The 144,179-nt window shown below is 44.8% G+C and overlaps 1 protein-coding gene across 1 annotated transcript; it reads left to right on the top strand.

Annotated features, from left to right (window-relative positions):
• Positions 1–23,988: 23,988 nt before the first annotated feature.
• On the top strand, positions 23,989–92,146 carry PHF24 (PHD finger protein 24). The gene is made up of 7 exons (XM_044292599.1): positions 23,989–24,384; positions 40,813–40,998; positions 74,505–74,583; positions 81,031–81,233; positions 82,838–83,004; positions 87,026–87,127; positions 92,017–92,146. The coding sequence occupies exons 1-7, from the start codon at positions 23,989–23,991 to the stop codon at positions 92,111–92,113; spliced, it is 1,230 nt and encodes a 409-aa protein (XP_044148534.1). The 3' UTR covers positions 92,114–92,146.
• Positions 92,147–144,179: the final 52,033 nt, after the last annotated feature.

Here is a 144,179-nt window from a genome sequence, read left to right as displayed (position 1 = left end):
ACTTGGCCAGGTGACGCTGCTTCCGCCTCCACGTTCTCACACTGTTGGTCCTGTGACAATGTCCGCCTCTGCCTCCTCATCCACCACCGTGTCCTCAGCCTCCACTGCAGGAAAAATTCACAGTGCTCCTCCAGCATACCACATGTGCAGGGCACGGCGATGTCACACTGTTTTACACCTCATTTGCCTGGGCAAACAGAGTCACACAGGGGAAGAACTGCTCCGTGTGCTTCATCAAGAAATTGAATTCTGGCTTTCTCCGCAACAACTCAAAATCGTAACCATGGTGACCGACAACGGGGAAAAACATGGTGTCGGCGCTGCGTCATGGAAAGCTGAGCCATGCGCCCTGCATGGCGCACGTTTTCAAACTGGTTGTCAAGCGGTTCCTGAAATCTTCCACCCATCTCCAATACATCCTAAAAATGGCCAGGAAACTTTGCATGCACTTTAGCCACTCGTACACCACCAAGCACACCCTCCTTGAGCCGCAGCGGTGGAACGGCGTTCCCCAACATAGGCTGATATGCAACGTTTCCACCTGTTGGAATTCCACCCTCCATATGTTGGACAACTATACGAAGAAAGGCCATAAATGATTTCTTGATTATCCAAGCGGACAGGAGTACTCTCCTTTGTAACTTCGATGTGAGCCAGTGGCAGCTCTTAGGAGGCCACGTTATTTGTCAGTCGCCAGGACTACGGGATGAACAGCGTAATTCCACTGCTTTATATCCTGGAATAGATGCTGGTAAATCTGGCTGATCAGGGGACTGGAGATTTGGCACCTACATCTCACTGCCACATGAGCCCTGTCGAATCTGAACTGGAGGAGGAAAGAGGACATTGGAGCACAAGCAATGTGTAGCAAAATGGGTTTTTCTACACAGGTGACCAGAAAGGAGGAGCAGGAGCAGCCGGAAGGAGCAAGAGGGAGATGAGGAAGATGAGGCAAATGACCCAGGCACACCGTGGCAGTATGCAGTGTAGATGGAGGCAGGGAGTCCCTCCGAGTTGCTTGCACAAATGGCCTGCTGCATGCTCACTTGCTTGGGTAGTGAAAGCCGAATTGTCACTATTCGGCAGAGGGATGGCTTCTGACTCTCCTCCTTGTTGGACCCTTACTACCGGTCAAAAATGGGGGCATTTTTTACACCCGCTGCCTATCTGCGCCATCGTCCATCCTCTCGCAGGTCTGACCGGGGGGCCCTCTATGATCTCATTCCACTTCCATGGCTGCTGTGGCAGGCTGGGGGGTAAGAGCAGTACCAGCTCCATCAGCAGCTTGAATCTAGAGACAATGATGAGAAGCTTGCTTAACCCAACTAGTGAAGAAACTACTCACCAGCAGCAGCAGCTAGACCTGGAGTAGAACCTGAATCAGCAGGTGGTGGCATACTTGGACAGCACCCTGCCACCCCACATTGAAGATCCGCTGGACTACTGGGCAGCCAAACTGGATTTGTGGCCGCAACTGGCTGAGTTTGCCCTGGAAAAGCTGTCCTGCCCAGCCTGTAGTGTGTCATCAGAACGGGTGTTTAGTGCAGTGGTGGCCATAATTACCCCAAGGAGAACTCGCTTATCTGCCCAAAATGTAGAGAGACTGACTTTTGTCAAGATGAATTAGGCGTGGATCAGCCAGGATTTCCATCCACCAATGCCTGATGCATCAGATTAGATCATCCATGCTGCCTCACCCAAACCTTGACAAAAGAGACCAGTTTATTTTGGTTACCTGCCTCAGCTACTATTCTGATGCTGCCACCCGCCTGATGCCACAGATCTGATGCCAAGTGCTCCTTCTTTAACCCACCATCGTCAGCGGATACTGTTATTGCCACACACCTCCCCACTCTGTCACCAGGTCACTCTGTGGTCTCGTGATGCTGCTGCCACCTCACCACTCAGGTCTCATCATGCTGCTGCTGCCACCTTCACACTATGTCACCTTGCCAGTCTGTGTCCTCCTCATGATGCTGCTGCTGCCACCTCCACACTGTCACCTTGCCAGTCTGTGGCCTCCTCATGCTGCTGCTTCTGCCACCTCCACACTATGATACCTTGCCACTCTGTGGTCTCCTCATGCTGCTGATAAATCAACACTATGTCACTAGGCCACTCTATGGCCTCCTCATGCTGCTGCTACCACCTCCACACTATGTCACCTTGCCACTTTGTAGTCTCATCATGCTGCTGCTTCCTCAACACTATGTCATTGGGCTACTCTGTGGACTTCTTAAGCTGTTCTCCCACCCTCCCCACTCCATGATTGGGCCACTATTTTGCCTTTTTGGCCTGGCTGATATCATAATTTATTTGACCCTTCTTCTGATCTGTCAGAAGAAAGGAAAAATGAGACACATAACGGATCCTGTCTGCGTAGCAGCTGTAAGACCTGTATGGTCCCATCAGAATTGGCTTATGATTTGGTAGCCAAAAGCAGGAGTGGGTGCAAAACACAAAAGACCTGCAAATATTCCATTCACGTGTCATCTCTGTTTTGGATCTACTCCTGTTTTTTTTGGGCTTTAGCAATACTGATGAATTACTGACCAAATGTAGACAAGGTTCGTTTTATGGGGGGTTATTGTTCTGACGGATCAGAGGAAGGGCAAAATAATCAGTGACGTCAACACAAACTTACTGCTGACACCCTCTCCGCTTTGTCAGGGGGGCTCTACTTGTATAAGCGTTTAATAAAATAGGTTCTGTAGACATCTATGTGGAATCAGCTGACGGCGGTGTAAAAGGAGTGCGCTCTTTCACACTACAGTAGGATCTTGGGTCTCTGCACGGTTCTTTATACCTGGCGCTAACATCGACCTGTAAGGCTGAGTTCCCACTTGAGTTATTTTGTCAGTTTTGGCCCCGTAACTGTTCTAATAAGTGGTGTGCAGTAATTCTAAGAGCGACGCCTGTCATCTGCATGTCATACTGACTCACAGTATTGTTTCACTATCACAGCAGACTCCCTTTGTGTGTTACTGCAAGGCACAGTGTTCTACACCACTATGAAGGCTCTCTGCAGCCCGGAAATAGCTGTTTTTTAACACGATTCGCCACAAATAAATTTGGATCAAATCAAATTTTTTTCCGGAAAATTCGCTGAACCGGGCGAATCGAATTTTTGGGAAATTCACTTATCTCTAGTCATGGACATTAGTGCCGTGTGTCTGCTCTTTAAAACAGCAAAAACCCAGCACCATGGCGCCCGCAGCAAGTGCCAGCTGTTGGTGGTCGGGAAAGGGTTAACTTCCAAGCCTTCACACTGAGATTGGGCCACCAAGTGAAATGAATATGATTAGGCAGTGTGGCCTGCGTATGCCAGATTTATCACGATTCGTCACTAATTAATTCGGAACAAATTAAACTTCTTGGCGAACTTTGGCGAATCGGCTGAATTTAATTTTTCTAAACTTTGCTCCTCACTAATCATCATTTTACATAATAGTTAGAGTACATTTAAATAAGATCTACCTCTAAACTGTAAAAGGGAACAAATCATAAAGTGCGCATACCAACACGTTTTTTGTTTTTGCTTTGTATACTAAGCCGGGGGTCTACAGTAAACATGCTCCCTAAGTTTCCCCCACACAGTATGCGCATCCTAGGAAGGTAGATACAGTTGAAACTGGGACATGTGGGAAGCTTCCCGAGAAAGCGAGACTATTTCTAAACTCCAGGACTGTCAGATTCAAGATGAGAGGCATGAAATAGGATGTAAGTGCAAAAAGTTAATCCAGATTAGGAAGACAACTGTAAAAACTATGTGAAAACAGACAAAAAAATAGAAATTTAAGAACGTGGGTAAATTTAAAGGGGTTATCCAAGACCTATAATGTCCCTCCATATGCCCAGGCTCTTCACACAGATTGTACTTACTTCACTCCCAGGCACTCGTGTTGCTTCTGATGCCGGCATGGCCACTGCTGCATCTCCCCATTAAATTCATAAGGTTTTATATCTTGCTAAGATGCCAAGTCAGGTTGATATAATTGACGTGTAGAGATAAGCGAATCACTTCTACACAAATCAGATTCGACCCGAATTCTGTAAAATTTCTAGATGTATCAGAATCCAAATTTTTGGTGATCTTATTGAGGTTAATTTTGGAGAGAGAAGCTGGAGACTTTTATCTCTGTTGAATCTCTTGGGCATGGTTCCTTACTCCATGTAATCCAATGTTTTCTGGCATCACTAAGCTAAACTATGTTTCAGTATAAACAATAACCAAAACTTTCATCGCCCAAAACCAATTATAGTTACATGTCCATTATTCACATAAGAGTAACGTTGGTCAAACCATTCCCAGTGCGGTTGACTGATCATGGGCATAGGGAGCTCCTTACTCTTCCCAGGTAGATGATGTCAGGGAGAGAAAGATCAGGCTCATAGAAATTCAATAGCCTACCCTTTTGTTTTCTCAGGTGATAATCAACCACCAGAGATGTCTGGCAGTGGCTTTCTCCAATCTCCCCATTGACAACACACACTAAGCTGAGCTTATATATGATGTATGTGTACGAGGGAGAGGACAGCTATTGAAGGTGCACCTTTACTTTTCCGCCAGCAACAAAGTTTAATAGTCTATTGATTTGACCAGTTGTGTGCAAGTCAAATACTCCTTCATTTCTATTGCAAATCCCTCTCCATCATCCGCTTCTGCATTATAGTGAACCTCCATTGAGCGTCCGTACTTGAGAAACACTTTCAGCGATGTTTAATAGACCTCTCCAGGCTCCTTACGAATGCAATATCTTTCCTTGTTGACAGGACGTCTGCTGCGCCACATTGTAGCACAGACGCTTGAAGTGACTCCCGCATATTCTCATGCAAGATTCATTTCCTGCCTCCGAGTAAACTTGGAGCCTACATGCTGTTACCAAAGAAAGATCTTTCATGACCATAATTCTTCAAAGTGTCTGTGTTTGTGTCATTGTCTTATCCGTCATCCTGCGCATTCTCCAGATCTTTCCTTCCGTTATTTCAATGGTAAGGAATATAACGGTGTCTCCCTGTCAGTCTTTAATTTCGTATTCAAACATAGGTCCCTGTTCCTCAGCTCTCTCCTTGTGATATCATATTGAAAGGGAACAAACATTGCAGTGTTTTTTTAATGCTATTTTTCAGAGCACAACCACAATTGTGGCAGCTCAACAAGAAGCAAGCTGTCGGCATCTAAAGTACTGTATGGGGAGTCGCAACTGACGAGTTTTTTGGATAGCGCAGAATAAGGCAAATGTAGGCACATATATTTTCCCATACACAAACTTTACCATCCAAATATACATACAGTATATACTCTCCCCGTAAGGGCACACACACTTCAACATTGCATGAACATATTGTATCATGTATGTCCAGGCACTGTAAGACTTAATTCTCCTGATCAAGTCGCAGTAGAGCCTGTAAAGTCCTTTCAGACAGCTTATCTCCACAGGGCTTCTACACACTTAACACAAATGTTTTTCAAACTAATATTATGTTCTTTTTTCTTCTTTGTGGCTGATCTTATCCAGGGCTATGTCTTTGCATCTACACATCATCACCTTCTAGACATTGTCCACCTAATCTAATTCCTCCCTATGGGGAGTGATGAACAGCCCCACCTAATGATGGTAACTAAGGCCTATTATTTCCTCGTGCACCAAAAGTATATGAAATACATCCATCACATATGGTAAATGTACATGTTTAGGCTTTTTGCAGTGTACCACTACCATAGACGTGGGACACTGCTCTTGCCACTAAGGTTTTGAATCAAAGAAATAGACATATTAGACTTTTTTGATTATATAGAGGTTGGTCCCTGAGAATAATTACCTCCAATGGGCCCAAGGAAACCCAGTCCAACACTGATCCAAAGGTGAGTTTTGCTTCCACCACCAAACAAGATACTCTGGAAAAAGATACAGTAAGTTAATGTGGACATGTAAACAGGGTGAAACAGGGACGGACAACCACATAATAGCTTGTGTTACAAATTAACTCTTTACTGGATGTATGATTAATCAACTTTGCAGTTACAGTGTACAGAGAAACCCATCATTTATGATACTTATTTCCTCTGACATGATTGACTGGTTCCCACAGATTCTGCTTTACTGAAGTAAATTGTGGTCCAGTGTTTAGCATTTGCAGTGCTGGGCTCTGGGTTTGAAACTGACCTATGGGGTTCAATTATCAAACTGGTGTAAAGTAGAACTGTCTTAGTTGCCTATAGCAACCAATCAGATTCCACCTTTCATTTTGAACAGCTCCTTTGGAAAATGAAAGGAGGAATCTGATTTGTTTCTATGGCAACTAAGCCAGTTCTATTTTACACCAGTTTGATAAATGTCTATATATATATATATATATATATATATATATATAGGAGTTGTAGTGTCCCTGATAAAGGGTCCTGTCACAGTGTACTCCCTCAAGAGTCTGTTTTACTAAGTGCAACGTAGAACTTAAAATACATACAGTTGCAGCAGGCTTTAGTGCAATTCTTCTCTTGCACCAGCAGTGATATGGAGGCAGGTTGGTTGGTGTATGATGTTAAATCAGCACTTGGGTGATACTGGCCTAGTGGTTGTTTGTGATGGGTGGCTTGGATGTAGTCCCTCACCTTATAGCAGTTTCTGTAGATGCAGATGTAGCAGTTCCCTCTGCTGTCTGGAATCTCAAAGTTTTACTTGAGGACGAATTGAAGTAGTTATTTCTGGAGTCTGTAACAGGAGAAGGAGCTTTGCAAGTTGATTCCTCTCCACTCTGCCTCTGGACAGGAACTTCCCTCTCCTGGCAAGAAACAGGACCAGCCCACTCCTACTAGGGTGGTTAACCCGGTTTCTGCCAACCTTTGCCACCTTTCTTTGCAGGTGATAATGGCCAGGAGAAAACTGTAAAGCATATGACAATTTTTAGTACCTCCAGGTCTGGGGTACAAAAAAAAAAAAAAAAATATATATATATATATATATATATATATATATATATATAATTAGGGATGAGCAAACCCGAACTGTATAGTTCGGGTTCGTACCGAATTTTGGGGTGTCCGTGACACGGACCTGAACCCGGACATTTTCGTAAAAGTCCGGGTTCGGGTTCGGTGTTCGTCGCTTTCTTGGCGCTTTTTGAAAGGCTGCAAAGCAGCCAATCAACAAGCGTCATACTACTTGCCCCAAGAGGCCGTCACAGCCATGCCTACTATTGGCATGGCTGTGATTGGCCAGAGCACCATGTGACCCAGCCTCTATTTAAGCTGGAGTCACATAGCGCCGCCCGTCACTCTGCTCTGATTAGCGTAGGGAGAGGTTGCAGCTGCGACAGTAGGGCGAGATTAGGCTGATTAACTCCTCCAAAAGACTCCATCCATTGATCGATCTGCAGCTGTGGATGATTGAACTGCTGCTATTGAATTGCTCACTGTTTTTAGGACTGCCCAGAGCGTTTTTCAGTCACTTTTTTCTGGGGTGATCGGCGGCCATTTTGTGTCTTGTGTTGCGCCAGCACAAGCTGCCACCAAGTGCATTTAACCCTCAATGGTGTGGTTGTTTTTTGGCTAAAGCCTACATCAGGGTCAAGCTGTCACACCAAGTGCATTTAACCAGCAATAGTCTGTTTATTTTTTGGCCATATACTACATCAGGGGCAAGCTGTCACCAAGTGCATTTAACCCTCAATGGTGTGGTTGTTTTTTGGCTAAATCCTACATCAGGGTGAAGCTGTCACACCAAGTGCATTTAACCAGCAATAGTCTGTTTATTTTTTGGCCATATACTACATCAGGGGCAAGCTGCGCCTGTCACCAAGTGCATTTAACCCTCAGTAGTGCGGTTGGTCAAGCTGTCACACCAAGTGCATTTAACCAGCAATAGTGTGGTTATTTTTTGGCCATATCCCAGTCTAATTCTGTCAGTAAACGTATACCTGTCACCCAGCGCCTAAATACTAGGCCTCAAGTTTATATCCAGCTAAATCTGTCGTTACTGGTGTGGCTGGTCAAGTTATTTAGTGTCCGTCAAAGCACAGTTTTTGTTCTGGGTTGAAATACAATTCCCAATTTAGCAATTTCCTAATTTAGTGGTTTCTGCTGTATCAGAGCTATTTGAAATCTATCCCTAAAAGGGTATATAATATTCAAGGTGCACATAGGGTCATTCTGAATAACTTCACACACACGCTACTGTGCATTTCCAAGTCTAATTCTGTCAGTAAATCTATACCTGTCACCCAGCGCCTAAATACTAGGCCTCAAATTTATATCCAGCTAAATCTGTCGTTACTGCTGTACTGTTGTGGCTGGTCAAGTTATTTAGTGTCCGTCAAAGCACATTTTTTGTTCTGGGTTGAAATACAATTCCCAATTTAGCAATTTCCTAATTTAGTGGTTTCTGCTGTATCAGGCCTACTTTAAATACATCCCTAAAAGGGTATATCAGAATCAAGGTGCTGATAGGGTCATTCTCAATAACTTCACACACACGCTACTGTGCATATCCCAGTCTAATTCTGTCCGTAAAACGTATACCTGTCACCCAGCGCCTAAATACTAGGCCTCAAATTCATAGTCAGCTAAATCTGTGGTTACTGCTGTGCCTGTATTAGTGTAATACGGTACCTAAATAGATAGCCAGATAGTGTTAGGTGTCTGTAAAAAAAGGCCTGAATTTGAATTCAATACATTGGGCAAATTATATTTTTGTTGTTGTGGTGAACGATAACAATGAGGAAAACATCTAGTAAGGGACGCGGACGTGGACATGGTCGTGGTGGTGTTAGTGGACCCTCTGGTGCTGGGAGAGGACGTGGCCGTTCTGCCACATCCACACGTCCTAGTGTACCAACTACCTCAGGTCCCAGTAGCCGCCAGAATTTACAGCGATATATGGTGGGGCCCAATGCCGTTCTAAGGATGGTAAGGCCTGAGCAGGTACAGGCATTAGTCAATTGGGTGGCCGACAGTGGATCCAGCACGTTCACATTATCTCCCACCCAGTCTTCTGCAGAAAGCGCACAGATGGCGCCTGAAAACCAACCCCATCAGTCTGTCACATCACCCCCATGCATATCAGGGAAACTGTCTGAGCCTCAAGTTATGCAGCAGTCTCTTATGCTGTTTGAAGACTCTGCTGGCAGGGTTTCCCAAGGGCATCCACCTAGCCCTTCCCCAGCGGTGGAAGACATAGAATGCACTGACGCACAACCACTTATGTTTCCTGATGATGAGGACATGGGAATACCACCTCAGCAAGTCTCTGATGATGACGAAACACAGGTGCCAACTGCTGCGTCTTTCTGCAGTGTGCAGACTGAACAGGAGGTCAGGGATCAAGACTGGGTGGAAGACGATGCAGGGGACGATGAGGTCCTAGACCCCACATGGAATGAAGGTCGTGCCACTGACTTTCACAGTTTGGAGGAAGAGGCAGTGGTGAGACCGAGCCAACAGCGTAGCAAAAGAGGGAGCAGTGGGCAAAAGCAGAACACCCGCCGCCAAGAGACTCCGCCTGCTACTGACCGCCGCCATCTGGGACCGAGCACCCCAAAGGCAGCTTCAAGGAGTTCCCTGGCATGGCACTTCTTCAAACAATGTGCTGACGACAAGACCCGAGTGGTTTGCACGCTGTGCCATCAGAGCCTGAAGCGAGGCATTAACGTTCTGAACCTTAGCACAACCTGCATGACCAGGCACCTGCATGCAAAGCATGAACTGCAGTGGAGTAAACACCTTAAAAACAAGGAAGTCACTCAGGCTCCCCCTGCTACCTCTTCTGCTGCTGCCGCCTCGGCCTCTTCTGCTGCTGCCGCCTCGGCCTCTTCTGCTGCTGCCGCCTCGGCCTCTTCCTCCGCCTCTGGAGGCACGTTGGCACCTGCCGCCCAGAAAACAGGGGATGTACCACCAACACCACCACCACCTCCGTCACCAAGCATCTCAACCATGTCACACGGCAGCATTCAGCTCTCCATCTCACAAACATTTGAGAGAAAGCGTAAATTCCCACCTAGCCACCCTCGATCCCTGGCCCTGAATGCCAGCATTTCTAAACTACTGGCCTATGAAATGCTGTCATTTAGGCTGGTGGACACAGACAGCTTCAAACAGCTCATGTCGCTTGGTGTCCCACAGTATGTTGTTCCCAGCCGCCACTACTTCTCCAAGAGAGCTGTGCCTTCCCTGCACAACCAAGTATCCGATAAAATCAAGTGTGCACTGCGCAACGCCATCTGTGGCAAGGTCCACCTAGCCACAGATACGTGGACCAGTAAGCACGGCCAGGGACGCTATATCTCCCTAACTGCACACTGGGTAAATGTAGTGGCAGCTGGGCCCCAGGCGGAGAGCTGTTTGGCGCACGTCCTTCCGCCGCCAAGGATCGCAGGGCAACATTCTTTGCCTCCTGTTGCCACCTCCTCCTTCTCGGCTTCCTCCTCCTCTTCTTCCACCTGCTCATCCAGTCAGCCACACACCTTCACCACCAACTTCAGCACAGCCCGGGGTAAACGTCAGCAGGCCATTCTGAAACTCATATGTTTGGGGGACAGGCCCCACACCGCACAGGAGTTGTGGCGGGGTATAGAACAACAGACCGACGAGTGGTTGCTGCCGGTGAGCCTCAAGCCCGGCCTGGTGGTGTGCGATAATGGGCGAAATCTCGTTGCAGCTCTGGGACTAGCCGGTTTGACGCACATCCCTTGCTTGGCGCATGTGCTGAATTTGGTGGTGCAGAAGTTCATTCACAACTACCCCGACATGTCAGAGCTGCTGCATAAAGTGCGGGCCGTCTGTTCGCGCTTCCGGCGTTCACATCCTGCCGCTGCTCGCCTGTCTGCGCTACAGCGTAACTTCGGCCTTCCCGCTCACCGCCTCATATGCGACGTGCCCACCAGGTGGAACTCCACCTTGCACATGCTGGACAGACTGTGCGAGCAGCAGCAGGCCATAGTGGAGATTCAGCTGCAGCACGCACGGGTGAGTCGCACTGCGGAACAGCACCACTTCACCACCAATGACTGGGCCTCCATGCAAGACCTGTGTGCCCTGTTGCGCTGTTTCGAGTACTCCACCAACATGGCCAGTGGCGATGACGCCGTTATCAGCGTTACAATACCACTTCTATGTCTCCTTGAGAAAACACTTAGGGCGATGATGGAAGAGGAGGTGGCCCAGGAGGAGGAGGAGGAGGAGGAGGAAGAGGGGTCATTTTTAGCACTTTCAGGCCAGTCTCTTCGAAGTGACTCAGAGGGAGGTTTTTTGCAACAGCAGAGGCCAGGTACAAATGTGGCCAGCCAGGGCCCACTACTGGAGGACGAGGATGAGGAGGAGGTGGAGGAGGATGAGGATGAAGCATGGTCACAGCGGGGTGGCACCCAACGCAGCTCGGTCCCATCACTGGTGCGTGGCTTGGGGGAAAGGCAGGACGATGACGATACGCCTCCCACAGAGGACAGCTTGTCCTTACCCCTGGGCAGCCTGGCACACATGAGCGACTACATGCTGCAGTGCCTGCGCAACGACAGCAGAGTTGCCCACATTTTAACGTGTGCGGACTACTGGGTTGCCACCCTGCTGGATCCACGGTACAAAGACAATGTGCCCACCTTACTTCCTGCACTGGAGCGTGATAGGAAGATGCGCGAGTACAAGCGCACGTTGGTAGACGCGCTACTGAGAGCATTCCCAAATGTCACAGGGGAACAAGTGGAAGCCCAAGGCCAAGGCAGAGGAGGAGCAAGAGGTCGCCAAGGCAGCTGTGTCACGGCCAGCTCCTCTGAGGGCAGGGTTAGCATGGCAGAGATGTGGAAAAGTTTTGTCAACACGGCACAGCTAGCTGCACCACCACCTGATACGCAACGTGTTAGCAGGAGGCAACATTTCACTAACATGGTGGAACAGTACGTGTGCACACCCCTCCACGTACTGACTGATGGTTCGGCCCCATTCAACTTCTGGGTCTCTAAATTGTCCACGTGGCCAGAGCTAGCCTTTTATGCCTTGGAGGTGCTGGCCTGCCCGGCGGCCAGCGTTTTGTCTGAACGTGTATTCAGCACGGCAGGGGGCGTCATTACAGACAAATGCAGCCGCCTGTCTACAGCCAATGTGTACAAGCTGACGTTCATAAAAATGAACCAGGCATGGATCCCACAGGACCTGTCCATCCCTTGTGCAGATTAGACATTAACTACCTCCCCTTAACCATATATTATTGTACTCCAGGGCACTTCCTCATTCAATCCTATATTTATTTTCATTTTACCATTATATTGCGAGGCTACCCAAAGTTGAATGAACCTCTCCTCTGTCTGGGTGCCAGGGCCTAAATATATGCCAATGGACTGTTCCAATGTTGGGTGACGTGAAGCCTGATTCTCTGCTATGACATGAAGACTGATTCTCTGCTGACATGAAGCCAGATCCTCTGTTACGGGACCTCTCTCCTCTGCCTGGGTGCTGGGCCTAAATATATGCCAATGGACTGTTGCACTGGTGGCTGACGTGGAGCCTGATTCTCTGCTATGACATGCAGACTGATTCTCTGCTGACATGAAGACAGATTCTCTGTTACGGGACCTCTCTCCTCTGCCTGGGTGCTGGGCCTAAATATATGCCAATGGACTGTTGCAGTGGTGGCTGACGTGAAGCCTGATTCTCTGCTATGACATGCAGACTAATTCTCTGCTGACATGAAGCCAGATTCTCTGTTACGGGACCTCTCTCCTCTGCCTGGGTGCTGGGCCTAAATATCTGACAATGGACTGTTGCAGTGGTGGCTGACGTGAAGCCTGATTCTCTGCTATGACATGCAGACTGATTCTCTGCTGACATGAAGCCAGATCCTCTGTTACGGGACCTCTCTCCTCTGCCTGGGTGCTGGGCCTAAATATATGCCAATGGACTGTTGCAGTGGTGGCTGACGTGAAGCCTGATTCTCTGCTATGACATGCAGACTAATTCTCTGCTGACATGAAGCCAGATTCTCTGTTACGGGACCTCTCTCCTCTGCCTGGGTGCTGGGCCTAAATATCTGACAATGGACTGTTGCAGTGGTGGCTGACGTGAAGCCTGATTCTCTGCTATGACATGCAGACTGATTCTCTGCTGACATGAAGCCAGATCCTCTGTTACGGGACCTCTCTCCTCTGCCTGGGTGCTGGGCCTAAATATATGCCAATGGACTGTTGCAGTGGTGGCTGACGTGAAGCCTGATTCTCTGCTATGACATGCAGACTGATTCTCTGCTGACATGAAGCCAGATTCTCTGTTACGGGACCTCTCTCCTCTGCCTGGGTGCTGGGCCTAAATATATGACAATGGACTGTTGCAGTGGTGGCTGACGTGAAGCCTGATTCTCTGCTATGACATGCAGACTGATTCTCTGCTGACATGAAGACAGATTCTCTGTTACGGGACCTCTCTCCTCTGCCTGGGTGCTGGGCCTAAATATCTGACAATGGACTGTTGCAGTGGTGGCTGACGTGAAGCCTGATTCTCTGCTATGACATGCAGACTGATTCTCTGCTGACATGAAGCCAGATCCTCTGTTACGGGACCTCTCTCCTCTGCCTGGGTGCTGGGCCTAAATATATGACAATGGACTGTTGCAGTGGTGGCTGACGTGAAGCCTGATTCTCTGCTATGACATGCAGACTGATTCTCTGCTGACATGAAGACAGATTCTCTGTTACGGGACCTCTCTCCTCTGCCTGGGTGCTGGGCCTAAATATCTGACAATGGACTGTTGCAGTGGTGGCTGACGTGAAGCCTGATTCTCTGCTATGACATGCAGACTGATTCTCTGCTGACATGAAGCCAGATCCTCTGTTACGGGACCTCTCTCCTCTGCCTGGGTGCTGGGCCTAAATATATGCCAATGGACTGTTGCAGTGGTGGCTGACGTGAAGCCTGATTCTCTGCTATGACATGCAGACTAATTCTCTGCTGACATGAAGCCAGATTCTCTGTTACGGGACCTCTCTCCTCTGCCTGGGTGCTGGGCCTAAATATCTGACAATGGACTGTTGCAGTGGTGGCTGACGTGAAGCCTGATTCTCTGCTATGACATGCAGACTGATTCTCTGCTGACATGAAGCCAGATCCTCTGTTACGGGACCTCTCTCCTCTGCCTGGGTGCTGGGCCTAAATATATGCCAATGGACTGTTGCAGTGGTGGCTGACGTGAAGCCTGATTCTCTGCTATGACATGCAGACTGATTCTCTGCTGACATGAAGCCAGATTCTCTGTTACGGGACCTCTCTCCTCTGCCTGGGTGCTGGGCCTAAATATATGACAATGGACTGTTGCAGTGGTGGCTGACGTGAAGCCTGATTCTCTGCTATGACATGCAGACTGATTCTCTGCTGACATGAAGACAGATTCTCTGTTACGGGACCTCTCTCCTCTGCCTGGGTGCTGGGCCTAAATATCTGACAATGGACTGTTGCAGTGGTGGCTGACGTGAAGCCTGATTCTCTGCTATGACATGCAGACTGATTCTCTGCTGACATGAAGCCAGATCCTCTGTTACGGGACCTCTCTCCTCTGCCTGGGTGCTGGGCCTAAATATATGACAATGGACTGTTGCAGTGGTGGCTGACGTGAAGCCTGATTCTCTGCTATGACATGCAGACTGATTCTCTGCTGACATGAAGACAGATTCTCTGTTACGGGACCTCTCTCCTCTGCCTGGGTGCCGGGGCCTAAATATCTGAGAATGGACTGTTCCAGTGGTGGGTGACGTGAAGCCAGATTCTCTGCTATGGGACCTCTCTCCAATTGATATTGGTTAATTTTTATTTATTTTTTTATTCATTTCCCTATCCACATTTGTTTGCATGGGATTTACCTACATGTTGCTGCCTTTTGCAGCCCTCTAGCCCTTTCCTGGGCTGTTTTACAGCCTTTTTAGTGCCGAAAAGTTCGGGTCCCTATTGACTTCAATGGGGTTCGGGTTCGGGACGAAGTTCGGATCGGGTTCGGATCCCGAACCCGAACATTTCCGGGAAGTTCGGCCGAACTTCTCGAACCCGAACATCCAGGTGTCCTCTCAACTCTATATATAATGTATATTGCATTTTTATGCCAATATAAATTATTGGATCATTTATCAAATATCATTTAATGTGCAGACAGAGCTCAGCTGTGGAATTATTCAACATAATACAATCTTCTTCTCCCTTTATTCTCTGCAAAGGACTTTGGCCAGAGGCCGACATGACTCTTACTAGTTATAAATTAAGAAACCAATCTTGTAACTCTCGGCCCAATTATTCACCTTTACAGCGCTCAGTGGCGGATAGAGAGATAGACAGATAGATAAAGAGATCGATAGATAGAAAAATTTATGAGATATACATGATAGATAGATAGATATGAGATAGATCCATCATTTCTTAAAGGTACATAACCCTACAAATACAATGCCTTTATCCGACACAGTATATTTAACATGAAATACGGTATTTCAGCATACATAAAATAACGGCAGAATATGAGATAACGTCACAATGGTTACAAATGGCTTTACTATCATTTCAAAGACAGTTTTCATCGGGGCACCCCTTTATAATCTTTTTACAGCGTTATAATGACGATGAGTAATGCTGCAGACAGATTGAACTTCTCATTTACTCTAGTCACATCTAGAGCTGCATTCACAATGTGCTGATAGACACAGTGCCTAAAATAGCGTGGTTGAACTTCCACAATACATTTAGCAATTCATGCCATTTGGATTAATACAGTGTTTTTTAATCACAGGTACATTATACCTTAGGCTGAAAAAGACTAATGCCCATCAGGTTCAATCTGTATCCATCATTCAGTAATAAATTATGTATAAACCTCTACCCGATGTGTTATTAGTGCAGTACGCAGACCTGCAGGGTATTGCGATGTGAGGTCACGGTTAATAGGCATACGAGGGTTGCTCTGGGTTACTCACAGTTTGTAGGGGGACCCTGGGCAGGCGTACAGCAGTGATAGAGAGGCTGGCACAGGGGTCCTCTGGGGCACTCTCTGTATGTAGGGACCAGGCCTGATGTTGGGTGAGGTGCCCTGGATGTTGCAGGTGTTTAATGTGCCTGGGGCAAGGTCCCTTTAGGATTCGTGACGCCAGTGCCTGTAACGGTGGCACGCCGATTGATAGTGGTAATAAGTGAGGAACACGATGTTGTGGTGAACCAAACTTTCTTTACTGAGAACATTTAACTTTATACAGTCTGAGTTCAGTTCCACATGGCAGCAGCAATCAATAGCAGGCTTTTACATCAGTGGCAGGTACAATGTTCTTTGCAAGATACTCAGAGGGTAAAAACAACACTTACAGACCAGGCTGCACTTTTCCTCAGAAATCCTGTGCACTATTCCTCAGAGCTCCTGGCTGTCTCAATCCCAAGGCCCGTATGCCCTAATGCTGGCTTTATCCTTGGTAGAAAACTTCCTCAGGTATATATCCTTGCTTTAGGTAAATAATCCTTCTGCCCTTAGCTTGGTGGGTTGCTCTTCTGCTCTGCTCTGCTTATGTTATGGGAACTTGGTTTCTCTCAGGAGGCAAACCCTTCTCCTGGTGTAAATCTTCTGAGCTAACTCTGGCTCAATATCCTCAGGCTGGCTGGAATCCTTCCACTAGCCACCTGGTGGCAACTAGAAGCCTGGGCTATCTAGCTGCATGTCAGGAGGTGGCCCTCAGCTTGTCTCTGGCTAAGGTGCCCTCTCACTTCTGTCTCTCCACAGACTCCTGACTACACAGACTGATTCCTCCCTGTCTGGGCCTAAATATATATACTAAGAGTTCCATAGCTCCCTTTAGTGTCTAGGAGGCTGAACTACACCCTAATAGTCTACTGCACACATAACAGGGAAAATACACATAAATACATATTAAAATGCATTAAAATGGACTGTGAAATACACTGCCACTGTCCCTCAGGAGTAGGAGTACCACGTGGCCCAACTGACCCTTGTGTAGTGCCCACATTTTCCTAGTGGGACACTACATTAGCTAAGCATCTAGCCCATTCCTGAATGTCGTCACTGTATCTGGCTCTACTGCCTTTTGGGGTAGGGTCTTTCATAGTTTAACTGCTCTAACTGTAAAGATTCCTTTCCTGTATTGATATTGATAGCTCCTTTCCCCCACACATATGTCCTGAGGTAATACTGAGTGTACGACACTAGGGTAGGCTCCTGGTAGAGACAGCATGAGGGTCCGGCAGCCAGGGACCTGACATGAAACCAGCAGAAATGAGCTTCTTATTGGAGTAGACGCTATGCCCACCAAGAGCAGCACACATATCTCTTCTGGATACATGTAGTACTTATACTGATACATGTAGCAGACCTGTCAGGAGTATGTTATTCTCTAGAAGTAAAGCAGGATATTTCCCTTCACGGACATCAAGCAGAGATCTTGAACTTGATGAAGATTAGAGGCACACAGTAAATTAGAAATATTGATTATATAGTAATCCATATTCTTCAAGAAAGACCATTAAAGCGCTAAGCAAAGTTGAACGTCACTGTGTGAGGAGAACACTTTTCTTCACCTACCACTGTTTTCCTTGAGTTTTCCCCTTTGTTATGGCTGTTTTGAGTCCTATATTATGAGGATCTTCTCAAGATGGCTCCTCTTCCAGTTCTCTGAGGCCAAAACTGCATTCCCTCAGGTCACATACAAACTTGCTGTAGCCAGCAGCTTCCTGCCAGCCAAACAGATGGAATTACTGAGAGACACGCCTCCTCACTCTGAAGCCTAATGCAGGCATGCAATGTGAAGGACCGCCCCTCTGTCTTCCTAGCCGGAGACAGATGAGCAGTGGAAAGGGACAGGAGACATTAATGAAAGCTGTTATTATAAGGTTATTACAGATCTTTTGATAATCATTGACAAACTAACTCAGGTATACATGCCTAGCTCTAATAAACTAGCAAATAAAAAAAATATGACAGTTATCCTTTAACCCCTTAAGGACATAGGACGTACCGTTACGCCCTATTTCCCGAGTCCTTAAGGACCAAGGACGTACCGGTACGTCCTGACTTTAAAATCGGCATTCCGGCGCCGCAGGGGTTAATTTGAACAGGATGCCGGCTGAAATCATTCAGCCGGCATCCTGTTAAAACGCCAGGGGGGGTCATGTGACCCCCCGTGTCGGCGATCGCAGCAAACCGCAGGTCAATTCAGACCTGCGGTTTGCTGCGCTTTTTGCAGTTTCTGATCCCCGCGGTCCCTGACCGCGGGGATCAGAAACTTTAGAGTGCCTAAAATCAATATAGTACACCCCCCCCTGCACCCCTGCATGAGTTGATGGCGGCGGGTGGTGCAGGGGGGGTGTCGCAGGCGGTGGGGGGCGTTGCGGGAGGCGGGCGGTGCGGCAGGCGGGATCGCGATCCCCCGCCCGCCTCCTATTGCGTAATCGTTGGTGTACAGTGGGTATACCAGGGTGCCAGCACATTGCTGGCACCCTGGTATAAACGGCTGACATCCGTACGGACCGCTGTATGGAAAAGGTTAACAGTAAGAGGGAGCTCCCTCCCTCTCCCATCGGGGGGCTGCTGTGCCTTTGCAGCCCCCCGATGGAGAGGGAGAGAGCCCCCAGAGAGCCCCCCCGAAGCCCCGTCCTCACCCTTCCCCGTCTGCGAAGTTCTGACCATAACTGAGCAGACGGGGAAGGTTCCCATGGCAACAGGACGCCTGCTCAGGCGTCCTGCTGTCCAGGGTGCTGAACAGATCTGTGCTGAAAGCATAGATCTGTTCAGTGTAAGTAAAATACAGTGCAGTACCCTATATAGAGTACAGTACTGTATTTTACAGACATCAGACCCACTGGATCTTCAAGAACCAAGTGGGTCTGGGTCAAAAAATAAAAAGAATAAGTGAAAAAAGTTAAGATAAAAAAAAAAAACATTTATCACTGAATAAAAATTAAAAAAATAAAATAAACTACACATATTAGGTATCGCCGCGTCCGTAACGACCTGATCTATAAAACGGCCATGTTACTTTCCCCGCACAGTGAACGCCATAAAAATAAAAAAATAAAAACTATGAGAAAATTGAAATTTTGCCCACCTTACTTCCCAAAAAAGGTAATAAAAGTGATCAAAAAAGTCGCATGTACGCCAAAATAGTACCAATCAAACCGTCATCTCATCCCGCAAAAAATGAGACCCTACTCAAGATAATCGCCCAAAAACTGAAAAAACTATGGCTCTTAGACTATGGAAACACTAAAACATCATTTTTTTTGTTTCAAAAATAAAATCATTGTGTAAAACCTACATAAATAAAAATAAAGTATACATATTAGGTATTGCCGCGTCCGTATCGACCGGCTCTATATAAATATCACATGACCTAACCCCTCAGATGACCACCGTAAAACAAAAAAAAAAAACGGTGTAAAAAAAGCTATTTTTTGCCATCTTACGTCACAAAAAGTGTAATAGCAAGCGATCAAAAAGTCATATGCACCCCAAAATAGTGCCAATCAAACTGTCATCTCATCCCGCAAAAAATTAGACCCTACTCAAGATAATCGCCCAAAAACTGAAAAAACTATGGCTCTCAGACTATGGAGACACTAAACAATTTTTTGGTTTTAAAAATGAAGTTATTGTATAAAACTTACATAAATAAAAAAAAATTGTATACATATTCGGTATCGCCGCGTCCGTGACAACCTGCTCTATAAAATTACCACGTGATCTAACCTGTCAGATGAATGTTGTAAATAACAAAAAAAAAAAAGTGCCAAAAAAGCTATTTCTTGTTACCTTGCCGCACAAAAAGTGTAATATAGAGCAACCAAAAATCATATCTACCCTGAACTAGTACCAACAATACTGCCATCCTATCCCATACTTTCTAAAATGGGGTCACTTTTTTGGAGTTTCTACTCTAGGGGTGCATCAGGGGGGCTTCAAATGGGACATGGTGTCAAAAAACCAGTCCAGCAAAACCTGCCTTCCAAAAACCATGTGGCATTCCTTTCCTTCTGCGCCCTGCCGTTTGCCCGTACAGCGGTCTACAACCACATATGAGGTGTTTCTGTAAACTACAGAATCAGGGCCATAAATAATGAGTTTTGTTTGGCTGTTAACCCTTGCTTTGTAACTGGAAAAAAAATATAAAAATGGAAAATCTGCCAAAAAAGTGAAATTTTGAAATTGTATCTCTATTTTCCATTAAATCTTGTGCAACACCTAAAGGGTTAACAAAGTTTGTAAAATCTGTTTTGAATACCTTGAGGGGTGTAGTTTCTTAGATGGGGTCACTTTTATGGAGTTTCTACTCTAGGGGTGCATCAGGGGGCTTCAAATGGGACATGGTGTCAAAAAAACTGTCCAGCAAAATCTGGCTTCCAAAAACCAAACGGCGCACCTTTCCCTCTACGCCCCGCTGTGTGGCCGTACAGTAGTTTACGGCCACATATGGGGTGTTTCTGTAAACGGCAGAATCAGGGCAATAAAGATACAGTCTTGTTTGGCTGTTAACCCTTGCTTTGTTAGTGGAAAAAATGGGTTAAAATTGAAAATTAGGCAAAAAAATGAAATTCTCAAATTTCATCCCCATTTGCCAATAACTCTTGTGCAACACCTAAAGGGTTAACGAAGTTTGTAAAATCAGTTTTGAATACCTTGAGGGGTGTAGTTTCTTAGATGGGGTCACTTTTATGGAGTTTCTACTCTAGGGGTGCATCAGGGGGCTTCAAATGGGACATGGTGTCAAAAAAACTGTCCAGCAAAATCTGGCTTCCAAAAACCAAACGGCGCACCTTTCCCTCTACGCCCCGCTGTGTGGCCGTACAGTAGTTTACGGCCACATATGGGGTGTTTCTGTAAACGGCAGAGTCAGGGCAATAAAGATACAGTCTTGTTTGGCTGTTAACCCTTGCTTTGTTAGTGGAAAAAATGGGTTAAAATGGAAAATTAGGCAAAAAAATGAAATTCTCAAATTTCATCCCCATTTGCCAATAACTCTTGTGCAACACCTAAAGGGTTAACTGAGTTTGTAAAATCAGTTTTGAATACCTTGAGGGGTGTAGTTTATAGAATGGGGTCATTTTTGGGCGGTTTCTATTATGTAAGCCTCGCAAAGTGACTTCAGAGCTGTAGTGGTCCCTAAAAATTGGGTTTTTGTAAATTTCTGAAAAATTTCAAGATTTGCTTCTAAACTTCTAAGCCTTGTAACATCCCCAAAAAATAAAATATCATTCCCAAAATAATTCAAACATGAAGTAGACATATGGGGAATGTTAAGTCATCACAATTTTTGGGGGTATTACTATGTATTACAGAAGTAGAGAAACTGAAACTTTGAAATTTGCAAATTTTTCCAAATTTTTGGTAAATTAGGTATTTTATTATGCAAAAAAATTAATTTTTTTGACTTTATTTTACCAGTGTCATGAAGTACAATATGTGACGAAAAAACAATCTCAGAATGGCCTGTATAAGTAAAAGCGTTTTAAAGTTATCAGCACTTAAAGTGACACTGGTCAGATTTGCAAAAAATGGCCTGGTCCTTAAGGTGAAAATGAGCCTGGTCCTTAAGGGGTTAAGATCGGTCTCTCAAACCAAGCTCGGCAGCCGCCCTGTCCATTTCCTAAGCAGATATACTGTATGTCATGTCAATGTCATATCACTGTATACACTGTATATAATATCATTGTATAATACTGTTGAGGGGACCCTGACAATAAAGTCTTTCTGTTCTCTTCCCGAGCGGGCCCCTTCTGTGTTTGGGTCCCATAGCAGTGGCTTCTCCTGCTTCCACTATAGCTACACCCCTGTTCTTAACCTGAGGTAAACCAGGAATGGTGGAGACGTTTAGTGACATCAGTGAGATAGGAAGTAGCTAGCTTCTCCTACTAAGATTTCAACAGAAACAAATATGTGCAATAAAAGAAAGACCTGGGAATGATAGAAAAATAGATAAAACATTTTATTGTGCAAAAGTGTGTCCACTCTGAATGATGTTTCTTCAGTATCTGGAAATAGGCCTCAAGATGTTCCATCATATTCCATGATTGATGAAAAAAAAATTGATAATCAGATGTCATATAGTACATGACATAAGATAAGAGGTACCAGAAAACTGACTGAAAACCTGTGGCAGCCTCTGAGAAAAGGAGTTTTGAACATTGCAGAAGGTTAAGAGCCATTACAAAGGACATGAACAAAATGTTAGTGAAAGGTAATGCACATATTGAGACTGTGGACTTCACTGCATTTGGTTGGGGAGAAGCTTCAGGCACTCTGCCATATTTGTGAGACAGTCTGGCCATCTGTTAAAGACTACACCCTGCAGTTGGCACTGTAGTGTTATATTAAGCGAGGATTTATTATGAGAGAGAATTTGCACCACTTGGCTGAATTGAGAGGCTTGTTTGGATTAACTGGAAAGAGAATCAGAGAGGTACTCATTGCAGCTAATTTTCCTATAAGCAGCCTTGAGAAAGCTGTACATGTAACCTGGAAAGACTGAACTTACTTTTGGCAGTGTATATTTGTGATATGTTTTGAAATTTCCTCATGTAAAGTATAGTGGACTTGTTACCCCAAAACCGGCCTCATCATTGCCTTGCCTCACCAACCTGCACTGTCACATCATTGTCCCTTTCCCCAGTACTTTAAGAGAGCCCTGCTTTGCACCCCAAAGCCCACCGACACCAAGGGCATCCACCTACCACCAGGCAGGAGCAAGGCCGGGATTAAATATTTTGGTGCCCTAGGCAGAACAGGCAAATTGCACTCCTCCCTGAATCAATTTACAGAGGACCTGTCACCACAAAATGCAGTGCAAACTGAAAGCACTGTGTTATAGAGCAGGAGAAGCCGAGCAGATTGATATATATTTTTATGGGAAAAGATTTTGTAAAATCTGTAATGTAATGCCTGCATTAGTAGGAATGTCCTCCATAATGTGCCAGATGATGATGATGATGATAATAATAATGCCCCTACTGTACCCCCAGTAGTAATAATTTCACAATAAGGCCCCCAGTATGTATAAAGCTCCTCCTGCAGTGCCCCTTGTAGTTCTAATGCCTCCCTGCAGTTATAACTCCCCTGTAGTGCCCCCGGTATTATAAATAAGCCCCCCTGTAGTGCCAATATATAATTCTGCTCCCCCCATAGTTCCAGTAAAAAATGCTCCTCTGCCCCCCCCATAGTGCCAGTATATATGCCCCATGTAGTCCTGTAGTTCCAGTAGATAATGCTCCACTTGTAGTGCCAGTATATAATTCTCCTCTTGTAGTTCCAGTATATAATGCCCCCCCCCTGTGGTGCCAGTAGATAATGCTCCTCCATGCCTCCCCATTTGTGCCAGTATGTATATATATATATATATATATATATATATAATGCTCCACTGTAGTGCCAGTATATAATGCTCCTCCATGCCCCTTATAGTGCCAGTACATATATAATTCTCCTTGGTGCCCTCAGTAGTGCTGAATTGCCGACGTTTATTATTAACAAAAAAACAAAACAAATCACCTCACAACTGATCCCTGCTGCTGTCTGCGATGGAGGCCACAGATCATAATTGCCACGTCCCTGCACAGGTGGTTCTGATGACATCACCGCTACATCAGGGATGCTATTGCGACCTCTTGTGCCGTTCTACTGCCTCATAGGCCTTATGCAGTGAGCCCAGGATGGGAGAGGGGGAAAGGACAGGAGTGGTAGTGGTGGCGAGGATAGGAGTAGTAGTATTCACAGTAGAAATCCTCACTATGGCACTCCCTGGGCTGTGCAGTGATGAGAGGGGTGCACACTTTTCTTCAGTTGCTACTATGAATACTAATACTCCTATCCTCGCCACCACTACCATTCCTGCTCTCTTCCCCTCTCCCTTCCTAGGCTCACTGATTAAGGTTGAGGTGAAATATTGGTGGTATGAAACTAAAAATCTAAAAGTATAGAATGCAGATCTTCAGTCTTTATTTTCAGTCCTGTCAGCTAACCCTTTGTCTCTTTTCATGACAGGAAGATGGGTGTGCTAATGTCCAAGAGACAGACCGTGGAGCAGGTACAAAAGGTCAGCATTGCTGTCTCCGCATTCAAGGATGGACTCAAGGACAAACCGCTCAATAAGAGGAAATCTGAAGGCTGCATCAGGAAAGGGAGTAAAGGAGATGTGCTGGACCAAGTGTTGGAAGAAGAGAAAGATGCCAATGAATCTAACCCAGATTCCCCCTGTCAATCTCAACCCCGGCAGGAGAACCCAACAAACCGGGCAGCCTGGGAAAGACTAAGAGATGGGAAAGGGGTAGAACCTGATGAGTTTGATAAGTCCAAACGTTTTACCCCTCCTGCCTTTATCAGACCAACTCGTGCTCTAAATGATGATGATCCTCCGGAAATAAACCTGGACCAGAGGGAAGAGGTTAGTCAAATTAATGTGATTGTAAAACCAGTAAAAAAAAAAAAATTAACTTTGAATTTGGAAAAAAAATTAAGATTACTGAATAGGTTTCAATAGTAAAAGTTCTAAAATTTTATAGGTGTCTCATTCATTTTTGGGTCAACCTTATGTCTAACTTCCTATTATGACTGAATCTACTAACTCAACTTTCTTAACTAATCTTGATATCCTGTAACACTTGATTTCCTTAACACAATTAGTTTAGTTAACCATCTAGTTAAGTATATGTTTTAACTCTACTACATCTGTATATGGAGATTAAAAATGGCTTAATATAACCTGCGCACAGCTTGATAATTGCCTGGGGAAATCTAAGACGGTGTCTTCATTGTAGAGAAGTCATTTTCATATAGCAGTAAGTCTCCACAATGTCCCTGTTCTCCTCTATATTGGAGGTGGCCTGGAAAACATGGGCTAAAACCGGGGTCAGGCTAAGCAGCTAGTCCAGCAGAAGACAACTCAGTTTGAAGATGAGTTTGGAACCAGTCACTAGGACCTACTAGACTAGACAATGAGAATTTGGAGAATCTCATGTTTATTTAATTTCTAATAGTCTAGGTCATTTCCTATGGACAACCTCTGTAGCATAAAACATCCCTCAGACTAGTGACTTATCTATTCAGCTGTGATCGTCAGAGGTATCGTAGTGTGAATGTTTAGGTTCCTACTATTACATGCCGTACATTAATATAAGTAAGTAGACACCTTTGTTTTTCCATGATATGCTGAGGTTTCCTACTTCCGAAAGACATAAATGCTACATAGGAGGACAACAGCAATATCTACAGGGAGTGCAGAATTATTAGGCAAATGAGTATTTTGACCACATCATCCTCTTTATGCATGTTGTCTTACTCCAAGCTGTATAGGCTCGAAAGCCTACTACCAATTAAGCATATTAGGTAATGTGCATCTCTGTAATGAGAAGGGGTGTGGTCTAATGACATCAACACCCTATATCAGGTGTGCATAATTATTAGGCAACTTCCTTTCCTTTGGCAAAATGGGTCAAAAGAAGGACTTGACAGGCTCAGAAAAGTCAAAAATAGTGAGATATCTTGCAGAGGGATGCAGCACTCTTAAAATTGCAAAGCTTCTGAAGCGTGATCATCGAACAATCAAGCGTTTCATTCAAAATAGTCAACAGGTTAGCAAGAAGCGTGTGAAAAAACCAAGGCGCAAAATAACTGCCCATGAACTGAGAAAAGTCAAGCGTGCAGCTGCCAAGATGCCACTTGCCACCAGTTTGGCCATATTTCAGAGCTGCAACATCACTGGAGTGCCCAAAAGCACAAGGTGTGCAATACTCAGAGACATGGCCAAGGTAAGAAAGGCTGAAAGACGACCACCACTGAACAAGACACACAAGCTGAAACGCCAAGACTGGGCCAAGAAATATCTCAAGACTGATTTTTCTAAGGTTTTATGGACTGATGAAATGAGAGTGAGTCTTGATGGGCCAGATGGATGGGCCCGTGGCTGGATTGGTAAAGGGCAGAGAGCTCCAGTCTGACTCAGACGCCAGCAAGGTGGAGGTGGAGTACTGGTTTGGGCTGGTATCATCAAAGATGAGCTTGTGGGGCCTTTTCGGGTTGAGGATGGAGTCAAGCTCAACTCCCAGTCCTACTGCCAGTCTCTGGAAGACACCTTCTTCAAGCAGTGGTACAGGAAGAAGTCTGCATCCTTCAAGAAAAACATGATTTTCATGCAGGACAATGCTCCATCACACGCGTCCAAGTACTCCACAGCGTGGCTGGCAAGAAAGGGTATAAAAGAAGAAAAACTAATGACTAGTGATGAGCGGCAGGGGCAATATTCGAATTCGCGATATTTCGCGAATATTTGGGCCAATATTCGCCATATATTCGCAAATTCGCGAATTCATGATCTCCAGGTATTATTTTCTTGATTGCAAAAATTCGCATAAAATTCGCATACAATTCTTATCGATTTGTAATCGAATATTCGCAATTACGAATATATTTTGCGATTCGAATATTCGTGATCAACACTACTCATCACTACTCCTAAAGTCAAGTATATTGCAGCATTCTTATTGGCCCACAAGCTAGAAGCAGGAAGGGATCATGTGTACTGATTAAAAAAAAAAAATAATCGAAAAAAAAAAATCGGAAAAAAAATCGAATACTCGAAATTACGAATATATATAACTGTATTCGAAATATTCGCGAATTTTCGAAGTACCTATATTCGCGATAAAAATTCGAAATTCGAATATTCGTGATCAACACTACTAATGACATGGCCTCCTTGTTCACCTGATCTGAACCCCATTGAGAACCTGTGGTCCATCATCAAATGTGAGATTTACAAGGAGGGAAAACAGTACACCTCTCTGAACAGTGTCTGGGAGGCTGTGGTTGCTGCTGCACGCAATGTTGATGGTGAACAGATCAAAACACTGACAGAATCCATGGATGGCAGGCTTTTGAGTGTCCTTGCAAAGAAAGGTGGCTATATTGGTCACTGATTTTTTTGTTTTTGAATGTCAGAAATGTATATTTGTGAATGTTGAGATGTTATATTGGTTTCACTGGTAAAAATAAATTATTGAAATGGGTATATATTTGTTTTTTGTTAAGTTGCCTAATAATTATGCACAGTAATAGTCACCTGCACACACAGATATCCCCCTAAAATAGCTAAAGCTAAAAACAAACTAAAAACTACTTCCAAAAATATTCAGCTTTGCTATTAATGAGTTTTTTGGGTTCATTGAGAACATGGTTGTTGTTCAATAATAAAATTAATCCTCAAAAATACAACTTGCCTAATAATTCTGCACTCCCTGTATAGAGTTGCCAACTGTTGATCATAGGCAATATTTTTGGCTTCTAATTAAAGGACATATCTATTTTATCTCAGCATTAAGTCATCAGCCAGTCCTCTTATACACAAGCATGCGGTACTTTTTTTCTATTTAAAATAAAAAAGGGATCTCAGGTGGAAATGGCTTAAACGGATGCAAAAAAAATTGCTACAGGATCCGTATATTTTATTTTTTCTGTTCTTCTGATGGATCCGAAGAACGGGAAATGAAACAGAGATGTGAACTCTCCCTAAGATAGTTGGTCACTCTCGCCAAAATGTGTTATTTCAACCACTGGGACATCAAATTTGTGAACAAACTGGTCCTATCCCCATGCTTAAAGAGGACCTGACTGTTTTAGTAACTACTTGAATTCCCCATGAAATAACAAATAACAATTCTGGAGTATCTATTCTTGTGACTCTATGTTGTTCCATTTCTCTGTCATTTGTACTAGAAGTATATAAATGAATTTCCAGCAGTCTGACATTATCCAATCAGTGCTGCCAGTGTAAAACTGGGCAGGGACACCTCCCAACTGGTAACACCCATGAGTACCCTTACTGCAGACTGCTAGAAATTCATTAATAAATTCTACTACAAATAATAAAGGAACGACACAACATAGAGTCATAAGAATAGATGCTTCAGAATTGTTATTACATAGGGGATGCAAGTAGTTACTAAAACAGACATTTTGTACAGTTGCATAACAAAAACAGCGCTGTCACCATTATACACTGCAAACATACAGTAATATACTGTCTAAGTAGCAGTGCCACACAATACCTGCTGTAATTAAATGCCATCAAGTAAAATCAATATACAGTGACAAAACAACACTTCCATATACACATAGTAATCTCATAGCAGTGCTATACAAATGATGTTAAGACTTGCCCAGGTTGCAAGCCATGCGACATCTGTGGTGCTCTCTTCAGCAGGGACAATATAGGGGCTCTCTCATCTTAGACATTGATAGTATATCTCTATGATATGACATCAATGTCAGATAGATGTGGCTCCCACCTCTGGGACCCGCATCTATCTCCAGAACAGGACCCCCAAAGTGAGCGGAGAGCAGCTGGGCATTTCTGCGTGACTGCCAAAAACATCTGAGCTCTGGCTCGGCTATCTCTGGCAGTCCTATAGAGGTGAACTGAGATGTGGCCGCGCTCGCGCAGTGTGCTCTCCACTCCTTTCTGTGGGGCTTCTGAAAATAGCTGAGCGGGGTTGGGTATTGTAATGGGAGAATATTAATCACTAATATTTATGCAAATATCGATAATTAATATTCATAAATAGGAAGAGCCGACTACCGAGGACTCCGCCTATTTATACCTTTTATAATAATGATACTCTACTTTCACTTTGCCTTACACTAATCACTAAGCTAGCTGCATGCGCCTTACTGAACTATCGCTAATAACCACACGTTACACAGATAGTTACAAATAAAACAAGATATTTATTAATACCTACAGTACACTACGCACGCAATACAATAACAGTACAGTACTAACAATACAGTACTATAAATACAGCACTAAATTACACTACACGGTTCCCAAGCTCCACCCACAAAGTAACTATACAGTATACACACATACATTCATTAGCAGCCCACCCAACCTGGCTCTAAGCTATGCCTATGGGAGGCAAAGGGTTAACACACACTCAGCTGCTGCTGGGGTAAGCAGGCAGCAGTGAAGGGGTGAAGGATTACAGGGCAGCTACAGGGGTAACTGGAGCTGCCTCAAGGGTACAGGGCTGAGGTTAATGCTGAAGGAGTTCAGCAGCCAGGGTTAGGGGATAGTTGGTGAGGACAGGGCCTGCAGGGATAGGGATTGTAATGGGATGTGTTGGTGGCAGGGAAGTGGTTACTATTGTTGGGGATATAGGGGGTATGTGAGGGGTAGGTAGGGGCTAGACAGGTAGATACTTAGCCCTTCCAGGGTTACTAGGCCTTCTCCGGGTGCATGTCATGGAGCTGCTCTCTCCCATGTGTCTGTGTTTGTAGTCCAGTTCCAAGAGCCCTTGTTCCTCGCTTGGGACTCCTATATCAGCCTCAGAAACAGCTCACCTCCCCCCCTCCTCAGGCATGTGACATCATAGTGTGCCTTCCTCAAATCCCAAGAGTCCTCCCCCCTAGTCCTAAAATGCTGGAAGTAGGGGCCTGGAGTTTAGCCATGGGGCAGAGGTGTGGAAAACAGGTTTAAGATGTCTCTGGTTAGAAAGCCCCCTGACAAACGGTGCCAGAGAGTCTGCAATCTCTTTGTCCTGAGTTGGCCAGCAAAGAAGACTAGATACTAATCAGCTGTTATCCTACAGGCTATCAGCACAAGTTTTTCTCTAAACATAGGGGATGAACTGTTGATAAGAGTTGATACGGAATTGAATCTAGGGAATATTTAATACACTTCCATCTACATATATACATACATATATATATATATATATATATATATATATATATATACTTATTTGGGGGCACACTAGGGGTAGATGTGCGCAGATGCTGGACACATCTGCGCACATCATCCTATAATGAGGCTATTTAAGTATGCATATCTATTATACATGCATGCACGTGTTTGCATGCATATATATATATATATATATGCATACGTCTCAACCCTTCCTCAACAATTCCCCTGTTGTCGGAAATACGACAATATCTTGGGGGAAAGGGTTGAGATATATTTGCCCCCCCTCAACCCCATCCTTGGTGGAAGTTCAGGAAGAACTGTAGTGCACACTGATATTTAGGTACCTAGACATCCCTCATCCAGCTTCCTCCGACCTGCCCTTCACCGTAACCCACTCTTCCATCCACAGGATACACCGTCTTCTTCTCGACATCTTTTGAATAGTCTTCCAGTGTCGGCCACTCCCAATGTTTGGAGTGACCACACACCCACAGTCTCTCGGTAATATTGCCGATCTTCAGGTATGGCCCGCCTCCAAGGAATCTGGAGCGGGTTCACCCTTACAACCTTTAACTGGCCTTTCTTTCAAGTAATAGTCTTCCAGTGTCGGCCACTCCCAATGTTTGGAGTGACCACACCCCCACAGTCTCTCGGTAATATTGCCGATCTTCAGGTATGGCCCGCCTCCAAGGAATCTGGAGCGGGTTCACCCTTACAACCTTTAACTGGCCTTTCTTTCAAGTAATAGTCTTCCAGTGTCAGCCACCCCCAATGTTTGGAGTGACCACACCCCCACAGTCTCTCTGTATTATTGCCGATCTTCAGGTATGGCCCGCCTCCAAGGAATCTGGAGCGGGTTCACCCTTACAGCCTTAGTCTCCAACTTTCTTCAAGCACAACTTTCGTCCAACGTCTCTTGTTCCATCTTGATGGGCGCGGTTCTCCCATGGACAGATTAATAGGTCTTTACACGGCAGGTCAGAGCGAGGTGATGTCTTGGTACCTAAATTCTAACTGCGGAGAACACCTCCACCACACTACACATCGAGCTCCCCCCTTAAGAACTTCACCGTTCCAGGGTTCAAGGTGGCAAATGGCAGACAGAGGAGGCCTGTCCCTATCGTGTCCTAATCTTATCCCCATTCACACAAACACAGGTCACATCCCTCCCAACACCACCAAATTCCATTAAATGTGTGTACCCATAGAGACTCATGCAACCTGGCCTATCTCTCTACACCTCCAATAACACAGGTAGGTCGTAGACCCACGTGTCAATGGAAAATGACTATAGGATGCAAATGTGTACAGCCAAATTATAACTCACTGCAGTGTGTTGGGCTAGTTTCAATGGGTATAGGCTGTCACACATTTGTACCTAGAGTGTCCATGGGTACACAATCAACAACAAACAAAATCAATATATGTACATAGCGCTATGGGGTTTCAGGATAGCACAAGTTATACGTCCTGAACCCTCATAGGAAACAAAGTGTGTCTATAAGATATTTGGCTACAGGACTATGTTGGAGTTATGTCCTGAGCCTCCTCCTCCGGTTAGTTCGGTAAAGTTCTGTCTGGTTCTAGTGTGTTTGGTCAATAAGTCCCTTGACCCTCCGAGATGATGATGCCCAGAACCAAGAGAAGTTTCACTGGGTGAAACAAGAGATCGTAGCTGTCTAAGCTCTTCCACCCGAACATCTACAAGTCTTTCTCCAGAGCCTGTGATAATGCTCCCGCTGGATTGTGGTACAGTCCTCTATCTCTTGAAAACCTCTGAACAAAGGTTGTTTGATTGCCAAAATCCAGTGGGATCCTCTAGAGCCTCACAAGAGTGTCAGGGGGGATAGCTAGTCTCTTCTGTGGCATCATCTGGGTTTTTCCTCTGCTACATAGTGAACACACCTATGACAGAAGAAAATACCAGGCGCTCCTGGGGGATTTCTCCCCTCCGGTGCAGTTAGTTGCACTACCCCAGCCCCTATACCTTTGACCCAAGAAGATAAAGGCATTGGGCTGACCTCCATCTCCCAGGACCCCTCTTTATCTCAACACTGGTGTGAGAACACCCTACCGACTAAGTTAGGATGTCAGAGGGGAGCTGCGGATGAAGCACCATCTAGTAATTAATGGCACTGTATCCCTGTCCACTCATATGTACAAACCGGATTCCAAAAAAGTTGGGACACTATACAAATCGTGAATAAAAACTGAATGCAATGATTTGGAGGTGCCAACTTCTAATATTTTATTCAGAATAGAACATAAATCACGGAACAAAAGTTTAAACTGAGAAAATGTACAATTTTAAGGGAAAAATATGTTGAATCAGAATTTCATGGTGTCAACAAATCCCCAAAAAGTTGGGACAAGGCCATTTTCACCACTGGGTGGCATCTCCCCTTCTTCTTACAACACTCAACAGACGTCTGGGGACCGAGGAGACCAGTTTCTCAAGTTTAGAAATAGGAATGCTCTCCCATTCTTGTCTAATACAGGCCTCTAACTGTTCAATCGTCTTGGGCCTTCTTTGTTGCACCTTCCTCTTTATGATGCGCCAAATGTTCTCTATAGGTGAAAGATCTGGACTGCAGACTGGCCATTTCAGTACCCGGATCCTTCTCCTACCCAGCCATGATGTTGTGATTGATGCAGAATGTGGTCTGGCATTATCTTATTGAAAAATGCAGGGTCTTCCCTGAAAGAGATGACATCTGGATGGGAGCATATGTTGTTCTAGAACCTGAATATATTTTTCTGCATTGATGGTGCCTTTCGAGACATGCAAGCTGCCCATGCCACACGCACTCATGCAACCCCATAACATCAGAGATGCAGGCTTCTGAACTGAGCGTTGATACCAACTTGGGTTGTCCTTGTCCTCTTTGGTCCGGATGACATGGCGTCCCAGATTTCCAAAAATAACTTTGAATCGTGACTCGTCTGACCACAGAACAGTCTTCCATTTTGCCACACTCCATTTTAATGATCCCTGGCCCAGTGAAAACGCCTGAGCTTGTGGATCTTGCTTAGAAGAGGCTTCTTCTTTGCACTGTAGAGTTTCAGCTGGCAACGGCGGATGGCACGGTGGATTGTGCTCACTGACAATGGTTTCTGGAAGTATTCCTGAGCCCATTCTGTGATTTCCTTTACAGTAGCATTCCTGTTTGTGGTGCAGTGTCGTTTAAGGGCCCGGAGATCACGGGCATCCAGTATGGTTTTACGGCCTTGACCCTTACGCACAGAGATTGTTCCAGATTCTATGAATCTTCGGATGATGTTATGCACAGTTAATGATGATAGATACAAAGTCTTTGCAATTTTTCGCTGGGTAACACCTTTCTGATATTGCTTCACTATCTTTCTGCGTAACATTGTGGTAATTGGTGATCCTCTACCCATCTTGGCTTCTGAGAGACACTGCCACTCTGAGAAGCTCTTTTTATACCCAATCATGTTGCCAATTGACCTAATTAGTGTTAATTGGTCTTCCAGCTCTTCGTTATGCTCAAATTTACTTTTTCCAGCCTCTTATTGCTACTTGTCCCAACTTTTTAGGGATTTGTTGACACTGTGAAAATTTGAATCAACGTATTTTTCCTTTAAAATGATACATTTACTCGGATTAAATGTTTGATCTGTCATCTACGTTCTATTACAAATAAAATATTGACATTTGGCATCTCCACATCATTGCATTCAGTTTTTATTCACAATTTGTTTAGTGTCCCAACTTTTTGGGAATCCGGTTTGTACCCGAGCTGATTTCCCCCTGTCGTCCTGTTTTGTGGAGGCCGGCAGAATCCATGGCATAAGTACTGCCTAGACTCTTTAGGACTCCACAACCCAAGAACACAGTCCACACTCCGCCGCCAGTCACCCTGCGTCCAATCCCAATTAGAGCTGTGCCACCTGATCAGACCAGAGTGCGCGGAGCAACATTACACCAATGTTGCCTGTCCGCCTTAGTCCCCAGTATAACACAGCCCCACCGAAAACCTTGAGCACAAACAGTGTTATCTGTATCGATCTGAGACCCTGGTTGCCCAGAATAATATCACACCATCCTTTGTGTGCTGCATGGAGAAGGTCCTTTAATCCGGAACGCCTTCTCCCGACCAGCAGGAATTCCCGTGTGAAATTATCTGCTCGCGAACCTATACGTTCCTGATCCACAGTATAACACTGTCCCACTCGAAGGGGACACAAGAATGAATCAAAACAGCAGCGACTGGACTCACAGCGGGGAATGTAAACTACAACAATCAGCAGGATGAGACACATTCATAGACAAGGACCTCTTCCGTACACATAAAAAACATACAAACAGGTAATAAACACACAACATGGACATACACGGGGAACAGACGGTGTGACAAATAGTACAGGGGTTTCAAATGTTGCCTAGCCTAACTTGGCCATTCTGACACCTCAGCGCCTTATGAGGCATGTGTCGCTGAGAGGTAACCCCTTTATGGCCAAACTGACTAGACCCCACTGCACGATTTGTTACCTGGATCCCATCACTGGACACATTGCAATTCCTTGCACAAGTGCAATTCCTTGCAATGTGTCCTTTGTTCACACACCTGAAGCACCTGATTGGGCTTTCTGTCCTGTGTGCTTTGTTCTTACTTGTTTTGCAGTGCTTCGCTATATGACCCAAGCCACCACACGCAAAACATTTGATGTTTGCACGGCATGGCTTAGGTCCGTCCACACTGCATCCACGCTCTCTGAATTGTTCCATCCTCAGGGAGGCACTTTTCACGATCTTTCTTTTTCCCAAAGTCAGGGAAAAATCTCTGGACAGGCTTGGTCTGGTGATTTGGCCTGTCACAGACTACTCTCCCCCCTTTTTGCCCTAGACAGGACAAAGTTTTGGGAGATTCCGGCCCTGACTTTACGGAAAAAGAAAGGGCCGGCACCAAATCGGTGATGACCTGTTGCATGCCAGTCATTATCTGGGAGCTTACAGCAACCTGAGCCTTCAATTTGGCTACCGTCACATCAGTAGAGGCAGGCCGCTCCTTGAAGGCCTTGACCTAAGTATAAGACTGAGTCAACTTAGCCTCGATTTCCTCCTTCTGCCTCTGCAGCTCTACTAACTGTGACTGTAACCTAGCCACCTGCGCATCTTGGTCCACGGTAGACTGTACATTCTCTGCCAGCTGTGCCCGCAATGCCGAAACCTGGTCCGAAATACTGGCACAGCACTGGCAGTGAATGGTCGGAGGAATTGTCTCCGTTGACTGAGACACCAGCGCAACTTCCTTTGGCTTTCAGATGCTAACCTCAAATGTATGCACAAGTTTGGCTAGCATCCAAAGCCGTTTGGTGGCCTTCAACACCATCCGTTTGTTAACACAGAGCTTGTCATAGCTACAAGCCTGTGCTAACAAATCGGACCACAGCATTTCTGCTGACTTGTATGTGGTGGGGAGGATGGGATTGAAAGTGCTGTGTCTGCTCAAGTGTTGCAGTGTGGAGTCCATACTCACTTTTTGATGAGCATCCATCTTCTCATTGGTGCCGTACCTCTTCGTCCTACGCAGCTGCTTGGAAGAGGTCCTTTTTCTCCCGGATCGCCTCTTCCCGACCAGCCGGACTTGTACGCAGCTCCAACGAAGATGGATCTCCTCCAGTGACGTGTCCTCTTCTCCCTTGCAACACTCGAGCGATGCAGTGACCGTGTAAATCAAATATAAAAATATTAATACACAGATAGATTATAGATTCTCTGCTAACGATTTTGATCTGCGTTTGGTACTATAAGGAAGAGTCGCGTTACCTGTCCGAATTATCAGGTCCTAGACGCTCAGACCACTGACCGCGCCTCTCTTGCCTGATAATTCACAGTATAAGCAACCTCAAAACCAAACACAGATTTCAAAATCTAAGCAGTGGGTCTGGCTCGCCAATGTAATGGGAGAATATTAATCACTAATATTTATGCAAATATCGATAACTAATATTCATAAATAGGAGGAGTCGACTACCGAGGACTCTGCCTATTTATACCTTTATAATAATAATACTCTACTTTCACTTTGCCTTACGCTAATCACTAAGCTAGCTGCATGCGCGTTACTGAACTATCGCTAATAACCACACGTTACACAGATAGTTACAAATAAAACAAGATATTTATTAATACCTACAGTACACTACGCACGCAATACACTAACAGTACAGTACTAACAATACAGTACTATAAATACAGCACTAAATTACACTACACGGTTCCCAAGCTCCACCCACAAAGTAACTATACAGTATACACACATACATTCATTAGCAGCCCACCCAACCTGGCTCTAAGCTATGCCTATGGGAGGCAAAGGGTTAACACACACTCAGCTGCTGCTGGGGTAAGCAGGCAGCAGTGAAGGGGTGAAGGATTACAGGGCAGCTACAGGGGTAACTGGGGCTGCCTCAAGGGTACAGGGCTGAGGTTAATGCTGCAGGAGTTCAGCAGCCAGGGTTAGGGGATAGTTGGTGAGGACAGGGCTTGCAGGGATAGGGATTGTAATGGGATGTGTTGGTGGCAGGGAAGGGGTTACTATTGTTGGGGATATAGGGGGTATGTGAGGGGTAGGTAGGGGCTAGACAGGTAGATACTTAGCCCTTCCAGGGTTACTAGGCCTTCTCCAGGTGCACGTCATGGAGCTGCTCTCTCCCATGTGTCTGTGTTTGTAGTCCAGTTCCAAGAGCCCTTGTTCCTCGCTTGGGACTTCTATATCAGCCCCAGAAACAGCTCACCTTCCCCCCTCCTCAGGCATGTGATATCATAGTGTGCCTTCCTCAAATCCCAAGAGTCCTCCCCCCAGTCCCAAAATGCTGGAAGTAGGGGCCTGGAGTTTAGCCATGGGGCAGAGGTGTGGAAAACAGGTTTAAGATGTCTCTGGTTAGAAAGCCCCCTGACAAACGGTGCCAGAGAGTCTGCAATCTCTTTGTCCTGAGGTGGCCAGCAAAGAAGACTAGATACTAATCAGCTGTTATCCTACAGGCTATCAGCACAAGTTTTTCTCTAAACATAGGGGATGAACTGTTGATAAGTGTTGATAGGGAATTGAATCTAGGGAATATTTAATACACTTCCCTCTACATATATACATATACTTATTTGGGGGCACATATTTTCCACAGGGGCCACACCTAAAGGGTTAACAAAGTTTGTAAAATCAGTTTTGAATACCCTAAAGGGGTGTGGTTTCTTAGATGGGGTCACTTTTATGGAGTTTCTACTCTAGGGGTGCATCAGGGGGGCTTCAAATGGGACATGGTGTCAAAAAACCAGTCCAGCAAAATCTGGCTTCCAAAAACCATACGGCGCACCTTTCCCTCTACGCCCTACTGTGTGCCCGTACAGTAGTTTACGGCCACATTTGGGGCAATAAAAATACAGTCTTGTTTGGCTGTTAACCCTTGCTTTGTTAGTGGAAAAAATGGGTTAAAATGGAAAATTAGGCAAAAAAAATGAGATTCTCAAATTTCATCCCCATTTGCCAATAACTCTTGTGCAACACCTAAAGGGTTAACAAAGTTTGTAAAATCAGTTTTGAATACCTTGAGGGGTGTAGTTTATAGAATGGGGTCATTTTTGGGCGGTTTCTATTATGTAAGCCTCCCAAAGTGACTTCAGACCTGTAGTGGTCCCTAAAAATTGGGTTTTTGTAAATTTCTGAAAAATTTCAAGATTTGCTTCTAAACTTCTAAGACTTGTAACATCCCCAAAAAATAAAATATCATTCCCAAAATGCTACAAACATGAAGTAGACATATGGGGAATGTAAAGTCATCACAATTTTTGGGGGTATTACTATGTATTACAGAAGTAGAGAAACTGAAACTTTGAAATTTGCAAGTTTTTCAAAATTTTTGGTAAACGGCCTGGATAAGTCAAAGCGTTTTAAAGTTATCAGCACTTAAAGTGACACTGGTCAGATTTGCAAAAAATGGCCAAGTCCTTAAAGTGAAATAGGGCTGAGTCCTTAAGGGGTTAAAAAAGACTTTTATTGAATATGCAAATTACGGCTTCAGTGCACTGGATAGCTGAAGTACAGTAAGGGGAAAGGCCTGTCCCTCAGTGCACTGAAGCCCTAATTTGCATAATAAATAAATGTCTTTTTTCATGGGAATGCCAAAAACAATTTTCACCGATAATGTTAATCAGAAGGAACAATACTACAAAATGCCATTGTTGATCCTGCTGACAGGTGCTTCAAAACAGCAAGAGAACCACAGATTACAGACCAATGACCTAAAAGAACTTTAGTAGATAAAGAAAAGCTACTGGAAAGAGATTGTCTCTTGGCTTGCCCAGACGTACACCAAGCTAGTCCGTCATATGTGAGCAGGAAATACCGTATATCATTGCACTTTGAGGTATGTCACCTCTAGAACCAGGGTGATGTCCCACATGGGAGCTACAGTGGTAGCCATATTGCTTGGCACATGGATTAGCTAGACTAAATAATAGAGGAAATAATATAATAATAATCTTCTGAGCTTCTGAGGTCTTGTAACACTTCTCAGGTTTCATTCCCTTTGATGTTCTGTATTTGAGAGGTTCTTGATATGCATCTCGTCCTGAAAAGTAATTCAGTTTTTATAACTCTTGGTTTGGGTGATAACTTAGAGCCAAGAAATCAGCACATGAATACCACAGCATGTTGTCTTTCCAAATACATTATCCATAACCCAGCACTTAGCTTCCGGAGACTGTCGAGATCAATACCATAACAATTTGTATCAGGATTTCAAAGCTCAATACTTCAGCTCCACTCTACGGAGCTGGCAGCGCTAGAAATTTCAGTAGATTATTATTTAAAAGGCCATGGATAAAGGCCTTTAACCCCTTCATCACTGAAGGCCCTATCGGAAGAAGAGGTTGTATGTAGAGGACAGGAGGCTCCATAGCAAAATCAAAACGGGGCCTCATCTATGTCCTGATTCTTGATATCACCTCCTCACACTAGGGTTGCCACCAGGAAGGTAAAAAACCAGTCCGGCCAGTTAGCCCCCGCAGCCTTGAGAGTCAACAGTGGAGGAGCATTCTGACTGAGCTACAAGGAGTTATTGTCTGTCTGAGTCTCTCGGGGTTAAATGTGGAAATACGAATCAGATAAATGTCAGCCAAGGACTTGACTATTTAATGTGTATGGGCATTTCAATCTTGGTGGGATGGGAGGACATATCGGTCAACCGAACAAGTGCTTAAGCTATCTAATGTGAATGGCCAGTGGCAAATCAAACTTAGTGGAAAGTCACGCTCCTGAGATCACAGCTACCCATGTTAGGGTAATGGTACGCCTTCCGGTTTTGCGGATAAACCAGGCTGGCAGTTTTAGTTGGAAAACATGTCATCCCTGCTCTCCACTTTGGCAGGAGAACCCATTGCTTCTTCATTGTGTTGATCTATGGTGAGGTGGGAGCCATTGTCCATGGGATGAGGCTAAGGCTACTTTCACACTTGCGTTCAGAGCGGATCCGTCTCAGACGGATCCGCTCATATAATGCAGACGGTGGCTCCGTTCAGTACGGATCCGTCTGCATTATATTGTTAAAATATTTCTAAGTGTGAAAATAGCCTCAGACGGATCCGTCCAGACTTTCAATGTAAAGTCAATGGGGGACGGATCCGTTTGAAGATTGAGCCATAGTGTGTCATCTTCAAACGGATCCGTCCCCATTGACTTACATTGTAAGTCTGGACGGATCCGCACACCTCCGCACGGCCAGGCGGACACCCGAACGCTGCAAGCAGCGTTCAGGTGTCCGCCTGCTGAGCGGAGCGGAGGCTGAACGCTGCCAGACTGATGCATTCTGAGCGGATCCGCATCCACTCAGAATGCATTAGTGCTGGACGGATGCGTTCGGGGCCGCTTGTGAGCCCCTTCAAACGGAGCTCACAAGCGGACACCCGAACGCTAGTGTGAAAGTAGCCTAACATGATCTAGTCCCTTCTCTTTCTTGATGTACCTTACCTACATACTAACATTGCAGTTGCCAAAATCGGGGCATGCCCTGGGAATGCCCCAACTCACAGGGCCAGGACCACTTGTTTATGGGTGGAGCATGATGAGCCCCTCTCATTTTCAGTCCAAATTTGAGAGGACCATCTCTGCACATTGGGGAATGTTGGTAACTATAACCTTAGGGTCCTTTTATATGAGCAGATACTGTGCCCAGGCTCAGACTGGCCCACAGGGGAACAGGTGAATCCCCCGGTAGGTCCCTTAGTAAGGTGGGCCCGTAGTGCTCCAATCCCCTGCACACTAGACTGAGATAAAGATTGGCAGGCTAAGATGCTATACAGTACATTGCTTATGTCCATATAATAGACTGCATAGTGTGGGTAGATATGCATGTAGCTTTATAATGGGTCCCCAGAGTAAATTTTACTGGTGGGCCCTCGGCAACCCAGTCCGATACTGACTGTGCCCATTAACTAGCAACGATCATGTGTTGGTCAGGGCTTGGTACCTGCAATTATTGAGCAAAATGAAAAGGATAATCTTCATAAAATGAAGAATCTTTATTGCAGAAACATAAAAAAAAAATCCATAAACCAAGTTCCAGCTGACCTATCAGTGCTTTATCATGGTATGATACGCATAAGTCAGCTGGACCTTATTTTATGGATATTTTTTTTTTATGTTTCTACAATAAAGTTTCTACATTTTATGAAGATTATTCTTTTCCTTTTGGTCTATTTGGTGAGCGCTGAGGCCGGGCATGTGGATCCTAACTTCAAGTAGCAAGGGTGCGGTCCTATATGCACAATGTGGTGAACTTTTTTCTATTGATTTGTTACCTGCAATTATAATTGATATGGGGGCGAAAAAACGGCAAGAATAAAGTTTTTGGTTTTTTTTGGCAGCATGTTCCTTGTTCACACACGCCGATGGGTTACCGTTACTGACAAATGAGCATTTTTAACACAGAGTAAAAAAAGGGAATACTGTTTGTCGGGTGATCGGTGACACATCTAGATGGGGCGATGATCGGCTAAATGATCATGTGAAAGGACCCATCGACACCTCAGGCGTTGCCTCATCATTTACAGCCTTGATTGTAATGCTCCATATTTCTGGGTAGGTGTAACCCATTGTTTAATCTCCATAGATCACCAATGATGAGATGTGTGAGATCTGCGAGGTCTGGACAGCCGAAAGCCTCTATCCATGCAGGATCTGCTCCCGGGTTTTCCATGATGGCTGCCTTCACCGTATGGGATACCTGCGCAGTGACAACGCCCTGGAGGTGACAGAAATGGCTCACACAGAAACAGGCTGGAGCTGCTATTATTGTGTAAGTGCACCATTATTTTATGAAGAAATATTAGGGGTGGTTATCATGACTGATGGAGTAATCATTCTGTATAATGTTCTGATTAACCCGGCCCATCGTGAGTAGACGTCTTATTTCTTTAAAGAGGACCTTTCATGGGTCCAGACATTATGAAATAACTAGCAGGTTATGTAGGGCACAATGCAGGGATGTAATATCGCTTACTAGTTTGTCTGGGCGCAGCTCCGTTCGCCCGCTGTGCCCCCTGTTCACTTTTCCCCCCTGGTATGCTAATAAATAGCATCGGTACAGGGATGAGGAGACTGTCCTGTTTCTTAATGGACATCTCCTTCTCCCTGGTTGTAGTGTTGTCCAATCACAGTGGAGACCGTCACAGCCAGGGAGAAAAAAAAATTACCTTATCGCTGTGACGCTCTCCGCTGCGATCAAACAGCACTACAGCCAGGGAGAAGGAGACCCCTATTAAGAAACAGGGCAGTCTCCTCATCCCTGTACTGATGCTATTCATTAGCATACCAGGCGGGAAAAGTGAACAGGGGGCACAGCGGGCGAACGGGGCGGTGCCCAGACAAACTAGTAAGCAATATTACATCCCTGCACTGTGCCCTAGATAGCCTGCTAGTTATTTCATAATGTCTGTGCAGCGCTGAACGGCCGCAGCCATGGGGGTCCCTTTAAAAGGGAGAAAAGTTTGTAGTGGATTGGCCGTGACGCCAGTTGCATTGAAGCAAAAAAGGACAGAGTCCTCTTAAGTAGATGGTGTTGGTGGTGCCCAGGTGTAGGAATGCCAGAGTGGTGTAAGGGTAGCCTATAATGTCCCTGAATGGTGTTGCACTTGTCACGGTGCTCCTACCTGGATACGCTGGAACTCCAGGCGTGGTCATTCTTTGCAGATAAAGGGATAGTTGATGGAAGGCATGGAGAAAGAAATTGAGTCCAGACTTTGTATAACGTTGAATAGCAGCTTTACTTGAATAAACTTTCATCAGGAAACAATCTTCCAACTTTATCTTGGTCACCAGCAGGTTTTGGCATAAGTTCTGGCAGGCAAACACACTCGGCCTGCTACATCTGTTGCGCTCCAGCTCTGCTGTACTGACAAGATTAAATATAAACTTTTCCATTCTGCTGAACTAAGCTTTCTGTAGTTTGACTCTGTCTTTATCTTTATCCAGGGAACTCTCTTCCTGGCTTTGGAGGCTTTCAGCGTTGGCCTCCTAGTCCAGCAGAGCTTAGGGATGCTCTGCTGGCTTGCACACAGCCTTCCCCTAACAGGGGGTAAGCTAAACTTACTTTGGCAGGGCCCGTCCAGCAGGGACAAGGGCCTGCTTCCTTCTCAAAGCAGAGGGCACTCTCAACTAACTCACTAGCTAACTGAACTCCTCCCTCTCTAGAGAGGGGGCTAAAATGGAAAGAAAGTTCCATTCTAAGCAAAGTAGCTCTGCCATTTATGCTGCCATCTGCTGGTGAACCAGGCACATTACATTTACACGCAACAATTGCAGAATATAGAATGCACCGTGTTTGAACCTGGAATAAATAGAAAATTGTGGAGAGATGTAAAAGGTGGTAATGCACCTCTAGGGCGTTACATCTGGACCCATGAAAGGCTCTTTAAATGGGTTGTCAAGGGTTAAGAACAGATAGCTGTTTTCTTCCTTCAACAATGCCATATCTGCCCATGGGTTGTATCTGCTATTGCCGCTTGGGCTCCAGGAAAGTAGATAGGGCTGTGCTGCAATACCACCATGACCGGTTCATGATAAGGGAGCTGTATGTTTCTTTACCATCTTCTATTTGGAGAGGGGCGGGGGGATTTTCACACTTAGGACTCATTCACACGACCGTATATTTGTATTCGCATTGATCATCCGTAGTTCCGTTCGGCGGCCCCGCTAAGAAGATAGAAAGCATCCTATTCTTGTCCGCAATTGTGGACAAGAATAGTCATTTTTTATCATAGGGTTGTTCCGTTTTGCAAATTTGGGAAAGCACACGACCAGTATCTGTGTTTTACGGATCTGCAATTTGTGGACCGCAAAAACTGATTTGGTCATCTGAATGAGCCCTTAGAAGGACAATGAGTCCATGCATGTACTGTACATGCTTTGCCGAACATGCATGTGTCGTCATTGAGGAGTAAATTGTGCCAGACATCGCAGCTGGTGGCTCAGATGTCTGATATTTCTTTCCCCGGCATCATCTGTCAGCACACTCCTATACAGATCAGCAGGTTTGGCCGCCATTACTCTTTATGTGTATGGACACCTTGAATGGGTTGTCCAAAAGTAGAAAAATGTTGCTGCTATCTTCTAAATACAGTGCCATGCTTGCCCACAGATTGTGTGTGGTTTTGCAGTGCAGTCTTATTCCCTTGAATGGGGCTGAGCGCCGATACCAGACACAACCCATGGACTGGCATGGTGCTGTTTTGTGAAGAAAGCAGCCATATATTTCTAATACTAGACAGCCCCTTTAACGACTGACTATATGCAGTAACCCCAACGTGTGGGTATCTGTAATTGTTTGTTACGTTTTGCAATGTCATATCATTGTTATGCTGTGTACACCAGCAGAGGAGGTAGGGTTGGCAGGGACAGGGTTAACTGCTCTTGCTAGTAGTGGGTTGGTCGTACTTCCTGCCAGGAGAGGGAGTTTGAGCCCTGACTGAGTGGAGATAGGAAGCACGTGCTAGAGCTCCTACCCCAAAGGACCTTAACCAGTTCTTCTGTGAGACCACTACTCAAGGGAGATTACCAGAATCAAAAAGATTGCTTTCCTAAAAGCTACACAGTACAAAGTCAGCAGAGCAACCAGCAATCTCAGCTTTACAGACCCTGATGCAGGTGAGGTAATAGAGATTGTATAACCATCACCTAGCTGACTCCAAGCCTGCATTACACAGTGGAAACCTATATCCACCTAACCAGCCACCATATCTCAACATCTGGTGACAGAAACTGCACCTTGTACTTAATTCTGCTATGTGAGACTTTTAATAGTTTACTTCTGACCTGATTCCACTGCATCTAACCCCAAGGAAAAAATGGCCAGAGGGAGTACACCGTAACACAACATATCATCAGGGCCATTATCACTCCCATCAGTGGCATAATTAGAGCTCACTGGGCCCCACAGAAAGTTTTTGAACAGGCCCGCCACTCGGTTTCCTTAATGCAGGCACCTCCGCAGCACTATGTCTAGGCATTCACTACACTGTGACGTCGCACAGCAATAGGTCATAGTGCTCTCCGATCCTGAAGCAGTGCAGCGCAGGCGCCTGGAGAAGGAAAACAGAGCGCAGTGATTGATACCAGTGCTAGGACTAGGAGCACCATACTCATTGCTCCCTGGGCCCTAAAAATGAATCCATTTGTCCTCCTTTCATGGTAGTTACACCTCTGACTCCATCTTCTGCACCAGCACTTCTGGATAGACTGTATACTGTGTATACACCTGTCAAACTGTAGATTAGGGAGAGTTCACATCTCTGTTTCATTTTCCGTTCTTCTGATCTGTCAGAAGAAAAGAAAAAAAAAAACAGGATCCTGCTTCAGGATCAGTTTATGAAAAGGATCTTTTTTTTTCCGGGATCCTGTTGCACATTTGACATCCGTTTGAGACATTTCCGGAAACAAAAAGGATTGCATGCAGGAATTTTTTCTGTAAAAAAAAAAAAATGATCTCAGGCAGAATTGGCTCAAACGAATGCCAAATGTGCAACAGGATCCTTTTTTTTTTTGTTATTCTGATGGATCAGAAGAACGGAAAATGAACTCTCCGTAAGTCATATTCACAGTAGACACTGAAACTGCAGGGGTTGCTGGTAGATGTGAAGACAGAACTAAGAAGAACCTGGGTGAATTGTGATTGATTATGGATATTTTTTCTGTCAAAGTAACCGCACGAAAAAAAGGAGAAAATAAGTATCAATAAAGTGTAACAGATAAAAACCGCAAGTGTTATTCCTTCACAAACAGCCAATAAAAGACCGTTAACTACAAAGCCGCCCATTGATCAACTACATGAGCTGCCGCGATCATGGCTTCCCCTTTCAAGTCTTATAATAAGGCAGCGTATGTTCTCTGCCTATTTTTATATTCATCCAAAGCGTCTGACAAGATGAGAGAGAGCAGACCGGGAGTGAGAATCATCTGGGATTTCTCCGGGGGAAGAGCCTCTCATCTGGAGCAATGGAGGGTAATGTGCAGAGAGAAGCCGAAAGAAAACTCCTCTGCAGGTCACCGAGTAGAGAAGCTGAGGTCTCCGCAAAAACATTCATTACAATTTTCTGTCAGGAAGCAGTTCTGCTCCTCTGGTGACACCGTTGTCTGTCAAATTAAAAGAGATGAAATGAGACAATGCTGAATTACATCAGGAGCCGAGCGTTACGCATAACAGATGTGTTATATAAAAGGTTCTATAGTGCAATAAAAATAAAACGGACGACATCTGCATCCTCCCGTGCTTTGGCCTTCTCGTCATAAAGACATTGCATGGATCCAAATTACTATCAATGGTGATTTATAATATGAACGGCTCCCTCAGGCCCAAAGCTGCCCACCATCTACAGAGCTGGCGCATCATAGAAGTGCTGGAGAAGGTCTTGGTTCAGCACTAACTGCAGATAGAAATGGGGCTTGGGGAGTGGTTGGGTCACAGGTCGCATCAATGACATGGTGCAGGAAGCAGGTGGTTCTTCCAGTCAAGAAGCAGCACCTCTCATCGACAGTGCCTGAGCAGTGTTGTCTTCTGGTGGTTGCCTGGTCCTCTGAGGCTGAACTTCAGTTGTCACATTTAGAGGAAGGCTGAAATGAGTTACATGTGGACTCCAAGCTGGTCTCCCTGAAGAAATATAGGGCTGCTTGAGGACACATCTTCAGTAAAGCCAGTCAATGCAGCATAGGGGACCATGTCCCTGCCCTGGACAAAAGAAAAGAAGCAGAAGATGGAAGGGCACCACAAATACCATCAGTCAGGAGTCCCAACATCAGGGTGTGCCCTTAGGGAAGATGGAGGAACAGGAGCCATCAAGCAGTACCAGAGTAGAAGGGAGTAGGTAAGGACGAATCTTTAGGTAGGCGATGCGGCTAGGAGCCTTCAGTTAACTGTTAATTGTTCACAGAAAACACCTTTAAAGAGGACCTGTCACCTCTCCTGACATGTCTGGTTTTGTAATCACTTGCATTCCACATGTAATAACAATTTCAGGGCATCTATTCTTATGACTATATATTCTGCCATTTGTCTTTTATTCCTCCTAGAAGTCTATGGATAAAGGTACAGATGGGAGTTATCAGTTGGGGGTATGTCCCTGCACAGTCTGCCACTGTCAGCTCTCATTGGATAATGTGAGATTGTGCAGGGACACACCCTCAACTGGTAACACCCATCTGTACCTTTATCTGTAAACCTTTAGCAGGAGTAGGAAAAGAACGGCACAACATAAAATAATAGATGCTCCACAATTTTAATTCCATGAGGAATACAATTATTTACCTAAACAGACATATCTGGAGTGGTGCAGCCATTTATGTTTTTGTATCACTGAAACTCTTCCCAAAATTCAGTACACATATTGCATGTACTCAAACAGTCAGAGCAAGGTACTGTATGCTGTATTTGTCATACCCCACTCACTGCTGTGCCTCCATGGCTGGTGTCCCAGGGTTCCCTCTTACTCAGGGCCTCTGGTTTTAGCTTTCTCCTCTGACTTTCTTGGGTCTTCTGCTGGCTGCCACATGTGTGTGCACTGAGTCTCTGCTCTTAAAGGGTCGGCACACACCAGTGCATCTGTTCCTCAACCAATTCCAAACTGGCACAGTCTATCTATGGACCCTTCCTCCACAGGGACAGAGGAACAGCGCAGAGAGGATGAGAGTGGTGGCTGTGGTGCTGCGAGGGGTAGTAGTATAGTTCACGGTTGCAGTCCTCCCCTTGGTGCTCCCTGCAGTGAATGGAGAGCACACCCTTTTTTCCATTGCGGCCCACCCTGGTATTGGGGCTTCTGCCAGTACCAGTCTCACTCTAAAAACTCTGCAACTTCTAAGAAGCATGCAAAATTCTCACAATCAGTACTGCAGTTCCCAGGCTGAGGGGTGCAGATCATTAAACAGACGGCGGGTCCATTATATAATTGTGGCAGGTGCTCTAAGCAATGCTCTATCCAGAGCAGCAACGTCTTTTGCCACAAACGAGCACATCTTTGCTAACATGCACAGCCTTAAGATCCTAAGAAGTCTGTGGATATTTGCTCTTTTTCCCTCAGGGGTAATCTCCTGGCACAACGGCTATTCTCTGGCAGCTTCCACGTCACAGGAATAGTGATGAGCAGCATAGGCAATTTTCGTTTTCGCAATATTTTGCAATTTTTAGAATTCGTGATCTCCAGTCATTATTTTTGCGATTGCGCAAATCCGCACTAATGATGAGCATATTTTTTGCGCAATACATGCAACTTCACATTTTCTCAGGTCTGAGTAGATATTACTGATTGGTGCACTAAGTATTGTGACATCACAGCACTATGTCTGTAGCATGTATGTATGGACAGCAGAGAAACAGTAATTCCTATCACACTACCTAACACCCTGCACTGGAACCTATCAGCTACGCTATATCAGGATATAACCTACACTGACTATCTCCCACTAACTATCTGTATTATATATGTGAGCTCACTAACTATCTAATGTAATTGGATAAGGCTTAGGATCCAGGTGAAAGCACAGAGCACAGCAATAACACTGCTCTCTCTCTCTCAGAACTGAAAAAGAAAAAACAGAAAATGGCTGCTGGGGAGGTTCTTATATAGTAAAGGGGTAGGCAACTTTCCTATTGGTTGCTAGGGATGTTGCTAAGCTCTAACAAAGATATGTCAGCCTTCTCATTGGCCCACAAGCAAGAAGGGAGGTTACTGATGAAAAAAAAAAAATCTAAAATATTTGCGATAACGAATATATAGCACTATATTCTACATCTTCGCGAATTCTCGAAGTGCCGATATTCGCGATAAAAATTTGCGATTAGAATATTTGCGATCAACACTACACAGGAATGGTGTCTTTTTCCTGAAGAAAACTGTCCCTTTTGACTTTAGCTTCACACAGGCTCACAGGCGTCTGCTTCTCTCACCAGTGGAGCTAGACTGAACTGGCTGATGGAATGCAGTTGCACAGCTCCTCACTTATAGATGGCAGGGCTAGCCTAGCTCTGCGGAGTTAAGGGATACTAAACTAAGGTATCACTTGGGTCACTGCACTGTTTCTTGTGTCCAGAGAGCTGCTCTGATGACTCGATGTGTAACCCTTATCTTTAGTTCCCTGGCAGCTCACGAACACTCATTTAAGGCATATTCTTATGAACTTGATAATTTATCTTAAATTAGTGTTTATGAGCTGTCAGGGAACTATGGGATTAGGACTACACATCAAGCCGTCGGAGCAGAACTCCGATGGGTTCACTGAAAAGCAGAAGAAACAGTCTGAATAGTCAGTGAATTCTGAAAGCTGAACAAGAAAAATTGTCCATAGCCTTTAAAGGAATACCCTAGACATTACACTGTACAGGGCCTAAGGCAGGAATGTCTAAACTGCGGCCCTCCCGCTGTTACAAAACTACAACTTCCATCATGTCTGGACAGCCTACAGCTATCAGAGCATGCGTGGAATTGTAGATTTGCAACAGCTGGAGGGCCGCAGGTTGGACCTCCCTGGCCTAAGGCATATTACATGACATAGAAGTTCTCTCGTTATTGCTCTTTGGATCCTTGTGTTATGTTCTCCCTCCCTCAGGCGCCACACTACTCATAACATAATGGACCTAGTCTGCCTGAAATAATCCATTAAATAGTCTCCTCTATGTTCTCTGACCAAGATTGTACAATGCCCAACCCATCAGGGCTGGCTCAGCACCCGGCATACCCTTGCAAGTGCTGGGGCCCATTGCTCCTGGGGGGGCCCACTGAGCTGCTATGAGCACTTCCATCAATGACACTGCTGTCATTTCACTTACGCAGTACCCCTCTGGTGGGCCCTCTGCAAAGCTTCAGACAAGCCCCCTCTACACAAGACGTGCTGCCTGAGGAGAGAGACCGCAGGGCTGGGGCAGAAGTGTGAACACAGTCTGTGAGTCTGCACTGTGACTGTCTCTTCTCTGTGGGACAGGAGGATGGGCAGGCTGGACTCTTCGAGTTGCTGCTGGATGCTGTATACCAGCAGCTTCATGCTATTTGATTGTTTTACTGCCTCATTAAGCCGTTTGCCTCCATGACACCTGCCCCCCATATCCTGTCCTATCTCATCCTCATGGAGCCCCTGCTGTCTCCTTTCCTCCTTCATGTTTCCAGAGCTCCTGTTCCACCCTCCTATCTCCTACTGCTGCCCTGCACAGACCTCCTTCCCCTACTTCTTGTATGAATCCCTCTCAGAGCCCCTGCCATCTACTTTCTGTGTGCACCCCTGCTGTCCATCTAGGGCTCCTGTCTCACTTCTCTACCTCTCATTATGATGGCATCTGAACCGCATTCACCATAAGGACCTTCTAACATCACACAGGGTCTTGTGACTGTGCCCCCCACCCCGTACTGTGCCCCCCACCCCGTACTGTGCCCCCTTATACCCTGCATTGTGCCCTCTAACCACACCCTGTGCAGAGCCCCTAGTCATTCCCTGTACTGTACCCCCTTATACCCTTTTATCCAATCACTGTACAGAGGTGTTATCCGGTCACTGTACAGAGGTGTTATCCGGTCACTGTACAGAGCTGTTATCTGGTCACTGTACGGCGGTGTTATCCGGTCACTGTACGGCGGTGTTATCCGGTCACTGTACGGCGGTGTTATCCGGTCACTGTACGGCGGTGTTATCCGGTCACTGTACGACGGTGTTATCCGGTCACTGTACGACGGTGTTATCCGGTCACTGTACAGCGGTGTTATCCGGTCACTGTACAGCGGTGTTATCCGGTCACTGTACAGCGGTGTTATCCGGTCACTGTACAGCGGTGTTATCCGGTCACTGTACAGCGGTGTTATCCGGTCACTGTACAGAGGTGTTATCCGGTCACTGTACGGCGGTGTTATCCGGTCACTGTACAGAGGTGTTATCCGGTCACTGTACGGCGGTGTTATCCGGTCATTGTACAGAGGTGTTATCCGGTCACTGTACAGCGGTGTTATCCGGTCACTGTACAGCGGTGGTATCCAATAACTGTATGACCATAACTGTATCCCTTTCCCTGCCCACGCCACCTTTTTTATACCTGGCATGAGTGGGGAAAAGTTGCAGATTGTGGTGCTAATGACCTTTGGACCACAATCTGTGTCAGAAATACCCCTAATATAGACGTATTTCTATTTAATAAATGACCCCTAATTATATTATTATTCAGGGGTAGGGCTAATATCTTTATATAGAACCAAAAAAGAAAGCCTCAATGTACAGCTGTAAGTCAGGGCAAGGGATAAGAAACAATATAAACCTATAGTGTTGTTAGACAAACAACAAGAACATGCCCAAAATATTTAAAATATATATTTTATTTAATTGTAATAAACATATCATGATTTGTAAAATATTCAAGATAACAAAAAAATATGAAGAATCAGCAGGAAACCGGATGCCGCAATCCACTGGCCAGTGCCGCTGCTACCCAACAAAAGATGGAAAACATGTCAAGTGTGCCAATGGTATATATCAGGGTGATTCACCACATAGTAGCCCAGATAATGTTACTATTCTGAAGTGTAATGCATATGGTCATCACCCTGGTACATAACCACTAAAACAGTTTTATTACTTTTTTTCAACTGCACTCCGAGTTGAGCTCTGCTTAGTGGTTATGTACCAGGGTGATGACCATATGCATTACACTTCAGAATAGTAACATTATCTGGGCTACTATGTGGTGAATCACCCTGATATATACCATTGGCATACTTGACATGTTTTCCATCTTTTGGTGGGTAGCAGCGGCACTGGCCAGTGGATTGCGGCATCCGGTTTCCTGCTGATTCTTCTCTTTTTTTTGGGTTATCTTGAATATTTTACAAATCATGATATGTTTATTACAATGAAATAAAATATATATTTGAAATATTTTGGGTATTTTCTAGTTGTTTGTCTATCTAATATCTTTATAGTATATAGATTCTAGTATATTATACTGTGCCCTGTATTTCCTAAAATTTGCTGTGAGGCCCAGTCAGTGATAGCTACATCACTGACCATCTCCTTCTCTCCTCCAGGCCCGGCCAGGTGGAGACATCATGACGTGTGTCTCACTGCTGCAGCGGGCCGGAGGAGAGAAGGAGAGCAGGGAGATGAGCTGCGGTTAGTGAATGACAGGACCGCCGTCTCCCCTGCGCTCCAGCAATGATAGGTATATGAGGGGGCCACTGAGGGGTCATTACACTGTGAGGGCCCCTTACACAGTATAATGACTCCCAGTGTCCCGCAATTAGTATAATGATCCCCAATGACCCTCCGTTCAGTATAATGACCCCAGAGCCCCCTCTTAATATAATGACCTCCAGTGACCACCATACAGTATAATGACCCCCAGTGCCCCCTGCATACAGTATAACCCCCAGTGTGGGAGCCACTGTGGCTCATTATTCTGAATGGGGGCAACTAGGGTCATTATTCTGAATAGAGGGCCACTGTGGGGTCATTATACTGTGTGTGGGGCCACTGGGGGTCATTGTACTGTGTGTGGGGCCACTGGGGGTCATTATACTGTGTGTGGGGGCATTGGTGGGGTCATTATACTGGGGTGAAGGGCCACTAGTGGTCATTATACTGTATATGGGGCCACTGGCGGTCATTATACTGTGTGGGAGCCACAGGGGGACATGTAAATGTAAAAAAAAGGCCTTATGGGGGCCCACTGGGATTTATCGCCCAAGGGCCCACATGAACCTGGAGCCGGCCCTGCAACCCATCCCCAGCCAAGACCAATGTATCCCTTCTCCACAAATCTTCCCTTTTTCCACAGACAACCACTCCAATAGGGTCCACCATCTAGTGCAATGTATATATTTCAATGATGGCTACTTAGACGTGATCTAAAATAGTCTTCTCAGGAGGCAGTGTATGGAAGAGAAGGGTATAATGCAGATAATTACCTACCTACTCCTAGAGACTTGTAAGCGCTTTAATGAGATTCTCCTCTCACCATCCTTCTCTTCCATTTTTTTATATTGATTGCACACTTCAAATAGAGAGGCGAAGGCAAATTTACATTTTCCAAAGTACGCATGATGATAATTATGATTACCTTTTAATAATATACAAGATACTCAACATTTCTTTGTGTTGTACATCAACATTGGAGGGGTGAATTACATAGAACCGACAAAGGAAGCATACAAGCAGCCAGGAGGTCAGAAATTATGACCCATCACAAGTGAAGTATGAATATGTCTTGAAGAGTTATTCTTGTAGATATCATCATTATTGACTAACGTCCTCATACTTTGGATGGCCCACACAACTGTACTTATTCAGTACCCTAGAGCGGGGTATTTGCAAAACGTTTTATTGCTGTTGTGATAATTAGTCTAATGTAGCTGTGTGCCGCTGTTCCCCTGCTTACCGCCGCAGTCCCGGGCGCCGTGTTCAGCGGTGATCTGCAGCCAGTGCTTCCCATTCACCTCTGCAGTCCTGGGCTCTGTCTGTGTAGGTACTGTTGTTCTGGGATCCGCTCCACAGTTTCTTCTCAGCCCTGGCAACAGCATGCTTGCTGCTTGTTTCCTGCAGCACTTCCTGGGCTTTATGGATTAGGTCATGTGACCTCGCTGACCAATCCTAGCCCTCCTGCGCATAGATAAGTGCCTCAGCCCTCTTCCCAGATGCCTCAGTGTCAAGGTCCTTGTGTCCTGCTAAGTTTCCTGATTTCAGCTTGTGTTCCTGACTCGTGCCTGTATTCCTGAACTCAGCTGCCTGTTAGATCCCTGCCTGCTTGACTTAACTCTCCTGTTGCTGAGTCGGATTACCTGCCCTGACCTTCTGCCTGTCTGACTTCACCTCTGCCTCATTCTTCAGTCCTGTACTGTTGCTTCTGGTTACAACTCAGCCTGCTGACAACGCCTGAACCTCTGGTACCTCCTGGTCGTCCTGGACCAGCTGCCTCATGTGCCTATCCTCCTCATGAGGTAGCAACCTGGTGTTCCCCTCAGGAAAGTCTATCCCCACCATCAGGGGTATTGTGAAGATCGAGGGGTTCACTTAGACAACGCCCTTAGAGGAGGTGGGACATGTGGCACAGTGGGTTCACACCCGCTGGTTTGTGACAATGTTCTTATTTACTGCATTGTACACTCGATAGTTTTGTATGGATAGGTCAGGGTTAACAATCCTGACTCAGCCCTTTTAGGAGGCTAGGGGAAGGACTTGGGTCCATCCCTAGTTTAGCGAGTGTATGTGCTAGCTGAGGAAGAGAATGGTGCAACATGTGCTCACATCTCAGAAAATCAGGCCTGAGTCATAGAGAATGATCATCTCTGAGACATTTACTGCAGAAAAGGGGTCGAGTGGAGGGGGAACGCATGGGAACGGCGTTCCTGCACTTTTTTCATGGCAGGAACGCCGTTCCCTTTCAGCCTCAAGTCAGGAGAACACGGCTGAATCAGATTCACAGGGGGGGACGGAGCGCACTGTGCAGGGCAGGCTAAGGGAGGAGGGGCGGCTTCAGTTGAGAGGAAGCTGTCTGTGCGGTGCCGCTGCCTGCGACTCCTCTCATGGCGCCCCGCCCCCTAATGACATAATCTCCTTCACTACGAGATCATTTAGAATGTCTTTTAGAAAAGTTTGTCCTGGGATTCGAACTCACGACCTCTACACATCAGAGGAAGGCATTTAACCTCACAGCCATGAAAGCTGTTTAGGTAGTTGCTTAAAAAAAAAAATATAAGACTTCTACTTATACCTAGTGTACTGATACCTAGTGTACAACCATACACATGACAGCTGCCCACTGTGTATGGATGTAGCAGAGCTGGGTGTGTTGGGGCAGCTGTCATGTGTATGGTTGTACACTAGGTATCAGTACACTAGGTATCAGTACACTAGGTATAAGTACACTAGGTATAAGTAGAAGTCTTATTTTTTTTTTTTTTTTTTTAAGCAGCTACCTAGACAGCTTTTATGGCTGTGAGGGTAAATGCCTTGCCGCTGATGTGTAGAGGTCATGAGTTCGAATCCCAAGGCAAACTTTTCTAAAAGTGTTTTTTTTTTATAAGACTTCTACTGATACCTAGTTTACTGATACCTAGTGTACAACCATGCACATGACAGCTGCCCACTGTGTAAGGATGTAGCAGAGCTGGGTGTGTTGGGGCAGCTGTCACGTGTATGGTTGTACACTAGGTATCAGTACACTAGGTATAAGTGGAAGTCTTAGTTTTTTTTTTTTTAAGCAACTACCTCAACAGCTTTTATGGCTGTGAGGGTAAATGCCTTGCCTGTAATGTGTAGAGGTCATGAGTTCGAATCCCAGGACAAACTTTTCTAAAAGTGTTTTTTTTTTTTTTTTTTCTGATACTTCTACTGATACCTAGTGTACTGATACCTAGTGTACAACCATACACATGACAGCTGCCCCAACACACCCAGCTCTGCTACATCCATACACAGTGGGCAAAGTTACCTACAGTAGAAGTCTTATATTTTTTTTTTTTAAAGTAACAAGCTAGACAGCTTTCATAGCTGTGAGGGCATATGCCTTGCTTCTGCTGTGTAGAGGTCATGAGATCGAATCCCAGGACAAACTTTTCTAAAAGTGTTATTTTTTTTATTTATTTTTTTAGTCCGCAGCGGCACAAATTACAGCATGCTAGATTTTCTGTGCTTTTTTATTTTTTGGAGGGGGGGGGGGGGTTGCAGTGGATCTTGGGTGAGTTCCCACACTTTTTTTCCCAGGACTTGACCCCTGGTAAACATAGTATAAAATTCTGCTTACCGGCAGCCACCACTAGACCATAGGAGCCTACTGCATATCGTGTATACATTCAGCATAATAATAGTATGAAGTAAGCTCCAGAGCCCCCTCTAGTGGTGGCTGCACATAACCAGAATTTTATTACTTTGCACAGTAAGTGTAAGGGGATTTGGAGCCGTGTATCAGAAAGCAAAAGTCCAACTACTATAAAGATGTATTAAGAAATTTAATCAGCCCAGAATGTTGGACCTGAAAACCAAATTACATTGAAATGTGGATATTCACTTTAACCAATCATCTCAATGTAAAAACCATCTGCCAACCAACTTCCAGAGGGGAATGTTGCCCCATTCCCATGGCAAAGTCTGACAGATCGAGTGCATAAGCTTAGTCCACCTGCTTTTTAAATGTTTCCAAGAAAGCCCTATTCATTGTATGACTCTTTTATATGATGGCATCCATGGTATCGCAGCTGTGTACATCGTGTCCCCCCCACAGAAGACTACGATGTAAGTGATGGGAAACCTTAATAGCCCTGGATGCGCTCCAGAACAATGTACTGGATTCATTATTAATGGGCCATTATTGTGTCTAGATTGTAGATCTCAGCTTTAAAGCCTATAGTTGACAAGCAATGAAACAATCAATGCTGTGAGTTGGCGGGTAGACGAGCAGGCAGGCACCGGCCCAAAGTTAATTTGTGCATCCTACGCTCTATCAGACTCTCCGTAGGAACGGGAGGTAGGCCGAGCATCTCCCCCCTGATACCTCCGTAGGCTTACAAGGGATTTACAGCATGAGTTAGTTACATGTGTTTCTTGGGTTTAGCAGCTGGAATGGTGATGGCTCGGGGTTTAGTAATGTTAGAGAGAGCGCGGTGTAAATCATGCTGCGCTATCACGTCAGTGGGATTTAGCGGCCTGGGCTCTGCTGCTGCATTTGCTCTTCTGTGGCGCACGACACACATGATAATAGTATAATGACTGCCATTTCCATCATAATCTGCAATTTCTCTTCTGCTTGTGCTATGAATTCACTTTCAAGATGACTGTTAATTCTTCTGTACAGCGCAAGATGTGCAACCACCATCAATAGAATACATGAAATGACAACTCCCAGCATGGTCCATTCACTTCTATGGGAGTTCTGAGAACAGACGAGTTATTGTGCATACTGGGAGTATTAGCTTCTAACCCCTGCTGTATATTGTCATTAAAGGGGTTATCCAAGACTATAAAATGCCCCCCCATATGCCAGGCCCCTCACAATGAATATACTTACCTGGCTCCCCACTCCATGTGCCGCTCCTGGTCCCCGCACCGGCGCTGCTGCTTCTCCCCGTGCCTGAATGTAAACATCCGGTGTTAGGAGGGGGGGGGGGGGGGGGAACCGGCCAATGGCAGGTGGGGATGGGGACGAGCCTCCCTAGCATCGCCAGGTAAGTATATTTATTCATTGTGAGGGGCCCTGCGTATGGGGGAGCTTTTTATAGTCTTGGATAACCCCTTTAAGCTTATGGGAATATCACCAAAATACATGTGAAAATGCATCATGCGAACACTTCCATGTAAATTGAGTTTTTTTTATAGGCTCTGTCTTATCAGGGAGTATATGAAGTTTTATACATATTTTTGGTGAATGGCATGTGGAAAAGAGAAAGGGCCCCATAGCAAAGATCAAATAGGGCCCCTTGCTATGGTCCTAGATCTTGTGTTAGAAGGACCTGATGTTTGTTTCCTGCTCTGTGCCATTACCTTAACCCTTAGCCATTTCCACACTAGTCTTAAGTCTGTCTGTGCTGCTGGAGGGAGGTTATGTGTAGGTTGCGTCCTCCAGAAGGACGTGCAACAATCTAAAATTTACTCGACAAAACAGGCAAGAAGAGGACAGGTTATATTTTTTGGGCGGATCATGGAACTGAGCAACGGATGCGGACAGCACACGGAGTGCTGTCCGCATCTTTTGCTGCCCCATTGAAGTGAATGGGTCCGCATCCAAGCCGCAAAAACTGCGGCTTGTATGCGGACCAAAACAACGGTCGTGTGCATGAGACCTTAACTGGCATAGTGGTAGTCTTGCGAGATGGGTGTCTGAGCCATAGAACCTCACCTTACACCAGTGTTTATAATACAGTTTTCAGCTGTCTGGTCTCTCAAGTATGTTCTTGACGCAGAATAAAGTTGATCTCGTTGGAGAAGCTCTAACAGGAGCAAGAGCTCTGAAGTGTGCTTCCTCTCTTCTCTGTGTCTGCACAGGAACTTCCCCTCCTGGTAGGAAGTAGGACCAGCCCACTCCTACCAAGAGGGGAGGAACAGGGTGGCTAGCCTTGTTCTTGCCAACCATACCCCCTCTGCTGGAATAAATGGCCAATATAATGAGAATACATAACATGACAATACATTGAAAACATTTCCAGGTCTGGGGTACTGTATGTCCTAAGGATAGGTCATCAATATTGTACTCTCGGAAAAAAAACTTTTTCTGTTGTATCGCAGTCTGTATCTGCCGTGCTACAAGTAACAGCTGGGTCTCGCTCCGATGAATGACCTTCCGATGAACAAGCGACATTTTGACTCTATGAGTCTTTTTCAAGCTATTATTAGCTATTAGCTATTTTTTTAAAGACAAAAGGAGCTGCAGTATCTTCTATCTTATGTCATCGGGGAGCCCAGCAGACTCAACACTGCTGGCACCACCACCACAAGTTTCCTCTGGAAAACTTTAGTGAGTAGTGCTGTCTTATCTTCTTATGTTGACCTTCCCATGCAGATATTGAAATATCAGTGCAGTGGGGCCTAGAGAAAGCTAGATTAGGCAATTATACAGTACATAGACATAATGGCCGAGCTGCGGTAATCGCACATGCACCGATGACTACTAATAGCCAGGTTTTGCCGCTAGTATAGATAGAGCACAACAATTACAAGTAATCCACTTATGGGAAATTCAGGTACTAGCATAATATGGCAGGGTTTACTCACTGCGGCTGTTGCATGAAGTCAAACCCATGCCAAATCAAGGTGGCCACAAGATTTTGAAGGTAATAACCGAGTTTGATCTGCCAAATAATGAGGCCCATGGGCCCCACTGGTACCTGACCACATGCAGCAGAGTGTACATCTAGCTTTAGTGGACGCCCTAACTATTGAGTTCAGGTGTATCAGCTACAGTACCTCCGGTCTTAGTTTTATTCCGGCCGCCTCTCGGCATGTTTGCCTGGCTGCCTCTGGCACTTTGGCCCTCCCCATTATAGTCAATGGCGGACCTCCGGCGGCACGAATGCACTTGCAGCAGCACGGATCCGGCAGGCTGTTCACCAAGCGGAACAGCCTGCGGGAGAAGGCTGGCGCTAGTGTGAAAGTAACCTAATCAGTAGAGCTACAAAAAGTTTCAGGCTGTGTTCACACATCGTGGCCGAGTTGCAGTTTTTGTTGTGGTCGTCTAAAAACAATGCAGTTCTGCAGCAATTCTGAAAAACCTCGGCAAAAAACGCAATACGGCTGTTACGTGTGAAAACAACCTCGGTGTAGCCTTCGGACTAACTCATGCACACGAACGTATTTTCTTTTCGTATTCGTTCCATTATTATTTTTTTCTGCGGACCATATGCAGAAACATTCCTTTCAGCGGGTCTGCAAAAAAAACTGAAGTTACACTGTGAATTCCGTTTCCGTATGGCCATTCCGCAAATGGATAGAAGATGTCCTATTCTTGTCTGCATTACGGACAAGGATAGGACTGTTCTATTAGTGGCCAGCTGTTCCGTTCCACAAAATACAGAACGCACACGGACGTCATCCGTATTTTTTGCGGATCCGTGTTTTGTGGACCGCAAAATACATATGGTTGTGTGCATGAGCCCTAAGTCTCAGGACTCCAAGTGAACTGAATGACAATCTCTGTAGCAGCTGTCAAGGCAGCCATTCTCTCCCAGTAATTGCAAAATTGCTGAGGAGAACGTGTAACCAGCTGATAAAAGAGGACGAGTCAAGGACTCCTATTTTACTACAGTTTTTTCATTTGCGTTTTCAGACTCGGTATCTGATATTAAAGGCACTGACCATAGCGGGAATCTGTTCTGGGATCATTTAATGCATTCTCAATAAGCCAGATTTTCCTTTTGAAGCTTCTCTGCGGTGGGCGAGGGCGGCTGTTTGCTTTCCTTGCAGTTTTCTGCTGCCTGCTCCCCATGTATAATTATTCTTCTCATGCGGTGAGATCCTGCGTCTGCTTTAATCTCCAATGACGCCTGTGGAGATGTGTCAGACGCCGTGTTCTGCTATCATCCTCACACAGGACAGATACAAATAGGCCTGGCGCATTACTATGGGATTGGTCAAGCAAAGATATAAAAACAGGGTATGGAAATGTTAACATCTGCATTCCGGTGGAAGAACCCTAAACCCAATGCAGGTCACCCCCCCCCCTCAACTCTTACAATGGCTATATATTATATTTCAAGGCATCAATAATGACTTAGTACTACAATCATGCCTTAAAGTACTCAATGTCCTCCATATTTCCCGATAATATGCAGTCAATAGGGGAGTATGGAAACCGATGGCATACCTGACGATGGCAGCCTTAGAGCTCATGTACAAATCACATGTCCACGGACCATGGGTCTCCCCATAAGTACTCCGTCTTCTTTAGCAGTATCTAGAGAAAAATACCTCCATATGCAATTTTTTCCTCCAAAATGTTCACATTAATCACAGCGGAAAACAATTTTGCCTCTGTATAAATATACAGAGTGTGTCTTAGTAGTCAATAGGCCGATGTTACAGAGCCATATCATGTGTGCATGAGCCCTTAAAGGCCATGGACACCTCTGCAATTCATTTATATTTATAGTTCATTTGCTTCCCGAAATGAATTTTCTAAATAGTCTTCAATAAAAGTGTCCTACTCTTTTGCTTCTACAGAGTGTGTGTAAGTCCTTCACTTAGCTGGTGAATCTGACATAAATCCACAAGAGCACTGATCCTGTTTCTGAACGCTCTCTCTCTTTGGTCTCCTCCTCCCTTCTCTCAGTGTTAGGCCTTATGCACACGACCGTTGTTTGGGTCCGCATCCGAGCCGCCGATCCATTCACTTCAATGGGGCCGCAAAAGATGCGGACAGCACTCCGTGTGCTGTCCGCATCCGTGGCTCTGTTCCGTGGCCCCGCTAAAAAAATATAACATGTCCTATTCTTTTCCGCGCTTTGCGGACACGAATAGGCATTTATATTGCCGGCGCCCGTTCCATTCCGCAAATTGTGGAAGGCAACACGGGCGGCTTCCGTTTTTTGCGGATCCGCGGATTGCGGACCGCAAAAAACTGAACGGTCATGTGCATGAGGCCTTAGGCTAGTTTTAGATGGAAAGCAATCAGTAGGCATCACTCTAATACATTATGTACGTAAGAGTGCTAGCTGGCATGCTACATCAAACAGACATATCACATAAAAAGAAAGCATGCACCTCTAATAAAAAAAGGATTATACTTTCTTGAAACATCAGTTTAAACCAATAAAGACACACTGTATAATACCAAAGCCCCACACCCCTGGTTATGTGGGTGGCTAAATCTCACATGCACAAGTAAACCATACACTCCCACTATTGGCAGTCACCATATACATTACAATTGCATGTGATATAAACTGTACAATGATATATCAAATAACGCAATGTCACAAAATACCATAGAGGGATCTGAAAACTCAATTGATGTAGTAGGTATATGCAAATCTTTGGTGCTATGTGGAGGCGCTCTTATGATGTGGACCTGCAATGGTTATAGAAAATGGACATTTACAGTTCACACATAGTAGCAAGGAATATGATAAATAAAACATCTAATAAAAATTATTACAAGTATATTATTTCTCTGGCTTATATAGCACCAACGTATTCAGTCCCCAGTGGAGCTCACAATCTAAACTCCCTATTAGTATATCTGTTCAGCATGGGGCAGGATGGGTCTTAAACCCAGCAGATGCAGATGTTGAATTTGAACTCAGGACAAACTGTTGCAACTGGACACGAGTGGTAACTGCAGCGTGCTGCCCCCCAGGACACGATCAGGGCCCCAGTATTTAGGAAATGTCGAGTGGCGATGCGGCCTTACTATTTTGTGTGTCACTGTGCTCCTACCTGGATACCGTTGCTCCCCAGGGTTAGGCTCCGTAGTATTCAAAGAGTTGTAGTTGGTGAATAATAAGTCGAGTCCAGACTTGATAAAGTTCAACAGCTTTACTTGAATAAACTTGTATCCAGACAATACTTGATCTTTCTCTGGCTCCAGCAGGTTTTGAGGTAGGCAAACTTGAATACTTGGCTTTATCTCTCTACTATGCTAATCTTTGGCTTCAGTCAGGTTACTGGACTTTATGACAGTTCTGGTACCTTTGAGTGGGGTGTCCTTGACTGTTGATCCTCCTTGTAATACTCAGTCTATAAACTGCAAGGTGTCGTGGTGCTCTATGAGCTGCTTCCCCTGAAAGACTCCTGATGCAGAAGGGGGGAGCTCCCCTCACTACACTATGTCTCTTCTCTTTCCAACTCTACTATCGACTTAACTACATGTTCCTGCAACCCCTCCCTGGGTAGGAAGCAGGACTAGCACATTTCTACCCAAAAGGGGGAAGAGGGGAATGGTGAGTTCCATTCCACTTAAAGATACTTTCTCTGCCAGACACACTGCTACATACACTGCCACCTGCAGGTGAACCAGGCACAGTATGCATAGCCATGTTATTAAGGCACAATATAAAAGGACCTGGAATCAAGTACACAGATGACATTATTTGTTGGCTGTTAAAGACAGTAGCAGGGTGTAGGAATGGTTGTGCCTGCTCTGGGGTACTACATAACCGCTAAGCCACCCAACAATACCTGGGCAGGTGTCTGTCATATCCTTGACAGGTGGTAGAAGATCTGAAAGACTGTCTGCACGTCAGTGATCTGACAACTTCTTTGGTTTCACTTTGTCTATGTGTTGCTGGGATGTCCACACCTCCTTTTCAGGTATAGATGATGTGACCATTACTACTCGCTTCTTATTCTGGCTTTACCCATCACTCCTTGCAGTTGATAGCTTATTCTGGTTGTGGATCATTTGGTGTCTGGATCTTAGGCGAGTTCCTGCTTTCCATTTACCCGGAGTTGTTTCTTTCCTTTTTGTATTTGTTTATTCCCCTGTCTCTTGGTACCAGACCTGAGGCAGACTCTTGTTCCTTCAGCTGGGAAGGAACAGGTCATCTGTTGCCCTATCACTATCTTCAGGGCCTTCTAGGGTGAGCCAGGCTTAGGTTCCTGTGGATGAACAATCCTACCATCGGGGTCTGTTCATTCTGTTAGCAGCCAGGGTTCGGGTTGGAATTTATTAGGCAGTGACATTCCCCCTTTCCCTAGTTTGCAGACCTGGTACCATCTCCATCTCTTTTGTGTTTGGTGTGGAGTTCCCCTGCCACACCACGCCGTGACATTATCAACCACCAAAACTGCAATTTTTGTTTGTGTCAATGCAGCGATGGATCCAATCTCTGCACTAGTCAGACAACTACAGGGGTTGTCTTTGGAGGTAGCTGACCTCTGCAAAACTGTCTCGCAGAACCAGAGACTTCAAGCGGCTGGTTCCGACAGTGGCAATCAGTCCATCCCTGAACCCAAGGTTGCTCTCCCGGACAGATTTTCCAGGGGCAGTGACAATCTCATGCCGTTTAAGGAATCATACAAATTATATTTTAAGCTACGTCCTCATTCTTCTGTTGATGAGAGTCAAAGAGTGGGTATAATCATGCCATTGCTTAAAGGAGATGCTCAGGCGTGGGCTCTTTCTTTGCTGACTGGATTATAGTCCCTCCGGTCGGTAGATGAGTTTTTCGAAGCTCTAGGTCTGATCTACGATGACCTGGATCGGATTTCCCTGGCCGAGACCAAGTTGCGTGGTTTACGCCAGGAAAAGCGGTCTGCAGAGATCTATTACTCTGAATTTAGGAGATAGGGCTACGGATACGGAGTGGAATGATCCAGCTCTCCATAGTCAATTTTGCCAGGGGTTATCAGAGAGGCTGAAAGAAGTGTTGGCCTTTCACAAAAATCCGGAGTCATTGGAGACGGCTATGTCACTTGCTGTACGTATCGATAGATGTCTGAGAGAGAGATCTAAGGTCTCTCACTCTCAGGACGTACTATCCTATGGAGGTGGCGGCTTCCTCTGATACTTTGGGTGAAGAGAAACTTTAGCGTTTGTCTGGTGGCGAGCCCATGCAGTTCGGGGGAGCCACCACTAGACCTGTGGGAAGGAATGTTGGTCATAAAAAAGGAGCCTGTTTTTTCTGTGGTAAAAAGGGACATTTTGTTAATGTATGTCCATACGTTCAGCGTCAAGGTGAAAACAAAAATAAAATGTTTAATTCCGATTTTACTCTTGGTGGTGTGGGTGGAGAGCCAAAGAACTTAAAGTTATCATTTACTGGTAGTACTCAATTTCTCCTGTCTGCTGAGGTGGCGCTAGAGTCCAAAATGTTGAACATTTTTTTGGACAGTGGGGCAGGGGTTAACCTAGTTGATGGTCAGTTCGTTCGCATGCATGGATTGTCAACAAGTGCATTAGAAAAAAATATTTCTGTGTTTGCAATTGATTCCGCTCCACTTACTCAAAAATACTTATCACAGATGGTGCAGAACATCAAATTCAGGGTGGGTGATTTTCATCAGGAATTCATTCCGTGTTTTGTGTTGGAGGGTCTGTCTGCTCCGTTGGTTTTGGGCTTGCCATGGTTAAGTAAACATAATCTTACCATCCATTGGCAAGCGAGACAGATTTTCTATTGGAGTGATTATTGCACAGAAAATTGTCTTAATACATCGATTTTTGCTGTAACTACTAAAGCTGTACCCTCATTTATATCTGAATTCTCTGATGTATTTTCTGAAAGTGGAGGCCAGGAATTACCTCCGCATCGGGATCATGATTGTCCCATCAATCTTATTCCCTGAGCTAAATTCCCCAAATCTCAATTATATAATCTTTCTGACCCCGAAAGAAAGGCCATGCGAGAATATATCACCGATAGTTTGGCTAAGGGACATATCACACCGTCTAAATCCCCAGTGGCCACTGGATTTTTCTTTGTTAAGAAAAAGGACAGTACTCTCAGGACATGTTTGGACTTCCGTGAACTTAATCGTATCACTGTCCGTGATCCTTATTCCCTTCCTTTGATCCCAGATTTGTTTAATCAGATTGTCAGTGCCAAGGTGTTATCCAAGTTGGATTTGAGGGGAACATATAATCTGGTAAAGATCAAGGAAGGGGACGAATGGAAGATGGCAATTAATACCCCTGAAGGTCATTTTAAGAATCTGATCATGCCTTTTGGGTTAACCAATGCTCCTGCAGTTTTTCAACACTTCGTTAATGACATATTTAATTATCTTGTGGGGAGGTTTCTTGTGGTATATCTGGATGATATACTAATTTATTCTCCTGATATGAAGACCCATCAGGATCACGTGAGACAGGTGTTACAGATCCTAAAAGAGAATAAATTGTATGCTAAGATGGAGAAGTGTGTATTTGCCGATCAGGAAGTGCAATTCCTGGGTCATCTACTCTCATCCTTAGGTTTTCGGATGGATCCTGAGAAGGTCCGTGCTGTGCTGGACTGGGATCGTCCCGAAAATTTTAAAGCCCTTATGCGGTTTTTGGGGTTCACCAACTACTATCGTACATTCATTTTGAACTACTCCACTGTGGTTAAATCTTTAAAGGACATGACTAGGAAAGGTTTGGATATCTCAGTCTGGTCGGATGCGGCATTAAAAGCCTTTTCAGAGGTGAAGGAGTGTTTTGCTTCTGCCCCTATACTAGTGCAACCGGATGTGTCACAGCCATTCATTGTGGAAGTTGACGCATCTGAGGTTGTGGTAGGAGCGGTCCTGTTGCAGGGTCCTTCACCTAGTAAATGGCGTCCATGCGCATTCTTCTCTAAGAAACTCTCAGCTGCTGAAAGGAATTATGACGTGGGTAATAGGGAATTGCTGGCCATTAAATTGGCTTTTGAAGAATGGTGTCATTGGTTGGAAGGAGCAATTCATCCTATTACGGTGCTCACTGATCACAAAAATCTGGCTTACTTGGAGTCAGCTAAACATCTGAACCCAAGACAGGCCAGATGGTGGTTGTTTTTTTACCAGATTTAATTTAATTGTCACCTATCGCCCTAGAGTTAAGAATATCAAGGCTGATGCCTTGTCACATAGCTTTTCTGGGGGAGGTGATTCGGAAGATCCTGGCCCGATATTGTCCGAAGGGGTAGTAATATCCACCCTATACCCCAACCTTGAGGCAGAGATGTTGGAGGCCTAGGGAGAAGCACCGGATTCTTGCCCTCCGGGGAAGTTGTTTGTTCCTTCTGAGCTACGTCACAAGTTGTTTGAGGAACATCACTGTACTGTTCTCATAGGACACCCAGGGAGCAGATCCACTGTCGATCTCGAAATATGGTGGCCAGGTTTATGCAAGTTTGTTGAGGACTATGTGTCAGCTTGTAGTACTTGTGCACGTCCTATGGTGACACATACCTGGCCTTCCGGATCTTTACTTCGCTGCCCATTCCTTCTAGACCATGGACTCATTTATCCATGGATTTTATCACAGATTTACCAAATTCTTCGTGGAAAACTATGATTCTGGTGGTTGTTGATCACTTTAGTAAGATGGTGCACTTTATAGCTTTACCAGGTTTACCAGGCGTTCTGTACTGGTCTGGGGGTACAATTGTCCTTCTCTTCAGACTCTCACCCTCATTCGAATGGACTAGAATTTGGAGACTTTATTTTTGTCTTTGGCCAAATTTGCCATAAACAACCGTAGACAGGAATCTACTGATAAGTCGCCGTTTTTGGGGGCATATGGGTTCCACCCGCAATTTTGCACATTTTCTGGCACCAAGACTTCTGGTATACCTGAAGAGGAAAGATTTTCATCTTCTTTGTCAGCTATTTGGCGGTAAATTCAAAATAATCTGGAAAAGATGGGCAAGAAGTATAAAAGTATGGCAGACAAGAGACGTATGAATGGTCCAGACCTGAGAGTGGGTGATTCTGTGTGGCTGTCCCCAAGAAACATTAAGTTGAAAATACCTTCTTGGAAGTTGGGTCAAAGGTTTATTGGTCCATATAAGATCACTGCCATTGTTAACCCGCTAGACTTTCGTCTTGAGCACCCCTAAGCTATGAAAATTCATAATGTATTCCGTTGCCTGAAGAGTTATGTTGAACCTGTTGAACCTCCCGCTCCTATGATGACGGTAATTTGGAATTTCAAATCTCCAGGATAATTGACTCCAGAGTTCTCCGTAGATCTCTCCAGTATCTCATGCACTGGAAGGGTTACGGACTGGAGGAGAGGATGTGGGTCCCAGTGGCCGACATTAATGCTAAGCGTCTGGTGAAAGCTTTTCACAGAGTTCATGCAGATAAAGTGGGTCATGGGTGTCTAGAGGCCACCCGTAGTACTGTCACACCCGTGATAGGTGGTAGAAGATCTGAAAGACTTGCTGCATGTCAGTGATCTGACATCTTCTTTTGGTTTCACTTTGTCTATGTGTTGCTGGGATGTCCACAGCTCCTTTTCAGGTGTAGATCACTCCTTGCAATTGATAGCTCATTCTGGTTGTGGATCGTTTGGTGTCTGGGTCTCGGCTGAGTTCCTGCTTTCCATTTACCCAGAGTTAAGTGTCTTTCCTTTTTGTATTGTGTTTATTTCCTTGTCTCTTGGTACCAGACCTGAGGCAGACTCTTGTTCCTTCAACTGGGAAGGAATAGGTCGTCTGTTGCCCAATCACTATCTTCAGGGCCTTCTAGGATGAGCCAGGCTTAGGTTCCTGTGGATGAACAGTCCTACCATAGGGGTCTGTTCATTCTGTTAGCAGTCAGGGCTCGGGTTGGGATTTATTAGGTGGTGAACTTCCCCCTTTAACCAGTTTGCAGGCCTGGTATCTTCTCCATCCCTTTTGTGTTTCGTATGGCGTTCCCCTCCCACACTTCGCCGTGATAGTGTCCCCTCTACTCCTTAGATGACCATGAGCTCTCTGGTGTAGAATTTGCATAATGCCATAATACTTTTTTTTAATTCTTTTGATTATACTTTATAGATGTAACAGAGCTAAATATGTAACTTAAGTCTTTGGCCTGTTTCACACGGTCAGTATTTGCTCAGTATTTTGCATCAGTATTTGTAAGCCAAAACCATTAGTGGAACCTACGTAATAGAAATTGAATAGAAATATTTGCACCTCTTCTATGTTTTGGACCCACTCCTGGTTTTGGCTTACAAATACTGATGCAAAAATACTGACCAAATACTGACTGTGTCAAAGAGGCCTTAGGAACAGAATTGCTTGTGCATCACGATACTTTATTTCTTTAAGTACACATGATGCAGAACTATCCTTCCAGCCCCAAGCACTGTAATATTCCCATGAATTATGTCAGCACTGCTACATCCTGTATGACAATTTCATCACTAACTTCATCTGATAAAGAGTTGTATTAACAAACTCATCAATGCTACATCTGATAAACTTCGCTATGCGAACCCTGACATATGCGTCAATACATCACCAAAAATGTGACATTTGACAGTTGAAAATCACTGCCATTAATTTGAATGGGTTCTGTTTTCTGGAAAATGCACATTGATTTCTGCCAGCTCCATTCAAACGAATGGGACAGTCACAGAAGCAGGGTCGGCTCCACCCATAAGCAAGGTAGGCAACCTCGTAGAGCGCACTCTTGCTGGGTGCGCCGCTCTGGCCGCAATAGAAGTCACAGCGCTCTCCGCTCTGACTCTCCTGCGCTACTCTACACCGGCCCGCTGCTCACAGGAGTATACATTTATAAACTGTAATTCGTATCCTGCAGTAACTTTAACTTTAAATCAGCGCTCATCTCTTTACTACCTTACACTTGGCTCCGGTAACAGGCAGTGCGGGCGGTGCTTACTCACTGACATCACGCGCCTGCTCCTCCCACTAGGCGGCGCAGGCGAGTGACGTCAGTGAGTGAGCGCCGCCCGCACTGCCTGTTACTGGAGCTGAGTGTAAGGTAGTGAAGAGATGAGCGCTGATTTAAAGTTACTGCAGGATACAGATTACAGTTTATAAATGTATATTCCTGTGAGTGGCGGGGAGGGGGATCTGTAGATGACACTTTTATAGGAAGGGGGATCTGTGGATAACACTGTTATAGGGAGGGGGATCTGTGGATGACACTGTCATGGGGTGGATCTGTGGATGACACATATAGCATAAGATGCAATATACGGTATGTGTCATCCACAGATCCCCCTCCATAAGTGTTATCCAGAGATCCCCCTCCATAACAGTGTCATCCACAGATCCACCATAATAGTGTCATCCACAGATCCCCCCATAATAGTGTCATCCACAGATCCGCCATACCAGTGCCATCCACAGATCCCCCCATAATAGTGTCATCCACAGATCCTCCATAACAGTGCCATCCACAGATCCCCCATAACAGTGACTGGAGCAGACCTGCTGATAAACACACCTAGGCCACCACCAGTCCAGGTAAAAACTTACAGTTGTCAATAATGTAATGTAGTGTAGGGGGTCATGTAATGTTTTGAGGCCAAAATGGCACAGATGACCACCAAGAATATCTAGAATATCTAAAATTAGCTGGTCATTTAAAATGTTGCATGCAACAATCATTAAATAGGTGGCTGACAAAAAAAGGCGTGGTCAATAGGCTGAGTCAAGGGGGGCGGCAAAATTAGCTTTCGCCTAGGGTGGCCAAAATCCTCGCACCAGTCCTGCACAGAAGTGCCGTATCTGCAACAAATCTGCTGCGTGTGAACAAACTTCTATTCTACTCATATGAATTATATTTGACCGTGTCAACCCTGCTACATCTGTACTTTTTCATTATTTTTATATTTGTGATTATCTCGAAGCCAGCAGTATGTGACAAATGTTCTTGCTGAGCCGAGTACTCAGTATGACCTGGCCTGCCCCTCAGTGATGAAGTGTGGACCATATACTCGGGAATCTAGTTATATACCATCATTTGTCAGTGGATTCGATGCTCTCCGCCCCGGCCGCCTTTAATATAGAGGGAACAGTATGTGAGAAGAGATTAATGGCTGTAATTACTTTGTAGTTTCAGTATATTATTATTGTTTCTGATTTTATTACAAAGTCTAAAGCATTGATTTAATGTTATAGTGAATAAGCGTTGCATCCCCCGGGGAAAGGAACACTCCACAGGACGTGGCTAACAAGTATGTCAGGTTAGGAAAGGGACAACGTTGTCTGTGGCCTGCATTTTAAACAAAAGGAGGTGTCTTGGCCTGGATCCGAATTCACTAGGACCATGGGAGCCCACGGCTACGTGCAGGCTTTGCTGTTTTTTCGTACTGATTCTTGCTGGTCGAAAAAAATGGCAGCGTAATTCAGCACTTGCAATGTGAACGAGGTTAGACAAATCTCGGTGCAGAAACTAACCTGATTATGACATTTTTTGTGTGCGGATTTCACCCTTCTCAGTGCAAGGGTGAGATCTGTGGAAAATCGGCATCAAATCCGCACCAAAATACACAAGTAACACATGGATCTCGTGTGGAAATGCACAAAAATCCGCATGAAAAAACAAGCGGTTTTGCCGTTTTGAAACCCGTATCTGTTGCTCCGTTCCGTGGCCACGCAAACAAAATAAAATGTGTCCTAAATTGCAGAACGCACACAAGCAGCATCAGTGTTTTGCGGATCTTTAATTTGTGGACCGCAAAACACGGTGCAGCCGTGTGCATGTTAGCCTGAGGGCTCATGCACACGAACGTATTTTTTTTCAGTGTCCGTTCCTTTTTTTTTTGCAGACCGTATGCAGAACTATTCATTTCAATGGGTCCGCATAAAAAAAAAATCCTGAAGTTACTCCATGTGCATTCTGTTTCCATATGTCCGTATTGCAGTACCACATTACGGACAAGGATAGGACTGTTCTATTAGGGGCCAGCTGTTCCGTTCCGCAAAATATGGAATGCACACAGACGCCATCCGTATTTTTTACAGACCGCAAAATACATACGGTCGTGTGCATGAGACCTAAGGCCTCTTTCACACGGGAGTTGCGGGAAAATGTGCGAGTGCGTTACGGGAACACCCGCGATTTTTCTGCGCGAGTGCAAAACATTGTCATGCGTTTTGCACTCGTGTGAAAAAAATTGCGCATGTTTGGTACTCAAACCCGAACTTCTTCACAGAAGTTCGGGTTTGGGATCGGTGTTCTGTAGATTGTATTATTTTCCCTTATAACATGGTTCTAAGGGAAAATAATAGCATTCTGAATACAGAATGCATAGTCAAATAGCGCTGGAGGGGTTAAAAAAAAAAAAAAATTTAACTCACCTTAGTCCACTTGTTCGCGTAGCCCGGCATCTCCTTCTGTCTCCTTTGCTGAAAAGGACCTGGGGTGAGCATTAATTACATCAACAGGACCTGTGATGACGTCACTCCGGTCATCACATGGTCAGTCACATGATCTTTTACCATGGTGATGGATCATGTGATGACTGTGACGTCACCACAGGTCCTGTTGCTACACAAAGCTAAGATGAAGACAGAAGGAGATGCCGGCTACGCGAACAAGTGGACTAAGGTGAGTTAAATAATTTTTTTATTTTTTTTTAACCCCTCCAGCGCTATTTTACTATGCATTCTGTATTCAGAATGCTATTTTCCCTTATAACCATGTTATAAGGGAAAATAATAATGATCAGGTCTCCATCCCGATCGTCTCCTAGCAACCGTGCGTGAAAATCGCATAGCATCCGCACGTGCTTGCGGATGCTATGCGATTTTCACGCACCCCATTCACTTCTATAGGGCCTGCGTCACGTGAAAATCGCACAATATAGAGCATGCTGCGATTTTCACTTAACGCACAAGTGATGCGTGAAAATCACCGCTCATGTGCACAGCCCCATAGAAATGAATGGGTCGGTATTCAGTGTGGGTGCAATGCGTTCAACTCACGCATCGCACCCGCGCGGAATACTCGCCCGTGTGAAAGGGGCCTAAGAGTGACGTCACACATGGCGGATGTTTTGCAGAGATTTCTGCAACTGTCCCATTCCTCTGAATGGGTCATACAGAAATCCATGTGTTTCCCGCTACAATAAACCTATTAGGATGAATGGAATGGAATTTTCAGTTGCAGAAATGTCTTCAACGTTCAGCATTAGAATATTTCCTTGAAAGGGGTGTCCAAGTTAGAAAAAAATTGGGCACAGGCAGGGTATGATGTTAAAATTGAAAAATAAAATAAAAAATTAAATTAAAATAAGCATCTGCCAGTCCACACCTCTTTCTTTCCAGGCCTGCAGTGCTGATGTCATGTGACCAATGCAGCTAATCACTGGCTGCAATAGTGTACCTTTCTGGGCACTGATTGGCTGCAGTGGTCACATGTTGTTATTAGGTTACGCTATGTCTGAGGTCCAACCCTGTAAACAAAGATCCGCGAGGAACACCAAAATGATGCTGGAATGCCAGACAGTTAATCAGGTAATGCAGTGTCCTGGAAGCCTACTGCAAAAGGGTTTTCTGTACTGTACTGTATACACTGTGCTTCCCAAAGGTTGTGCCTGGGGAGTAGGGAGTATAGATGAGCGAACCCGAGGTTTTCAGGTTTGGGTTCTGGTGGAATTCCGTTATCACAGAATATAATGGAATTCTATGACGAAATGTAAACCGGAGGCATTCTGTCATAATAGAATCTGTGAGCAGCATAACGGATCCGTCTGGTTTCCGTTATGCAGGACAGAAAACAAAATCCTGTCCAGCATAACGGAAACAAGACGGATCTGTTATGCTGCCCATAGACTTCTATTATGACGGAATGCCTCTTAAAGGCTTCAGTTTTGCATTCTGTCATAGAATTCCATTCTATTCCGTGTTAACGTAATCCATAATGGCATTCCATCACCGCCCCAACGCCGAGCCCGAACCTGAAAACGTCGGGTTTACTCATCCCTAGTAGGGAGCTCACTTAGCCAGCCCTTGTTTCAGATGACAGGCAGTTTTGCTAGATGTGGCTGGCTCAGAGAGGAGAGCATATATTTCAGACTGCACAGCGATCATTAAAAAGGAGAGTGCAGAGAATTACAATACATATATACATGTTTTGGACTTCACTGCATTGTGGTCAGGGAGGGGAGTCTCAGGCACCCAGCCTGATCACCTGTTAATTATCTGCCCCCACAGTGGGTACTGCAGAAATACTAAATAAGCAAGATAATATAGAGCTGGGCATTGTGGTGCCATACTTGTGCTCTGAGAGAAAGAGAGTTATAGAGAGAGAGACAACTTGCACCCCCTTGGCCTTACAGGTTATATAGACAGAGACTCAGAGGGAACTATTTCTTGACCTTCTCTCCCAGACACACAACTGAGGGGGAAAGTGTCTAAACCCTTTGTAAAAACTGTACTGACCCTTGCAAGTGCCTGGATGTGTAACCTGCCGAGCTGCTCAGTAAAGGATTGGTTGAATACTGGCCTGGTCATTATACCACACTGCACAACCATCAGCGTTTCACTGAGCAGCCTTAGGGAGCCTGGAGAGGGCAACCAACGTGGCTACTACAACTCCCATCTGCACCACTACTCCTATTCTTTCTGCCTCCCCTATTGGCCATTGCAGTAAGTAGTAGCAGGTGTAAAATTAGTAGGCCAGACTTTACCACCACACAGACCAAGCAAATGCTTAGAGCCCCAGAGATCAGGGAGCCCCCTGCTGGCCACAAGAGGTTAGCAGAAAAAAAAGAAAAAAAAAGGGCAGACATACTGAGGGGGCCCAAGAGGGAAGAGGGGCCCTTCCCAGGAGTAGAGCAGTAGCAGAGGTGCCACTGATAAGAATCTAGGCCGTGAGTGGGGCTTAGCCGTGCCAAGGTGGCCCCCAGGAATAACTTTGCTTGGGGCCCCAGATATGCCAAATCCTTGTCTGGGTTGTGTCATGTGGATCAGACAGAAGTGGGATGTGATACTGTGTTGAAAATGTAAATGCAGTTCAGTCATACCAGGGTGGGGTAATGATTAGAGATGAGCGAATGATAAAAAAATTTGATTTGGCTGCTTCTCCAAATGTTACAAAAAATTTGCTTAGTTGACAAATTACTTTGTCACTAGAGAGGAGCGAATTTCTTGAAAATTGGATTCGGCTGATTCGCCGAATTAAAAAATAAATAAATCGCTTCATGACAAATTACTTCGCCACGAAGCGCATTTTTTTCTAAGTAGCGGGTGCAATGACAGTGAGTGGCGATAGCGCCGCCCCAGTCATTGCACCCCTCAGATGCCGCGTTCATACATGATCGCGGCATCTGAGTGTACAAACAGTGTTTAATTAACATTAAAGAAAAATTACATCAAGCTTACCGCGTCCATTTGCGCACGATGGGCCGGCCGCCGCCATCTTGCTTGATTACCTCATCACGCCGGCACGGGATTTCGGCCGAGATCTTCAAGCAAGATGGAGGCAGGTGGCCCTTCACGCCTAAATGGAGGCGGTAAGTTTGACTTTCAGGATTAATCGATTCGCTGACACGGAGCACAAGGAAATTCGGCTTCTAGGCGAATTGAATAACTCCTGAAATTCAGATCGCATTCCACCACTTTGTGGGATTCGATTCGCTCATCTCTATTTGTCATGAAGCGCGTTTCTTTGTAAGTAGCGGGTGCAATGACAGGGAGCAGCGATTGCGCCGCTCCCCTTCATTGTACCCCTCAGATGCTGCGTTCCTACAGGATCACGGCATCTTATATAAATAACAGAGTGTCACATTTAAATAAAAAAAACTAATAAAATCATACTTACCTCATCCATTTGCTAGCGACGGGCCAGCTTCCGCCATCTTGCTTGAAGATCCAGCGCAAAATCTTGCGCGGTCCATGATGGCATCATCCTGCCGGCATGATGAAGTCATACGTCACCGTACACAGGATTTAATGCGAGATCTTCAAGCAACATGGCGGCTGGCCCATCGCTAGCAAATGGAGGAGGTACCGTAAGTATGATTTTTTTTGTTTTTTTACACTATTTCAGGTTAAATCGATTCGCTACCATGAAGCACGAGGAAATTCGGCTTCACGGCAAATCGAATTTATCCTGAATTTCAGATCGAAGCCCACTTCATGGACTTTGATTTGCTCAACACTAGTAGTGATCGTCAAGCAGGATCAGGATGTGGTACAATGGAGGATGGGAAGAGGTAGACTGAGAAGCCTAGCACAAGTTCAGCTATCCTGGGAAGAAAAGCTGCGTGTTCCACCCCAGATCCTGTCGAGCAGGTACGATCGTGACACAAGAGACTTCTGATCAGTGTCTGCCGTAAGAGCAACATCTGTTCTCCCATCATTTTGAGGATTCATAGACTTTATAACATATTCTTCGCAGTGGAATCGCCATTAACACGTTCTTCTTTGCTGACAATTTATTAGTAGGCCTCACATTTCTCTCTCTACATATCTCATGTGTGTTTTCCCGCAGGACAATCTGAACCTGTTGCTGACAGAGGAGGAGATGTACAGCCTGATGGAGACGTTCAGTCAATGCAAAGTAATCCCAGGTGAGGACAAGCTGATTCAGTCTTAATAACTGCAGCGTAGAGACAATTACTCCCCGACACGTTCCTCTGAGACCCTAGTTATCCAGCAGACAAGATAATAAAGTCTCGGTGTACCCCGGGGCATTACTTCTCAGCAGCTGACCTCAAACTAGGAGCTCATTTACATCATGGATTATCTTTACTGTTACATGCTTTATGAAGAAAAAAAAGATCCGTCAACAGGAGTGGATCTGCAAGAGAGTCCATTCATATGAATGATTATTTAAAGGGAACAAAATAAAAAAAATGGCTGCTTTCTTCCAAAAAATCCGCTCTACACTTACCCATGAGAACTTACTGTAGCTCGGCTCCAATGGCAGAAACAAGGCTGGGGCTACACAACGACTATGGTCTCTTCAACCAAAGATGGCTGTGTAGCACCACCTGCATCCCGAGTAATGTAAGTAAATAGGGTCGTGTTGTAACCTTTTTTTCCAAAAATCCGACAGTGTTGAATATTTCAGTTTTCATGTCAGCCCGATTCTCTTGCATTACTTATGATTTAGGCAGTGCTGCACAGCGATCTTCAGTTGTAGTGAGAAAAGTCACCATGTAGCCCCAGTAAGGCCTCCTGCACACGAATGTGTACTTCCCGTTGCCGTATTGCGGACCGCATTCGCAGAACGGAAGCACGGAACGGAACCCTACGGGAGCACTAAAGTGACTGGGTCCGCGATTCGCTGCTGCTGCCCCACGGACGGTGTTCGTGCATTGCGGCCCTCAATTTGCGGGCCACAGAACGGCAAATGGGTGCACACATTCGTGTGCAGGAGGCCTAAGGCCTTATTGACATGTCCTCGAATCAAGGGAGTGTGCAGTTTACACTGACAGCACATGTACCCAATGGGGCACATTTATCAAGCTCACCTGTTTTTGGCCATAAAATTGGACAGGCTTATTTCACGGACACAACACGGATTCTATCCATTTAGGGCTCATGTTGCCAACCAGATATATTTTTTTTTCTGGACATCTTATCCTGAAATCACGGACAGCCAACATTTTTTATGGACAATTTGGAAAATCATAATGAATTAAGATTATAAGTAATTCATGTCTACAGTTCAATAAAGTGATAAGAACTCATCACCATCATTTACCATGATCTATAAAATGATAATTATCACTAAAATAATCTAGTCAGGTACCATCAGACTCTTTTTTCATGGATACAGAAAAAAGCCGCCTATTTTTACAGACTGTCCCGAAATTTCTGGACGATTGGCAACCCTGTGTGGGAGGCAAAAAACGGACACAGACCAAACATGGATCCTTCACAGATATTTTCACGGATGAACTGCAGTGACCCAGAGGGTTACTGAAAATGGTTAATTTGCTACTGAATGGGTAATTACCATTGTTAATTAATTTTGTCTATGTGATCTTTGTAAGCCAAGAGCTGATATGGGAACATTGTTTAGTTATGTTGCCCTGCTCAGTTGGTGGAGGCGAGGCCTTCTCCTCTGGGTTAGAAGTGGGCCTAGTCTAGACAGACTGAGAAAGAGGAAGCTTCAGTATGTGTCTGGGCAGAAGCGAGACCTCATCCTCTGAGAGAGAAAGAAGAACAGAATGTACAAATTGTTGAGGGCCAATAGAAAGGACCAGTGCAGAGGATAGTCATGTAGTGCATTTGCTCTTCTATAGCAACAGGACTTACTGCTAGTAGAAAGGGTACATTGCCTCAGGCTCCCACTATGCTTTTACCAGGATTATCTACCCGTTGGAGGATCTACACCCCACTGTGGAAACTGCAGTATGTATTGTGAATGTGCACTCCTTTGGTTGATTTGGAAAGTAGAATGTGTATGCACTATGAATACTCAGAATCTGAACTGAAAGTTACCCATGTCTTTGTTTATGACCTGCCTAGACTACCCCAGTAAAGAACACTGGATTTGTTACGCCAACACTGGCCTGATTATCGCCTTGCACCACCATTACACCGCTGCCATTATCCGGCCCTGCACTTGCAGCCATCTACCTATCAAAGGCACCACATTTCACACCAGGCAGAAGCCCCAATATCACAGTGTGCCCAGAGGGAAGAAAGGGTGTCCCCTCCTTTCACTGCAAGTCCCCAGGAAGAGCCAGAATTAGGACAGCTACCGCAAACCACTACAAGTCCTACCAAGGCAGTGCCACAACTACCACTTCCATCCTCCTCTTCACCTCCTACGTGGGCTCGCTGTAGAACCACTAACCATTTTGTCACTGATGTCTTCATGGATGAGGACGAGTGAAAGAGGCCTAAGGCAGAGTTGCAGTACTGTATTTGGAAGAAAGCAGCCTCGTCTTTCTGACCCTGCACTACCCCTTTAACACAACCAGCAGATTAATCAATCTATCGGATTATTTACCAATATTTACCATGAACAGAAAAACTCATGATGTCCAATGTCCTCTATTGGACATCATGAGTTTTTCTGTTCATTTTGAATCTGCGAAAACGACAGATCGTCTTATTTCCCCTCATTGGCTTTAATGATAATGAAATACTGTATAATACAAGGGGAGAAGGCATTTTTATGGAAAATACTGTTCTCCGAAATTGGACCGAAAATGATACCGAGGATCCAGTGGTAAGCGTACGAGCTTGTTTTCCATCAGCTATTCTGAAGCTTCTACTCGGTGGCTCCGGCGCACTGATTACCCACATGGCACAAGCACTCTCAGCCATAATTACATTTCCTATTTGTTTATTGCTACACATACAATTTTTCAGTTTGTAATTGCCTAATTAAAGCTGGTGCTGCATGTTCAAGTTGGGTTCGTTACAAGAAGCAATCATTTCATTAGCAATCAATCCTATATAACATCTGCTGCTCGGTGCACATAGAGAAATAATGGGAATGGGTATACAATCCTGCTGGGAGGGGGCGAGGAGGCTCATAGTCAAAAGGAAAAGTCAAAAGCTCTACTGGAACGGAGGATTGACTGCTCAGTGGGAACAAGTCATGGAAGAGCCTCGATGACGTATTGAGAGCACAAGTCTGGGGTAGGCTGATTGTCAGTGTTATTGGATTAGGGTATGTTGAACCCACCAGAAATCATTCTGCATGGTACACTTGAGCACCCACTTTTACTTGCCCCATAAACATTGCTATCAATATTTCCCATAAGCAAGTATTGGGTTATTAGTGATTAAACCCAAGAAAATTCAATTCCAGTAGCAAATGATTGACTCCAAAGTCAAATCAAAATAGGTTTGTCTTCTGCTGGACCTTTGGGGTCATTTTTGTGTCAGAACCTGGACAACCAAATTATAGTCTGGTATTGTGTTGGTTAAATCCGATCCTCGTTGTTGTACTTGTAGTTAAGCTTCTCCCATCTCCTTACTGAACTTCATGGACATACAGTATGTCTTTTTTTCTACTGTGCTATGTAAACCTCTTGGCCAAACATTAATCCACCTGGAGGATACATCTGCAACATGAATTATTTCGATGAAATGTCAGCAGTCACCAAGAAGTTTGATGTTAGGGTGCTGACAAATGTTCAGATTTTTTTTTTTTTCATGTCGTTTTTGAAGCTAAAACCAGGAGTGGATGAAAAATTGTGGAGAAGCTGTATCTGACAGGGAACCTGTCATCAATTTTATGCTGACCTCACTGAGGGCATCATAAATTAGTAACAGAAATGCTGATTTTAGTAAGTGGTTGCCAAGAACCAGCATCATAATGATTGAAGCACAGGCCTTGACAAAAAATGTAATCTACTTGAGAAGAGTCATTGTTATTCATAATCTCCAGCTCTCCCCGACCAGCATCTGCTGATGATTGGCAGTTCTCTCCTAGGGAGATAGGGAGAAAACTAGGTAGAAGCCTGTGAGTCATACGCAGGTGGGCAGGGAGAGCAGGAATTCATGAATAACCATGACTCTTCTCAGGTGGCCGGGACTCTTTTCCAGGCCCAGTCTGCAACGATTGTGATATTGGTTCTCGACAACCACTTAGGGTACTTTCACACTAGTGTTTTTCTTTTCCGGTGCCGAGTTCTGTCACAGGGGCTCAATATCGGAAAAAACTGATCAGTTTTATCCTAATGCATTCTGAATGGAGAGCATTCCGTTCATTATGCATCAGGATGCATCAGCTCAGTCCCTCACCTCCAAAAGGGATATAACACTGCCAGCATTACCTTATAGCAGCCCCCAGTCTGTTACTGATCAGGTGTGTGAGCCAGAAATTCGGTAATCCATACTTGAGAAAAACGCTTTTTTTCCCTGAGCGCTCTCTGTTTGCAGTGAGCTTGAAGTCAAGGGGGGCAGCGGCCTCCTTGCTTCAAGTCAAGCAATGCCCGACTCTTACCCATCCCCTCCTGACTATGATTTACATATTTACCATTCCTTGGGATCGTGCCAGTCTGGTGCCTGCGCGGTGCCCCGCTTGTGACTGCATGATCCCGTCTTGGGCTCTCGCAGTCAGCCGGGCAGATTTTGTAACTGCGATGCGCCGGCCGGCTCGATTCGGCAAGCGCGCACGCTGATTATTGCCGTCGAGCACACGCCAAATCGAGCCGGCCGACGCATGCGCAGTTATAAAATTATGGCCGGCTGACTGCAGGAGCCCGAGACGGAATCGTGCCGTCACAAGTGGGGCACCGCGCAGGCGCCAGACTGGCATGATCCCAAGGAATGGTAAATATGTAAATCATAGTCAGGAGGGGACGGGTGAGAGGCGGGCATTGCTTGACTTGAACCAAGGAGGCCGCTGCCCCCTTGACTTCAAGCTCACTGCAAACAGAGCGCTCAGGGAGATTAAAAAAGCGTTTTTCTCAAGTATGGATTACCGAATTTCTTGTTCACACACCTGATCAGTAACAGACTGGGGGCTGCTATAAGGTAATGCTGCCAGTTTTATATCCCTTTTGGAGGTGACAGGTTCCCTTTAAACACTGAACCACTTTATCCATCTCAGCCTCAAACTGTAATTTACCAAACAAGCATGTGTGCACACCACGCAGAGCTTCCCAAGAAACCCGTTAACTACTGTACTGTTATATTTTTGTAACGTGGGTGTGAATAAAGGTGCGAGCGCTATAATGGCAGCCTCAGCTATGAGACCTAGTGATAGGAACCTGCACAGCGCGCTCATCCTCTGCTCAGTAACTGCAACCATAAAACATTGGTCCGGATTAAAGATGATGCTATTCTCATCATCACGGTGGATGAACTCAAAACTCGGAAATCCGGCCAGAAAAAAGCTACAAATCAGGTTGATTTACAGCCAGTTTTTGTGGGTGGTTCATGAATTATCAATCAATATTTTGAAAGCTTATTTTTAAATGTTATGTCTATGCTTACATTTTTCTTCTTAAAGGTGTCGTCCACCTTATGGCAAGAACCCCCCCCACATTACCAGACTTATTGAGTGCAGCATACTATACTTAGGGCATTTTCACACTTGCGTTGTTGGATTCCGGCAGGAAGTCTGTCGCCGGAACTGCCTGCCGGATCCAGCAATCTGTATGCAAATGGACACCATTTGTAGACTGATCTGGATGCGGATCCGTCTCACAAATGCATTGCAATACCGGATCCGTCTCTCCGGTTGTCATCCGTGAAAACGGATCCGGTATTTATCTTTTTCATATGCTTAAAGGTTTGCGCATGCGCAAACTGCAAAACTGGGTCCTTTTTGGGGCCGGCATTAATGCATTTCAATGGAAAATAATGCCAGATCCAACATTCCGGCAAGTGTTCCAGAATTTTAGACGTACAGTGACTGAACTGAAGACATCCTGATGCATAGTGAATGGATTGCTCTCCATTCAGAATCCATTAGGATACCGGAAAAGTTTAACGCAAGTGTGAAAGTAGCCTTATCTGCTCCCTGCCACTCATTTCTGTCTCCTTCCACCTGCTGCTGGCGCACCCTAGTCCCCCTCATCAACATCAGGGTTGCCAATGACTTGCCGCAGCAGTGATTTGTCCCCATGAGTCATATGACCCATTGACATAATGCATGGGGCACATGTGATGCTTGTTAACAAACGGAACAGAGTACATGAGTGGGGGTGACCGAAGGTGGTTGGGAGCAGGTAAGTATGCTTATCTCCACGGGTCCAGAGGGGTTCTTGCTGAAAGTGGACATCTTTAGAGGGCCACTGTGATATCATCATTCTATTTAGTGTGTAGGGGAAGTGTGTAACCTTAAGCCGCCTTCACCGTGTAGTATAGGCTGAAGAAGCATTTTCCTTAGAAACTCTCATTTAGAGCATTGACAAGTGACAGTTTTTTTTTAAAAAAGTGAACAAAATCAGATAAAGTATATTACAAAAGTACCTCTAATCATTTCCCCCACATATAAGAAAAATGTAAGGGACTGTTACACTTGAATTAATCTGACGGTATCTTAAGAGATATGCGGTGCTAATGAGCTCTCTGTTCATAACTGCATCTCTATGCAGAATGTACCCTTACCCTGGATGACTTCCTCCATTACAAGCATCTGGTGAACCGGAGAATGCAGGAGAAGCAGTTGAGTGATGAACTTGAGGAACAAGCCAGTCTACAGTTCTCCTCCATGGATCCTGAGAAGAAAGGGCAGATAGACTGGGCTGATTTCCTTTCCCATGAGTCCATCTGTCTACTGCAAAAGCTGCGCTCACAGGTCAGTTGTATCTGTACTGCAGCATAAAAATGGTAAAACTGCTATTTGATTCTTAAGTCTGTACTAAGTCAGTGCCCATAGGAGTTGCCTTAAACACCTGGCGGATGGGATACCCACCTGATGGGTGATGGGACTTGTTATGGTAAAATCATTGTCAGCTTTTAGCTGATGTGGTTCCCTTTTTCCTACAGCAGGGATCAGCAACCTCTGGCACTCCAGCTGTTCTGAAACTACAACTCCCAGGATCCTGCTTTTAATTCTATGGGAGTTAAAAGAACAGGCGAGTAAGTATGCATTCTGGGAGTTGTAGTTTCACAGCAGCTGGAGTGCCGAAGATTGCGGAATCCTGTTCTACAGGTTTTCTGTTCTGCTAGAAACCTCTTCAGTCACTAAAAGTTATTACTAAGAGTCATTAAAGATTTGAGGAAAGAAGAATGACAGTCATTGGTCAAAGCTCACAATACAGGTCCTCCATCACAGGTAGGAGAACCCACTCCCACTCAGCAGACATGGAGAGTGAAAATGAGTATTTAAAGAATGTAGAGTTAAGGAAAGACTCCTAATCTGCAGGTTACACACAAAGTCTATCTGGTTACACTACATCTACAGAACATCTAAAACGGCATAAAAAAAAGTAGGATTTTACAATAGGTTGTTATCTCTTCATTGGTCCTTCCAGTATCTATATTTACATTATTCACTGTTCGCAGTTTGGAACTGCTAAAACGAGGTACAAAATATATAAATAAAATAAAATCCAAAAAATGAACTGCTGTAACATTTGTGAAGTTGTCTTATGTGGACAATCCCTGAAAACATTGGTCAGAAAGCAGTCTTATGCATTTATAATGCTGGAGCACTTTGCCTGTCTCACTCCTTGTCAGGACCTGTGGATGTGGATCTACTGTGCCAACCAGCCTTGAGTTGTAGGCTTGTTGATCCACAGGAATCAGGGTCACCCTGGAGTACCAAAGGGATCAGACTAACTTGGAATCAGGAACAGGCTGAGGTCAAACCCCAGGACGTCAACTGTCAGTATATCGACAGGTACAAAGATTATACAGATCAGATAGCAAGGTAAAGCAGACTAGAAGAACTTAGCTGGACCTGTGTTGATCAGGCACAGTGAGAGAGACAAGCAGGTATTTATAGGGGAGCTGTTGAGCTAGTCCGTCAGCAGCTGGACAGCAGCACACAAAGTAAAGAGAGACAGGGCGTAACTCCTGCAGTGCTGAACCTGAGGTGAGATACACTGAACTAAGCTCCTGTTCCCACATTCACACCGGACAGACAGACACATAGAGAGTGGAGCAGCGGACACAGCCCACTAGCGTATCACTCCAGCACAAGTATACTAATCAGGAGAGGTCAAAGATAGCACACCTCAATCTGTTGTAATTTAGGAATTGGAGTATCGAAAAGAAACCCAAGAAAACCCAGTAAAAACATATATATTTTCTGTAGATGGTGCCTGGGCCTCCGTGATCCAGTGCCACTATGTTTACCCCCTGGCCACCATACAACAATATGTCTGTCACTTTTAATTGCATTCTTTCGGTGATGCCTGTCATGACTCTTTGTAATGTGTCATTTTTCTTCAACAGAATTCGCTGTTGAGGCTTTTATCAGTAAAGGAGCGAGAACGAGCTCGTGCCACGTTTCTGACTCTGGACCAGGATAATGATGGCTTGATTACGGGCAGTGAATGCAGAAGGGCTCAGCATGGTTGGTTCCGCAAACAATCTAAAGAGGCCGCTTCGTGTAATGTCAGGTGAGACCGAGCCTCTGGGTGAAGCGTGTTCTTTGACAAAATGAAATGAAAACTTGTGGTTGATGTTAGCGTGGTTCTACACAGGAAGGAGCTCATGGTTGTCTTTCATGTAAGAGGTATATTAGCTTTAAAGGGGTTTACTGTAGATGATGTCCCTTCCTAAGGATAGTTCTTCAAAATCGCATTGGTGGAGGTCCAATTCCCGACACAACAACCAGTCAGTTGTTTCGAGCAGCCAAAACTATAGAGTGAATGGAGCTGGAGTACTGCAGTACCCTGGCAAGGTTGAACCTTGTAATTTTGGCTCCATCCACTGTATAGTTTCTGGTGCTGATGGCTGCCGGAAACAGCTGACTGATGAAGTGTTGGACCACCACTGATCTGATGAGGATAGGTCATCAATATCTACAGTAAGTCCAAGAAAACCATGGCAAAGTTATGTGTAAGGCTGCTGTAGGGACCCAAAGGTACATCCAAAAACTCTTAGGCCAGGGGTCCCCAACTCAAACGTGGCTCATGACCCCCTGCTGCATGGCTCATCATGGCAGTCCTGCGTTATGACCATATGTACTGGCTATTGACATTGTTGCAGACCTATCCTAGATTTACCACCAAACAGTGCAAATTGGGATGTTCACTGTTAAATGTCACACTGAAATATTTATCAGCAAATTTTAGCAATTTCTTGTTTTTTCGTTTCTCCACATTCAAAATTTACCTCTTCTACTTTGAATTGGCTGTTGCTCCGGACCAACATTGAAAGTTGAATGTGGCTCACAACATACAAAAGGTTGGGAACCTCTGTTCTAGACCCTAATTTAAAGGTCCAGGATTAGAAAAACTTGGCTGTTTTCTTCCAAAAAAAAAGCGCAGCCCCGGTCCACAGGTTGCGTGCGGTATGGCAGCTATCCCCTATTGACTCCAATGGAGTCAAGCTGCAATACCAGACACAACCCACAGACAAGGGTGGTGCTGTTTTTGGAAAAAAAGCAACCATGTGTTTCTTATTCTGGACAACCCCTTCAAACCCTGTAAGAGGGCCCCCACCTAGACTACTGCCATTTATACAGTAATTTTAATGTTTTTTTTAGGTGACATTGAGGCCTTCTCAAATGCTACCTCTGCAACCCCCTACAGCGGGGTTCTGGAAAACTTTGGCACTCCAGCTGCTGTGAAACTGCAACTCCAAGCATGCACTTTTGCTCAGCTGTTTTTGTAATTCCTATAGAAGTGAATGGAGCATTCTGGAAATAGTAGTATCAGTACAGCTGGAGAGTGCCGAAGGTTGCAGAACCCGTCCTATAGCTACACCCCTGTGGATTCCCAATAGACTCTTTGGCTTAATAATGGAATCCACAGGGGTGTCACTATAGGGCAGGGTTCTGCAACCTCCGGTGCTCCAGCTTTTCTGAAACTCCATTCACTTCTATAGGAGTTACAAGAGGAGTTGAGCAAGTGTTCATGCTGGGAGTAGTAGTTTCACAGCAGCTGGAATGCCGAAGGTTGCTAACCCCTGCTGAAGAGCCTCCTTGTGCCCTTAAAATATGGAATGTATGTAAACAAGCCCACCAGAATTAAAGCAGCTCTGGCTTATAGAGGGGCGATTCTGTACCATAGGAGCCAGTAAAGAATATAGTACAACCCGTGTAGCTGAAAATAGACGATAGATTTTATTTATTCGAAATTTTGCTCTTTTTTTTTTACGATCATCTTTCGGGAAGATAAACTGAACTTGGTGCTTAATGCACTAAGATGAAACCTCCTATATTTCGGGATATTAGGTTTTAATTCAGCTAATAAATAAGTAGAACAGAACGTCCCTAATGGTCTTGTTAATAAAAGATAATTACCCTCTCATGTCTTTTATTTCATACATCAATATAATATGTTATTTTCTCAAGCAATAGGCTGATAATCGGATTAAGAAGATGTGTAGATTCCATTACTGGCCTCATAATCTTCACAGCGCTCTTCATTTGATTATCCTGCTCTCACCCATTTATATGAAAATTAAAAGACAGGAAGGGAGGCTGAATAAAAATACGGATGCAGAATGCTTAGGAATATGCTCAGGGGTGAAGTATTGCTGATTGGTCTCCTCCATTATTATCTGACAGCTGCCCGAGGGTGTGGGTCTTAAACAAAAGGATGGGCTTGGTAGTTCTGGTTATCAACTGGTGACAGAGCCGTGGTGAGGAGGGCCTCTACTGCAGCCAGTTACCTTACAGCCAGAGACAGAACTGATCAGACAGAGCCTTATATTTTTCAATACTTATTGAAGTCACGCCTTACCTGGAGTTGAAAGTTCCCCTATCATTGAACGCATGAATTCCACCATCAATGCAATGTTGAGGAGCCCTGGAGAGGAAGTTGCTCCTTGGCTGGAAAGGATATCCCGGTGGCTGGAACTGTATGGGGACACTCTACCTGACAGTGGGATTATTTGTGGGTCTTGAGTCTGGCCTTGTTGTTTAGGCATTATAGGTAGCATTAAAGGACATCTGCCAGCAGATTTGTACCTATGAAGGTGGCTGACCTGTTGCAGCTGAAGACATCTGTGTTGGTCCCATGTTCATATGTGTCCACATTACTGAGAATAATTATGTTTTAATTAATGTAAATGAGCCTCTAAGAGCAATGGGGGAGTTGCCATTACACCTGGAGACTCTGCTCTCTCTGCAACTGCCACACCCTCTGTAGTTTCATTCTCAATCAATGTGCAGAGGGTGCAGCTGAGAAAGCTGAGTCTCTAGGTGTAAAAAGGGAATAAAATAATTTTATCCAAAGTTAAAATTTTCTTTTCATTATTAAAACAAAAGAAAGAAATATAGTATCCCAATAACCACACTGACCTGGAAAATGAAGAGCACAAGACAGTTCAGTACAGCATAGTGAACACCGTAAAAACAAAACTAAAAAACTGTGACGGAATTGCATTTTTTTCCCCAATTCCACCACATTTAGGATTTTTTTTTTCAAGCTTCCCACTACATCCTATGCAATGCTAATGGATGCCATAAGAAAGTACAACTTGTCCCGCAAAAATATCCTCATACGGCTATGTGAATGGAAAAATAAAAAAGCAATGGCTCCAAGAAGTCAGGGAGTAAAAACAAAAAATGCAAAAACTGAAAATTGCTCCATGAAGAAAGGGTTAAATGGGGCTTCTGTTGTTGGTCTTGTTTTGACAGTCATGTTGTTAGTTATGGGGGATCTGAATATGTACGGCAAAGTAATGGGGCATCAAATGTGATCAGTTTCAATATGTTTGTGAGCACAGCGACTGTATGTCAACAAAACCCTCGTTGGTAAAACTATTCACAAATTACGTGGTATCTGTAGTGGTGAAAGGTTGGTTCTCCACGTCATCATGGCTCCAGGTTCATGTGGGCCCTTGGGCGATAAATCTCAGTGGGCCCCTTTATGGCATTTTTTGCATTTACATGTCCCCCCCCCACACCGTATAATGACCCCCAGTGCCCCCCGGAAAGTATGGTAATCCCTAGTGGCCCCATACAGTATAATGACCCCCTGTGCCCCCATACAATATAATAACCTCCCAGTGCCGCACCTAAGGGGTTAATTGCCTCAGTTTTGCGGATTGCCGTGCCCTGTCATTGAGGCTGGGTGGCGGGTATTTGCTACAACTGCACCCGCTTCATACACTTGTATTTAGGGATAAATTATATTCATTGGTGGCGCAGTGTCCCCCCTCCTCAGTACTATCTCCTCATTGGTGGCCAGGGGCACCCGAGACACAGTGGGGAAGGAGGTAGGGGAACGTGGTGCACACTGAGGGCAGAGCGTGCCATGTTCTCAGCACAGTGGGCAACCCCCTGGAGCACCGGCATTTGCCTGGGTATGCCAGGTGCTGACGCCGGCACTGCTCCACGTTATGGTATTGGTGGTATATACTGTATTACATATACAGTAAAAGGTCATCATCAAATGAGATTGCTTGATGAAGTCTGAAATGAGTCATCTAACGTACAGTCTGCTTTGTTCTTACCCATTATTACAGTATAAGCCATGTTGGGCCCATGTCTGAGAGCAGCCCGGCCAGCAGCACAAGTGGCAAGAGCCAAGAAAAGGTGCCACTGACCACAGACCCAGATGAGAACAGGTAAGTGTCTCCTCCTAAATGTTGGAAGCTACGTGCAGATGGAGCAGTTTTTATTACGGTATAAACACATCTGAGTTGCTCCACCTTGAAAGCTGTGCCACAATTACAGAAAGGTTTTGAATGGACCTTCGGGGTACTTCCGCACAGCAGTGGACCCAAGGCAGATTCTGGCCAGATCGTGGCGAAATCCACAGCAAAGCCACATAAAAACTTTCATGAATGACATGCATATCTTGTCGCAGATTTTCCATGTCTACATTCCTCAGGCCTTCTACATGCAGAATGTGCTCTGTTCAACTCCATTTCTTTTCAACGGGAAATATTTATTTATGGTGTGGATTCTATGTGCAAATTCCCAGTGAAATCAATGGAAAAGCCAAATAAAAAATTAGAATTTTGCGCCTAAATTCTTAGCGTGCTACAGCGATGTGAGCATACTCTAAAAATATGGCCATGCGGTTTTTGTATAAAAAAAACTTCAGCTGAAATCTGCAGCATCTGCAACATAAAATGACAAGCTACATATTTTTTCCAGTCAGAGCTGCAATATCAAAAACAACCACCAGATTAGAGTGGCGCTGTTTCTGAAGAAAAAATAAACACGCCCTTTGGGCAACCCCTTCAAAGGGGTTAGAACATTTCACACATTGGTGGCATATCGCTAGGATATGCCACCAATGTCAGATAGGTGCGGGTCACACCTGTGGGACCTGCACTTGTCTCTAAAATGAGACCCCCAAAGTGAAGGAAAGCACACCACGCATGCACAGCTTGCTCACTATTGACTTCTGTGGGAGTTCTAAATAGAGCCGAGCGAGCGTGCTCAGCTGTTACCGGAACTCCCCAAAAAGTGAATGGAGAGCGCACTACGCAAATATGGCCGCCTCTCCATTCACCTCTTTCCAGAAATAGCCAAGTCGGCTATTTTCGGCACTCCTGTAGAATGAAGGCGGTCATGCTTGAGCGGTGCACTCTCATTTACTTTGGGGAGTCCCATTCTAGATATAGGTGCAGGTCCCAGACATGGGAAGCAGTATTTTCTGATGTCTGTGGTTGACATATTAGGTAACAAAATTATTTTTACTTATGCTTATTACTTAAAGTGGGTAGTCTCCCTTCAGCAAATGGCATTTATCCTGTAGAGAAAGTTACTACCAGACACTTACTAATGTATTGTGATTGTCCATATTGCCTCCTTTGCTGGCTGGATACATTTTTCCATCACATTATACATAGCTTGTTTTCTTGGTTACAACCACCCTTCAATTCAGCAATGGTGACCGTGCTTGCACACTATAGGAAAAAGCACAGGCCTATGTGCACTCCCACGATCCTGGTCACCAGAGAGGCCAGAGCTTTCTTTGTGTAGTGTGCAAGCACGACCACTAATGCTGGATTGCAGGGTGGTCGTAACCATGGAAATGAGTAGCGTAAAATGTGATGGAAAAACGAATCTAGCCAGCAAAGGAAGCAATATGGACAATCACAATACATTAGTAATCGCCTTGTATTAACTTTCTCTACATGATAAAGGTCATTTACTGAAGTGAAACAACCCCTTTAAATATTACTGTTACTATGTTTTTCTTTAAATCACATTAAAGCAGAATAGTCAGCAGTAAAGAACAATTCTGTGTCCACAACCTAACTGAAGCAGTTCTATCTCTCCCTATCTCAGCTGGAAGTCCCAGCACAGTCACCCTACCAATACATCTAATCACTGGTATTTAACCTGTAGATGGAGGGGAATTAGAGTCTCTGAATGATAGAGGATGGGATATCTCATCATAAAAAGTTCCCATTCTGGTAGACAGAGATTGGCCCATTATATCCTAATACCGATTTTTGTGCCTTCATTATTTACTTTCATAATTGTACCACAATGGGCACTAATGAATGAGAGAATTGTAGTCATTTATATAGCAGGATCGTACCGAGCCCTTTCCTTAGAGCCCATAGATCATTGAACAAATTCCCGCTGCATTCCCATTCATTATTTTAGAAGATCCGGTATCATTAACATCTAATTTTCACCAGTTTTGTTAGTTTAGACTGTAATTACTATGTCGGGTTGAGGCGCACGGCACAGCCTTAATTTATTACCGTGTGTTAAAATGTTTAAAGACCTTACTACACCTAAATTATACATCTAATAAAAATCTGCCTGATGGAAATTACAGCTTGAACTGAGAACATTGCCACATTTGGCAGCCGGGATGAAACCATAAAATAAGATGATAATTGTCAGCAAGAGAGAGAAAAATGTCTTTATCAAAAACTTTTTGAAAGAGGAGGAAATATGGCTCTGTTCTCACTTTGGGAGATGTTCCTAGGGATTATGGCAAACGCGTCCTGTGATCTTTTGACAGATGCATACATTTTTTTCCTATATATACTGCCTTTTGCGCTAATTATTTTCATCATATATTTTAATCAGACCAGTTCTGCTTGGACTTGATAAATTATATAATTCTAGCCTCCTGCAGCCACCACTAGGTAAAGCTCCCTGCGTATAGATTTACCCAGCGGCAGTGTGCTCCCTCTAGTGGTGGCAGATGGTAAACTCTATAGCAATATCATATCAAGCATTTCAGTATTAGGTCCCATCCCTTCTGGAAATTCTGAAAATGTTCATAAAAATGGCGGACTATTGACCATGGCATAAAATAGTTTAATTTAGACCTATCACCTCTCCTGACATGTCTGCTTTTGTAGCTACTTGCATTTCCCATGTAATAGCAATTCTGGAGCATTTTATTCTTATGACTCTATGTTGGGTCATTCCCTTAAAATCCTTACTAGAAGTTTTTCGGATAAATTGTCAATTAGTATTCTTACTAAAAGAAATGCAGTATTCCTACTAATTTAGTATTCCTAATAAAAGCTAACTAAGAAATTTCCAACTGGGGGGGTGTCCCTGCACACTCTGCCACTGGCAGCACTGTATAGATAGTGTCACATTGTGCAGGGGGACGTCATCAACTGGTAACACCCTGTTAGAAATTTCTTCTTCAGCTTTTATTAGGAATAATAGAGGATAATACAACATAGTTATAAAAATAGATGCTCCAGGTGCGTTAGTGTGGATCACAATTACTTACTAAAACAGCCATGTCAGGTGCTTGTGCAGGTTCTTATATTACTAATACTTTCCTATAGGATTTCGGAGCTATAGACATACAAAGCTTACAATTATTATGATATAATATTTGTTAGTTTTGTTTTTCATCATTTTGACCTAAACTGTTCAGAAAAAAAAAAAAAGACAAACAAGTTTGGCAACCTCGCTCCTTGATCCAAAGATGCCCCAGCAGTTGCACACCATGGCTCTAATGGGACTCTTAGGCCCCTTTCACACGGGCAAGTTTTCCGCGCGGGTGCAATGCGTGAGGTGAACGCATTGCACCCGCACTGAATCCGGACCCATTCACTTCAATGGGGCTGTTCAGATGAGCGGTGATTTTCACGCATCACTTGTGCGTTGCGTGAAAATCACAGCATGTTCTTTATTCTGCGTTTTTCACGCAACGCAGGCCCCATAGAAATTAATGGGGATGCGTGAAAATCGCATAGCATCCGCAAGCAAGTGTGGATGCAATGCGATTTTCATGCATGGTTGCTAAGGAGACGAGGGGTGAGTTACCCAGCACCCCATTTACTTAATTATTTTCCATTATAACATGGTGATAATGGAAAATAATAGCATTCTTTAATTCAGAATGCTAAGTAAAAGGTCCATTGTGGGGTTAAAAAAAAACATTTAAAAATGCAATTCACCTCATCCATCTTGATCGTGCAGCTGGGCTCATCATCTTTCTTCTTCTTCTTGCAGGACCTGGCTGGAAAAGGATCTTCGGTGACGTCTTCGCGCTCACCAGGTGGTGAGCGTGGTGACATCAGCTCAGGTCCTGCTGAATGAAGATAGAAGAATCTTCTATCTTCATTCAGGAGGACCTGCCCTGACATCATCGCGCTCACCACCTGGTGAGCTCAATGACATCACTGAAGATCCTTTTCCAGCCAGGTCCTGCAAGAAGAAGAAGAAAGAAGATGAGCCCGGCTGCACGATCAAGATGGATGAGGTGAGTTATGTGTTTGTTTGTTTTTTAACCCCACAATGGACCTTTTACTTAGCATTCTGAATTAAAGAATGCTATTATTTTCCCTTCTAACCATGTTATAATGGAAAATAATAAAATATACAGAGCACTGATCCCAGTGTTCAGGGAAAATGGATTCATTACCACAAAGCACGAGGAAATTCGGCATCACGGTGAATCAAACGTTCCCTGAAATTCAGATCAAAGTACAGTTCATGCACTTCGATTCGCTCTACACTAGTGCTCACACTGCACCCAGCGAGAGCAAACACCTCATACTGATTCTAATGGGCGTTGATCATGGTTTTCAACAGCAGCTAAAACAAGGACGACCCAATCATCTTAAGGCCTCATGCACACAAACGTAGCCATTTTTGTAGTCCACAAACCGCTGATCTGCAAAACATGGATACCAGCCTTATGCCCCACACTTTCCCATTCCACATGTCCCCCACAATTGTAAAAATGCCTATTCTTGACCCGTGCAGTCCAACATTTATCACCTATCCCGTAGATGCAGTAGATGATAATGCAATTCATGGCATAACCCCTATAAGGAGGCTGTGAGAATTTTTTTCCCTCCCCAAAACAGCCCCACTATTGTTTATGGGCTACATCTGGCATTGCCACGTACTTGAACATCAGATGAAACCCATGTACAAGAGTAATGTTTCTGGAAAAAGGTACTGTGATAGGGCAGTGGGCAAGGGGATTTTTATACCATACAACCCATTTAACAGGTTTTATTCATCATATTTGCCTTGCATTCATTAAAAATGTCTCTCGCAGACAGGTGAACTGGGATTCCTTCTTGAAGGAGAATGTTCTTTATATTCTTGCTGCTCGACCAAACAGTTCTGCTATTCACCTGAAGCCATCAGTCTAGACAAGCAGGAGCTCTTTCCGCATCAACAGAAAGACCAACCACCCACTGCTGGCTGCATGAGTCCCCGAGAGACGAGATGGACTGGTGGTTACTGGAAGATGCCGCATTGTAGCCAAGCTCTCATTGAAGTTATAGATGTCTTCCCCAATGAGTCCTTTTACAAACGACCTTACATTTTTAATATTTGACCACCTGAAAGCTCTAGGTTCTTTCTGTAGATATTGGTTCCGCAACACCCTGAAGGATCTTATGCTGGATTGTCACCCCACCAAGGCTTGGACGGATATATCTTACAGATTATTTATTTACTATATGAGATGAAGGACACGGACACCCTGAGGTCTCTATCTACTGAAGACAAGCATCCAGAATGTGCCAACGAAGGCTTCTTCACTGCCTTTGGGTCTAACTCTTGCATCGTGAAGTCCCTTGTCCATGAATTGCTAATGTCTTGAGTAATGTCAAGCTAAACATGACTATCGCTGAGTTTACAGTAGTTTATTTTCTCACTTTCAGATACTTTAGAGGTTTTATTATGAGATTTTACATGAACCACTAAAGATCTACTAAGTTCACAGCAACGCATAACTAGACTATAGGACATCTAGTTCTCTTCTGTGTTATTCAGCTTTGATCAAGGCTTAAGAGGTTCCACATATGTAGGTTGTGGATTAGAGGGTTTACATGTAGTGGTCCTAAGTTTAAAAATCTTACAATTATTGATACACATAGATATATTAAGTATCAGATTGCCATGTGATTTTGTAACTTTGTATCATTCAGATATCATGATAATCTACAGGTAAAGATAACATTTTGTAATAGAAGTTCTGCTTGCAATACCATGTATGGCCACCCAGAGTGCTGTTAGCAAGGAACATGTCTATTGCTAGAGTGGCGCTCAAAGCATTTGTTCTGCAGTGCTCTACAGTACCACCTTGTGGTGTAAATATGTAGTGCAGTGGGTTACATTTTTTTGCTTTGTAAAAATAAAAATGACAAGAGTTTATATTTAGTGTATTACAACACGGAAATTATATACAAATGAAACCCAAACTTTGGTGACAATCAGACATAAGTCTTTAGAAGGTATATTGTCAGGTGATATAGACTGTTACGTTAGTCTCACGCTATAGGTGGGTATGTTCTTTCTTCTTATGAAAGATGTTCTTTACTGTGTATAGCAGTCTTTACTTACCCACACATTATCAGGCTCTTGTTATTTTTTCTTAAAATCGCAAGTTATTATTGCATATTGTAGCTGGAAACAATTTAATATACAAATTCCATTAAACTGAATTTAAAAAAAACAACAACTTTGAGGCGATGAGATACTTGAAAGAACTGAAGAACTGGTGAATACAAATTCCTAAGTTTATTACTGTTACAAATCAATGCCTTCATGCTAAGTGACCATGTAAATGATGTGTTCAGAGACTTATAATATATAAAAGTGATCAAAATACTGTGCCTTCGAAAAGTCTTCAGACCCTTTCACTTTATTCATATTTTATGTTGCTTAGGGTTATTGTCTTGTTGGAAGGTGAAGCTTTCGCCCAGAGCACTCTGGATCAGGTGTTCTTTAAGAATATCTTTGTACATTGTTCCATTTAGTTTTCCCTCAATCCTATCCAGTCTCCCTGTCCCAACCGCAGAAAATCAGTCCCACTGCATGAAGCTGCCACCACCATGCTTCACTGTAGGGTGGTATTGGACAGTAGCTGGTTTCTTCCAAAAATGATGCTTAGAATTGAGGTAAAAAAAATCTAAATTGTTTTCATGACCAGAGAATCTTTTTTTTCGCAGTCTGAGAGTCCTTTAAGTACATTCTTTTTTTCTTTTTACAAATTTTCATGTGTTACTGAGTTTCTTTCTGGACACTTTGCCATAAAGCCTAGATTGGTGAAGTGCTGCAGTGATGGTTGACCTGGAAATTTCACCCATCTGCACACAGGATCTCTGGAGCTCAGCTAGAGTGACTATTGGGTTCTTGGTCACCTCTCTTACCAAGGCTCTTCTCTCCCTGAGTACTTAGTTTGGTGGGGTGAACAGCTCTAGGAAGAGTCCTGGTTGTTCAAAATGTATTCCATTTAAAGGGCTTATCCAATTTCTCAACCCTCCCCCACATGTGTCGGGCCCCTCACCAGTAATATACTTACCCCGCTCCCGGTCCTTGCACCGCCGCTGCTGCTTTTTCCTGCACACGGATGTAAACATCCGGTGTTGGGGGAAGGGGGAAGCCAATGGCAAGCAGGGGCAGGAACGAGCCTCCCTAGCGTCACCCACAATACTAGGGAGGCCCGTCCTCGCCTGCCATTGGCTGCTCCCCCCCTTCCCCCACACCGGATTTTTTAATCCGTGTGTAGGGCGAAGCAGCAGCGGCGGTGCAGGGACCAGGAGCGACGCAGGGAGCGGGGTAAGTAAATTACCGGAGGCCACTGTGCTCTTAGGAACTTTCAGTGCAGCAGAAATTTTTGTCCCCCTCTTCAGATCTGTGCCTACATACAATCCTGTCTACAAGCAGTTCTGGGGGGCTTCCTGAGCTTAATTTCAAGTTCCAGAGCAAAGGATCTAAATAGTTATGTCCATTCAAAGTTTTACACTTTCATTTTTAATAAATTAGTAAAAACTTCTAAAGTTCTGTTTTTGCTTCCTGATTATGGTGTATTAAGTGCAGATTGATGGGGAAAAACTTGAATTTTTTTTTTTTATGTTCGCATAAGGCTGCAACATAACAAAATGTGAAAAAAAAAGTGACATGGCCTAAAGACTTTCCGAATGCATTGTATTTGTTTGTATTTGATTATTTTCAAATCTGTTGCGTAAATTATAGAAAAATCCTGCAACCTGCAACACTTAAGAAGTGGAACCTGGAATTTACCTGAAGATGGGTTTACAGTATTATTGAATTCAATTACACATTGAGTAATCTTCTCCTCTAGTGGAGACTGCAGGCAACAAAAATGTTATTATTTAAGTCTATACAAGGGGTTAGGAGATCTGGAACATAAAAATGAAGCTCTGCCGTCTATAAAATATAATATGAAACTTATCAGGTGAAAAATTAGAGTTACAAATAATGTGTTAAAGGGTGGAAATTCACTTTGGAGATTCTGTTGTAAAAGTGATGAGCTGCAAAGGTGATAGGGACAATCATTGAGAAATACACAGGCCCGATATTTCCTATATAGTGTGTGTGTATATATATATATATATATATATATATATATATATACACATACACAGTTGCAAGAAAAAGTATGTGAACCCTTTGGAATAATATGGATTTCTGCACAAATTGGTCATAAAATGTGATCTGATTGTCATCCAAGTCACAACAATAGACGATCACAGTCTGCTTAAACTAATAAAACACAACAAATTAAATGTTGCCATGTTTTTATTGAATACACCATGTAAACATTCACAGTGCAGGTGGAAAAAGTATGTGAACCCCTAGACATCTCCAAGAGCTATTTGGAGTGAGGTGTCAGCCAACTGGAGTCCAACTGGAGAAAATGTTGGTTACAGCTGCCCTGTCCTATAAAAAACACACACCAGTTCTGGGTTTGCTTTTTACAAGAAGCATTGCCTGATGTGAATGATGCCTCGCACAAAAGAGCTCTCAGAAGACATACGATTAAGAATTGTTGACTTGCATAAAGTTGGAAAGGGTTGTAAAAGTATCTCCAAAAGCCTTGCTGTTCATCAGTCCATGGTAATACAAATTGTCTATAAATGGAGAAAGTTCAGCACTGCTGCTACTCTCCCTAGGAGTGACCGTCCTGTAAAGATGACTGCAAGAGGACAGCGCAGACTGCTCAATGAGATGAAGAAGAATCCTGAGTGTCAGCTAAAGACTTACAAAAGTCTCTGGCATATGCTAACATCCCTGTTAGCGAATCTACGATACGTAAAACACTAAACAATAATGGATTTCATGGGAGGATACCACAGAGGAAGCCACTGCTGTCCAAAAAAAACATTGCTGCACGTTTAAAGTTTGCACAAGAGCACCTGGATGTTTCACAGCAGTACTGGCAAAATATTCTGTGGACAGATGAAACCAAAGTTGAGTTGTTTGGAAGAAACACACAACACTATGTGTGGAGAAAAAGAGGCATAGCACACCAACATCAAAACCTCATCCCAACTGTGAAATATGGTGGTGGGGGCATCATGGTTTGGGGCTGCTTTACTGCATCAGGGCCTGGACAGATTGCTATCATCGAAGGAAAAATGAATTCCTAAGTTTATCAAGACATTTTGCAGGAGAACTTAAGGCCATCTGTCCACCAGCTAAGGCTCAACAGAAGATGGGTGTTGCAACAGGACAACGACCCATAGCATAGCAGTAAATCAACAACAGAATGGCTTAAACAGAAGAAAATACGCCTTCTGGAGTGGCCCAGTCAGAGTCCTGACCTCAACCCGATTGAGATGCTGTGGCATGACCTTAAGAAAGTGATTCACACCAGACATCCCAAGAATATGGCTGAACTGAAACAGTTCTGTAAAGAGGAATGGTCAAGAATTACTCCTGACCGTTGTGCACGTCTGATCTGCAACTACAGGAAACATTTGGTTGAAGTTATTGCTGCCAAAGGAGGTTCAACCAGTTATTAAATCCAAGGATTCACATACTTTTTCCACCTGCACTGTGAATGTTTACATGGTGTGTTCAATAAAAACATGGTAACATTTAATTCTTTGTGTGTTATTAGATTAAGCAGACTGTGATTGTCTATTGTTGTGACTTAGATGAAGATCAGATCACATTTTATGACCAATTTGTGCAGAAATCCATATAATTCCAAAGGGTTCACATACTTTTTCTTGCAACTGTATTTTGTGGGGACTCACTCTGGTAGACAGGATTAGCGGACGCAGTATAGAAGCAACAAGTTCTTTGGATCAAACAGTTCAGTGTTTTATTCACACTTTAGGCAAGTGACAAAACAAGCAGTCATATTCAAACAAAAAGTCACCTTGTGGTGTTGGTGTTAATTCACACCATGCGGCAATTCTGCCTCAGAGTCCTTTCTGATAGCAGCACCAACCTGTTTTCACGCCAAACAGGTAGCAAGCCTTCATCCAGACACAAGGCTCCCATATCCCAACACAGAGACATGGCTTCTGAGCTTAGCTGCCTATTTAAGGACAGCCAGGTGCTGCCAAAACCTGGACCGGCATTTAAAATCCGGTCCGATATTTGACCTCACCTGGCTGTAAATCAGCCCAGCAGCACATGCTGGGAGGAAAATACCTCTTTTCACAGACCAAACCTCTCACTGTGTCACAATATCATAAGGATTGGTCCACAATATAATATCAGAGAAGGTTCAATTTCTTGCACCCTGATCAGCTGTTTGAAGGGGGCCGCTGTACTTCGGCTAGCACTGAGACTAAGAGTTGCCAACCATTCATAAATTCCTGGACAGTTCACTTTTTCCATAATCCATGACCAAAAATATAAATAAAAAAAATAGAAGTGTTTTTTGAGGCTGGTGATGGTTGAGGAGATCATTGTGATTGTAATCATGGTTTTGTGGCTGACTAAAAACTGCTAATGTATTCATGTAGTATATTGAGCTGTAGATATGTATTGCTTATAATCGTTATTATCCATGGTTGTTTTCTGATTGGCTGACTTTTTTTTTTTTTATAAAAAATCCTGCTACAGCCTCTTCAACAGGCCTGTGGCATTATGTTCATTGGTCCCATGGCCATTCTGCAGCTCACTGTTATTTCTAAGTGAATGGGATTGAGCGGCAATACAAGACACAGCCACTGCACAATGCACGGCGCTGTGTCTGAAATAGAATAAAGAGGCTGCAGCCCTTACTTGAGCGCTGTGGCCTCTTCAAACAGCTCATTGCCAGGGGTGATGTCAATCCGACCCGTACCAATCTGATACTGATAGCCAATCTGCAGGATAAGTCCTCAAAATCTCAGAAGATGGCTTTAATATCTTGAAGAAAAGTTAAAGAGACAACCCCTTTAAGTACTATTTTTAAGTAATGCCCGTAGATTCTTTCTGTTTCCCAGTATGCTCCATACATAGATGTTGACATCACCATGATTTCCAGTACTCTCTCACTTTGCCATATAAACATTAGGCCATGTTCTCATACAGTTTCCCTTCATGAACAAATAACAGAATGTTCTTTTCTATAGAACTTGCCTATCCGACCTTAAAGGGGTTTTCCGGGAGTTAGATAGTGATGACCTATCCTCAGGTGTGACTGCCAGCACCCCCACCAATCAGCAGTTTGAAAAGGCCACAGCACTCTGGTAAGCGCAGTGGCCTCCTCACATTTTACCAAGCACAGCGCCGTCCATTGTATAGTGGCTGTGTTTGGTATTGCAGCCTAGGCCCATTCACTTGAATGGGACTGAGCTACACATAGGTCATGTGACCAATGAACATTAGATCCCTGGCCTAAGAAGAGGCTGCAGCACTCACCAGAGAGCCTTGGCCTGTTCAAACAGCTAATCGGCAGGGTACCAGGAGTCGGATCACCACCGATCGGATATTGATTACCTTTCATGAGGATAGGTCATGAATTTCAAGCTCTTTGAAAACCCTTTTAAATTGTTCTCTGTGTATAGAAATTAACATGATAGTTATGGTTTGTTATTTTCCCTGTTACTCGCTGTTAGTCCTCTGATGCTTTATGTACTAGGAGTGCAGCAATCATGACATACAGTATCTGGGTTATTACAGTGAGTCAGCAGCACTAGACTGTCTGTAGAAGAATCTCTACTGTCTATTTTACTATATAACTCAGCCTTATGAGAATCACAGAGCTGTTTTCTTTTACTATTTTATGTATTTATTATATATTTTTTCTTGGATCTGATTAATGTGGTGTTAAATCAATCTGAAATGACATCAAATCAAAATATGGAGCCTCTTTCGATGGAACAGAGTTCATTGTATCGACTGGTGCCTTACCCCATCTATAGGAGGCATGGACTTTTCCGGTGAGATGCCTACATTCCAGCTTATATAATGTACAAAGTCAGAGGTGTAGTTTCTTGCAAAAGATGCCTGGGTCAACTGAGGTTGGGTTTGGTGGAGTTTGGTTAGGTCAATGCATGGCCATCAAGCAGTTCTTTCCTCTGCAGTGTTGGAGAGCTCACTGCCTTTTGATTTATTTCCAAAATGGGGGGAAAATGTCTGTGAGTCTTATAAAACGAATACTAGTGAGCGCTCCCATTATGGAAGCGCTCACTAATATGTATTCGGAGTGGGGAGCGAAGCGCCGCAAGCACAGGTAATATTTACCCTCCCTGGTCTGCGCCACAGCTCCTTTTTAGCTGTCGCGCTCCCATCTTTCTGGCCTGCGCTGCACTGTCCTGACCCCGTACAGCATCAGGACGTAGTGCACGCACTATGACCTGACGCTGCACGCAGTCATGTGACAGTGCAGTGCAGGCCGGGAAGATGGGAGCGCGACAGCTGAAGAGGAGCCGCGGAGCACGACAGGTAAGATGATTTTTTATTTTAGTCTGATCTGAGGTCTGATGGGCTATTCTGAGGTCTGGGGTTACTGATGGGCTAGTCTCAGGTCTGGGGTTACTGATGGGCTAGTCTCAGGTCTGGGGGTACTGATGGGCTAGTCTCAGGTCTGGGGGTACTGATGGGCTAGTCTCAGGTCTGGGGGTACTGATGGGCTAGTCTCAGGTCTGGGGGTACTGATGGGCTAGTCTCAGGTCTGGGGGTACTGATGGGCTAGTCTCAGGTCTGGGGGTACTGATGGGCTAGTCTCAGGTCTGGGGGTACTGATGGGCTAGTCTCAGGTCTGGGGGTACTGATGGGCTAGTCTCAGGTCTGGGGGTACTGATGGGCTAGTCTCAGGTCTGGGGGTACTGATGGGCTAGTCTCAGGTCTGGGGGTACTGATGGGCTAGTCTCAGGTCTGGGGGTACTGATGGGCTAGTCTCAGGTCTGGGGGTACTGATGGGCTAGTCTCAGGTCTGGGGGTACTGATGGGCTAGTCTCAGGTCTGGGGGTACTGATGGGCTAGTCTCAGGTCTGGGGGTACTGATGGGCTAGTCTCAGGTCTGAGGGTACTGATGGGCTAGTCTCAGGTCTGAGGGTACTGATGGGCTAATCTGAGGTTTGATTGGGGGTACTGATGGGCAAATCTGAGGTCTTATATTTTTCTACTCTAAAATCTGGGGTGTGTCTTATCATCGGGTGCGCCTTAAAAGCGGAAAATACGGTATTTCTAAGCTGATGGATGACCAAATCAACGTAGAAGTTTGACTTGACCATCAACCAGCCTAAAAAAAATGTTCATCCAACAGCTTGTCTAACAGATTGAACTCTGCAGCGTCACGTGGTGTAAAATATAAAAGCAGCGGAAACCAAGTATAGCAAAATAAAAACATATCAAAAGAAATGTTGTTAATCCGAAATACTTCTAAAGAAAGAACTAAATAAAAATTACCCAAAGATGTCCACATCTTCCCTATCCTAAATGTCCAGAAAATGTAGGAGTTAACTACTTAGCCACCCTAGACCTCCAGAGAGAATAGACATTAACTCAGAACTAACCCAGACCACCATGAATAATGATCTTCATCAATCTAGACCACCAAAGATACTCTGTATTAACAGCTTTAATGTAGACCACCATGAATATTATTGGAAAATAGTCAGAGCCCCTGATAATTGAATCTTGTTCCACAAAACTCTATCGGTCAGATTGCACTGCATTTCTGGTGAAGGCTTTCTTTAACATAGCCGTTTTAAACTACAGATCAGATCTAGATCTCGACTAGGCAGCTCCAAAATGTTAAAATAGTTTCATTCAATCTTCCCTAAAATCACAGTTCACTTGAATACCGCAGCAGGTTTTCCTTGTATTTTCCTGAATAGTTTTTACATTCTACCTTCAGAGAGAATAATTGAGTCTATTGCATAATGATAATTTTGTATCGGCTGTTTGTTACGACTAGAGATGAGAGAAGTTATGAAAAATTTAATTTGGCTGCATCACTGAATTTCACAAAGAAATTCAACTGTCACAAAGCGCATTCCTTTGTATTTAGCGGGCACAATGAGGGGGAACAGCCTGCCCCTTAGCATTGAACCCCTCAGATGCCATGTTCATCGCTGACCGTGGCATCCGGGATGAAAATGAAGGCCTTTCAGGGGCTAATCCAGTTAAAAAATCAGCCATATTGATTGAAGACACTGCGAAATTTTAGTTTCTGCAATCAAGATGGCCGCAACGACCTCTTCACGCGCAAATGCATGAGGTGAGCAAGTTTTTTTTTACCACCATTTTAGAAAAAATATATTTGTTACCACGAAGCTCAAGGAAATTCAGCTTCACGGCGAATCAAATTTACCTTGAAATTTGGATCGATATCTACTTTGGATACTTTCATTCGCTCAACACTAGTTACCACCCATACGTGTCGCTATCACTTTAACATTACTAATGCTGTCTTGGCAATAAAAAAGGGGTTGGATACAGTCTGAGGAGAGCTCAGAGTGTCACAACTTTCCAGGGCTGTTGGGACACTTCCAATTCAGACTGAATTTATTCGTATTGATTCATATCTGATGGATTATTCAGCTCACCCAAAACAAATTTTAGGAAATTTGCTCACTTCTAGCATTAACGCACTTGCATATTGTTGATTGTTCGGGTCTGAAATTGCGCCATGCAAAGTAACCCTTAACTTTAAGGAGTCCTTATATTTTCTTGTATCCATCTCCTGACTGGTACTAACCTTATCCAAGAGTTATATATAGAGATGAGCGAATTTCTCAAAAATTCAATTTGCCGGTTCGCCAAATTTTTCCCAAAAATGTGGTTTGATTCAAATTTATTCACTGCAAATCACATAGAAAAACGGCTATTTCCTGGCTGCATAGAGCCTGTATAGTGGTGTAGAACACTGTGCCTTGCAGTAACACTCATAGGGAGTCTGCTGTAGTAGTGAAATAATACTGTGAGTCAGTATGACATGCAGATGACAGGTGTCGCTCTTGGAATCACTGCACACTTCACTTATTTGGGCAGTTATGGGGCCAAAACTGACCAAATAACTGAAGTGTGAGCTCAGCCTTACAGGTCAATGTTAGCATCAAGAAGAAGCGCACTTCTTTTACACCGTCGGCAGCTGATTCCACATAGATGTCTACATAACCTGCTCTATTAAAGGCTTATACAAGTAGAGCCCCCCAACAGAGTGGAGGGGGTGTTAGCAGTAAGTTTGTATTGACGTCACTGATTATTTTGCCCTTCCTCTGATCAGTCAGAACAATAATCCCCCAAAAATGTATCCTGTCTGTGGAGCATCCGACTTCCCTCGGTCAGCATTTGGTCAGTAATCCCTCAGTATTGCTAAAGCCAAAAAAAACAGGAGTGGATCCAAAACAGAGATGACATATGAATGGAATTTTTGCATGTCTTCTGTGTTTTGTACCCACTCCTGCTTTTGGCTACCAAATCATAAGCCAATTCTGATGCAAAATAGGGACCATGTCATTCAGGCCTTACAGCTGTTACATAGACAGGATTCATTGTGCATCAAATTTTTCCTTCTTACAGATCATGTCTGTGAAGGTTCTCATTTATCCAAGTCATGGTATATCTGTAAAGAATAAATCAAGGCAACTGGACTTACTGTAGATTTCTGGAAAACGTTTCACTCGTTCTTCCAACCAACAAGTGAAACGTTTTCAAGAAATCTACAGTAAGTCCAGTTGCCTTGATTTATTCTTTAAAGATATTCTTACAAATCAGAAGAAGGGTCAAATAAATGATGATGTCAGCCAGGCTGAAAGGCAAAATAGTGACCCAGTCATGTAGTGGGGAGGGTGGGAATAGCATGAGAAGTCCACAGAGTGGCCTATGACATAGTAGTGAGGTGGAAGCAGCATGAGGAGACCACAGAGTGGCACAATGACAGTGTGGAGGTGGCAGCATCATTAGGAGGCCACAGAGTGGCACAATTACAGAGTGTGGAGGTGGCGGCAACAGCAGCATCAGGAGGAGGCCACAGAGTGGCACAATGACAGTGTGGAGGTGGCAGCAGCAGCATCAGGAGGCCACAGAGTGGCACAATGACAGTGTGGAGGTGGCAGTAGCAGCATCAGGAGGCCACAGAGTGGCACAATGACAGTCTCCTCATGTAGCAGACATCACCACAGCTTCTTCCATCAGGTCTTCTCCTCTTCACTGCCATCCTCTCCTGCACTGGTCACATGATGGTGACATCATCGCAGGTCCTTTTCAGCTACTGAATTTAGAACTGATCACATGGTCTGTGATGTCATCACAGGTCCTTCAGCTCTTTCAAGGCATTAGATTCAATTGTATTGCCGTCCTGAGGGCAGCAATACAGTTGGATCTATCTGGCAGGCAGTACATTCAGGGCCTGGGACAAAACATCAGGGGCCCAGGCCCCGAATTTTTTAACCTAGCAACGCCTCTTCTGCCAGTTAAACCAGATAGTAACACATCTCCTTATTTTCTAATCTGTTTTTATTTTAGGATTGCAGATTTCTTTATTCTGTTTCCTGAACATGATTATGTGGGCGACCATCTTGCCTAAGTTGTTCTTAACAGCATTTAGAAAGCACTTAAAGAATTGCTTTACGGCAGCCTCCATAGACACAATGGTCAGGAGGGGACCTCACTGACTTCTATGAGAGAGTCTTCTAGGCATGGTCTGTGACCTGTGCAGAGGTCATTGTACAAGGGAAGAATAGATGAGCTCTGACAATCACCTATTGTGAATGGTGAATCCTTTCTTATCTATACACAGAGGAGATATCATTACAGGCAGGATTAGAATGAAAGAAAAGCAGATGACTGCAGTAAAGTGATCTGTACAGACCAAGACGTGGCACCTATTAGGCTTAGTGGCCAGTGTGAAAACTGCAGGATTTAGTTTTTTGTTTAAATATAGATATTGAAATGAAAATTTAAAAAAAGTCTTCAAAAATAGGTTAAACATAAAAACGTTACAAATAATTTTCTGGTGACACATTTCCTTTAAATCTAGGAAAGTAGCATGCACCACAAATAGTGTTGAGCAAATTGAAGTATCCGAAGTGGACTTCAATCAGAATTTCAGGAAAAATGTTATTCTCTGCAAAGCCGAATTTCCTCATGCTTCATGGTAATTAATCAATTTTTCCTGAAATGGTGGTAAAAAAAAAAAAACCTACTCATCCCATCCATTTGCATGCGAAGAGGCCGTCGCAGCCAACATTTTTTGCAGAAACTGCGCGTAATCCCGCGAGGGGTGACGCGCTTCACTGCACTGGCTGGAAACAGTGATTTCATCAGTGATGACATCACCGTGCTTGTCCAGTGTGAAGACTTCATGAGGCGAGATTTTGAACGGTGTCTTCAATCAAGATGGATGCGACGGCCTCTCCACCATCAAATAGATTAGGAGAGTATGTTTTTTTTTTTTTTTTAAACTGGATTAGCCCCCGAAAGGCCTTAATTTTAATCTCAGATTCTGTGATCAGCGATGAATGCGACATCTGAGGGGTTCAATGACAAAGGGGGGGGGGGTGCAATTTCTGAATACAAAGGAAGAAATTCATCACAAATCAAATTTCTTTGTGAAATTTGGTGAAGCAGCTGAAATTTTTCATAACTTAACTCATCTCTAACCACAAACACAGCATTAATAAAGTGCAAGACACCAAGTGGTTTTGAGAACCAAGATGAATTATTTACCTTGTCATCTAATTATATGTACGCGTTCCCATGTAAGGCAATGGTGGATAAACCACAGGACCCGGTTGTAACATGGAAAGGCTCCAGTCTTCAATAATATGGAGCTGTCATTTAGGCAAAGAGTCACCCAAACTTCATACAGATGCATAGACCCTGGCCCCTTCTTCCATGTAGCTGATGCCATTATTTTAGAAGCTGAATTGAATAAGGTTCCTGGTATGTGGCAGCCACAAACAGGTCTCCAGAGACATCTTCACTTTTGTAGCAATAACTAGTGACTGACTTTACTGTCTTCATGGCTGGACGTCCTCTTCGTCCACTCAAGCACAGCAATCAAGGAAAAGCCAGCATCGCTAATCTGTAAAGTTCATTTTCTTTGCTCCTTTTCTATTTTGCTCATTAATTCAGCATACATTAAGTGTATGTGATAATTAACTTCATATCCATGCCAGTAATTGACCATTAATTGAGGGCTTAATGTCCATAGTGATAGTTAAAACAAGTGGATGGCGAAATACCTAGATGATCACTACACTGCTAAACAGTCCTACTCGGCAAATTAATGAGGAGGGGTATGAATATATACAGGCATCTGCTGCTCGTCAAGATATAGACCAGGCAAAACACTAGAATATTCAGGCACATTCAGCTATAATCTTAAGTATCATTTTTAGCAGGTTTGAAAGCCTTAATTATCATGTCTTGAATTACATCTTCAGGAAGTCTATGGTGTTAACTTATGTTGAATACTTTTAGGAAGTGCTGCATTAAGGTATGTGGTGTTCCTGATCTCACTTCTAAGAACCAGGCCTCACCAGACCCTCGATTGGGGCCACAAATAGTAAATGTCTTCTCGACTGGAATATATTGAAGTTACAGAGGCTGTCTACACCCTTGGACTTCACCAGCGAGAGCTACATACAGGCCTGGCCTTCTCACTACGTCTAGTTAGTTGATGAACGGGTCAGTTGTCTCAGTGATGTGGGGGTCCCAGAGATGAGCAGTGTATACACCACCCATAAAAATAGTGACTGACAGGCCTGGGTCGAAAATGAATTCATGTTAGGCCATAAGCTACTTCACCATTCTACAGGCTTCAGAGCTGAAATCTCCTAGCATGTCCTTTTTTAGTTATTCACAGAGCTTGTTAGGTGATTTGTATTCTGGGAAAGTATCATCTTTACACCAGGCACTATACAATAATCCAAAAAAGGGAAAACAAACTTTAACTCAGGTATTACAGGAGTTTATAGCAAAACTGTTAAGGGTTTGTCTCTGGTTGTAGAAAGCTTTGCTGACAGTTTACAATAGCAGAATTGTGAATGCAGCTCTGGGGTATAATACAGGCTGCAATTAAAGAGAATCTTTCAGCATGGTCAACCCTCTCTGATAGAGCTGATTATGCTAACTGCAACAACCCAGCAATGCAATGAGTAATTTTTGAGAAATCCATATTTTTATTTTTATTCTAAAGAGGTGCTTGGAGCACTAAGAAGTTTGCCTATCCCCTCAGAGCACTGATTTATCTCTTTGCCACTACCTCTCCCATACTGATTCATAGGACCAGGCATCCTCACTGTCCTAATGGCTGGCCATGAAATCTCCAATATGAACCATTGAGAGTACAATCAGCGCACGTGCAGTGGATCTCTCTTGGATATCCACTATCTTGGCTATTGTAATGTGAATTCAAAATATTTGAGAATGAATAAGCTTACGTAGGCTAAGTTCCACAAATTCCTTCCTGAGATGAGAGAGCAGTCAACCTCTCCCACTCAGGAGCGGGATTTCGAGGGGACAGTACCTTCGGTTGAGGCAAAACTGTTCAAACAGGAATTTGTCATCCAAGCAGCTGACCTGAGGACGCGGTTTCAGCAAAGGGGATATCCCGACCCCGTCCTCAGATCCGCATATAAGGCAGCTTTGCCCCTAACCAGCCTAGTAACCCAGATGCCAAGGTGTTATGCATCATTACCAACTTTGATAAGGGATCAAAATAGGTGAAACAAATTATCCAATGTTATTGGGCAGTCCTGAAAATGGACCCCGGTTTAGAGGAAGTGTGGGGCGAATACCCACAGATTACATATAGACGGGGCCGTAATTTACGCGATAAGTTGGCCCACCAAGGTGACACATCCAACTTGGTTGCGGTCTAATATTGTGGGTTGCCACAAATGCGGCAATTGTGTAGCATGTAAACATATACAGACCGCCAAATTTTTCACAAGTTCCGTTAAAAAGGACTCACAGTTCATTAATTGTAAATCAAAAGGAGTGATTTATCGCATCCTTTGTGAATGTGGGATGGAGTATATCGGCAAAACAATACGTGAGTTCAGAAGGAGGGTAGGTGAGCACCTGGGGGACATTTCACACAAAAGAGACACCCCGGTTTGCTAAACATATACACATAACACACAATGGCAGAGCCCAACTGATGTTTACGGGCATCGATTTGGTTAAACCTCCACCCAGAGGAGATGACTGGGATAGGAATCTTCTCCAGTGTGAATCACGCTGGATATTCTTTTTAAAAACCATCTGCCCCTCTAGGTCTGAATGAGAGACTTGATTATGGCTGCTTTATCTAAGCACACATTTGACATCCCAATTCTCTCAGTGTGTATTTATATATAATCTGGGTTTACTATCTAGGTCTTTTGCCTCCGATATTACAAACCGGATTCCAAAAAAGTTGGGACACTAAACAAATTGTGAATAAAAACTGAATTCAATGATGTGGAGATGGCAAATGTCAATATTTTATTTGTAATAGAACGTAGATGACAGATCAAACGTTTAATCCGAGTAAAGTATCATTTTAAAGGAAAAATACGTTGATTCAAATTTTCACGGTGTCAACAAATCTCCAAAAAGTTGGGACAAGTAGCAATAAGAGGCTGGAAAAAGTAAATTTGAGCATAACGAAGAGCTGGAAGACCAATTAACACTAATTAGGTCAATTGGCAACATGATTGGGTATAAAAAGAGCTTCTCAGAGTGGCAGTGTCTCTCAGAAGCCAAGATGGGTAGAGGATCACCAATTCCCACAATGTTGCGCAGAAAGATAGTGGAGCAATATCAGAAAGGTTCTATCATCATCAACTGTGCATAACATCATCCGAAGATTCAGAGAATCTGGAACAATCTCTGTGCATAAGGGTCAAGGCCGTAAAACCATACTGGATGCCCGTGATCTCCGGGCCCTTAAACGACACTGCACCACAAACAGGAATGCTACTGTAAAGGAAATCATAGAATGGGCTCAGGAATACTTCCAGAAACCATTGTCAGTGAACACAATCCACCGTGCCATCCGCCGTTGCCAGTTGCCAGTGCAAAGAAGAAGACATTTCTAAGCAAGATCCACAAGCTCAGGCGTTTTCACTGGGCCAGGGATCATTTAAAATGGAGTGTGGCAAAATGGAAGACTGTTCTGTGGTCAGACGAGTCACGATTCGAAGTTCTTTTTGGAAATCTGGGACACCATGTCATCCGGACCAAAGAGGACAAGGACAACCCAAGTTGTTATCAACGCTCAGTTCAGAAGCCTGCATCTCTGATGGTATGGGTTTGCATGAGTGCGTGTGGCATGGGCAGCTTGCATGTCTGGAAAGGCACCATCAATGCAGAAAAATATATTCAGGTTCTAGAACAACATATGCTCCAATCCAGACGTCATCTCTTTCAGGGAAGACCCTGCATTTTTCAACAAGATAATGCCAGACCACATTCTGCATCAATCACAACATCATGGCTGCGTAGGAGAAGGATCCGGGTACTGAAATGGCCAGTCTGCAGTCCAGATCTTTCACCTATAGAGAACATTTGGCGCATCATAAAGAGGAAGGTGCAACAAAGAAGGCCCAAGACGATTGAACAGTTAGAGGCCTGTCTTAGACAAGAATGGGAGAGCATTCCTATTTCTAAACTTGAGAAACTGGTCTCCTCGGTCCCCAGACGTCTGTTGAGTGTTGTAAGAAGAAGGGGAGATGCCACACAGTGGTGAAAATGGCCTTGTCCCAACTTTTTGGGGATTTGTTGACACCATGAAATTCTGATTCAACATATTTTCCCTTAAAATGGTGCATTTTCTCAGTTTAAACTTTTGTTCCGTGATTTATGTTCTATTCTGAATAAAATATTAGAAGTTGGCACCTCCACATCATTGCATTCAGTTTTTATTCACAATTTAAATAGTGTCCCAACTTTTTTGGAATCCGGTTTGTATTATTTTATGCGTCATCTCATTGTTTCAGACTTCCCTCTGGGCTCCCTTTGTCGTTAATCCTGCAATAAATGCCAGAATTATTATGCTGTGGTTTGTATCCGCAGTGCTATTATGGATGCGCAAGACCAATGCGCCCTACGTGGTTTCCTGTTTACCTGTCTCCAGGCAACCACGTGACCACGGTACTGGTGTCTGGAGTCATGGGCGGCGCTTGCGTCTGACATCACACACCGATGGTGGGGGGGGGGCGTTCCCTTCAGGAGAAGCGCAGGCAGGTATGATTTAAATCCCACAGATTAGGTGTTTTATCGCAGCTGGTAGATCATTGTGTTGTCTATTCCCCAAACCATAGGGGATCTGCCATATAGAGGATTATCATATCCTCCAAACTGACCAGCATCGGATTACCATCTCCTTTGCAGATTTGCGTCCCAGCACCCAGGTGTGGCAAATATAATTTTTTTTTTTTTACCCAGTTATTACCTCAGGGTATTTACCTGCGGCTTTTTTGTCCTTTTTTCCTTATTGCAATTTTCCCCTGAAGAGTCGACACGGACCGAAACGTGCCACGTCGGGAGGTCACTAGGAATATATTAACTAGCCACTTTCTCTAGATTTAGGGATCAGGTCCGAAGTAGAGACAGGTATCTGGACGGGGTCGCCCCTATCTGGGCGGGTGCTCTGTATAGATAGGTAGAATGAAACTAGACCCCTTCCCCTCTCATAAGGTCATTTAGGGCACAGTTCTGCATCAACTTTACAGACGCCACCCCATAGTGTGACCTCGTATCCGGTATATACCTGATGTCCTTGAATAGATCTACCTGGACACGCTCGCTGATCCCAGTATTTTTATTAGACTGCTCGCACCTCTCACCAGGTTTATTACTTCTCTACCAGTACAGGGGTACTAGGCGTGGACCCCATTTGTTTTATAGATATTGCATCAATGTGATGTGTTTTAGTTGCATTTTGAATTAAAAGTTATATTTTAGACAGTAATACTCCTCCCCCTCTAGGAGGCCTATTCGCCTAGGTTTAAGGTATGCAGAGTTGACATCATCAGTCAAGTGTGTTTTAACAATATATTTTAAGAATTTTTCTATAGACATTGCAGATTTGTCACGTTTTATATAATTACTTAGTTGTTCAGGCTGGAAAAATATCCATCAAGTGCAGCCTATAATCCTGCTATATCGATCCACGGAACAAATCCCTGGATCAATGTCCATCTTCCTTTTAAAAAGGGGTTGAGCCAAAGGGAAAGGGTGTGTAGAACAAGATTTCTATACATTGTCATAAGCCTCAATGTTATTTTGATTTAAAAAGTCACCTAAACCTTTTTTTCAAGCCATCTCCTATATTTGCTGTGACCAACTCCATAGATTCACAGATCTTACTATAAGAAATGTTTGTTGCTTCTTATGATTGAATCTTTTTTCTCCAGGTGTAGGGAGTGGCCTCTTGTTTTTTGAGGGGGTTTAACACAGAATAGCTTCCCTTGATATTTTTTGCATGATCCAGTTATATATTTGTACAGGCTAATCATGTCTTTTTTCAAGGCTAAACAAAATACTGTATTTTTCGCTTTATAAGACGCACTTTTTTTCCCCCAAAAGAGGGGGGAAAATGACAGTGCGTCTTATAAAACAATGGTTGACTTTCTTTTACAGGGCTCACACTGATATATCGACAGCCGCTATGCTGCACAGTGTGGCCGGCGATACATCAGTTACAGTACGGGGAGGGAGGAGGGGCTGGAGGCAACTCACAGCGGGGCCCGGTGCAGTCACTGTATTACACCGGGCCCCGCGCACACAAGTCTCTTTGTATGTAAAATCTTTCATTATTCCTGAATCCATCGCTCTCCTTTTGATAAACTAACCTAATCGCCTGCATCAGTACTCACTATGAATGTAGCGTGCGGTCCCTCAGGCGCATGACTTCATCCTGCTTCTGCTTCATTAATGAAGTGGGAGGAGCGTGACGTCAGTCACACACGCCGGCCGGACCGCACGCTGTATTCATAGTGAGTACTGATGCAGGCGATTAGGCTAGTTTATGAAAAGGAGAGCGATTGATTCAGGATTAATGAAAGATTTTACATACAAAGAGAGTTGTGTGCGCGGGGCCCGGTGTAATACAGTGACTGCATCGGGCCCCGCTTTGAGTTGCCTCCAGCCCCTGTGACTGATGTATAGCCGGCCACACTGTGCAGCAAAGCAGCCGGGATATATCAGTGTCAGCTAGTTTATCAAAAGGAGAGCGATTGATTCAGGATTAAAGAAAGATTTTACATACAAAGAATAAAGTACTGTAATGCTGTGAAACATAGGGCCATGAGGGGGAGCAGCATAAGATGCTATATGTGTGTCACCCACACATATAGCATCTTATGCTGGCCCCCCTCATGGCCCTATGTGTCACAGCACACATCCCCCATAACAGTGCATCATCCACAGATTCCCCCCATAGCAGTGCATCATCCACAGATTCCCCCCCATAACAGTGCGTCATCTACAGATCCCCCATAACAGTGCGTCATCTACAGATCCCCCATAACAGTGCGTCATCTACAGATCCCCCATAACAGTGCGTCATCTACAGATCCCCCATAACAGTGCGTCATCCACAGATCCCCCCATAACTGTGCGTCATCCACAGATCCCCCATAACAGTGTGTCATCTACAGATCCCCCATAACAGTGCGTCATCTACAGATCCCCCATAACAGTGCGTCATCTACAGATCCCCCATAACAGTGCGTCATCTACAGATCCCCCATAACAGTGCGTCATCCACAGAGCCCCCATAACAGTGCGTCATCCAAAGAGCCCCCATAACAGTGCGTCCTCCACAGAGCCCCCCATAACAGTGCGTCATCCACAGAGCCCCCCATAACAGTGCGTCATCCACAGAGCCCCCCATAACAGTGCGTCATCCACAGACCATTAGTTCAAAATCCACCAAAAGCACAACTTTTGGGTCAAAATATTTTTTTCCTTATTTTCCTCCTCAAAAACCTATGTGCGTCTTATAAAGCGAAAAATGCGGTAATCTGACAGAAAATCTGCATACTCTAAACTCAATTGAATCTAAATCTCAGAAATCCTGCAGAAATTTGAATCGAGAGCCCATAAAGCATATATTTCCTCATGGCTTCTCAATGTTGCAGAAATGGGTCTGATTGATTATACACGGCTTTGTACATACCGTAGACTTATAAATGACAATGTAGATGCACGACCAAGGTCAGACTCCTCAAAGATAGTGCCAGACTGTGACAATATCTGGAGAGTGCTCCATGAACAGGTGGCAGATTACAGTAACACATTTATCCGTTTTTGTATTTTCCCACAAATTATAATTGCTGATCCTTGTCTATTATTATCCTTGGCTACGTTATCGACGATTATCACACACACTAATTCTCCTTTGCACAAAAATACTCTCATTATGCAGATACAGTGGGCACGAGAATGGTAGTCTCTCCGCTGCCAACTGCAATTGACTGGAAGTTTTTTTAATTTTTATGGTCAGCATCATTAGATGGCACCAGGTGGTCTAGGGGGCTATTATCAGGGTTCATGCAGTAAATCAAAGATAGCAGATTATTCTCTGTTCACGTCACACAAATATTACATTTACATAGTAAATGTAAACTTCTCAGCTGTGCAAGCAAATTCAACCTCTAAGCACATTTGCTGGGTGCTTAGGAGGGACAGTACTGTAAGACAGAGGTCACTGCGGCGCCTCTTTATAACTTCAGCGGATCCACTGCCAGATATTGGGGTTATTAAAACGGGCGTCTAAAATGCCGGTCTTAATAAATGACCGCCGTAGCTCTATGAACAACATAGGAAGCTCAAATCATGCACAAAGTACAAAGGAAAACATAAAGGCAGACATACGCAACAGACAAGAAACAAAGATTATAGGGTAAAGGATGGTAGCAAAGGACAACCATCTGTAGTAATAAGATTATAAACGTTGAGTGATCCAGTACGTGTCCCAAACATTCCAAGTAACCTAAAAAAGATCTGTAAAACACAGACACTGACTGAGAGCCTGCCACCATTTGTTTTCCCTCCTGCAGAAATGTCCTATCCTTGTTCGCAAAACAGACAAGAATAGGACCGTGGAATGGATTTATGAATGACATGTGATTAATGGGACCACATGGGACTGCAATGAGGAAAAGGGCCGCCTTCAAATCCTGGAGCGTAAGATTGAGTGGGTTCTTCTAAATAGGGATAGCTGGGATGTTTAGCAGAACAGATAAGATGACCGGCGTATTGTCGAGTCGCTTACCTCTTAAACTCCACTCCCCCTCCCAATAATGACAGACTCAGCAAGTGGATTATATGGCCACAGCAGCCTTTTATTAATAACATAAATACAAATAAATATCATAAATACATAACTTAACCCTTGGCCTTCCCACCTGAAGGCCCCGCCCTAAAACCTTACCAAGAACCCATGAATGCCAACACGGGGAGGGTCCTTGAAGCCCCATAAATGACGGATAACTGGCCTCGCCCTCAGTTAAATTACCTCTAGCGGATGAACGCCAGCTCAGAGGCAGGAACCGGTAACCAAGGGCAACCAACTTGGGCCGCTACCCGCCATATCACACCTTAAACCAGTACCTGGGGAGTCCAGAGTCTCCTTTGGCTCCCTCCCAACCATGCCACCATAACCACCAACTCCAAAGACCCCCCACCGCCCCAGGCCGCTATGACAAAGCTTACCCTCCAATCACTGACGGACCATCCGTAATCCACTCGCAACCCCCCGGCCTAAACCCCAACACTAAGCGACACTCGAGGACCCCAACCTAACCCCAGGCAAATAGCAGCCAAAAATAACAACAAAAATTGGGTGGGTGGGAGGGGGCTGCTGCCACACTGCCGTCCTCACAAAATGGCCCCTTTTCCCGCCCCTGCTAACCCTTTTAACCCCTTAGCCACACCTCCATCCCTTACGTCACTATCCTTCCTCCTTAACCCTTTGTAACCCCGAATCCTCTCCCTCCAAGCCCCAGTCATGCCAGGCCTCCATCCAGCCTTGCAGCCCTGATTCCGGCCTGCATTTAACGGTTCAAGGGAATATCATACCCCAAGAGCCCCTGAAAAGTGAACACAATTCCACCAAAAATGGGTGACTTAGTGAACCCTTAAGATATTCCAAGGGGCCAGCAGGATGCTAACATAGTGAGAATTAATTTGTGCAGGGGCTCTGGAGTGTGGCATCACATCATAATGACGTGATAACGATTCTCCTCACTTAAATAAGACGCCATGCATTGTAAGATAGCGTTTTACCCAAAAATTATTTGTCATATAGGAATGTTTAGCCAACCTGTCTGGTAGTGATGGACGAACATCTGCCGGGACGGGCGGGTTCCATTCATTTTAATGGCAGGCGAACCTGAAAAACCTTCAGCTCACCTATTTGCAGCCAAGAAATAATTACTAGAAGTGCACAAATAGTCCCACAACATGGACAGTGACATACCAGATGTATTATTCGAATTTGCGATCTACATTCATTATTTTTTTCAATGTGCAATCGGCAATATAATTTTCGCGTACGCGCATGCGCAAATGCCCTATACAGTACCCAAATGCACTATAAAGAAAGTATATTGGTATATAACACCCCGTTTTTTGGGGGGGCCACTGGTATATCACACCAGTAGAAATTATTTGTCCCAATAACGCTTTTCCCTCTATATACCTGCAGTATCGCAGCAGAACCGCACACAACTGCCGCACAATACAAATGCACTATAATATACTTTCTAACATAGAAAGTATATTATAACATTATACAAGGAAGGCAAACCATTAGAATATACATAAGAATAAAACGTAAACCTTTAATAATGTTACTATGAGGGTCCATTCACACGTCCGTAAGTGTTTTGCGGATCCGCAAAACACGGACACCGGCAATGTGCATTCCTCAATTTGCGGACCGCACATTGCCGGCACTATCTATAATAGAAAATGCCTAATATTGTCTGTAATTGCGGACAGGAATAGGACATGTTCTATTTTTTGGCCGAAACGGAAGCACAGATGCGGAAGTGGATGCGGATGTGGATGTGGATCCGCAAATGCGGATGCGTACAGCACATTCCGGTCCCATTGAAAATGAATGGGTCTGCACCGGTTCCGCAAAATTGCAGAACGGATGCGGACCCATTTTGCGGACGTGTGAATGGAATAGATATTCCTCAAAATGAAAATAAATTAAATGATTAAAGTTAAGCAAAAAGCATAGATGTGGTCGGCAATAACAAGTGCTCGGCGGCACCAAATCAGAAACCATATGTCCTACCACAATCCGGGGGGTTCCAGTGCACATCCATGAATCCCGGAGGGAAAGCAGAAAACATCCATCCCTGGGCTAGATGATGATGTGGTATTGAAGGACAGGGTGGGCAAAGAGCTGTCCCTGATATTGGTGCTATTCTGGCCCTGATAGCCTAACCACAGACCACCCGCCCTGATAAGAGCGACCCTGTCCGGAACCTTACCCTATATAAAAATGGCCCTAGTAAGCCCCTAGGCCCCTGACTTCCAGGTGATCACTATATAGATGATGTGTTTTTGACTCATTATAAAAGTATAATATAAGTATATTACACCCCTCTGTGTATAACACCTATCGATAGCACACCTATACTAGTGCTTAATAAGTATTTTGTGGCCCTATTAGTTAGCGTTTGGTGTCCCTAACAGTCTGTCCTTGCTCCACACAGCAACCTCTCCCTACACTGGCAAAACACTGAATGTAAAATGGCGGCCAGATCAGGTTTATTTATAAGGTAGGGGGTATGTCCATGTGCTGAAATGTCTCAATTGGCTGTCCTGTACCACCTGATGGATGTGTCATGGGTCAAAGTTCTTCACAATGTAAAAGAATATGGCGGGTGCGAATATCTTCATATGTTCGCATGTTTGGCGAATCGCGAACACGCAAAGTTCGTCGCGAAACGACTGCCGGTCGAACGGCAAGGCCATCTCTACTGTCTGGTATTGGGACAATTAAAATAGAATAGGTACTAGAAATAAGTCCCCTTGTTGAAGTACCCAATCTACATAATCGTTCAAAGGCTATGGGGATAGAAAGTGTTACAGTTTATTTTCGAACCATTGCTTAGACATGTTCATGGCTACACTCACCCAGTCCTAATAAAATCTGGTCCTACCTCATCCAGGGTGTCACTGGCGTCGGCGTGATGTCCACTGGATCCAAAACAAGGTCCCTGCGGTGATTGTATTTTGAATTTTTGGAGGTGTAGAAACTCCTAGTCTCAATGTGCCTTTATTTCCATCCACAGGCAGCATTCTGGTGCACATGTGAGGCCCGGGCTATATCAGCCAGTCTTAGGTGGGGCTCAGAGGTCTCTGCCTCCTCCCATTGTATGCATGGTCACATGCTGGAGGTTACTGGGAGATTGCTTTGAGTCGCACCTTGCGCGCCTGTAATTTGCCCACTGGCTCCTGGTATTGCCCATACAGCCCAGGTAGGTTTAGCGTTAGGTCACAAGCTACTTGAGAAACCTTGGCGCGTTGCTCGGGCTCAGACATGTCCTCCAAGCAGGATATGTTGGCTAATTCTCAATTTTACACCAGTACGAGGGCTAGTTATTTTGACTGCTTATCACATCCACACAATTGCTATCCTGTGTAGGATGTCCATTGTGGTACTTGTGGTCCGCTGCAGGCATCCTCCATTGTATGCATTATTGCTGGGGATTGTCATTAGCAACGGGCCACAAGTTCAGGATCTGCCCCCCCCGTATAGATGCACCACTGCATATGGGGTTGAGCACTTCCTGCTTTTTAATATCACGCCAATTAGTACCAGATATGTGCCCCCCCTCACAGTAGTTATACCAGATATGTGTCCCTTCATAGTAGTAATGCCCGGATCCGCAAAACACACACGGATGTGTGAATGGACCCTAATACACACAAAACCGAAGATAAAAATGATTTTAGAGGAAAAATTGTTAGGAAACATTCTTTCCTGTATATTTACTTTTATATAAAGTGCAAGTGTTGCCAAAAATTACAAGGAAGAGGCACTCCGATACAACCTGGATATCACATAAAGGAGGGTCTCATTCACATTGTGGTACAATTGTTCAGGTAGTGGGACTCCTACACTCATAAAGTCTATGCACTAAGTGAAAGGGCTGCCAAAAATTACAAGGAACCGGCACTCCAATACACCCTTTATTACACATAAAGGAGGGCAGCATACACACCCTTGGAAAATTATGATTGATGGCCTGCTGATGACCCTCAAAAACATTAGGGGCGAGGGTCTGCTGCTGATCTGACCATCTAAAACATTATGAGCGAGGTCCTGCTGGTGACCCTCTAAAACATTAGGGACAAGGGTTTGCTGCTGAGCTGACCCTCTAAAACATTAGGAGCGAGGGCAGCCTAATAAGCATGTTGATATGATGGTGGTGGAAGGGGTTCATGGGAATACAGTGTATTCAATACACCATAAAAGACACATTTAAAGTGCCTTTATGTTCAGCCGCTTTCCTCTGGTGGATTAGAGAAATCAGGGGAAATCCAGGCCTTGTTCATTTTGATAAGAGTCAACCGGTCAGCATTTTCAGTTCACAGTCGGATGCGCTTATCAGTTATGCCCCCAGCAGCACTAAATACCCGCTCTGACAAAATGCTGGCGGCAGGGAAGGCCAGCACCTCCAAGCCGAAGAGCGCCAGTTTGTGCCACGTGTCCGGCTTGGACACCCAATAGTTGTAAGGCCTCCTGCACATGAACGTGTTCTTCCTGTTGCCATATTGCAGACCGCATTTGCGGATCCGCAATACATGGGCATCATTCCGTGTGCATTCTGCATCACGGATGCGGACCCATTCACTTCAATGGGACTGCAAATGCGGAGATGCGCAATGGAAGCATAGAACGGAACCCTACGGAAGCACTACGGAGTGCTTCTGTGGGGTTTCATCCCGTACTTCCGTTCCGCAAAAAGATAGAACATGTCCTATCTTTTTGCGGAAGTCCGGATCGCGGACCCATTAAAGTGAATGGGTCCGCGATCAGCTGCAGCTGCCCCACAGTGGGTGTTCATGCATTGCGGCCCGCATTTTGATGGCCGCAGCATGGCCACGGGGCGGGAGGCCTAAGGCACAGAGGGATCACTGAGGACGATGACACAGTTTGCTACGTACTCCTTCACCATCTTCCAAAACTTTTCCTACCTTGTGACACTAGGCCACGCATCAGGGTGAGGGTGCTGACGTGGTGAAGATGACTTTTGGAAATGGGCACACACGCAGCGTACCTTCACCAGTAGCTAAGGCAAATTGGCGTAGGCTTTGAGAAACCACTGAACCACTAAGTTCAACACGTGTGCTAGGCATGGTATGTGTGTGAGCTTGCCAAGCTCCAAAGCCGCCACCAAGTTACGGTCATTATCAGACACAACCATGCCTGGTTGTAGGTTGAGTGGCAAGAGCCACAGCTCAGTCTGGTCCCTTATAACCTGCCACAGCTCTTTGGCGGTGTGCTGTTTGTTACCTAAGCAAATTAGTTTCAGCACGGCCTGTTGCCGCTTCCCCACTGCAGTGCTACACTGCTTCCAGCTACTGACTGATGGCTGATTGATGCTGCAAGATGAGAATTCAGTGGTGGAAGTGGAGGAGGAGGAGGAGGAGGAGGAGAAGGGGGGGTTGCAGCCACTAATGTAGGTGGCTGCAGATATCCTGATAGAAGTAGGGCCTGCAATCTTTGGCGTCGGTAGCGCCTGTGCCATCCCAGGGTACAACTCGCTCCTGGCCTCCACAACGTTCACCCAGTGTGCCGTCAGGGAAATGTAGCGTCCCTGGCCAAAAGCATTTGTTCATGTGTCAGTCGTTAAGTGGACCTTCCCAATAATTGTGTTGGTCAGGGCACGGGTGATGTTACGGGACACATGCTGGTGTAAGGCAGGGACGGCACACCGGGAAAAATAGTGGCGGCTGGGGACTGAGTAATGAGGCTGCGGAAGGCTTCAGTGTCCACAAGCCTAAATGGCAACATTTCCAGGGCCAGCAATTTGGAAAGGTGCGTATTTAGTGCTATGGCCGGTGGGTGGCTGGGCATTTGTGCTTTCGTTCAAAGGCCTTGGACATCTGTACGCTGCGCTGGGACACAGAAGTGGATATGCTAGCTGATGGTGCTTGCGAAGGTCGGAGTGCATGGCGAGAGGCTTCCGGGCCTGCGTCTTGGACAGGGGATTGGCCAGAATGTAACACAGGGGAAGAGGAGGCAGTGGTGTGACGCGCAAACGTTATACAGGAGATGTAGCGCAGGTAATTTAGCTGTCACCAGCGGCGAAAAAAAAACCCTGAATGTCACTGATATTTATGATGCGCAAACGTTATACATGATTGGGTTATTGGTTATTCCCCAGGGCCTCCCACCACCACTAACAAAGATAACCTGAACCCAGCCTCTACCCCAAAGAACACTCATAGCCAAGATTTGATTAAATCGGCCACAGCAGCCGCTTTATTAATAAAATAAATAAAGACATAACATGTATATATAAATAACATTAACATACACCCTGACGAGGGAGGTCATAGAAGCCCCAAATTCTTAATCATATAAAACCCCAACACAGCAATTCCATCTTGCCTCCAGCCGCAAAACTCCAGCTCAGAGACACTAACTGATGGACGCCTTTCCGAACCAACCAAATGCCTCAACTTTGAGAGTCCATCCCCCACCATGGAGGCCCTCCAATTTTCCATACCATCCAATACCACCAGCTTCTATGACCTTCCACCGTCACCACTGCCGCGACAGCCCCATATAACCCCAGTTATCTACCCCATTAACTTTCTTATTTTTTTATTTTTTATAACCCACCATTCGATGTACAAAAAGGGGAGAAGGGTGGACGGGAGTTGCCTGCTCTTTCCTCACTTTCCTAAAATGGCGCCTCTCTGCACACGACCACCCTCCTTTATTAACTACACCCCACCCCTTCTCTCCGCCCGCCCCTTTAGCTCCTTATTAACCCCTTACCTCCCGTCCCTGTACCCAAAAACCCATCATATCGGCCTCCCTCTATTCATACAGCCTCACTTGATTGGGTTATTGGTTATTCCCCAGGGCCTCCCACCACCACTAACAAAGATAATCTGAACCCAGCCTCTACCCCAAAGAACAATAATAGCCAAGATTGGATTAAATTGGTCACAGCAGCAGTTTTATTAATAAAATAAATAAATACATAACATGTATATATAAATAACATTAACATACACCCTGACGAGGAAGCCCCAAATTGTTAATCATATAAAACCCCAACATGGCAATTCCATCTTGCCTCCAGCCGCAAAACTCCAGCTCGGAGACACCAACTGATGACACCTCTCTGAACCAACCAAATGCCTCAACTATGAGAGTCCAGCCCCCACCATGGAGGCCCTACCATTTTCCATACCATCTAATACCACCAGGTTCTATGACCTTCCACTGCCAACAACGCGCAGCTTGACTCTAACACCTCAAGCCTGCGTGTTCCTCCAAACACCTAGTGCCCTCTCAATACCTCCCTGCAGACCCAAGGACCACAAATCAATCCCAACCGCGTTCAAATGAACACCATCAGCCCTCCAAAAAACCCAATACCTGCCTCCAAATCAGTATGCCGAACCACCACAGCCCCATTCCTGGCCACAAACTTACCAACCGCCCTATTCACTTTAATCCGTGCCTTATTCAACTGCTCCACTGACCTTGCATCCCGCCACGACCTCCGATGTACTATATCCGACCACACTGTTATTAAGCCCGGGAACAATGACCACAACCGCAAAAGTTCAAATTTTATATCCTTAATCAAATCCCTGCAAGAACGAACTCCCAGATCATTGCCCCCGACATGTTGCACCAAGATGTCCGGGGAACGATCGAGACGAGCATGACAATGTACCTCCCCCATCACATTCCCCCACAACATACCTCTACGTCCGATCCATCTTATGATCGCCGCCTCCCTCCCGACCCCCAACTGTCGCCCATTCGGCCTTACGTCTGTCCGAAGAGCCCCCTAAAAAACGAACGAGTGCCCCAGAATCCATACTAAAGCAGCCGCACCACCTGAAACATAAAGTAAAAAAGGGGGACAAAAAACACAGCATTAATAAACAACAACCGCCTTACAAACCCCTCAAATGCACATATGACTTAATGTGATCAGATTCCCACCTCCCAATCTTCTTGATCACCTCATCACGCAATCCCAATCGTGCCGCCTCCTTCGCCGCCCCTATCCGGAAGGAATGACCCTTGTAAATCCTGTAGAGTCCATGCTGTCAAACATTTTTTGAAAACTGCCACAAACTGGAACCATGACAAAAAGGACCCGTCCTCATGCCGTAATAAAGGTCCCACACCAACCCAGCTAGCCCCCGACCTATAATCCGTCAAGCAACTGACCGGGCATACCAGGCAACCCGGCACCGCAAACAACGACACACTACAACCCTTACCTTTCCTGTTAGTCTTAGATGCCCAAAGTCGTACCACCACCCTGTCCCCATGCAAATCCACATCCTCCCTCGCCAAACCCCCTTGACTACGCACACTCCTGCTCACCAATTCACCCAAACGAAACGCCCCAAAAAAGGCCAATGAAAATGCCAACCTAAACAACCTCACCTCACTTGCTGACCTGCCCACTGAACCTACACAAACCCCCACCCTCAACAACAAATCAAAATAGATCGGCCTCCTACTGTCCGCCAATCGCCTCCCTCCCCCCGGTCTAAAACCCTTTAACACCTGCCGCACTAAGAACGTCTTCGTAACATCCGGAAGGCCCCGTAATTTAAAACCAAACCGGGCAAACACCTATTCACCTTCGCCACCGACCAACCTTCTTCAACGATATGACCCAAAAACAATACCAACGGAGCTTCCCCCCCATCTACCCCTACCACCAAACCATCACACCATTGCTACCAACAACACCAAGCCTTACCGTAATCCAACCATGTACCCGCACTCAACGACTCTCTAAACAAACCCACTATTGTGCCTCCAAGAGATCCCAGAGCCAATCCAGACACTCCAACCCTTCCTTCTCCGCCTCCGGCGCCAACTGATGAAACCGCTCCAACTGAAAGCGAGAAAGAGAATCTGCCACACCATTAGCAACTCCCGGCACGTGAACCGCCAAAACCCAAGCATTCAAAGGCAAACAAAGTAGCACCAAATGCTGCAACAACCTGACAACGGGAGGGGAAGATGCCGTCAGACTGTTGATCGCCTGCACAACACCTAAGTTGTCACAATGACAACGAACCTTTCGGGTTCTTAACTTGTCTCCCCAGAGTACTACAGCCAGCACTATGGGGAACAATTCCAGCAAAGCAACATTCTTCACCCAGCCCTTCAAAACCCATGACTCAGGCCACCTGCCCGCACACCACTGGCCTTCACAATAGACATCAAACCCCACCCCGCCCGCTGCATCCGAAAACAACTCAAAACTCTCAACAGTGTCCCCCGTGAACAACGCCCTACCAGTAAACTGTTCCAAAAACCCATCCCAAACTTCTAAATCCCTTTTCAACTCCTTACCCAGCCAAATAAAATGATGCCCGGAAACCATACCTCCCGTGGCCGCCGCCAACCTCCTACAAAAAATACGGCCCATCGGCATAATCCAACAAGCAAAATTCAACTTCCCCAACAGAGATTGCAAATCCCTCAAACAAATTTTTGGCATGCCCCTCGCCATCCGAACCGCAGCCCCCAGGTCCCCCACCTCCGGGTGTTCCAAAGCAGAACGCAAATTTTTAAGCTTTCTGTCTACTGCTTCCAAAGGGGAAGACGGAATATTAAAACCTTTCCGCGAAACCCCTCCTCAAAAACGCTGCCACTACCCGATCTGGGTATCTACTTAAATACCACCCCATCACGTCCACTCGTACTGGCGTCCGACCCTTTTCAAACCGCCTTCCCACCCCTCGGCCTTGGGCCCGGGAAACGACTGGCCCCGTGACAACCCCCGCAAATAGAGCACTCCTGCTTGAACTTGCATTTTTGTCCAAACTTGCAACTCCCCTCATTGAACAAGAAACAGAAGCCCCTAGCCGATGCTGCCGCAAATCCGGACTGCTCTGCCGCCCCCCCCCCCCCCGAAAAAGCTGCCCCTGCGCAACGGCATTACCCTCATTCACAACCCAATGTCTTTATGGTCCCACAGCATGTTGGGGCGGACCGCTTTCCCCTGACGACACTGTTCGTCATACAGCAACCACCCGGAACCCCCGTATACCCTATAAGCTTCTCCTATGGCATCCACGTAGCAAAAAAGCAGAGAACAACTGTCCGGTGCCCTTTCACCAATCACACTCGCCAAAATAGCCGAATGCCTGAAGCCAATTTCCAAAGGTGCGAGGAATCAGCCGATATCGCCTCTTCTCCTCCTCCTTTTTTCCAACATCCTTCCTACCAATATCCAAATTAAACCGCTCTAGGGGAAGAAGCGAGAAAATATCCACGTATTCCCCCCTCCATATCCTGTCCCTCATTTCCTGTTTCAAGTGCCCCACCAAGGGGCCCTCAAAGCACACTAACACCTCCCGCCTAGCCGCATCATCCACCCTGGGCCTAACCTCCTCATCCCCCACCTGTGTTTGCACCGATACCCCACTGCCAACTGTGCCACCAGTCGCCCACCCAACCCCCGCCCCCACCTGTGTTTGCACCGATACCCCGCCCCCAACCGCGCTGTCAGTTTTCCCCCCAACCCCCGCCCCCCAAGCTTGCAAAGGCACTGTTCCTACCGACCCCGACCCCACGCCCAAACCACATAACAACCGTCCCAACCTCCCAATCACTTCAGTCTGACCTCCCCAAACCCCCCCACACCAGCACCCTGAATTAAAGCAAGAAGCGTCCCCCATGCTGTCTCACCTGGCTGCCCGGGCACTGTGAACCCGCCAGCTGTTAATCCGCCGCTCCACCTCAGACCGCACTGACACAAACCCTCCTGACGATGGCGATGCTTCACCTTCTCCCAGCGTCCCAGCATCCTCTGCGCTGGACGTGCTCTGCGCCGACCTGGACCCTTCACCAATCGACAATCCGGAAGGACCAGCCGAAGAGGCCTGTGCATCGGTGCCACCCATGTTTCTTGCTGTTGCAGGCTCTCCCACAATGAGCAGCCCCCCCCCCAGTCGAAGGGGAGGAGCCTGCAGTACCCGATCCTGCTGCCCTGCCGTCTGCTGCCGCACACTGGGGGGTGCCCCCACCTCTCACTGAGTCCCGCCGCAAGCCTGGATTCCTCCTGAGGCGGAAGGACTTAGCAAGGGGCTGAAACGGCGCTGGACCCTGTGGGCCATTATATATTATATTTATACAGAGAGGCTATTAATAATGGGCCCTCTGTCTCTGTATAATTCTAATATATAATGGCCCCCCTGTATAATTATAATATATTATGGCCCCACTGTATAACTATAATATATAATGGCCCCTCTGTATATTATACATAGTGACCCCTCTGTAATATTAGGATATATTACAGCCCCCTCTGTATTATTATTATTATATATATAATGGCCCCTCTGTATAATTATTATATATAATGACCCCTCTGTAATATTAGGATATATAATGGACCCTCTGTATAATTACTATATATGATGACCTCCTGTATTATTATAATATATAATGGCCGCCTCTGTATTATTATGATATATAATGGCCCATTATATATCCTAATATTACAGAGGGGCCATTATATATTATACAGAGGGAGCCATTACCGTATATATAATAACTAATAATAATAAAACTCTACAGAGATGAGACGCGGCTGAAAGAAGGTGTCATGGCGGTCTTATCTCCGAATGAAGACGCTGTGGAAAGTCTACATCACAGGAGACGTCACTGGATGGATGAGGTATGTGGTGCTGTATTCTCCTGTATATTTTGTAGTGATGTATGTAATGTCCAAACACATATTTATTTCACGGTAGGGTTGGGGGGTGGATTGAGAATTTGCCCCACCCTGCAGCATCCTGGCCCCAGACTTCAGGTCACACTGTGCGTGTTCTGAATTCTGGGGCCTTATACCCATCTACTAAATCATCTGTACTTAGAGAGTTACCACCATGTTATCTGTGGTGTTATATTGGACTGCTATATTATCTGTAAAAGGGGCGTGTCCACAGGTTGGGAGGGTGCAATACATGGCTTGCCCCAGGTGCTGGCAACCCACGCTACGCCACTGCCCAGTTCACACAACTGACTTTGAGAAATCAGCACGGAATATACAGTACTTTTTTCTTTCAGCTCGAAAAAAAGCATGTTGCGTCTATTTTTTTTTTTATGGATGTTTGCTTTAATATAAAGTTAAATTTTCAGCTTGAGGAATTTAAAGATCTATGCCAAAAACTGCCCCAAAAATGCACAAAAACTGCATGGACTGACATGGAATTTTTTTTTCTGCTTCGCATTTATTTCAATGGGAGATTTAATGCTGATTCTTCCCTAAGATAGGGTGCGCTGCTTCTTTTTTCCACATTTCTTTAAGTGCTGCATCCCATTAAAGTAAATGGAAGATTGTTTTGAGATGTTTTCTGGAGCCGACTTTGCAGCAGAAATGCTCCATAATCAGTGCCAAAAAACTCTATGTGAACTGGCCCATAGGCTGTATTTACATCAGATTTTTACCCCAGGTTAAGCATATGCACATTACTTATACATTACACAGTTGCCTCAACAGCGTCATACAGTGGCATTCGTCATCATAGCTTCCATTGTAAAAAATAAATAAAGAAAATACAGATCCGTTTAACATATTGTGGTAATGTGAACAGTGCTGGAAGGTGTGTTGTCCCACTTCAGGAACCTCCGATGGGTGAGACAGATAAAATCCAGAGAGGGGCAGTAGTCTCAGCAAAGCATAGTTTGCTGAGACATTTCTGTATACATTTTCTGGGCTGGATTTTACTTGGACTGGTGGCTAGGTTTGGGAGAGGGAGTTCCCAGTCCACACCCTTCCAGTATGGGTTTTTCTTTCTACCTGAGGTGATTGCAGGTGAGGCCTGCTGTAATCAGGCTGGCATAAAGCGCCTCAGAGTAGGTCAGTCTGAGGAGGGAGAGCGAGACTGTTGTGAAGCAGAGGCTCTCTGTGTGGTCTCAGTCAGGAGGACTGAGGGGCCACAAGGCTTTGAATAGCCTGAGGTTTCGAGAACCTAGCGACATCTAGAGAACGAGGGTTGCACGCCCAGCGTCTGGAGGACTACTGGGCCACACTCCCCCAAAAGGTACTGGAGTTGCCACAGCCTGAAGGCTGCAGTATTGATGTTGGCTGAGGAAAGCTGCATATGTTGTCCATGTGTGAACTGAGGTAGGGATGTATTGTGTTTAGGTAGCGCATAGACGGGCAGGAGTTTATTTGTCTTTTAAGTGTTGGCGGTGCGGGAACCTCACCCCACCCAGTGATGTATAACTGGACTATCCTTTATAAGAAGACTGTCAAAATAAATGCACAGTTTGGACATGAAAATCCGTTGCCTGGTGAGGTATCTGTGAGTGTGACCCCCTGAAAAGAGACGATCCCTTACAATATATATGTTTTTACTGGACTATGCAGGATGGGAAAAGGGTAGTATACCAGGCATTTGCATCCTTTTTTCCACACGTACATTGTATGTTACATGTGGGACAAAAATGTGATTGTGAACTTGCAGCGCATTGTACAGTTGTTGAAAAAAAACATACTCGCCTGCTCCCCGCCGGTCTGCTCTGTGATCTTCCAGTCCCCATTCTGTAAACGTTTGGGTGGATGGGGGTTAGATGACCAGCCTCATAACGGTGTGTCCCCAAGCAGCACATAGGCGCCCAGGGGACTAGGGCATCAGATGGGTAGGGGGCCTAGAGGACAGGGCATCAGATGAGTAGGGGGCCTAGAGGACAGGGCATCAGATGATTTGGGGCTCCAGGGGACTGGGGCATCAGATGAGTAGTGGGCCTAGAGGGCTGGCGGCACCAGATGAGTAGGGGCACCAGGGGACTGGGGCATCAGATGAGTAGGGGGCCTAGAGGACGGGGCATCAGATGAGTAGGGGGCCTAGAGGACAGGGCATCAGATGAGTAGGGGCACCAGGGGACTGGGGCATCAGATGAGTAGGGGGCCTAGAGGGCTGGGGGCATCAGATGAGTAGCGGCTCCAGGGGACTGGGGCATCAGATGAGTAGGGGGCCTAGAGGACAGGGCATCAGATGAGTAGGGGATCCAGGGGAGCCCACAGGACTTGGGGAGGGGGGCAAAGGACAGCAGATGAATGCAGCTGGGGGGCATGAAATATGAGATGCAGGACAGCTAGTGCTGGCAGGTATAAGCCTGGAATGTATGGGCTCCTGAGAGTGACAGGCACAGCATCTTCTTTCTGCAGCACTTCCTGTCACTATTCAGTCTCCCCTCTCCCTCCTGTTATTGCCGACTACAGAGCAGTCTCTGTAGCAGAAGATGGGCTGTACTAATAGTTAGGAGAGGGAGGGGAGACAGGATCTCCCTGTAAAACACTGTACTGAGTCAAGTGAACGGAGCTTAGCTGCGCCCAGGCCAGTTGATACTAGTCGTGATGCCACTGGTCCAGTGGTAAACAGTGAGAAGGTAGCGGCACTGCTTCTCAAACAGCTGATCGACGGGGGTCCCGGGTGTCGGACCCCCGCCGGTCAGATGCTGATGATCTATCCAGAGGATAGATCATCAGTAAAAACAAACTGCAGAACCCCTTTAAGCAGCCAATCTCCTCTTTTAATGATCCGTGCTAATGGGCGGGACTTATCTCCCTGCTCTGCACTGAGGACTTCTAGAGCAGTGAAGTGAGTGTAGAGGGGGTGTGGCCAGTCTGAGACTGTTTACTACTGCTTAGGGCCCCTTGTCAGCTCAGGCCCGAAGCAGCTGCTTCCCTGGTAGCTACGCCACACGTCATGTGTTATTTCTACCTTGTCTGCATGGAACAAAGTCAACGTAATCCTTATGAATTGGTGTTAGGAGCAAATTGGGAGGCTAGGATCTTTGTGAAGATCTTAAGATTAGTATTGAGGAAGGCAATCTATAATTTTGGCATTCCAAGAGGTCTTGGTTTGGGAAGAGTTTTATATATGAGTGAGACCTAGAAGTAGGAGCCTGGACCCCTTTCAGAAAGGAATTTAAAAGAGATGATATGTGGGAAATCAGTTCTAACTTCTCTGCGCTTGGTGCTTTAGCCTTGGAAGAACAGGAGGAAGGGGAGGCAGGACAAAACCAGACAAAAAACATAGAAATTGAAAAATTATATGAACAAATCTACGCCCAGGAACAATCATCATGGAATATGGTCAAGATAGACTTTGAAGGGGCTGCTGATGACGTCGTTTCTGTAGAGTTGCCCAGTGGAGATCTGGAAATAACTGAAATGGAGCACCATCAAACTCAAATGCAGAGATCTGGATTTTATCATAATAGATTATTTAAGTGCAAAGTCATGTACCTAACAAATTATATCACATTGATATGAGGTGGATCATTTTGGTTTCCTGGCTCCATGAGCTCTATCCAATTTTATCTTGTGGGAGGGAGGTTCAACAAGGATTAGATTAAATATAGCTTCTAGAGTCACATATAAGTCTTCCTCCTATTCTCTAGGTCTTCCAGATGATGATTAACCTTTCATAGTGCCAAAGCATGAGCTATAATGGTAGACTGAAGTTGGGATATATATTGTCTACTGTCATCTTGTGCACCCTCCTGGAGTCAACCATTCTGTCAAATGCTTAATATCATTACGGAGCCAGTAATGAGGCCAATATTTTAATGACTGTGACTGTCTGATTGATTAACTGAGAGACGGCACATGGAAACATCTACAGCATCCTTGTAAGTAATTGAGATACAGTAGCTAATTGATCTATCACGTCATCTAGTAGCACAAAAAGATCTTTTTGATAGATATTTATCAAGCACCAAAGTGCTCGGGTGCTCGGGTCGAACACCTTGTGATGCTCGGGTGCTCTACTGAGGACCTGAGCACAATGGAAGTCAATGGGAGAACCCGAGCATTAAACCAGGCACCCCCTGCTCAGGAGGGGAGGGTGTTTGGTTCATAGGAAAGGGTCAGAAATTGATGGAAACAGCATGGGGAGGATGTCTGGATGCCTTTTGGACTCTCAGGTCGCTGCTGGGAACGATGTTGTCCGAGTAGTACGCCACTTTTACAAGACCAAACCGAAGATAAAATCGATTTTAGAAGAAATATTTTAAAACATTCTTTCCTGTATATTTACTTGTATATAAAGTGCAAGTGCTGCTAAAAATTACAAGGAAGAGGCACTCCGATACAACCTGCATATCACATAAAGGAGGGACTCATTCACAATGTGGTATAATTGTTCAGGTAGTGGGACTGCTACACTCATAAAGCCTATGCACTAAGTGAAAGGGATTCCAAAAATTACAAGGACCCGGCACTCCAATACACCCTTTATTACATATAAAGGAGGGCATCATACACCCTTGAAAAATTATGATTAATGGCCTGCTGGTAACCCTCAAAAACATTAGGAGCAAGGGCCTGTTGGTGACCCTCTAAGTCATTAGGGGCGAGTGCCTGCTGCTGATCTAACCATCTAAAACATTAGGCGTGAGGGTCTGCTGGTGTGCTGACCCTCTAAAACATTATATGCGAGGGCCTGCATGTGAGCTAACCCTCTAAAAGATTGTAGATGAGGGCCTGCTGGTGAGCTGACCCTGTAAAACATTATGGTTGAGGGCCTGCTGGTGAGCTGCGCCTCTAAAAGATTGTAGGTGAGGGCCTGCTGATGAGCTGACCCTCTAAAACATTATATGCAAGGGACTGCAGGTGATCTTACTCGCTCAAATATTGTAGGTGAGGGCCTGCTGCTGAGCTGACCCTTTAAAACATTTGCATGGCAAACTTGACATACTTTTTTTACTTTCCTTTATGTCTGGTGATCCTCCAAAAATAAAGGAAGACACACGGAAACAAAAACAGAAACGGATCACGGAACAACGGAACTCCATTTTGCGGAACGGAACACAACAACGGTCGTGTGCATGAGGCCTAAGCCTCGTAACATCCCCAAAAAATAAAATATTCCCAAAATGATCCAAACATGAAGTAGATATATTGGGAATGTAAAGTAATAACTATTTTTGGAGGTATTACTATGTATTATAGAAGTAGAGAAATTGAAACTTGGAAATTTGCAATTTAAAAAAAAGAAAATTGGTACATTTGTTTTTTTTTAAATAAAAAAATAAAATTAAATTTCACTTCATTTTACCAGTGTCATGAAGTACAATATGTGACGAAGAAAACAGTCTCAGAATTGCCTGGATAAGTGTTTTAAAGTTATCACCACTTAAAGTGACACTGGTCAGATTTGCAAAAAATGGCCTGGTCCTTAATGTGAAATAAGGCTGTGTCCTAAATGGGTAAATAACAGAATAGAACAGCAGTATCTAACGGGTGTATCTCACACTGACAGATGCAGCAAAGGCTGCAAATTAGTTTTTTTGCCCAAAGATTGTGGGGTTTTTTTAAACCCAGAATAATATTGCAGTCTTTCTAGCTTGTATCTCACACTGACAGATGCAGCAAAGACTGCAAATTAAGTATTTTGCCTAAAATGGGTGTTTTTTTTAATAACAGAATAGAACAGCAGTATGTAACACGTGTATCTCACACTGACAGATGCAGCAAAGGCTGCAAAATTAGTTTTTTGACCAAAATGGGTGTTTTTTTTTAAACCCAGGATATTATTGCAGTATTTCTAGCTTGCATATCACACTAACAAGTGCAGCATAGGCCCCAGATGTAGGGTATTGCCAAAAATTTGTGTTTTTTTAAACTCTGAATATTATTGCAGTATTTCAAGCTTGTATCTCACACTGACAGATGCAGCCAAGGCCGCAAATTTAGTATTTGGCCCAAAATGGGTGGTTTTTTTTTATAACAGAATAGAACAGCAGTATCTAACGTGTGTATCTCACACCAACAAATGCAGCATAAGCCCCAGATGTAGGGTATTGCTAAAAATTGGTGTTTTTTTAAACCCTGAATATTATTGTAGTATTTCAAGCTTGTATCTCGCACTGACAGATTCAGCCAAGGCCGCAATTTTAGTATTCGGCCCAAAATGAGTGTTTTTTTTTTAATAACAGAATATAACAGCAGTATCTAACGTGTGTATCTCACACTGACAGATCCAGCAAAGGCTGCAAATTTAGTTTACTTTCCTAAAATGGATGTTTTTTTAAACCCAGAATATTATTGCAGTATTTCTTGCTTGTATCTCACACTGACAGATGCAGCAAAGGCTTAAAATTTAGTTTTTTGCCCAAAATTGTTTTTTTTAAACCCAGAATATTATTGCAGTATTTCAAGCTTGTATCTCACACTGACAGATGCAGGCAAGGCCGCAAATTTTGTATTTGGCCCAAAATGGGTGTTTTTTTTATAACAGAATAGAACAGCAGTATCTAATGTGTGTACAGGGCTGCCATCAGAAATTTTAGGGCCCCTTACACAGCTCAAGGCCTGGGCCCCCCTAACCCCCACCCCCCTAGGCAAAAGCAAATTTTGCGGCCCCCCCCCCCCCCTTGACTCCCACCTTTTTAATGATTGTTTCATGCAACATTTTACTTGAGCAGCTAATTTTAGATATTCTAGATATTCTTGGTGGTCATCTGTGCCATTTTGGCCTCAAAACATTACATGGCCCCCTACACTACATTACATTATTGACAATGACTGGTGGTGGCTTAGGTGTGTTTATCAGCAAGTCTGCTCCAGTCACTGTTATGGTGGGATCTGTGGATGGCACTGTTATGGGGGATTTGTGGATGACACACTGTTATGGGGGGATCTGTGGATGACACACTGGTATAGGGGATCTGTGCATGACACTGTTATGGAGGGGAATCTGTGGATTGCAATGTTATAGAAGGGGATCTGTGGATATCACTGTTATGGAGGGGGATCTGTGGATGACAGTGTTATGGGGGATCTGTGGATGACACTTATGGGGGGATCTGTGGATGACACATACCATATATAGCATCTTATGCTATATGTGTCATCCACAGATCCACCCCATGACAATGTCATCCACAGATCCCCCTCCATAACAGAGTTCTGTGGATGCCACTATTATAGGGGATCTGTGGATGGCACTGTTATGGGGGGGATCTCTGGATGACACTTATGGGGGATCTGTGGATGACACATACCATATATAGCATCTTATGCTATGTGTCATCCACAGATCCCTCTCCATAACAGTGTTCTGTGGATGACACTATTATGGGGGATCTGTGGATGACATTGTTATGGGGGATCTGTGGATGACACTGTTATGGGGGATCTGTGGATGACACTGTTATGGGGGATCTATGGATGGCACTTATGGGGGGGGGATCTGTGGATGGCACTTATGGGGGGGGATCTGTGGATGGCACTTATGGGGGGGATCTGTGGAGGACACTGTTATGGAGGGGGATCTGTGGATGACACTGTTATGGAGGGGGTTCTGTGGATGACACTGTTATGGAGGGGGTTCTGTGGATGACACTGTTATGGAGGGGGTTCTGTGGATGACACACACCGTATATAGCATCTTATGCTATGTGTCATCCACAGATCCACCCCATGACAGTGTCATCCACAGATCCCCCTCCATAACAGTGTCATCCACAGATCCCCCATAACAGTGTCATCCACAGACCCCCCATAACAGTGCCATCCACAGATCCCCTATAACAGTGTCATCCATGGATCCCCCTCCCTATAACAGTGCCGCCATCCATAGATCCCCCTCCCCGCCTCTCACAGGAGTAAACATTTATAAACTGTAATCCGTATCCTGCAGACAGTAACTTTAACTTTAAATCAGCACTCATCTCTTTACTACCTTACATTCAGCCTCCTCCAGTAACAGGCAGTGCGGGCGGCAGCGCTCACTCACTGACGTCACGCGCCTGCACCGTCTAGTGGGAGGAGCAGGCACGTGATATCAGTGAGTGAGCGCCCCCCCGCACTGCCTGTTACCGGAGCTGAGTCAGTGTAAGATAGTAAATAGTGATGTCCCGAACTATTCGCCAGCGAACAGTTCCCGGCAAACATAGCTTGTTCGCGTTCGCCGCGGCGGGTGAACATATGCGATGTTCGGTCCGCCCCCTATACATCATCATTGAGCAAACTTTGACCCTGTACCTCACAGTCAGCAGACACATTCCAGCCAATCAGCAGCAGACCCTCCCTCCCAGACCCTCCCACCTCCTGGACAGCATCCATTTTAGATTCATTCGGAAGCTGCATTCTTAGTGAGAGGAGGGACAGTGCTGCTGCTGCTGATTCAATAGGGAAAGCGTTAGCTAGGGCAGTGTTCTGTGTCCACAGACTCATCTGCTGTATTGACAGCGTCCTGGAATTATATACATAACAAAAAAGTGTGAAACAACTGAAAATATGTCATATTCTAGGTTCTTCAAAGTAGCCACCTTTTGCTTTGATTACTGCTTTGCACACTCTTGGCATTCTCTTGATGAGCTTCAAGAGGTAGTCACCTGAAATGGTTTTCCAACAGTCTTGAAGGAGTTCCCAGAGATGCTTAGCACTTGTTGGCCCTTTTGCCTTCACTCTGCGGTCCAGCTCACCCCAAACCATCTCGATTGGGTTCAGGTCCGGTGACTGTGGAAGCCAGGTCATCTGGCGCAGCACCCCATCACTCTCCTTCATGGTCAAATAGTCCTTACTTTGAAAGTTTTCCCAATTTTTCCGACTGACTGACTGACCTTCATTTCTTAAAGTAATGATGGCCACTCGTTTTTCTTTACTTAGCTGCTTTTTTCTTGCCATAATACAAATTCTAACAGTCTATTCAGTAGGACTATCAGCTGTGTATCCACCTGACTTCTCCTCAACGCAGCTGATGGTCCCAACCCCATTTATAAGGCAAGAAATCCCACTTATAAAACCTGACAGGGCACACCTGTGAAGTGAAAACCATTTCAGGTGACTACCTCTTGAAGCTCATCAAGAGAATGCCAAGAGTGTGCAAAGCAGTAATCAAAGCAAAAGGTGGCAACTTTTAAGAACCTAGAATATGACATATTTTCCGTTGTTTCACACTTTTTTGTTATGTATATAATTCCACATGTGTTAATTCATAGTTTTGATGCCTTCAGTGTGAATCTACAATTTTCATAGTCATGAAAATAAAGAAAACTCTTTGAATGAGAAGGTGTGTCCAAACTTTTGGTCTGTACTGTATATATATATATTGTAGGAAGGCGCAAGGGTCCGTCATTGACGGAAGGTACGTGTCACCGAGGTTCCTGGCCTCGGTGAGATAAGAACTGGTTATTTTATGTGTCAGCCGCAGCTAGTGCTCGCTGACACTGTTTATTTTTAGTGTGGCTGAAAAGCCGATCCGGGCCGGTTCTTATTGGGAGTAGCCAAAGAGCAGGGTGGGTGGCTGTTCCCCACGTCCAGGCCAGGTTTTGGGCTGGGGTTTAAAAGCTCAGCCAGAAGCTCAGCTGGTGTGGTATGTTCCTCCAAGTGAGAGTGGAGCTTTGAAGGCTCTGGGTTTCTAGGAGCTGCATGAGAGCCACCAGCTGGAAGCCAGGCGCCCTAAAAGCCTGCTGTGGATATCCAGGTGACATGTTTGTTTGAGTTTGCTGGACTTTTTGCTGTGTGAAAAACCACGGAGGAATTCCCGCGGTGTGAATTAACACCAGGACTCTGCCAAGTGTTTGTGTTATGTTGTTCCTTGTTGTGTGAATAAACACTGACTTTTGCTTTACAACCTTGTTTTTGCCTCTGTACTGCGTCCGCTTACCCTGCCTACCAGAGCGAATCCCTAATATATATATATACACACATACACACTCACCTAAAGAATTATTAGGAGCACCTGTTCTATTTCTCATTAATGTGATTATCTAGTCAACCAATCACATGGCAGTTGCTTCAATACATGTAGGGTTGTGGTCCTGGTCAAGACAATCTCCTGAACTCCAAACTGAATGTCAGAATGGGAAAGAAAGGTGATTTAAGCAATTTTGAGCGTGGCATGGTTGTTGGTGCCAGACGGGCCGGTCTGAGTATTTCACAATCTGCTCAGTTACTGGGATTTTCAGGCACAACCATTTCTAGGGTTTACAAAGAATGGTGTGTAAAGGGAAAAACATTCAGTATGCGGCAGTCCTGTGGGCGAAAATGCCTTGTTGATGCTAGAGGTCAGAGGAGAATGGGTCGACTGATTCAAGGTGATAGAAGAGCAACATTGACTGAAATAACCACTCGTTACAACCGAAATATGCAGCAAAGCATTTGTGAAGCCACAACATGCACAACCTTGAGGCGGATGGGCTACAACAGCAGAAGACCCCACCGGGTACCACTCATCTCCACTACAAATAGGAAAAAGAGGCTACAATTTGCACAAGTTCACCAAAATTGAACTGTTGAAGACTGGAAAAATGTTGTCTGGTTTGATGAGTCTCGATTTCTGTTGAGACATTCAAATGGTAGAGTCCGAATTTGGCGTAAACAGAATGAGAACATGTATCCATCATGCCTTGTTACCACTGTGCAGGCTGGTGGTGTAATGGTGTGGGGGATGTTTTCTGGGCACACTTTAGGCCCCTTAGTGCCAATTGGCCATCGTTTAAATGCCACGGGCTACCTGAGCAGTTCTGAAGGCAAAAGGGGGTCCAACACCTTATTAGTATGGTGTTCCTAATAATTCTTTAGGTGAGTGTGTGTGTGTGTGTGTATATATATATATATATATATTGCAGTTGCCTGCCCGTGTGTGAGAGGCTGCAGGCTCAGTCACAGACAGTACTGTGTGCACACCATTCATACAGGGTGTCACAGACAATACCTTGCAGATAAAATAAATTCAATTTATATTATTTCTCTGTGATATAATCGCAGTTGCAAGCCATTGTGTGTCAGGCCCACACAGACTGTACTGTGCCCACTGCCCACCACTTATATAGGGTGGCACAGTACCTTGCACGCATAGTACCACTTATCTAAAAAAAAATGACAGACAGAGCCAGGCCACCCCGCAGTGGCCGTCGTGGTCGTGGTGCTGTGATTTCCACTGGCCCTGGAATAATGCCCAGTGTTTAGAGGCCACGTACCCTGAACCCAAAAAATTCAGAGAAAATAGTTGACTGGCTTACACAGGATGCCCAATCTTCAATAGGTTCCGCTAGGAACCTTGACGCACCATCCTCCTCCAGCTCAGCTTTGGTCACCTGCTCTCAAGTTACCACTCTCCCGCCCGCCGACACCACCACCACAGCCACCACAGCCGCTTCACTTGATCCCTCAGAGGAGTAATTTACACATCAGTTGGATGAAATTAGTGATGCGCAACCATTATTGCCAGAGGATGTAGATAACAGGGATATGTCTCAGTCAGGCAGCATTACACACATGGACGTACAGTGTGATGATGATGATGATGTTGTACCCGCTGCTGCTTCCTTTGCTGAGGTGTCAGATACAAGTGAAGTGGTTGATGATGACGATGTGTCCGTGGATGCCACGTGGGTGCCTGCTCGAAGATAAGAAGAAGAGGGGGAAAGTTCTGAAGAGGAGACAGAGAGAAGGAGGAGACGAGTTGGAAGCAGGGGGAGGTCGTCACAAGGAGCTAGTGGCACAGTCAGACAGCATGTATCGGTACCCGGGGTCAGCCAGACAGCACATCAATCAACGCATGCTGTTGCCACCACCAGAATGCCGTCATTGCAAAGCTCAGCAGTGTGGCATTTTTTGTGTGTGTCTGCCTCTGATAACAGCAATGCCATTTGCAACCTGTGCCAAAAGAAACTGAGTCGTGGGAAGTCCAACACCCACCTCTGTACAACTGCTTTGCGAAGGCACATGATCTCACATCACAAACGCCAATGGGATCAACACATGAGTACAAGCAGCACACAAACTCAAAGCCACCATCCTCCTCCTGGTCCAGCATCTTCAGCCACGTCAACCACTGCTGTCCTCCTTGCCCCCCCTCAAACACCCGCCACTCCGCCTCTCACCTTCAGCAGTTCCATCTCATCTGCCCACAGTCAGGTGTCTGTAAAGGAAATGTTTGAGCGTAAGAAGCCAATGTCACAGAGTCACCCCCTTGCCCGGTGTCTGACAGCTGGCTTGACGGAACTCTTAGCCCGCCAGCTTTTACCATACCAGCTGGTGGAGTCTGAGGCCTTCAAAAAATTTGTCGCTATTGGGACACCACAGTGGAAGGTACCTGGACGAATTATTTTTTTCAAAAAAGGCAATCCCAAACCTCTACTCAGTGATTGAAAAGGAAGTCATGGCATCTCTGGCATACAGTGTTGGGGCAAGGGTCCATCTGACCACTGATACCTGGTCTGCAAAGCACGGTCAGGGCAGATATATCACATACACTGCGCATTGGGTCAACCTGCTGACGGCTGCCAAGCATGGAATGCGTGGCTCTGCAGCGGAGTTGGTGACACCGCCACAACCTGTAGGCAGGCCTACTGCCACCTCCTCTACTCCTCCTACTCCATCCTCTTCCATAACCTCCTCGGCTGAGTCCTCTTCTGCTGTGGCGTCTGGCTGCACATCAACTGAATCCCCCCAGCTCCCCAGGGGCTATTCCACATCCCGGATACAACAGTGTCACACTGTCTTGGGGTTGACTTACCTGAAAGCAGAGAGCCACACCGGACCAGCACTCCTGTCCCCCCTGAACGCAGAGGTGGATCAGTGGCTGACCCCGCACCAACTGGAGATCGGCAAAGTGGTGTGTGACAATGGAAGCAATTTGTTGGCGGCATTGAATTTGGGCAAGTTGTCACATGTGCCGTGCATGGCACACGTGTTGAATCTCATTATACAACGCTTTGTGTCTAAGTACCCAGGCTTACAGGACGTCCTCAAGCAGGCCAGGAAGGTGTGTGGCCATTTCAGGCATTCCTACATGGCCATGGTGCACTTTTCAGACATTCAGCGCCGAAACAACATGCCAGTGAGGCGCTTGATTTGCGACAGCTCGACACGTTGGAATTCAACACTCCTAATGTTCGACCGCCTTTCAACAAGAAAAAGACGTCAATGAGTATTTGTATGACCGAGGTGCTAGGACAGCCTCTGCGGAGCTGGGATTTATTTTGCCACGTTACTGGACACTCATGCGCAATGCCTGTAGGCTCATGCGGCCTTTTGAGGAGGTGACAAACCTACTCAGTCGCACCGAAGGCACCATCAGCAACCTCATCCCATTTGTTTTCTTTCTGGAGCGTGCCCTGTGAAGAGTGCTGGATCAGGCTGTAGATGAGTGTGAAGAGGGAGAGTTGTGGTCACCATCACCACCAGAAACAGCCTTGTCATCATCGTTTGCTGGACCTGCGGAAGCGCTGCAAGAGGAGTGTGAGGAAGAGGAGTCAGAGGAGGAATGTGGCTTTGAGGAGGAAGAAGACCAACCACAGCAGGCATCCCAGGGTACTAGTTGTTTTTGTCACCTATCTGGGACCCGTGGTGTTGTACGTGGCTGGGGGGAAGAACAGACCGTCAATGACATCAGTGAGGACGAGGAATGGGAAATGAGTAGCTCGGCATCCAACCTTGTGCAAATGGGGTCTTTCATGCTGTCATGTCTGTTGAGGGACCCTCGTATAAAAAGGATGAAGGAGAACGACCTGTACTGGGTGGCCACGCTAATAGACCCCCGGTATAAGCAGAAAGTGGCGGAAATGTTACCAAATTACCGGAAGTCAGAAAGGTTGCAGCAGTTCAAAACCAAACTAAAAAATATGCTTTACACAGCTTATAAGGGGGATGTCACAGCAAAACGGGAATCTAACTGGGGAAGAGGTGAAAGTAATCCTCCTCCTACCACGACCACGGCGGCAAGGACAGGATGCTTTACAGATGTGTTGTTGATGGAGGACATGCAGAGCTTTTTCAGTCCTACACATCGCCACAGCACTTCGGGATCCAGCCTTAGAGAACGACTCAACCGACAGGTAGCAGACTACCTCGCCTTAACTGCAGATATCAACACTCTGAGGAGCGGTGAACCCCTTGACTACTGGGTGTGCAGGCTTGACCTGTGGCCTGAGCTATCCCAGTTTGCGATAGAACTTCTGGCCTTCCCCGCTTCAAGTGTCCTATCAAAAAGGACCTTCAGTGCAGCAGGCGGCATTGTCACTGACAAAAGAAGTCGCCTCAGTCAAAAAAGTGTTGATTACCTCACCCTTATTAAGATGAATGAGGCATGGATCCCGAAGGGACTGACAGTGGGGGATACGTTTGACTAATAAAAGGCCTGATGACATGCCTTGGCCTCAAAATGGTCCCCACGCTGCTGAATTTAATGTCTGCATACCGGATGACTTTCGTGAATTCTCTGCCACCAACTAGGGTTCAAGATGCAATGTTTTAGTCACCTTTCTGCCTGAAAAAACATAAATTTTTCAGCGGCTGCAACAACAGCGGCTGCAACAATACCATTTTTTTCAGGCATGTGTACATGCCAAATTTTTCTGGCCTCTGGTGCTGCACTGTGGCTGCAAAAAAAAAAAAAAAAAAGGCACATGCAAGTGTCAATTCCCCTTCATGATTGTTACCTTGTTGTGGTGAAGGGGCTTGTGTATCACAATGAAGCGATCATCACACCCCAGATGATAAGGCCGTTGCTTCATTATGATCAGACCAAAAGTGATCGGCTGGATAATTTTTCATAGAAAAAACATTAATTTATTTTTCTTTTTTTAAGTTGTATGGGTTTTTAATACATAAAATAAAAAAATCATAATAAAGTCTCTTAATAGTTTATTAGAAATAATGCAGACATCTTAAAAAATCCCCATCAATTTCAATCCAAAGCAAGTACAAAGCTCAGAACTAAATTATTCCAGGATGTCGTAATGGTTCGTTAATTCGACAATGGTTAATCAATTCGACACACGTCCCCGTATAGGGGACGTAACAGGGATTAAACTGATAGGAATAGTACTAGTTAAGACACCACTCATATAGGGTGTCACAGCACATTGCTCCGTGCACGCGCAGTGCCCCAACTTGGGAGTAAGAGGACCGACCAAGCTGCTTTTTCCATCTCCCGGTTCCTAAAATCAATTCAGTTTGGTGTATCAGAGTTTGGTCTGTCACTGTGAAGGCAGTCGAAGGTACCTGGCCTAAATTTTTTTCACAATAGGCAATCCCTGATATGGGACGTAACAGGGATTAAACTGATGAGAATAGTACTACAGAAAATACCACTCATATTGGGTGTGACAGTAAATTGCACGGCGCAGAGGCAGTGACTGTGGATTCAAACAAAGGGGAGGGAGCCAGCGTTTTTTTTAACCATCTCCCCGTTCGAAAAATCAATTCAATAAATGGACCCCAGATTGGGGACGTAACAGGGATTAAACTGATGAGAATAGTACTACAGAAAATACCACTCATATCGGGTGTGACAGTAAATTGCTCGGCGCAGACGCAGTGACCGTGGATTCAAACAAAGGGGAGGGAGCCAGCGTTTTTTTAACCATCTCCCTGTTCGAAAAATCAATTCAATTCACCTTTCGGGGACCCTTGGTGTTGTACGTGGCTGGGTGGAGGAAGAAACCTTCAATGACATCAACGGGACATGGCTAGCTTGGTATCCAACCTTGTGCAAATGGGGAGTTTGCGGTTGGGCAAATGGACTGTTTGCGGTTGTTTGCGGTGCATTAAAAGGGGAGTTTGGTCTGTCAATGTCTGTGAAGCAGGCATAACCCTTACTCTACCTGATCGATACAACATCATACCTGATCGTATACACACACTGGATGTTTTTAACCACGTTGTTCAAAAAAAAAATTGAATTGTTAGGTGATTTATGCCCTTTATGGAGTAAAATCCAACTCTGCGTCAACTACAGTATGTAATTTTCCATGGGAGTTTTGCCATAGATCCCCCTCCGACATGCCACAGTCCAGGTGTTAGTCTCCTTGAAACAACTTTTCCATCACTACTGTGGCTAGAAAGAGTCCCTGTGTTTTTTTTTATTCGCCTGCCTATTGAAGTCAAAGGCGGTTCGCCCGTTCGCGAACATTTTGCAAAACTTTGCGTTCGCCGTTTGCGAACGGAAAATGTTATGTTCGCGACATCTCTAATAGTAAAGAGATGAGCGCTGATTTAAAGTTACTGCAGCAGGATATGGATTACCTGTAGCCTATCACTCACTGTCTGACACAAAAAAAAAAAGGCTCTGGACTGGCCGGGCCACCCCGGGATCCGTGCCCCTTACTGGGGTATCGGCTTTACCCCCCTGATGGCGGCCCTGCGCCTGTATCTCACACTAACAAATGCAGCATAGGGCTCAGATGTAGGGTATTGCCAAACATGTGTTTTTTTTAAACCCTAACTATTTTTGTAGTATTTCAAGCTTGTATCTCACACTGACAGATTCAGCCAAGGCCGCAAATTTAGTATTTGGCCAGAAATGAGTGTTTTTTTAATAACAGAATATAACAGCAGTATCTAACGTGTGTATCTCACACTGACAGATGCAGCAAAGGCTGCAAATGTAGTTTTTTTCCCCAAAAAATTGATGTGTTTTTTTAAACTCTGAATGTTATTGCAGTATTTCTAGCTTGCATCTCACACTGACAGATGCAGCCAAGGCCGCAAATTTAGTATTTGGCCCAAAATTATTATTATTATTTTTTATAACAGAATAGAACACCAGCATCTAACGCGTGTATCTCACACTGACAGATGCAGCAAAGGCTGCAAATTTAGTATTTGGCCCAAATTGGTGTTTTTTTTTAACCCAGAATATTATTGCAGTATTTCAAGCTTATATCTCACACAGACAGATGCAGCCAAGGTCGCAAATTTTGTATTTGGCCCAAAATGGGTGTTTTTTTTTATAACAGAATAGAACACCAGTATCTAATGCGTGTATCTCACACTGACAGATGCAGCAAAGGCTGCAAATTAAGTTTTTGGACCAAAATGGGTGTTTAAAAAAAAAATTGAATAGAACAGCAGTAGCTAATGCATGTGTCTTACAAACCGGATTCCAAAAAAGTTGGGACACTATACAAATAGTGAATAAAAACTGAATGCAATGATGTGGAGGTGCCAACTTCTAATACCTTTATTCAGAATAAAACATAAACCACGGAACACAAGTTTAAACTGAGAAAATGTACCATTTTAAGGGAAAAATATGTTGAATCAGAATTTCATGGTGTCAACAAATCCCCAAAAAGTTGGGACAAGGCCATTTTCACCACTGTGTGGCATCTCCCCTTCTTCTTACAACACTCAACAGACGTCTGGGGACCGAGGAGACCAGTTTCTCAAGTTTAGAAATAGGAATGCTCTCCCATTCTTGTCTAATACAGGCCTCTAACTGTTCAATCGTCTTGAGCCTTCTTTGTTGCACCTTCCTCTTTATGATGCGCCAAATGTTCTCTATAGGTGAAAGATCTGGACTGCAGACTGGCCATTTCAGTACCCGGATCCTTCTCCTACGCAGCCATGATGTTGTTATTGATGCAGAATGTGGTCTGGCATTATCTTGTTGAAAAATGCAGGGTCTTCCCTGAAAGAGATGACGTCTGGATGGGAGCATATGTTGTTCTAGAACCTGAATATATTTTTCTGCATTGATGGTGCCTTTCCAGACATGCAAGCTGCCCATGCCACACGCACTCATGCAACCCCATACCATCAGAGATGCAGGCTTCTGAACTGAGCGTTGATAATAACTTGGGTTGTCCTTGTCCTCTTTGGTCCGGACGACATGGCGTCCCAGATTTCCAAATAGAACTTCGAATCGTGACTCGTCTGACCAGAACAGTCTTCCATTTTGCCACACTCCATTTTAAATGATCCCTGGCCCAGTGAAAACGCCTGAGCTTGTGGATCTTGCTTAGAAATGGCTTCTTCTTTGCACTGTAGAGTTTCAGCTGGCAACGGCGGATGGCACGGTGGATTGTGTTCACTGACAATGGTTTCTGGAAGTATTCCTGAGCCCATTCTGTGATTTCCTTTACAGTAGCATTCCTGTTTGTGGTGCAGTGTCGTTTAAGGGCCCGGAGATCACAGGCATCCAGTATGGTTTTACGGCCTTGACCCTTACGCACAGAGATTGTTCCAGATTCTCTGAATCTTTGGATGATGTTATGCACAGTTGATGATGATAGATGCAAAGCCTTTGCAATTTTTCGCTGGGTAACACCTTTCTGATATTGCTCCACTATCTTTCTGCGCAACATTGTGGGAATTGGTGATCCTCTACCCATCTTGGCTTCTGAGAGACACTGCCCCTCTGAGAAGCTCTTTTTATACCCAATCATGTTGCCAATTGACCTAATTAGTGTTAATTGGTCTTCCAGCTCTTCGTTATGCTCAAATTTACTTTTTCCAGCCTCTTATTGCTACTTGTCCCAACTTTTTGGGGATTTGTTGACACCGTGAAGATTTGAATCAACGTGTTTTTCCTTTAAAATGATACATTTACTCGGATTAAACGTTTGATCTGTCATCTACGTTCTATTACAAATAAAATATTGACATTTGCCATCTCCACATCATTGCATTCAGTTTTTATTCACAATTTCTTTAGTGTCCCAACTTTTTGGGAATCCGGTTTGTACACTGACAGATGCAGCAAACTGCAAATTTAGTTTTTTGACCAAAATGGGTAATATTATTGCAGTATTTCTAGCTTGTATTTCACACTAACAAATGCAGCATAAGCCCCAGATGTAGGGTATTGACAAAAATTGGTGTTTTTTCAAACCCTGAATATTATTGCAGTATTTCAAGCTTGTATTTCACACTGACAGATGCAGCAAAGGCCGCAAATTTAGTATTTAGCCCAAAATGGGTGTTTTTTTTAACCCAGAATATTATTGCAGTATTTCTAGCTTGTATGTCACACTAACAAATGCAGCATAGGCCCCAGATGTAGGGTATTGCAAAAAATGGGTGTTTTTTTTTAAACTTAGATTATTATTGCAGTATTTCA

Source organism: Bufo gargarizans, chromosome 1 (assembly GCF_014858855.1).
Source record: "Bufo gargarizans isolate SCDJY-AF-19 chromosome 1, ASM1485885v1, whole genome shotgun sequence".
NCBI classification, from domain to species: domain Eukaryota; kingdom Metazoa; phylum Chordata; class Amphibia; order Anura; family Bufonidae; genus Bufo; species Bufo gargarizans.
This window is presented reverse-complemented; position numbering and strand designations above follow the sequence as displayed.

Coding starts and splice junctions, on each gene's coding strand:
- PHF24 (XM_044292599.1), top strand. CDS start 23,989: ATGGGTGTGCTAATGTCCAAGAGACAGACCGTGGAGCAGGTACAAAAG. Junction 24,385..40,812: donor ACCTGGACCAGAGGGAAGAG/GTTAGTCAAATT, acceptor TAATCTCCATAG/ATCACCAATGATGAGATGTG. Junction 40,999..74,504: donor GCTGGAGCTGCTATTATTGT/GTAAGTGCACCA, acceptor GTTTTCCCGCAG/GACAATCTGAACCTGTTGCT.